Source organism: Dama dama, chromosome 23 (assembly GCF_033118175.1).
Source record: "Dama dama isolate Ldn47 chromosome 23, ASM3311817v1, whole genome shotgun sequence".
Taxonomy (NCBI): Eukaryota; Metazoa; Chordata; class Mammalia; order Artiodactyla; family Cervidae; genus Dama; species Dama dama.
Genome location: NC_083703.1, coordinates 18,649,152 through 18,793,330, shown reverse-complemented (window position 1 = coordinate 18,793,330; position 144,179 = coordinate 18,649,152). Strand labels below are relative to the sequence as shown.

The window sequence follows — 144,179 nt, the reverse complement described above, 5'->3', positions numbered from 1 at the left end:
ACACGACTGAAGCGACTTAGCAGCAGCAGCAGCAGTGTATATATGTTAATTCTAATCTCCTAATTTATCCCTCCCCCCATGTTTCCCCTTTGGTAACTGTAAGTTTGATTTTGAGGTCTGTGAGTTGGTTCCTATTTTGTAAATAAGCTTATTTTTATTCGAGTCCACCTTTAAGTGATATCATATCGTATTTGTTTTTCTCTGAGTTACTTCATTTAGTGTGAAAATTTCTAGGTCCATCCATGTTACTGCAAATGGCATTATTTCATTCTTTTTATGACTGAGTAATACTCTGTTGTGTGTATGTGTGTGTGTTCCACATCTTTATCCATTCATCGTTGATGGACACTTAGGTTGCTTCCATGTATTGGCTATTGTCAATATTGCTGCAATGAACATTGGGGTGCATGTATCTTTTTAAATTATGTTTTTCTCTGGATAATTGACCAGGAGTGGGATTGCTGAATCATATGGCAACTGTATATTTAGTTTTTCAAGAAACCTTCATACTGTTCTCCACAGTGGGTGTACCTAGTTACATTCCCATGAACACTGTAGGAGGGTTCCCTATCTCCACATCCTCTCCAGCTCTTATTGTGTGTAGATTTTTTATGGTGGCTATTCTGACTGGTGTGAAATGATACCCCATTGTAGTATTTCTGCACTTCTCTATTAATTAGGGATGTTGAGTATCCTTTCTGAGCATCCTTTCATGTGCTGTTTGGTCATCGGTAAGTGTTCTTTAGAGAAATGTCTATTTAGATCTTACACTCATTTTTCGCTTGGGTTGTTTGTTTTTTGATATTGAGCTCTTTGAGTTGTTTGAATGTTTTGGAGAGTAATCTGTCAGTTGCATCATTTGCAAATATTGTCCCTCATTCTGGGGGTTTTCTTCTGTCTTGTTTATGATATCTTGTGCTGTGCAAAGGCTTCTAAGTTTAATTAGGTCCCATTTGCTTACTTCTGATTTTAGTTTCATTACTCTAAGGGTTGGGTCAAAAAGATGCATTGCTGTGATTTGTGGCAGAGTGTTCTGCCTGTGTTCTCCTCTAAGAATTTTGTAGTGTCTGTCCTTATGTTTAGGTCTTTAGTCGATTTTGAGTTTATTTTTGTGGATGGTGTTAGGGAGTGTTCTGATTTCATTCTTATGCATGTAGCTGTCCAGTTTTCTCAGCACTGCTTATTGAGGAGGCTGTCTTTTCTCCATTGTAGAGTCTTGCCTCCTTTGTCCTAGATTAATTGACCACAGTTGCGTGGGTTTCTCTCTGGACTTTCTATCCTGTTGCATTGATCTATGCAATCTATTTCGATTTTTGTGCCAGTACCACACTTTGTTTTGATTACTGTAGCTTGTAGTGTAGTCTAAAGTCAGGGAGCCTGATTCTGTCAGCTCCTGCTTTTCTTTCTTAAGATTGCTTTGACTATTCAGTGTCTTTTCTATTTCCATACACACTGTAAAATTTTTTGTTCTAGTTCTATGAGAAACACCACTGGTAATTTGATACAAATTGCATCGAATCAGTAGATTGCTTTGGGTAGTACAATTATTTTGACAGCAGGAAACGGTTTATTCAGAGTTGTTCTAGGTATATGGTGGCCACCTTATATTAAATCAGATTAAATCAGATTCATTAAATCAGATCTGATTTTCCCAGCCTGTGGCTCTTTGTGTCCTGTAGAAGGCGCCAAATGACTGGCCAGAGCTCTGATGCACGGGCTCCTCTTTGGAAAACGTGAAATGTAATTCTGAAAGGCCAGCATCTTAAACAAAGCATTCAAGGGTCTGTCTGCGACCCTTCCTTTTGCTTCATTTTAGTGTAACGTGGGTCAAAATGAGAAGCAGACAGGAAAATGGTTGCCTCTCCTGGCATGTGGTAATATTGTGGAATATGAAAACGTGAGTCAAACACAGAGGCAGCCTAGTCAAACAGCAGCTAAACACGGAGCTGGTGTGGGAATGTGTGTGTGTGTGTGTGTGTGTGTGTACCTCTGCTTCTGAGAGAGACCAAATAGTAAAGAATGGAATGAAACATACTCCAAAAAAAAAAAGGTAAAGAGAAAATATTATAGAAAAACATATAAAAAGAATAAAAAAGTGGGACATGAGAGAAAGAGAAAGGAAAGCTCAAGGGAGCATGAGACCAGGGAACATGGATAAAAGTACTGACATGGGAACTCCAGGAGGTAAGATCCTATTCCTCTCTTTCTTGCAGTTCTAATAATAGTTGAATTTCAAGTGACTGTCATATAAGTAGAGGACAAGAAAAAATACACCAAGGCATCTGGAACCAATTCAGTGGAATTCTTTATTTCAAGGGGCTCTTTATAATTTCTATATATTATATTTTACATATATCTTACATACTATATTTTATATAAGTTTATATATATATATATATATATATATATATATATATATATATATGAATGACAATGTCAGGTGGTAAGTTTTGAATTTTCAGTGATACCAAAGAGAGTGTGGCAGGAATTTAGGAGGAAGTTGCGTGGAAGTGAGCTAGTGTGGTTGGGAGAGAAGACTAGCTCGGGAGGGCTGGGACATGGCCTGGGCCCTGACTGATGGGGAATGAACAAGATATTTGAGATGAATGAACAGAATTCGCTTCCTATGATAGTTGTTAAGCAAGGATGTTATGAACATACATAAACCTACAGTAAAGATGGCATAGTGGCACAGCATGTCCAGGGATTAAAAGAATAATCTTGTTAATGACCTTCAGAGGAGTTATAAAGGATAAGAAGCCAGAAGTTCCTGATTCAGCAACATCATCTCCTTGTTTTTTCAGTGTTCTTTGTCAGTTGTACCATATTTAAAAAATTTTTTTTAATAAGTTGGTAAATGGTAGGAAAGCTTGACATGACATATTTATTGTGTGTATATATATATATATATATATATCCTGCTCTTCACAGATCCATATTTATATTATCCAGCTGCTTTAAAGAGTTAAAATTATGATCATAAGACACATGAAGGGCATAGACAATGAGCATCTTAAGAAGAGGGTCAGGACTATTTGAAACCAAAGGAGGACAATTAGTCTAATTAAAAGTTACTTCTTGTTTAATAAAGAAAGCTGTATTCCTTAAGACTTACGCTTAGACATGTTATTATTTGAGATTGTATTTTGCCTGTCTCATTACATGGAAAAAACTTTAATCTCGTTACTTTTCCTCACCCTGCTCTTCTTCCCCAGCTATCCTGCAAAACATTAAAAAGAAAATATTTAAGCAGAATTTGTCCAGGAGGTTTCACCGAGCATGTAGAGTATCCTGCTCACAGACTCACTGTGTGATGTTTATTCCCTGGCACTTCCCTGGCAGGTTTCTCTGAAACTTAACATCTAGAACCCATGACGTGAAGTGCTGACCACTCTCCCCCTTCACCTGGAGGCAAACCGTTCGATTTCTGCTCGCCTTGTATTCCCATAAAAAGGAGTTTGGGTGGATGATTTCCCAGGAAATCTCTAGTGGTTTTAAGATAAAAAACTAGTTTTGATGCCTTATCTCATTTCTTCCAGCTGTTCTGAGTTCTGTTCTCCTTGCTTTGCAGACGCTTATAAAAATGCATTGGGGGAAAAAAATGCATTGGTTATTTTGCAGCTTCACAGGTGAGAGCAGGGGCTTCCTAAGGGCCAAGCCAGCTCCAGTTGAGGCTGGACCAGTCATCCATGTGGTTGGCCTCTGGCTCTCATCAGCTGTCTTGTTCTGTGCAGAGTGAAGGGACAGGCAGACACGCTTCATGGTTCCTGTGTTCCAAGAACAGAGATGTTCCACCAGCTCACTCTTCAAGCTTCTTTCCCAGTAGGTACGACGGATTTGTTTGAGTTCTGAGCTGCTGTCAGGGTGGAGAGCCTGACTGGGTCTCCACATTAATCAAAGTATTCAGCACTGCTGCATACCTTATTGACTTATTTCTAACTTGAAGCCCTAGTGTCTTCCTGGAGGAAAGGATAGCAAGGACTTGTTCTTGTGTATTGTCAGTGGTGGTGTCTTAGATCAAATGCCTGTGATGTTCCAAAATATGACCCAAGTCAGGTGACCCAGCCCTCTTTCCCATGTAGTGAACAGCTTCAGGGACGTCTTTCCCCAGCGGTGGTACTTCTCATCTTCATCATGATAATGTAGCCAACTCTTCATGCTTGGCAATGAAAAGATGGACAGTTCAAACCAGATGATTACAATCCATGTGGCTCTGGATGTAAAAGAGAGTTATATGATGAGACACAGTCTCTTTCTCACACACACATACCACTCATATATGTTTGATTTTAATTGTACTCTGCATCTAATTATAGTCCTCTCTTAACTTGGCCCACATCGTCATGGACTGTGGGGCCCAGAGAGACAGCTCGGGAGGCACCAAACTGACCCTCCACTGGTGGTTATTTGAGAGCTGATCATAAGGCTTCAAGTTCATGGCTGCAGTGAGGGCTGCCCCTACGTCAGTAGCACAGAAACCTTCCTGTTGTACCAGAACATCCATCTAAAAATGGGTAACACCAGTAGGAAGACTGGGGCAGAGTCTTCCTAGCAGCTCTTCCCGGCATTGTGCCCAGCAGGTAACAATCCATGAAAACCAACCAATCTCAGGGCCCCTGGAGACTAGAGAGGCCTGTAGTTGTCATGAACAAGTCAGACCTTGTATGAAGTCACAGGAGACTCAGTCTGGAGCTCTGGGGATCAGAGCAGATGATTGAAAGTCTCTTTCTGTACAACTGTGTGTTCTTTGGGAGAAAAAATTGGGGTGGGGGAGCAAACTGGTTTCAAAATTCTGCACTAAAGAAAGTTAAGCAGCTTTCTTTAGCCTTTAATATTCTGGTTTGATTACAAATCTCTAAGAGGGGGAAAGAAAAGGGAGCTTTTCCCAAAAGTTTTTCAACTGGGATTCCGTCTTCACTGAGGATCACTCACATTTCAATGCGCACAAATGCCCCCCAGTCCCCGCCCCAGCCCAGTTTGGACAGTGCCAGCTGGAAAGATCAGAGAATCCTCCACTGTCCAGGGTTGCCAGCTCTGCTGGGACTCAGCTCGTAGGTCAGTGGGAATCAGGTCCTGGACAGTCCAAGGGGGTAGCCTTCACAATTGGACCCCCACATGCTTGGTAGTATGTGAATGCTTGCTAAGATTACATCAGTGCATGGATTAAAAAAAATTGAAGATCCACAGCCTGCCTGTGCACACGCCCAAAGGTTGCTCTGCCGAGAGCTGAGCATCAGTAAGCGGTCCCAGGTGGGCAGAGGGTCTTGCTTTCTACAAAGACCTCTCCATGAATGTGAGACCTGCCTCTCTCCCTCTGCTTTCTATGATGAGTATCTCCAGGGCCCACAGATCTCTTGGGTGCCAGATAAAATGGTGTTTTTTGAGAAAGTGAAAGAGTCTATTGATTTAGTATGAAATCTTTTTGCACTCAGATGATTTCTAATACTTTGCTTTCATGAAAATTGAGGGAAGACCTAATTGAGCCATCAGAAATTGGATCATTAAAAATCATTTTGATGATAGATCACCCTGTCCCAGGGAGCTTGGTAACTGACATTGCTATGATAAAGTTCCTTTCATTTGCATGTTCATTTTCATGAAAAATGTTTCATAGTGTGTACAATAACTATAACAACAATAATTGTAAAATAAGATTAATGTTGGTGAGGATTGCCATCTATTTTAGGAAATAGATGCATCTTAATTTAGTACTGATGAAAACTGGTTTTACCAACAAAATTTTAACTTTTATATTTAATATTAATAAAAATCTGTGTGATAAATCAGATATTAAGTGTATCTATAATGATAATTCAGTCTAGAATTATTTCTTTAATATCTAGAGTTATTTGGCTACAGGATTTAAACATTACCTTCAAACTGAAATGTACAAAATTAAATTCAAGTTATATACATATTTTTGCTGCAGATAATTGTGGATGATCAATGAGAGGATTTTAGGCATAAAATGTATCACATTAACATAAAATTATGTGAAGAAAGTAGAGTGGAAATACAACTTTAAGGAGTAAATGAAATAAATTTTGCCTACTAAAGACAAGCTTGTAGGTGTATATTAAAATCAATTATGGTAGCTATCAAATTGCTGTGGTATTAGATTGTCCTGGAAACAGTGAAGAAGTCATATTAGGTTTTTATTTTTTAAATTTCCTATTTTTGATTCACCAGAGATTATATCCTTTGCAATGATTTAAGTTGATGCATAAATGTTTTAAATGTTAACTTAAACACATGTGAAGAGACATATAGTGGTTTTTGTTTTTTTGTCAAATGATAGTGTTACTATGCATTTTGAAATATGCACAAATGAATAATTTGAAAAGACATACAGTTTGAAAAATTATTTTAAGGGGTAACCAAGCAGGAAATTGACGGTCTCTGTATCCAATAGCACATGAGGAGAATGAAAAAACAGGGGTCCAGAAATGGCTCCATGTGGTCTGATTCAGGCTCTTTCCACACTTCCTCCCACTGCCCTCCTTCTAGTCCAGGATCCAGGTCTAACAGGTCCTCAGCTCCCAACTTAAGATCCCACATCACCACTACTCTCCTCCCCCCACGTGTGATGCTCATTTCTTTCACACTTAATGACAGTCATGTTGACTTGGCCCTGGGACCACCTCATGGAACTATCTGGGGAGTCATCATCCCCTGGCCCACACTCCCTGCCTCACTCTTGCCTCAAATCCCAGAAACCCTCAGACAAAGAAAGCCCAAGTTTAGGCCTAGGTCCTAAGCCCTTGTCCATTGCTATTAATTTGTGCATTTGCAGTTTTCAAAGTGTCTCCCTCTTTATACTTCCTCTTTTCCTCTTTACCACAACCTGCTGTGATAGATGAAGATAGAAGATGGATGGATAGATGGATGGATAGGTAGGTAGGTAGAAAAAAGAAACTGGGGCTCAGAGGATTTCAATGGTTTGCCTGTGATGACACAGCAAGAAATGGTGGAGTTAGTATTTGGAACCAGGTCACCTGTCTTCAGACTCTTCACCTTATGCACGACATCACAGAACCCAAGGCCAAGGTCACAGAAAACCAATTGGAATCTTTCGAGCCTGGGGTGGCCCACTCAAACCTTACTGATCATACAGCCCTGGAGACAGTGGTGTGTGTCAGCACGTGGTCTTGTCTGATGGCCACTGTCTGCGGCCTTCACACTTCATCCAGATTCTCTTCCAGACATTTGGAAAGGACTTACAGAGAGGGGAAATGAACACGTGTGTGTACTTCCACATACTGTGGAACAAGATTACTTAACTCAGAACAGGACATGATGGTGTGGAGCTAAGAGAACTGAGTATAAACAAACATTCACATAAAAATGGGCAAGTTTTGCTATGAGTGGTGTTTTAGTCCAGATAGCTGTACCAGAAATAAAACTTGGTTGGATGTCAAAACACCAGTCATCTAACTTTAGTTTTATTTTTCATTAAAGACACTGACTTTTAGAAACCAAGAAAAATACTAAACCTGTTTCAACTTACCTCACAGTGCCCAAATTAATAGTTATTACTGGCTAAGTTGACTTCACCTATGCTTTTGTGTTATTTTTCGGAAAACTTTTGAGGATACCTTTTTTTTTTAAGTGCATTAAGACATACAATTTAAAAAAATAATTACTCTGACTTTGGAGCTTGATATTTTATTCTTCAATGTGAGATATTTCATTTGAGACAGCCCTTAAGAACATTGCAAAGTTAGTTAGGATTTAGGGTCACAAAAATTCAGACACAACTTAGGGACCAAACAACAACTGAACAACAGAGTGATTGATTCCTTAGGACTTAAAGGAGTCGATCTGTAAGTCAGATACACAGTGAATAATTTTCGTTCACTTAGCACACACAGGACATAATTTACTAAAGAAAGGACTATGGCATTATAAACAGCTGAAGGTTGCTCTCCAGACTACCTGGAATTTCAAGTGTGCAGACGGCCAGTTCAGCAACCTGGACTTATTCTACCTGTCCTCGTGGATTGGCTCCAGCTGTTTCCTTCTGCTGCTGCTGCTGCTGGGGCTGCTAAGTCGCTTCAGTCGTGTCCAACTCTGTGCGACCCCATAGACAGCAGCCCACCAGGCTCCCCTGTCCCTGGGATTCTCCAGGCAAGAACACTGGAGTGGGGTGCCATTTCCCTCTCCAAATGAATGAAAGTGAAGTCACTCAGTTGTGTCCGACTCCTAGTGACCCCATGGACTGCAGCCTACCAGGCTCCTCGTCCATGGGATTTTCCAGGCAAGAGTACTGGAGTGGGGTGCCATTGCCTTCTCTGGTTTCCTTCTGAGCACAACTCAGCTTGCTGAGCAGTTAGGCTCACTGTCAGTGACCAACATGCATAGACTGCCCAACAGGGAAAGGTGAAAGAGACTGGTGTAAATGACCTCCCCTGGCATTTGGGGGAGGAAAATCTATTTCTGTGAAACTTTTCTGTACAGGAGAAACAGCAATCAGACCCTTAGTGTCTACATATTAGTAATGCTGCTGCTACTATGGTTATGATGAATAAAAGTCACCTCTCCCAGATTCTCAAATTCCGAGGATCTTTTTATTTTCAGCTGCCAGTGCTGCATACAGGGAGGACCCAGGGCTCCAGAGAGGTGCAGGGGTTGCCTGAGATCATAATGCAAGTTATTAATGGTAAGTCAGAATTTTTTCTGATATCTCTTGACTCTAAACACCCACCTACTACTATCCATCTCTGAATTTGGAATCAATTTACAGATTAATTTACTATTCATGGCCACTGTTTGTGAAGTGTTGTAACATCCTGTGCAAAAGATACTTATGTGTGTGCTCAGTCGCTAAGCTTTGTCCAACTCTCTGCGACCCCATGGACTGTAGCCCACCAGGCTCCTCTGCCCATGCAAATTTCCAGGCAAGAATACTGGAATAGTGGGTTGCCATTACCTCCTCTAGGGCATCATCCCAAGCTCTCCTGCATCTCCTGCATTGGCAGGCAGATTCTTTACCACTCTGCCACCTGGAAAGCCTTCACAGATGCTAGTGGTATTTTATTAGTATGATTTGATATCTGTTTATAGTGTAAGGCAGTAGCAACAGAGTATAAGCTATAAAAGAAAAATTTAAGTTGGAATCCATTCTGAAAGGACTTGAGAAAAAAAAAGCAAGATCAGGGATGGATAGAACACAACTGTGCTCAGACTGACAGCCTTGGGAGGAGTGGGATATTCCAGTCTGGAGTTGTCTGGAATATTCTCCATACGCCCCAGTGCCGAGCACCAAGGCTGGCTCAAAGCTGACAGCCAGCCAGCGTGTGTTCATCCAGACTGAAGCGCGTGCATGTTTGCATTTGAGCTGCTCTCTTAGTTCATCAAAAGGAGTATCTTAGAGTTTTTCATTTCTGATTTCTCCAGGGGTTCCTCTCAGGCTCCTCTGGATTATTGGAAGGAGACTGGACCCTGAAAGTAGCCCAGGTGAGTGGGAACTCAGAAGGCATGAGTTCTTGCCTTGAAGTTCAGAACCTTGAAGCAGCCATGCAACATGTGGCCAGGACGAGCTGCCAGTGCTGCTGGGCTGGTGTGTAGAAGAGGCCCCCTGGCCAGCCCATAAATCCCTCCTTCCTAGGAGCCTTAGCATCCAGAGCAAGGCGCTGGCTCCCACGTGCTCTGAGCTGCGGGAGCTTCTTCCATATTATTGTTTCTAACCTGCTGATGCAGGATGCGTGTAAGTACAAGGGAAGGAGCGACTTGGGTTCACATGCAAATCCACCTGAGCACCCCAGCCTGCTGCTTGCTGCCTGCCTTCCAGGAACAGATGCGGCTGAGCCTCAGCAAGTCCTCTACATGTGTTTGTGATAAGAGCTTCTGGAACACAGGTACTGTTGGCTGTTTGTTTTTCTGCAACAATCAACTTTTGTTCTTTCCCAGCGGAGGGCCTACACAGCCCTAGGCATCTCTTTCTCTGGACTGTGGAAACACTACTTTCCTTTTCAGCTCTCCTTGGAAATCCATTAGGGACCTCCTAGAGAGGAATGCTATTGCTTGGGATTCTAAGTGGATCCAGGGGAGGAGTAGGGTGCTGTGGGCACAGATGATACATGCACCCAGTTTCATAAAATGAGACAATGTAGATTGCCCACAATATCAAATGATATGCCTCTGGAAATCCTAGCTGGCCAGGGAGTGGTTCACAGCTTAAGAAATGGCTTCGTAACTTATTCAGAGTGTGGCAAGTCCTTGAGGATTCTGAGCCCAGTATTTTCTAGCTACTCAATGACATGCGAAAGGAGGGGGAATGTTCTAATGTGAAACAAAGGTAAAAGAGACCTAAGTCACATAGTAATAACCTTACATAGTGTCTCAAAGAAGCCTACAGTAAGAAAGAGTGTTTTAGGTATTTGAGGAACTTTTGGATATTTGAGGACAAATAGGAATTTGTCCATATCTGCTAGGTTATCAGATTTTTTGGCATATAATTGTTCATCAAAGTCTCTAATGATCCTTTGTTCTTGTATCTTGTCATTTGTAATGTCTTCTCCTTCATTTAGAATTTTATTTCAGTCCTTTCTTTTCCTTGATGAGTCTAGCTAAAGATTTCTTTATATTTTTAACAAACAGATCTTATTAGTTTCATTGATTTTATGTTATTTTTTTAGTTTCTATTTCATTTATTTCCATTCTGTTTTTTGCCTTCCTTATATGAACTTTGGGCTTGGTATGTTCTTATTTTTCTGGTTCCTTCTTAGGTTGCTTATCTGAGAGCATTCTTTTTTCTTAATGTACACATTTATTATTATAAACTTTGCTCTGAGAACTTCTTTTGCTCCATCCCTTAAGTTTTGGTGGTATTCGTTTCTCTCTCTCTCTCTCTCTCTTTTTTTGGTGGCTAACATCTATTGTTTATGTTCTGAGCTATAAAACCCATCATAGTGTCATGCCAAAAGGTGCACGTTTCTTTTATCTGATTTCACTAAGCTAGTAGAAAATTAATGTAAGACATGCTGGAGCAAAACAGGAGCAAAAAGCACAGAAGCTTGCAGAGGCCGCTTCCACCTGCCTCCCCAAATAGAGAGAGCCATGGTGCGCTCTACTTGGGCATCCTGAGATATCCCAGAGCTGCATGTTACAGAGATTTCCTTCAGTCTCTTCTGTTTGTAACTCAAATGGACAGAATGAAACTGGCAGGCAGTATCAAAACAACTTCCTCATGTCACAAAAATTTCCAGAAGTTTGAGACTTAGAAGTGGATCCCCAGTGAGGGCAGCGGTGTCAGAGCCCACTGCAGGAGCCCAGGGGAGAGGCTTACAAGCCTCCACTCTTATCCTTGCTCACACACCACACACCTTGAAACAGGTTACTCTAAATCACCAGGAAATTCCATGCATGGTTAGATCACACAATGACCCATTCAGCGTCTGTTGAGAGCTGACAGTGTGGCTACCACTTTGCAGGGTGCAGTGATGCAGCAGGGACTGAGACACCAAGCTTCCTGTCATCGTAGTATTTATAGTCGAGCAACGTCTGAAGTCATTTATAAAGAGGCAGAGACATGGTTTTGGGAGATTTGATTGTCAGAAAAAGAGATAATACCCTTTACACTTTACTGTTCTTCTATTTTCTGTATTTGTGTTTTTGCATCAATTTGTCCTCCTAGGACTCCAACTCAGACCAGTTATGTAGTAGTCTAGGAAACCAGCAGTAGTCCACAAATTGGCTCCAATACCCTATTTTTTCGGTGGGTGAAGTAGCATAATCCACTAAATCCCTTAAGTTTTGGTTCCGCTCTGTCATCTGGGAGTGCTCTAGGAACTGTGAATGAGAAAAAAGTTGACAAATAAATTAGAAATCCCAGTGAGGTGGTTCGGATGACTGGGTCACATGTGCCTGAGATTCTGTTCTGAGATATTCCATTGACTATCGACGCTGAGACACCATGTCTTATGTCAACCTGGCCTTTGTAAACCAGGGGGGTCCTGGTCAAAAATGTGGTCAGCATTTCACTGCAGAATCATGGTATCTTCCTAAGAGGAATATTAACCTTGGTTTCCATCACTAATTGAGAAGATAGAATAGGAGGTTTAAATGCTAGCTGCAGCATTTACAAGCAGTATGACCCTGAGAACTTAAGCAAGTTAATGTAACCTCTCTAAACTGTTGCTTTAGTTCATTATCAATAAATGAGGCTAATAATACTTACCTTGTAGTGCTGCAGTGGATCAATGATAAAGTCCGTGGTAGAGGGTTCACATACGCTGTGGGCTTCCCTTGTGGCTCAGCTGGTAAAGAATCTGCCTGCAGTGTGGGAGACCTGGGTTCAATCCCTGGGTTGGGAAGATCCCCTGGAGAAGGGAAAGGCTACCCACTCTAGTATTCTGGCTTGCTTTTAGCTTGTACCCCTAGGCGTCCCCTCACATGCTGATTCTGGACTTGGCCATGTGACGAGCCTTGACCAGTGGAGCGTTAGCAAGAGTGATGCACGTGAAAGCCTGGTAAGTCCTTGCACACTGGGCTCTGTTTTCTTGGAATCCATCTGCCATGCTGTGAAGAAGCATAAACAGCCATGTGGAGAAGCCCACTTGGAGGAGAATGGAGGCCTTAAGCCAACTCCCAACTGGGCTCCCAGCCTGCAGCCAGTACCGGTTTCCATCTGTCTGTATGAGTCCATTTTAGATCTTCTAGACATCCAACTCCAAGCTGGCAACATTCTTGAAGCCTAGTAACCTTGAAGCCTAGTAACCTTGTGGTCAACCCCCAGAACTGTAAGAAGGAATAAGAAATTGTGAGAAGCCATTAAATTTGGGGTGATGTGTTATGCAGCAGTCGATAGCTAAAACAGAGCCATGACCTCAAAGTGGAGTCCTGCCACCACACGTGGCATTGAATTTTGTGTCTGGTGGAAGAGTGGAGAAGTTTGGAGGAACGACGAAGAGACTGTCTGGTGGAGGCTGAAACGCAGTGGAGGCTATCCTACTGGAAGCTGCAGGAAGGAGAACCTGAGTTATAGAGCCGCAGAACAGTTACCAGAACTCTGCCGGTGGAAATATGGGAACTAAAGAGGCGCCTCATGGACTTGGGGTCTGGCTAAGCTGATTCCTGACAGGATGCTGAAAGTGCCATCTGCCTCCTTCTGGACCCCCGTGGTAAAGTCCAGGAGGAGCTACTTGAGCTAAAGAAGGAAATGTTTAGATTTCAAGCAAATTTAGAAGAACTAAAAAGGCACTAGAACCTGTGGGTTTGATAATAAAATTGCTTTCATCTCTCCGAGGAAAATTTCTCAAAGTGAAAAATGGCCTTGGTTTGAAGATGAAATCCAGAGTGCTGTTAGGAAAACAGGACCTTGGGGTCAACGTTTCTATTAAAACATGAGAAAGATTTAAGAGTATCTCAGTGATCCTCTTGGCTAAACAAGAAGACTTCTAAGAATCTTAAAGGTACCATGTGAAGCAGAACTACCAGATCATCCAGAGGAACTGGGAGAAATGTTACATTGTTATTAAGTCTTTAAATATATGGGTGCTTTCTTATGGGGCAATAGATCAGCCAAACAGGTTGCTAATGGTTTTTAGATGCACTTGTATAATGGTAGGATAAAATATTTTTGACTTCACGTTTGACTTTTGCCATATAGTCAGAAAAGGGCTACTTTTGCAAAAATATTCAAAATTTTCATTTTTACCCATGTGCTCTATATCTTTGTCAACATCTTTATTTTCTCTTCTTAAATTGTTAACTGGTCATGTTGTATATAAGGGCTTCCCTTGTAGCTTAGTTGGTAAAGAATCTGCCTACAATGCAGGAGACCTGGGTTCGATCTCTGGGTCGGGAAGATATCCTGGAGAAGGAAATGGCAACCCACTCCAGTATTCTTGCTTGGGGAATCTCATGGACAGAGGCGCCTGGCAGACTACAGTCCATGGGGTCGCAAGAGTCAGATATGACTTAGTGATTAAACCACCACCTTCACATATTGTGTATATTCTCATTTATTATTGGCTTGACATATTTCAAGCAGTTCTCTGATATTGCTTTCAGCAAATTCATGAAATCCTGCACCTTTTGCAATGTTTACAATTTCTTTTCACTTCTACTGTCCTTGAATTTGTTATCTGCTATAAGGTTGGTAGGATGGATACTAATGTCTTGAAGGAATGGGTCTTTGGTTAGACATTAATTTTATAAGTAGTCAGTTTATTAATGAATACTTTTTCTTTAAGAAGTTTGCTTCTTTTCAGCAACCCAGACATTGGATTGTCATATAATGAGAGGCACTGTGGTACCACTCAATTTATAACTGAACAGGCCCTAGGACCAGACAGGGCTTAACATTCTGGTAGAAGCTGAGTTGAAGCCTGGGATTCAGGCTCACAGTCTAAGAGGAGCTTCTGTTTTTCACCCTGAATCTAAATCTTGGTGCAACCCACTCAGATGTAACTTTGGGGAGGGAGAGAACTGGAGAGAAGTCTGGCCCTCTTAGCATGCCATTGTAAAGTGTGGAAGAGGTGGAGAAAAGAAATGAATGCTCTGTGAAGAGAGCTTCTTCACAGTGTGCAGAAGGAGGCTGACGAGAAAGCTCTGCCCATCCGTGTGATCCTCCAACGCACCATGAGCCTGCTCCTGGCAAGTGTGACCTGAGGCATGTTCTGGGTGCTGGGCTGTAAAATCAGTACATCTTCATCTCTTGTGGGAGGATAGAGGAAGGAGTGGGTAAAGAAGCAGTAAAGCAGGAAAAGATGAGGAAAGAATCTCCTGTCTCTACAGTGTCCGTCATACTGGAGAGAATCCGTTCATTAGGCGATGGGAGGCTGGTTGGTCAGAAAGCAGCGAAAGGAGGTAGGTGTTGTACTCAGAGGGCAGATCCCTCTATGTTTCCCTCTTAAGTTTCCCCTTTGGAGAGGAGATAAGAGAACTGAGCAAAGGAAGCCACTCTTCTGGGCAGCATTGCTTTAGTAACTGTGATAGAAGCTGGTTACAGGAATGAGCTCTCCTCCAAGTTGAAGTTCAGAAGTTATTGTTGCTAAAAAAAGCTGTAAGAATTTTTTAAAGCCCATTTTCCCCAAAGTCTGTTGCTAGAAATAGGAGGGAGTTGACTCCAAGGAAGGACTGACGTGGAATGAGAAGCTCTGGAGCGCAGATCTAGAGATTCATGTCAGATTAAGCTGAGACTGAGAAGAGGAGAGAGATCCAAAGGAACGTATTGTACTTCGAGTGGATTTCTTTAAAAGAGTTATTCCAGAAGAGTTACCCACTTCTATTGCTGAGTGTTAAACTTAGGTATTTCCACAAAGCACTCCTTTTTGTAAATAAAGAGTAGAACATGTATAGCTACATTATAGTTATAATCTATTCCCAAAACCCACATTTTTTTAGTTTGAACACACAAATTTAATACAGGAAAAGATGATATTTAAACAATAAATTATTTCAGTGTTGGATAAACTTTCAGCTGAGGTTGTACATTTATAGATACAGAACACACATATTTGTCCATTCATTTAACAATTGATTCAGTGCCTGCTCACTGCTTGTCATTATATGTAGTGTTCATATTATTAATGCAAATTTAGAAAGGTTATTTTTAAAGGCTGTAATACGTAAGGAAGTGTCACTGGCAGTAAGTCATAGAATTTTTAAATGGAAAAAAGTTAGTAATGGAAAATTTGGGATAAAACAGATATTCTTCTGCAATGTACTTTACCTTAGAGGTAGAAGTTTCTGAAATACTGACCACATTATGCCTTTGCAATGAGAGCACAGATAGAAAGGTGAATATGTGCAGAAGGCAAATGAAAAAATATCAGGGGAGTAAACCATGCTAATTGTGATGCCTTTGGGGTTTTGCTATAAATGAACCTGTTGGACTTTTTCCTGATGCCAGAAAAGCGGCTGCAATCTAGTATTATTTATGTTTCAGTTATATATATTAACCCTGTTATTCCAGTGCTTTCACAGTAAACATAAGAATCCCCGACTTCTTCCAACTTTTCTATTCATTTCTCAACAGTCATCACAATGTCCCATCAAGCCAAAAATCCTGTGAGATCCTTCCTCCAGAATAAGAGCCTGTTTCTCCAGGCTGTTTCCAACAGGATTTTAACTCTTCTATGCAGCTGGCAAAAACATTGACCCAGCAAATTGAAAACACACAGTGGTATGTACGCTTGGGTCTTAATAAAACTTCCCATGTGTGCTATTCAGTCAGCTTCACACATTCTCGGGACAGGTACTGAAGAGCTGAGGAATCAGGCAAGTGCTTAGAGGTGAGAATTGGTCCTGGATACACAGTGTGTGAATTCACAGTCTAGAGAGGGGACCCAGCTGAGGGTCTTCTCTTTAGCGGGAGGGCTCTTCCCTTTTAAGAACTGTGTCCCATTCAGTCTGCCGTGGCTTCTACTACCTCCCCAGGAGACTTCACTTCCTGTGGGAAAGAGCCACTCATTGGTAATATCTCAGGGAAAGTCAGAGCAGCATTAGAATAATCACACAGATACCCTCTCTCCACTTCTCAACTGTGGCTTATTTCCATTTGCTTCCGAGGACACTGATGTGAAAGGGAAGAACGTGATATTGATGTCAATGAAACCCACCTTGCTCTCAGTGTGAGGGTTGGTTATGCTCTGAATATAAAGGGGAACTCGGTTCCTTAGAGACTCATCTGAGCCCCACCATGCTAAATCTTACTGTGGTCAGTTCCATGGACTTTATTTAAGTGAAGGTGTTTCAGAGGACGTTGAACAAGGTTCTCAAGCCATTCTTCCCCAGGTAAAGGCTGTGTCTTCGAAGGCAAGCCTTTCTCTCCCCAACCTGTTGATGGCACCAATTTGACTTTTGGTGGATATTTCCCCCCAAAAGGAGGGCGCTCTGTTTTATTCACTTCTGTATCCCCAGAGCCTAGAATAGTGCCTGACACATGGCAGTTGAAAGGGAAATGTTGCAAGTTATTTGTTGAAATGTACCTGTGGTTGACAGCAGTGTGAAGATGCTCAATCTCTGCCTAACCACTTCCATTTGGCATCTAGAAACTTACACGAAAGGATGGTGGGGATTTGGTTTGATAGACTTAAAATTGCAACAGGAATTCTTAGACCCTCAGCTCAGCTTCTTGAAAAATCAACTAGTTCCCCCTGTTTCTGTTTTGCCAACTGTGAAAAGGGGTCTGGCCAAGTCTTCCCTGTGACAGGGTGAGGAAAAAATGTGAGCGCAGTGTTTAACACCTAACAGAGTGATGCATTCCTGCAAGATGCTTGTCAACTCCACTCTTAGCTCCTTCTTTTTCCGAAAGGCAGACATGGAAAACTATAGAGTTAGATGTCTATCAAGAGTCCATCCCTCCTGTTTCTATCTTCTCCTGATAGAATTGTCATGGATTCAGCACCAGAATGGTTGTTTAGGCTAAATATTGGTCCCCAGATTGGATGGACTGAAACTATTATGGACAATGCCTACACGTCCTAAACCTGCCTTCTGAAAATGTACTCTGTGTGAACATGCAGGGGAAGGACAATGTATGTAGCATGCCAGCAGTCCCATAACTTCCCTGTTATAGAACAAGATTCCCACAGAGTTTGAACACAGAATCATCTTTAAGGAAGGCCCTGTTTGGGAGCCAAGGGACCCCAGGCAGGGATTCCTAACCCCAAGCCCCATTCCCAGCACCCCTAACTGCCTGTAGTTATGTGACCGGGGCAAGGCGTTTAACCCTTGGGACTCAGCTTCTTTATCTGTGAAATAATACTGGCTTCCTGCCTCCCAAGGGGACAGAAGGAAGACTGAGTTAATATTTACATAGCACATTGAGAAGCTCCAAGAAAGGCACCATACAACTGGGAAATGTGATATCATGGGAAGAATGTCTTTTTAAGTTGTTGGTCTCTGGTCAGCCTTTCCAGGCCTGTTCCACACGTACAATATTAAAACGACAGGTGAAGGGGTTTGATTGGATAGTGTGTTAGTCAGGCATGGTCAGAAAAACAGATGAAGATATATATATATGTATATGCATAGATATGTTATCACCAATATGATATGTATATATATATATATATATATAATATCTATCAGGACATACCTATATTTGTATATACTTAGGATATAGGCATATATTTTTTCATTATGCTTCACTTTATTGCACTTTACAGGTATGTTATTTACAAACTGAAGTTTTGGGGCTACCTGGTGTTGAGCAAGTCAGTTGATACCATTTTCCCACCAAGTATTTGCTCACTTTGTGTTTCTGAACTTGTCTTACTAAGGTCAGCCTCACTAACCCCAAGGCTGAAGGCTTACTCTGTCAGTAGTAGGGACCTATCCCAATGCCTTATTATGGTCCCGGGAGCTGCCTGTGGCTCAGATCATGAACTCTTTATTGCAAACTTCAGACTTAAAGTGAAGAAAGTAGGGAAACCACTAGGCCATTCAGGTATGACCTAGATCAAATCCCTTATGACTATACAGTGGAAGTGACAAACAGATTCAAGGGATTAGATCTGATAGACAGAGTGCCTGAAGAACTATGGATGGAGGTTCATAACACTGTACAGGAGGAAGCAATCAAAACCATCCCCAAGAAAAAGAAACACAAAAAGGAAACATGGTTGTCTGAGGAGGCCTTACAAAGAGCTGAGAAAAGAAGAGAAGCAAAAGGAAAAAGAGAAAAGGAAAGATATATCCATCTGAATGCAGAGTTCCAAAGAATAGGAAGCAGAGATAAGAAAGCCTTCCTAAGTGATCAATGCAAAGAAATAGAGGAAAACAATAGAAAAGGAAAGCCTAGAGAGCTCTTGAAGAAAATTAGAGATATCAAGAGAACATTTCATGCAAAGATGGGCATAGCAAACGGCAGAAATGGCATGAATCTAACAGAAGCAGAAGATATTAAGAAGAGGGGGCAAGAATACACAGAAGAACTATACAAAAAAGATCTTCATGAAAAAAAAAAAAAAAAGATCTTCATGATCCAGATAACCATGATGGTGTGATCACTCAACTAGAGCCAGACATCCTGGAATGTGAAGTCAAGTGGGCCTTAGGAAGCATCACTATGAACAAAGCTAGTGGAGGTGATGGAATTCCTGTTGAGCTATTTCAAATCCTAAAAGATGATGCTGTGAAAGGGCTGCACTCAATATGCCAGCAAATTTGGAAAAGTCAGCAGTGGCCACAGGACTGGAAAAAGTCCGTTTTCATTCCAATCCTAAAGAAAGGCCATGCGAAAGAATGTTCGGACTACCACGCAATTGCACTCATTTCACTTGTTAGCAAAGTAATGCTCAAAACTCTCCAAGCCAGACTTCAATAGTACGTAAACTGTGAACTTCCAGATGTTCAAGCTGGTTTTAGAAAAGGCAGAGGAACCAGAGATCAAATTGCCAACATCCGTTGGATCACAGAGCAAAAGAATTCCAGAAAAATATCTACTTCTGCTTCATTGACTCTGCTAAAGGCTTTGACTTTGTGGATCACGACAAACTGGAAAATTCTTAAAGAGATGGGAATAGCAGACCACCTAACCTGTCTCCTGAGAAATCTGTATGCAGGTCAAGAAGCAAAAGTTAGAACTGACATGGAACAACAGACTGGTTCCAAATTGGTAAAGGAGTACGTCAGGCTGTATATATTGTCTCCCTGTTTATTGAGCTTATATGCAGAGTATACCATGCGAAATGATAGGCTGAATGAAGCACAAGCTGGAATCAAGATTGGCAGGGGAAATATCAATAACCTCAGGTATGCAGATGGCACCACCCTTATGGTAGAAGGTGAAGAGGAACTAAATAGCCTCTTGATGAAAGTGAAAGAGGAGAGTGAAAAAGCTGGCTTAAAACTCAACATTCAAAAAATGAAGATCATGGCATCCGGTCCCATCACTTCATGGCAAATAGATGGGGAAACAATAGAAACAGTGAGAGAGTTTATTTTGGGGGGCTCTAAAATCACTGCAGATGGTGACTGCAGCCATGGAATTAAAAGATGCTTGCTCCTTGGAAGAAAAGCTATGACCAACCTAAACAGCTTATTAAAAAGCAGAGACATTACTTGGCTGACAAAGGTCTGTCTAGTCAAAGCTATGGTTTTTCCAGTAGTCATGTATGGATGTGAGAGTTGAACCATAAAGAAGGCTGAGCACCAAAGAATTGATGCTTTTGAACTGTGGTGTTGCAGAAGACTCTTGAGAGTCCCTTGGATTGCAAAGAGATCAAATCAGTCAATTCTAAAGGAAATCAGTCCTGAATATTCATTGGAAGAAATGATGCTGAAGCTCCAATACTTTGGCCACCTAATGTGAAGAACTGACTCATTTGAAAAGACCCTGATGCTGGGAAGGATTGAAGGCAGGAGGAAAAGGGGATGACAGAGGATGAGATGTTTGGATGGCATCAGTGACTCAATGCACATGAGTTTGAGCATGCTCTGGGAGTTGGTGATGAACAGGGAAGCCTGGCGTGCTGCAGTCCATGAGGTTGCAGAGTCAGCCACAACCAAGCGACTGAAATGACTGAAGTGACTACACTGAACCTCTTCCATCTTGGAGGGAGCAGAGGCTTGTCCTCACTGGAGTAGACACATTCTAGGTGTAGATCTGCCTTTCCTGCCCCACAGTGCTTCTTCCAGGAGCTCTTTCCACAGAACCCATTTTCCAGCATCGTGGTACTTCCTGTAGCATTGCTTCTGATCAGTGATTTTGATAGTATCTCTTCTCTGATGGCAAAGGGAATACAGCAGTGTGCTCTTGGCCGTGGAATTAACTGGTTTTACTGAGGACGCCATCACCTAGAAACAACTGGGCAAATTGTGAAAGCTTACTGAGACAGTGTGACAGCTAATGAAGACTCAAGTGTGTCCGATGGCAGTCAGCATCCCGAGAGGATGGGGTGCGGTCTTTGAGGATACTGTACGTGCTGTGAAGGATATGGTGTATATCTGAAGCATAATGGTGCCATCTTTCTCCCACAGCCAGAACATATGGGTCTTGTAATCAAGGGGTGGGAGTGGCTTGTTTCACTACTGAACCCACGACCCAGCTGTAGAATTTTTGCTTCCCATCCTGGCTTCCTTGAGCTCTGCGTCTTTGAAGATCTTGGTCCCCAAAGAGGAGCTGGTCACCAGGGACACTCACATATGTCCAGGGCTCCAGGTGAACAACCCTGATCAGGGAGGCACTCTGCCAGACCTTCCAGAGGAGAAAAGCATGACTGATGTGTCTGTGAAGAATCCAGGAGAAGGAAAACCCTTACAAGGCCCCTGCGTCTGGAAAATGCATTCTGGGTAGTACTGGAAGAGTTTCGATTCTGTTCAGTTTATACAACAAGAGCAACATTAGCCATGCATACTGATTTTTACTTATTTGTTCATCTAAATGGAAAGAATAATGAGGGTCTTCAGGTCTGTAGAAACAGAAAAACTTTTTCCAGCCGTCTGAAGCACTAGATACAATTTACAGAAAAACTTCCTTATTCTCTTGTCTGCATAAGTTACAGCACTAACTTAAAATAAACTTAACAACTTAAAATAGAGCAGGGCCGCTGGTGAAAACAAAATTAATGTTAGTCCGGTTTCTCCCTCATTTAGCCATCACTGGTGATTCTGTGAAGGTTATTACTATTCATATACTCGGCTTCTTTTTAAATATTCAGTTATTTATTTGGTTGCAGTGGGTTTTAGTTGTGACATGTGGGATTTTTATGGTAGTTGTGGCATGTGGATCTTGTTCTTGGATCGGGGATCACACCTGGGTTCCCTGAATTCGGAGCGTGGAGTCTTAGCCACAGACCACCAGGGAAGTCCCTTCTACTTGTTTCTTGATAAAGGGACCCCCGTTCCTTTAAAACATTGATTGTTTTGTCCATATTTTAATGCTGTAGTTAAGAACATGGACTCTGAAATCTGATGTTGGTGTTTGAATCCTGGCTCAGTTCCTTTCTGGATCTGTGATACTGGGTAAGTCAATTAACCTCTCTGTACCTGAGTCCCCTATCTCTAAACTCAGGATGATAGCGGTGCCCATTGTAAGTGTTTGGAGCGTTCATTACGATAACATAGGCAATATGTTACAATAGTGCTTGGCACGTAGTAAGCGGTGAATAAATGTTAGCAGTTGTTATTGTTAATATTATAATTTGGCAATGCTTGCTGTAAGTTAGCGTGCCAGGAATATAAACCATTTTATATCCCCTCTTTCTCTACAAACCTGCAGAACACCTGCTAAATGACTGCTATGGATCGAATTCTGTTTCTTGTTCACATCCCCTCCTCCCTGCCCTGAATTCTTCTGTTCAAGTTTTAACCCCCAGTGAGACTGTATTTGGAGAGAGCACCTTTATGGAAGTGATTAAGGTTAAATGAGGTCACAAGAGTGCGGTCTAATCTGATAGGCCTGGTGTCCTTAGAAGGGTCAGACATTTCTGTCTCTCTGCATGTACTAAGAAGACAAGCCATGTGGGGACACAGAGGGAAGGTGGCCGTTTACTCACCTGGAACCAGTCCCACTGACACCCTGACCTTGAACTTCTAACCTCCAGCACTGTGGGAAATAAATGTGTGTTGTTTAAGCCCCTCAGGCTGTGGTATTTTGCCATGGCACCCTGAACAAACTAAGACGTTCTGGAATGTTTTAACTTGTATATTGAATGAGAGACAACAGGCAGTCCTCACATAGGATGTCTGATGCCATCCTCAATGCCATTTCTCCCTTGTGGGAAAATCTTAACTCTGCCATCTCCCATGGTGGTGGTGGGGTTGTCCGGAGGAGTCATACACCATTGGGACTACTGTCCACTTGCTTCCCTCAATATCACTGTTTTCTATAGAATTAACTGAGGCTCCAGGCTGACTTCCAGCTATGTAGAGGTTAGTTATTGTCCATGAGGACCTCTTAGTCTTACTTCTTTCCTCTTCCAACACAGATGATCTTGTAGGAATAAGAATCTGGTCCATTGAGTCACTGCTTCCTTGGTGGCTCAGATGGTAAAGAATCTGCCTGCAATGTGGGTTGGGAAAATCCCCTGGAGGAGGGCATGGCAACCCACTCCAGTACTCTTGCCTGGAGAATCCCATGGACAGAGGCACCTGGGAGGCTACAGTCCTTGGGGTCACAAAGAGTAGGACATGACTGAGTGATTAAGCACACATCTGTCCATTGAGTCATTCTGGATTGGTGTGACCTTATGGATCTTTAGCCTTCATTCCCTCAGAAGCTGGGCCACACTGGCTGGAGACCTGGCCATTTCACTTCAAGGCATGCCCAAAGCCTTCCCAGGGTCTTCTGGTTCCCTGAGACCACGCTGCTCATGGCCTCTTCCTCCTGAGTCCCTGCCTCACGCCAGCTGGATTTGTGCTCTGTCACAAGAAGCATGCATGAATTTAGTTGTCCTAATTGAAGACTTGGTGACCACAGGAAGATTTGGTTGTCACGGGATGTGAGGCCTTGGAATTTTCTCTCTTCCCCCTCCCCACTTTTCTCCTTACCTTTCCTTTCTCAAGTCCCTAAGAACTCTTCCTTTCAGTCAGAGAAGACTTTGGCTGGGTGCTAAGACTTAAAGTTGCAGAAAGCCTCGTTAATAAGATGCTTGCAGAAGAAAGAGCCTTCCATTTTATGGCAGTTTTGCTTATCAACTTATTGTAAATATCTTATTGTAAATAACACTGTAAAATATCAACTTATTGTAAATATAATATTGTAAATACAAGGAGATAATAGCTGAAAACTTCCCTAAAATGGGGAAGGAAATAGCCACCCAAGTCCAAGAAACCCAGAGAGTCCCAAACAGGATAAACCCAAGGCGAAACACCCCAAGACACATATTAATCAAATTAACAAAGATCAAACACAAAGAACAAATATTAAAAGCAGCAAGGGAGAAACAACAAATAACAAACAAAGGGATTCCCATCAGGATAACAGCTGATCTATCAATAGAAACCCTCCAGGCCAGAAGGGAATGGCAGGATGTACTGAAAGTAATGAAAGAGAATAACCTACAACCTAGATTACTGTATCCAGCAAGGATCTCATTCAGATATGAAGGAGAATTCAAAAGCTTTACAGATAAGCAAAAGCTGAGAGAATTCAGCACCACCAAACCAGCTCTTCAACAAATGCTAAAGGATCTTCTCTAGACAGGAAATGCAGAAAGGTTGTATAAACGTGAACCCAAAACAACAAAGTAAATGGCAACGGGACCACACCTATCAATAATTACCCTAAATGTAAATGGGTTGAATGCCCCAACCAAAAGACAAAGATTGGCTGAATGGATACAAACACAAGACCCCTATATATGCTGTCTACAAGAGACCCACCTCAAAACAAGAGACACATGTGAAGGGCTGGAAAAAAATATTCCATGCAAACGGAGACCAAAAGAAAGCAGGAGTCGCAATACTCATATCAGATAAAATAGACTTTCAAATAAAGGATGTGAAAAGAGACAAAGAAGGACACTACATAATGATCAAAGGATCAATCCAAGAAGAAGATATAACAATTATAAATATATATGCACCCAACATAGGAGCACCGCAATATGTACGGCAAACACTAACGAGTATGAAAGAGGAAATTAATAGTAACACAATAATAGTGGGAGACTTTAATATCCCACTCACAACTATGGATAGATCAACTAAACAGAAAATTAACAAGGAAACACAAACCTTAAATGACACAATGGACCAGCTAGACCTAATTGATATCTATAGGACATTTCACCCCAAAACAATCAACTTCACCTTTTTCTCAAGTGCACATGGAACCTTCTCCAGAATAGATCACATCCTGGGCCATAAATCTGGTCTTGGAAAATTCAAAAAAATTGAAATCATTCCAGTCATCTTTTCTGACCACAGTGCAGTAAGATTAGATCTCAATTACAGGAAAAAAATTGTTAAAACTTCAAACATATGGAGGCTAAATAACACGCTTCTGAATAACCAACAAATCATAGAAGAAATCAAAAAAGAAATCAAAATATGTATAGAAATGAATGAAAATGAAAACACAACAACCCAAAACCTATGGGACACTGTAAAAGCAGTGCTAAGGGGAAGGTTCATAGCATTACAGGCTTACATCAAGAAACAAGAAAAAAACCAAATAAATAACCTAACTCTACACCTAAAGCAATTAGAGAAGGAAGAAATGAAGAACCCCAGGGTTAGCAGAAGGAAAGAAATCTTAAAAATCAGGGCAGAAATAAATGCAAAAGAAACTAAAGAGACCATAGCAAAAATCAACAAAGCTAAAAGCTGGTTTTTTGAAAAAATAAACAAAATTGACAAACCATTAGCAAGACTCATTAAGAAACAGAGAAGAACCAAATTAACAAAATTAGAAATGAAAATGGAGAGATCACAACAGACAACACTGAAATACAAAGGATCATAAGAGACTACTACCAGCAGCTCTATGCCAATAAAATGGACAACTTGGAAGAAATGGACAAATTCTTAGAAAAGTATAACTTTCCAAAACTGAACCAGGAAGAAATAGAAGATCTTAACAGACCCATCACAAGCAAGGAAATCGAAACTGTAATCAAAAATCTTCCAGCAAACAAAAGCCCAGGACCAGATGGCTTCACAGCTGAATTCTACCAAAAATTTAGAGAAAAGCTAACACCTATCTTACTCAAACTCTTCCAGAAAATTGCAGATGAAGGTAAGCTTCCAAACTCATTCTATGAGGCCACCATCACCCTAATTCCAAAACCAGACAAAGATGCCACAAAAAAAGAAAACTACAGGCCAATATCACTGATGAACATAGATGCAAAAATTCTTAACAAAATTCTAGCAAACAGAATCCAACAACATATTAAAAAAATCATACACCATGACCAAGTGGGCTTTATCCCAGGAATGCAAGGATTCTTTAATATCTGCAAATCAATCAATGTAATACACCACATTAACAAATTGAAAGATAAAAACCATATGATTATCTCAATAGATGCAGAGAAAGCCTTTGACAAAATTCAACACTCATTTATGATTAAAACTCTCCAAAAAGCAGGAATAGAAGGAACATACCTCAACATAATAAAAGCTATATATGACAAACCCACAGCAAGCATCACCCTCAATGGTGAAAAATTGAAAGCATTTCCCCTGAAATCAGGAACAAGACAAGGGTGCCCACTCTCACCACTACTATTCAACATAGTGTTGGAAGTTTTGCCCACAGCAATCAGAGCAGAAAAAGAAGTAAAAGGAATCCAGATAGGAAAAGAAGAAGTGAAACTCTCACTGTTTGCAGATGACATGATCCTCTACATAGAAAACCCTAAAGACTCTACCAGAAAATTACTAGAGCTAATCAATGAATATAGTAAAGTTGCAGGATATAAAATTAACACACAGAAATCCCTTGCATTCCTATATACTAACAATGAAAAAACAGAAAGAGAAATTAAGGAAACAATACCATTCACCATTGCAACAAAAAGAATAAAATACTTAGGAGTATATCTACCTAAAGAAACAAAAGACCTATACATAGAAAACTATAAAACACTGATGAAAGAAATCAAAGAGGACACAAACAGATGGAGAAACATAACCGTGTTCATGGATTGGAAGAATCAATATTGTCAAAATGGCTATTCTACCCAAAGCAATCTATAGATTCAATGCAATCCCTATCAAGCTACCAACGGTATTTTTCACAGAACTAGACCAAATAATTTCACAATTTGTATGGAAATACAAAAAACCTCGAATAGCCAAAGCAATCTTGAGAAAGAAGAATGGAACTGGAGGAATCAACCTGCCTGACTTCAGACTCTACTACAAAGCCACAGTCATCAACACAGTATGGTACTGGCACAAAGACAGAAATATAGATCAATGGAACAGAATAGAAAGCCCAGAGATAAATCCACGAACCTATGGACACCTTATCTTCGACAAAGGAGGCAAGGATATACAATGGAAAAAAGACAACCTCTTTAACAAGTGGTGCTGGGAAAACTGGTCAACCACTTGTAAAAGAATGAAACTAGAACACTTTCTAACACCATACACAAAAATAAACTCAAAATGGATTAAAGATCTAAATGTAAGACCAGAAACTATAAAACTCCTAGAGGAGAACATAGGCAAAACACTCTCCGACATAAATCACAGCAAGATCCTCTATGACCCACCTCCCAGAATATTGGAAATAAAAGCAAAACTAAACAAATGGGACCTAATGAAACTTAAAAGCTTTTGCACTACAAAGGAAACTATAAGTAAGGTGAAAAGACAGCCCTCAGATTGGGAGAAAATAATAGCAAATGAAGAAACAGACAAAGGGTTAATCTAAAAAATATACAAGCAACTCCTGCAGCTCAATTCCAGAAAAATAAATGACCCAATCAAAAAATGGGCCAAAGAACTAAAGAGACATTTCTCCAAAGAAGACATACAGATGGCTAACAAACACATGAAAAGATGCTCAACATCACTCATTATTAGAGAAATGCAAATCAAAACCACAATGAGGTACCATTACACGCCAGTCAGGATGGCTGCTATCCAAAAGTCTACAAGCAATAAATGCTGGAGAGGGTGTGGAGAAAAGGGAACCCTCTTACACTGTTGGTGGGAATGCAAACTAATACAGCCGCTATGGAAAACAGTGTGGAGATTCCTTAAAAAACTGGAACTAGAACTGCCATATGACCCAGCAATCCCACTTCTGGGCATACACACTGAGGAAACCAGATCTGAAAGAGACACGTGCACCCCAATGTTCATCGCAGCACTGTTTATAATAGCCAGGACATGGAAGCAACCTAGATGCCCATCAGCAGATGAATGGATAAGGAAGCTGTGGTACATATACACCATGGAATATTACTCAGCCGTTAAAAAGAATTCATTTGAATCAGTCCTAATGAGATGGATGAAACTGGAGCCCATTATACAGAGTGAAGTAAGCCAGAAAGATAAAGAACATTACAGCACACTAACACATATATATGGAATTTAGAGAGATGGTAACGACAACCCTATATGCAAAACAGAAAAAGAGACACAGAAATACAGAACAGACTTTTGGACTCTGTGGGAGAAGGTGAGGGTGGGATGTTTTGAAAGAACAGCATGTATATTATCTATGGTGAAACAGATCACCAGCCCAGGTGGGATGCATGAGACAAGTGCTCGGGCCTGGTGCACTGGGAAGACCCAGAGGAATCGGGTGGAGAGGGAGGTGGGAGGGGGGATCGGGATGGGGACTACGTGTAAATCTATGGCTGATTCATATCAATGTATGACAAAACCCACTGAAATGTTGTGAAGTAATTAGCCTCCAACTAACAAAAAAAAAATATTGTAAATACAATATAACTTATTGTAAATATAATAATATGAATAAATATAAATAAAATATAATAATATTGTAAATATAATACATATTGACATATGTATGATGATATGTATATTATATGCACACTATTTCATACATATGATGTTTTGACTATATAAAATATTTACACTTATAAATAATCTTTTTTCTTCTTATTACATAAAGAATAATTAAGGCAGTTGGGAGATAAAGGAACTGCCTAGTTTAGAAATACAGATTTAACTGTGGAGTTTAGGTCTCTTCAGAGTCACTCATTGACTCGCGAAAAGCTCTTTGGAACTTCTGAATCTATTTCTCAGGTGTAGGGTGTTCAGAATCTGAAAGTAGGAATGAGGTCAACCATGAGACCGTGTAGCTGTAGGAAAGTCCAAGCAACGTGGCTTTGGCTTTTCAGATGTTGAAGGCTTTTCAGATGTTGAAGGCTTTTCAGATGTTGAAGGCTTTCCTAAGAGCATCGTTAAAACATAAGAGATGGAAAGGGAGAGAGAGATTCAGAAAAGTTTATTGATCACACAGAATATCCAAGGTAACCTCTGCGACGGTAAAGTTAGATTTCTGTGCCATTTGAGTGTAAATGAACTACACAGAAAATGCACAAATGTACGCCAAGTACTCATGGCAATTGACGGCAATCATTCTAAGAAGGCCACGTCTGGAGCACGCTTTGTGCCTGCAAAGCTTCACCTGGTCGGTGCGCAGGGCGCCGGCCGCTCCTCACACCGACTTTTTGGCCGCGGACCTCCGGGCTGGCGCAAACCCTGAGCTCGGCTCGGGGGCTCCCGGTCCAGCGCCGACTGCGCTGTCTCCCCAGCACCGCGCGCCCCTGGACGGCTTCCCGCCTCCGCCCCTCCCGCTGCCGCCCACGCCCCCGCCACGGGGGGCAGGAGGCGGCGGCGGCCGGCCCTCCCCGTGCCCTTTTAAAAGCCTCCCAGGCGAGGCCCGGCAGGGGGATCCCGGCGGAGGAGGGAGCAGCACGCTGAGCTTCCGCAGGGGTGCGCGGAGCCGAGCGCCCAGGGCTGCGCCTCCCGCTGGTGGGGCCCGGCACTCCGGGCTCCCCGACGCTCTCGCCGCCGCCGCCGGCCTCCCCGCACCGGCCATGCGCCCCGGCTAGCGCGCCTGGGGCGCAGCGCCCACCCGGCGGCTCCCGCAGCCCGCCCCCGCCGCCGGCATGCTGCGCCCGCTGCTGCTCGCCGCGCTCTGCCTGGCCGGCCGGCTGGGGGCCGCCCACGGCTGCCAGCTGCCCTCCGAGTGGAGACCCCTGAGCGAGGGCTGCCGAGCCGAGCTGGCCGAGATCATCGTGTACGCCAAGGTGCTGGCGCTGCATGAGGAGGTGCACGGCTTGTACAACTACCTGCCCTGGCAGTACGAGGCGGGCGACGCGGGGCTCTTCTACTCCGCGGAGATCGAGATGCTGTGCGACCAGGCCTGGGGCAGCATGCTCGAGGTGCCCGCGGGCTCCAGGCTCAACCTCACCGGCCTGGGCTACTTCTCCTGTCACTCCCACACCGTGGTCCAGGATTACTCCTATTTCTTCTTCCTCAGGTGAGCCCGCCACTCCCGCCCATACCATCCCTGCGGCTACTTGGCATGGCCAGCAGAGGTACCTCTATCTTCAGCAGGCTCAGGAACGCCTCCAGAATCCTGTCCGGGCGATGCTAAGTGATGGCCTGGTCTCCCCTGGTCTCCTTCCCGTTTTCTGCTCTTTCCTGCTCCTCATGTGGAGTCTACAGAGATCCTGGGTGCCTCTGGCTAAGACTTGGCAAAACAGGGAAGGCTCCCGTGCTTAACCAGGGAAGAGTGTTTCAGGCCAAAGTTCAAGGTGGTTTCCGGCAACAAATAGCCTAGTCCCAATAGCGGAGGTTTATGCGGGGGATGATGGGGGAAGAAGGGCCTGGTCACAGCGCTCTGAGGAGTATGAAGGGCAAGCGGACAGGGGCCCTCTCTGGTTGAGTTCCATGCAAGTTGGTCTGTGGTGCAGATGAGATGCCTGTGGGTAAGAGTTCAGGGGATGGCATCTCCTGGAGTTTGAAATAAGAAAGTGGAACCCTAATTGAGGTGGAATCCTTATAGAGGAGGAAGGCTATATTTTCAAGGGGATGCCGTGGGAGTCCTTTGGGATGGACAGTGGTCAAAGCCAAGTCAAACAGCTTTGGAATCAGATGGTTGTTGGAATTCTGGCTCCGTTCTTCCTGTCAAGTTACTGACCTTGTCAAGAACCTCCAGAGCCTCACCTTCATAATGTGCAAAACAAGGTTAGTTGAGATTAAAGCCTAGTAACTGATGCAAAACCCCTGGTGCAGGTTAGATGAGGAACGTGTCGTTACTCAATTCTGCACACCTGCTTAAATGCTGAGATGGGACTGGTGTGGAATGCAGCCCAGCTGTCCTCTTGTTTCACTCGGATTAGCTCATATCAGCTGCCAGCAGACCTCAATGCCAGGCTCTTGCAAATAGCAAAAGTTGATAGAGGAAGGGCCTGGGGGTGGGGGCATTAAGGGATTGGGAAGGTGCTCACAGGGCTTTGAAGAAGAGACAGGTGAACTAGACCAGGCCCTGTCTGTTGGGAGACTCCTGGAATCTTGTGAAGTTCCATGAAAATTTGTCGTGTGGTCACGAGGAAATGCATGTAGATAAGGGTTCAGGTTATGGGTTCAACTGAAGTTTGCGATACAAAACAGCAGGTGGAACCCTAATGCATTGGTGTTCTCCAGTTGGAGGAGGAGGCTGATACAGAGGACCTGGGAGGAACCTCAAAATGGAATCTAATGGATAGTGATTGACTCCACAGCTGTGATGGACAATAAGTCCCGTCTTCCCAGTATGTGGCATAGCATTAAGGATATTTGGAGTGGCCATGACCTTGGTCTGGAGACTAACTTTTAGCTCTTGAGATTTCACATCACTGAAAAAGAAGACAGAAGGTTCCACAGAGGGGCGTCTGTAAGCTCGCGGTAACACATGTTTTCCATATTAAAGCCTGAATATCTAAGTTTAGAATACATGGCGTGCTTTGTGTTGGCTTGGGTGGTTTAGCCAGATTAAGTTGAATTAAAAAAAAAAATACTGGAGAAGTACAGTTTCTAAATAAAGCTGGCAAGGAGTGAGATAATACCTTCTTGATATGGAGAAACTTAGACTTTTACATGTCTTTATTTAGGGAAACCAGCTCTAACACTATTCAACAGTAAAATTTTATTTTCCAAAGGTAAAAAGAGCCAGAGTACTTAAGACATTATTTTCTTTTCCGATTTTATAATGAAATACAGTTTTGTCCACTGGCTCTGTGGTGGTCAGCCAGCTCTTTCCTCTTTCTCTGACATATTTATAAAACGTTAGGAGATACGGAGTCAAATGGTAGTCTGACAAGATTTCTATTTCACAGGGCTGTGTTGCCCTGATGTGTAACAACCACATACAAATCATTCCTCTGTTGTTCTGGGCCCCGTGGAGAGGAGAACAGATTCTGGTCAGTGTCACAGGAGAACGTGGTAGTGGAGACTCCCTGGTGAGCCCCCACATGCCTACTCTGGGCTGGAGTGCGGCTTCCATTTCTCCTTTTCCTTCTCTTGACTTCTCTGTCTTGCCAACAGGTACTTTATGTAGGGTTCTGTAAAAATGTTAACTTTTATACTGTGCTTACACTGTGTCAAATACTTTACTTACTTTAAAAAAAAATTGCACTCCTTACACCACCATTAAAAAAATAAGGATGCTGTTGTCATCCTTGTTTTATAGATTGTACATTTAAGCTTAGAGAATTTAAGGATTCGTTGTGTGTCAAACAGGAGATAAGTAGCAGTGGTAGGACTTGAATCTCAGGTCGTTGAAATTGGCTTTCCTTTGCCCAAGGAACAAGGAGCACTCTACTAGGAGAAGGAAGGCCGCTTGGGAGATACACAAATAGACACAGATTCACACTCACCCATCCCCAACTCACACGTTTTGAAAAATTTAAGGATAGACACATGCAGTGTGAGGTAGAGAAACAATTAGAGATAGTGACTCCTCTAATGCGAGCCATGTAGACGTGTAATTGGAAGCTGCATGTAAATCAGTGAAGTTAGAATATACCCTCACACTCTGCACAAACATATCTCACAATGGTTTAAAGATTTAAACATAAGACATGACACCATAAAACTCCTAGAAGAGACCATGAGCAAAATGTTCTCTGACATAAATTGGACCTATGTTTTCTTAGGTCAGTCTCCCAAGGTTATAGAAATAAAACCAAATATGAACAGAGGGGACCTGATCAAACTTACAAGCTTCTGCACAGCAAAGAAAACCATAAAAAAAAAAAAAAAAAGACGACCTAAAGAATGGGAGAAAATATTTGCAAATGATGCAATAGACCAGGGCTTAATTTCAAATATACAGACCATACAACTCAACAACAAAAAAACCAATCAAAAGATGGGCAGAAAACCTTTAATAGACATTTCTCCAAAGAAGACATGCAGATGGCCAGTAGACACATGAAAATATACTCAACATCACTAATTATTAGAGAAATGCAAATCAAAGCTACAGCCAGGTACCATCTCCTATCGGGCAGAATGGCTATCATAAAAAACAGAACAAATAGCCAGTGTTGGAGAGTGTGTGAAGAAAAGGGAACCCTCCTACACTGTTGGTGGGGATGTAAGTTGGTATAGCCACTATGGAAAACAGCATGGGGGATCGTCAGAGAATTAATAGGACCACCATATGATCCAGCAGTCCCCCTCCTGGGCATATCCCCGGAAAAAACTGTAATTCAAGAATATACATGCACCCCCAGGTTCGTAGCAGCACTATTCACAACAGCCAAGATATGGAAATAGCCTAAATGTCCATTGACAATTGAATGATTAAAGAAAATGTGGTATGTATATATGAATATTACTCAGCCATAACAAGAAAGAAATAATGCCATTTGCAGCAACATGGATGGAAGTAGAGATAATTATACTAAGCAGAGTAAGTCACAAAGAGAAGAATAAATACCATATTATATCACTTATATGTGGAATCTAAAATATGGCACGAATGAACCTATTTACAAAACAGAAACAGACTCATGGATACAGAGAATAAACTTGTGGTTGCCAAGGGGAATGGAGGGAGGGAGAGGGCTGGACTGGGTGTTTGGGGTTAGTAGATGCAAACTCTTACATTTGGAATAAACAGCAAGGTCCTACCTTAGCACAGGAAACCATATCCAGTCTCCTGGGATAAACCATAATGGAAAAGATATTTTAAAATGTATGTATATGTATAACTGAGTCGCTTTACAGCAGAAATTAGCACAACATTGTAATTCAGCTCTACTTTAAAAATAAAAAAGATGTTGTATAACTGGCGACACTGCCACAGTCTTCTCTTGACTCTCGATTCAAGATGGTACACCCCATGGGTATCCCGTCTACAGCGCTTGCCTCCTTTTTTTCCATTAGGATGGATGAGAACTATAACCTCTTGCCTCATGGAGTCAATTTCCAAGATGCCATCTTTCCAGACACTCAAGAGAACAGAAGGATGTTTTCTAGCCTTTTCCAGTTCTCAAACTGTTCACAAGGGCAGCAGCTGGCGACTTTCTCCAGTGACTGGGAGGTCCAAGAAGACACTAGGGTAAGAATTGGCTGTACCCTGGGCTACAGCAAAATAATAAGATAGCTATGACTCGTGTGAATGTTGTGACCAAGGGAGTCAAGAGTCCTCCTTCAAAGTCCAGATCAAGAAGTGTTTTTCACCCTCTTCACAGCCCTCCTAGAAGTTAACAAATACTGCTCATAAACTCTGGAGTCCTCAGGCTGTACTGTGTGGCATGAGGTTCCTCACAAAGTGAGGGGACAAGATGGGCTGAAGGTTGGCATGCTGTGCCTCAGTTTCCTCTTCTGTAAATTGGAAGCAATAGTACCATCTGTGTCTTAGGACGGACGCGACATGATTTAACTATGTAGGGAATGTCAATAGGTAAGGCCTTTGGTGTAGTGTTTGAGAGCAAGCACTCAATACACTGAGCTGTGATGACTACTTCTGTTGTTGATTTTAAATACTTATGTATGTTTTTACTTGGCCGTGCTGGGTCTTAGTTGTGGTACGTGGGATCTTCAGTCTTCTTGCAGCAGGATCTCCAGTTGCAGCATGCAAACCCTTAGTGGCAGGATCTAGTTCCGACAGAACAGAAGGATCTGGATCACTCTGGGCATGAAGATAGAAAAGGCATCTTTCAGTCTGAGGCAGATGCCTGAGTTGTGGGGATATTTTGAGGACTGTCGCTTTCTCTGAGCAGTGGCATTATCACAGCTGAGCCAGGGGAGCAGGGAGGCCGTGGCCCGTCGCTCCCAGCCTCCCACCAAGGTGTTTATAGGACCACGTGATGGACTGCTGGAGACAGTTCTGATGTGGGTTAATGAACCAATGTGCATGTATTAGGTCGTTTCCTTCTTCCCCCCATCTATGGTGTCCTTATGGGGGTGGTGTCTTTCTCTTGCCTGGTGGGTTGGCCTAGGGGAGTGGCCTTGTTCTTCCAAACCTCCTGCCCAGGGCTCCCTCGCACCTGGAGGCTTTCTTTGTGTTCTTTGCACAGAAACTTCTCATCGTGGGCAAGTGCATCCGACTATGGAAAAGTGCTGATTCCTCCTTTCCATTCGTTATCCAGGGTTCCTTCCTTAAGGCTTGCTCTACTGACAGTTCTCGACTCCCCGACCGCTCCTCAAGATTTGCCAAAATCTTCTGAGTGCTTGTCATATATTTCACTCCCAACATGGATCTAAGCGCCTTTCTTTCCCCCTGCCCCACTCTTTTTGTTTTCCTACCCAAGTCTTAATCTGTGCCAGCACCCACTCCACATTGAACTAGACCCACCAAGTATAAGCCTGAGCATCCCCAGCCTGGGTCCGACTGTAGCATTTCAAATTAAATCTTCTTAGTCTCGGTCCTTTGGTTCTCCAGTTTGTGGGATTTTTGCTTCATGTACTAAATCCTTTGTAACAGTACACTGATGTCAAGAGATCAGATGTTGATCCAAAAATACCTCACAGCTGAGCCCCAAACTCTTTAGATATATAACTGATTAGCCCTGTGGTCACACAATGAAGCTATTAACATTTTACTGCAATTAGATTTTCCATCATTCGAAAAAAATAGAACAATGGGACTGTGGAGAATTGTTTTAATGTGCAGGCAGTCCTATTTTGGGTGGTCAGATGTTGATCTTGGGGAGAATTCCTTTTCCCTTTCATCATCCTAGTCTCTTAGATAACAGAGGGTGGGTATGTGTGTTTGCGCTGAGTCAGAAGCTTTTGGAGAAAGAGAATTAATTGTTCCAGGTTGCTGAGCTGCTGCAGAGCCAAATTGAGGTGTTGATGGACTGTGTATGTATCACATCTTGGCTCCTTCCTCTGACCACTTTGAAAGGTACTACATCAGAGCTGAGTTAAATTAGCTAGTTCATTTGAGAATTTAGGTTTAAAATAAAACTAAGGTGCTAGCATTTATATTTTATGATATTCCTTGAGAAATTCTTACTTTCTATGCAGTGATTAAAATAGTTGTGAATTGAAGGTGTCAGAATTAGACGAAGAGTTATTGACAGTTACTTGCTCCTTTCTTAAAAAAAAAAAAAAACCAACTAAAACTAAAAATTATCTGCCTTAAAAAAAAGAAAAAAACAACTTATGTTTGGTTGCGCTGGATCTTTGTTGCGTGAGGGCTTTTCTCTAGTTATGGCAAGCAAGGGCTACTCTTTGTTGCAGCGCACAGGCTTCTTATTGCAGTAGCTTCCCTCGTTGCAGAGCATAGGCTCTGAGCATGTGGGCTTCAGTGGTTGTGGGTTGTGGGCTCACTAGTTTTGGCACACGGGCCTAGTTGATCTGCAGCTTGTGGAATCTTCCTGGACCAGGGATTGAACCAGTGTCCCTGCATTGGCAGATGGATTCCTATCCACTGTGCCACCAGGGAAGTCCTCTCTGCTCTTTCTGTGTGAAGGTGAGTATCCTGCTTTCTCTCCTGTGCAGGGTAAGTAAATCATGTTACGACACAGTCTGTTTTTGCTAAGGTGATGGGTCTTTCATCTTAGACAGGATCAGAGGAGCTTGTTTGGGTCACCGTTTTATTCCAGTTAGACTCTTGCTAATGGGAACATGTGAAGCTTTCATTTGTTCTGAGAGCATTATGAATGGCCCTGGACGGTGCACATTACACAGTTTCCCTATATCACATGCCGTGTCTTAGATGATGATAAATTCCGGGGGAACACTGATGAATTCTCATCATTTCCACTGTTGCTGCTGCTCTTTAAGCTCCCAGTCAGCTCGAACAGTGTGTTTCGATTGTGGTTGTGAAGGGCGCATCTCCTCCTTTTCATGGATAGTTCTCATTCTCTTGCAGCATCACGTGAATCTGGGACTCTAGGGTTAGTCCGGAGGTTAAGAAATGGAACCAGAGGAAAATCTGATATAGGGAAACTTTTTGTGATACGTATCCAGGACAACCTGCAACTCCGTCCTCAGCAGCCAAATCCTCCCATCCTCTAGGTCCATCCTTAGGCATCCCCCCTCCCCCCTCCCCGCCTCAGTCAGTGGAAACATAAGCTTGCTTTCAAAAGTTGCCAGGAAATCAGCAGCACTCCTAAGTGTTCAGCATCCCTCCGGTTCAGTATCGTGGTGTTAATGGGGCCTCCGGGGATGTCTTTGGCAAGTTGGAGCATCCATCCCATTTTCTGGCACGGTTCTTTCCACGCCAGCCAAGAACATTTTCCTTCCCTTTTTTCTTCCCTGCTGGGTGAGTGTAACAATCAAAACAAAAGTTGGCTGTTTTCCTCTCTCAGCAAGTCCTGTCCCCTGGGACTGAGACCCAGACTGACCCACACATACATCAGTCCGACCTAGAGTGCATGGGACTGACATAAAATCTGTAGAAGACCTCCTGTCATCTTTCTTTTTTCCCTTTTTAGAGTTGGGAAGGATGGTGAGGGAGGTGCCATCCTCATCAGGCAATCAGGATTGGCTGTGCCATTTTCAGTGGCGAGACCTTAGGCAGAACCCTTAATTTCTCACAGCTTCAGTTTTCTCCTTCCCTGATAGCTCCATTGGTAAAAAAAAAAAAAAAAAAAAAATCTGCCTGCAATGCAGGAGACCCCAGTTTGATTCCTAAGTCAGGAACATCTGCTGGAGAAGGGATAGGCTACCCACTCCAGTATTCTTGGGCTTCCCTTGTGGCTCAACTGGTAAAGAATCCCCCTGCAGTGCAAGAGACCTGGGTTCGATCCTTGGGTTGGCATATCCCCTGGAGAAGGGAAAGCCTACCCTCTCCAGCATCCTGGGCTGGAGAATTCCACGAACTGTATAGTCCATGGGGTCGCAAAGAGTCGGACACGACTGAGCGACTTTCACTTTCAAAACATATAAACTCTCACGTTGTCTTAAGGACCCAATTAGATCATAGGTTTGAAAGCACTTGTCAGTTGTAAAGAGTGATGGAGGGTTTTATGACTGTAAATGGATAGTTAGAAAGTGTGGCTTTAAAACTTAAAGATTATGCAACTTTTGAAAAGCTTCCTGTGTCTTCCCAGGGCAGTGTGGGAGCAGTGTGACAGGGAAGGTGCTGGAGAGGGGACCAGATGATGGGGAAGCTCTCGTGTGTTGTAATTCATTCAGCAGATTTTACTGGGTTCTGGTCACAGAGCACTTAAAAATTCATGTCCTGAATTATAAACCATGTTCATGAGGATTCCCAAATCTGAAAGTATAAAATGGTAGTCAGTAGAGTTTTTCCCTCCCACCTCTGACACTCATCCACCCAGTTCCCACCTACCCTCCAAACGAGTAACCACTGTTATTAGTTTCTTGTAAGCTTCCAGTGAGTATTCTCCTCCAACAGACAATTCAGGCAAGATTTACTGTCTCCTGCTTACCTGGTGGCTCAGCGGTTAAAGCATCTGCCTGCAATGCGGGAGACCCAGGTTCGATCCCTGGGTCAGGAAGATCCCCTGGAGAAGGAAATGGCAGCCACTCCAGTATTCTTGCCTGGAGAATCCCATGGAGGGAGGAGCCTGGTAGGCTACAGTCCACGGGGTCACAAAGAGTTGGACATGACTGAGTGACTTCACTCACTTAAGGGAATGGCAGCCCATTCCTATGTTCTCGTCTGGAGAGTCCCATGGACAGAGGAGCCTGGCGGGCTTCAGTCCATGGGGTCACAAAGAGTCGGACACGACTGTGTGATTAACACACGCTTTTGATACCAGTGGGACCGTGTTATGTAAACATGGTTGTGTCCCGCTTTGTTCACAAGTGGACACATGTATGTAGACATGTAAGTTGCTATATCTAGACGGGTGAGTTGGTTTAAACAGCTGCATCCTTTTCCATGGTATTAATGCCTCACTATGTATTTAATCAAGTCCCCTGTTGATAGGTAGTTATACTGTTTCCAATCAATGGATATTACATAGAGTGTGGACGTACATGACACTATATCAGTACACACCTCATTTTGTGGAATTGTTGAGTCCAATCTTTAGCAAGTGACTGTTGAGTGACTGCCTTGAGGCAGCTGCTGTGTTAGGTACTAGAGTTTCAGTGTTGAGAAAAATACAAAGTCCCTGATCTCATGAAGTTTATAGTCCTAGTGCTGGTGGTGAATACGATCAAAAGACCACATTAATGACTTTAGGATTTAAAATGGAAATAAATGCTCCAAGGGAAAGAAAGGAAATAATCAAGGAGTCTGACCTAGACTTAGGGATAAAGAAAGCTTTTTCTGCTGAATTATACTGGAGCTACAACCTGATGGAAGAGGAGATACCCTAGTTAATGTTGGAGTATTGGGATAATGAGAGCAATCCAGAGAGGTGAAGAATCTGTGCAAAGGCCATGTGGTAGCAGGATCCATGGTGCCTTTGAGAAAAAGAAATCCCCAGTAGCTGGAGGAAAGGGAGTGAGTGAGAAGGATGTGGCAAGAGAACTAAGTGGGGCCAGACCATGTGGGGATTAATAGTTTCTGGTGAGGATTGGGCTTTGTTCTACCAGTAGTGGGACGCCTCTGATGTTTTGAAAGCAATGGGTGATGGGAGCAAATGCATATTAAAAAGAAAAAAAACCAAAGTGGCAGAAGTGGGAAACTATATTGGAGGGGATCCAGATGATATGGTAAGAAAAGGCAGTGTTTGTTTGAAAGCTGCCAGATAGATGTTGGGCTTGGGTGAAGGTAGAGGGGCTGGAGTGATGTAGGCAAACTTGAGAGATATTTAGGATATAAAATCAGTAGATGTCATGGCGGTTTGGGTTTGGCTGGTAAAATATGTGGGAGGGACAAAGATGACTCCTGTGTTCCTGGCTGACTGCATACCAAGACTAACATGCCAGGATAAATGGAATAGGACAGGTTTGGAGGGGAATTCCTGAGTCCAGTGTTGGACATGTTGAGTTGAGGTGCCCTTGAGCTGTCCCTGTGAGAGCTTGAGTAGGTGGTTGGATATATGTTTGGAGGTTTGAGAAGAGCTCTGAGTGGAGGATATGCCTTTGGGACTAAGTGATAAAACCGGGTGTCAGCTGAAACTGGATATGTATGGAATTTCCAAGGGAGAGGACTTAGAGTGAGAGTCAAAGCCCTCGGGTCGGTCTGAGCCTTGTAAAATGCTAACACTGGTGAAACGGCAGAGACGCCCGAGGGAGAACCAGGGGAGTGAACAGCACAGAATGTCTGCAGAAGGATGAGTGAGTGACAACCAAGAGCTTTTGGGAAGTCAGGTAAGAGGAAGACTAAAAGTAAGCACCTCACTCCGCCGGCAGAGAGAACAGTTTAATAGAGGGAGAGAGCAGAATCTAGGTTGTGGCATTGGGGGAGAGAGGGCAGCTCCTTCAGGGTGTTCAGTTGTGGGTTGAACACCACTGAGGCTGCAGGTGAAGGGGGCAAAATAGTTGAGGGAGGGTTTTTTTTTTTTTTTAAGATGGCATCCATCCTGGTCAAAGCTTCTTGGTCCCTGTTTTCCTACTCATCAGATGCTGTCTTCCCAAATAGACTGGACTAGTTGAGGGCAGGAATATCTATTTTATTCCTTGTTGCACAAGTGGTGCATTTTTGTGGTGTCTCATACATTTGTTGAATGAATTCTCTCTCATTCAGAGAGCTCTGAGGCCTTAGAAAGCAGGGGCCTCTCTTTCTTTCTCTATTTCTGTTCTCTAATTCCACACAGTAAAATTCACTTTTTCATACACAGTTATGTTTTGGCAGATACACATGGTTGAACCATCGCAACTACAACCACAATATAGAAAACTTCCATCGCTGCTGAAACCCTGCCCTGTGCTGCCACTGTGTGGTCAGACCCTTCCCCAACCTCAAATCCTGGGGACTTCTAAAGGGTTCTCCAACTAGTTTTGCATTTTCCAGAATGTCATATGAATAGAATCATTATGTTGCTTTTCTTCTTAAAATTTGTCTTCTTTTATATAGCAGAATGCACTTGAGATTTGTCTGTGGTATGCGTCTATAGTTCACTTTTAATGGCTAAAGCATTTTTTAAAATTAGAGATGAAACCTTAATCTTTGTATAGTTGGCCCAATTTTTAGAAGTATTTACATTTCAATTAGACTTCTCAGAAACACTGTGAGGCACATTAACATTGGAAGTGCCAGTATCTCTATTTTACAGATGAGGAAACTGAGATTTAGGGCAATTAAGTAGGTTGCACAAGATCATCCAGCTAGTAAGTGGTAAAGAGACTGAAATGCAGGCTTTCTCATTTTGTCTTTGCATTAGCGTTGTATGAGATTTCCAGTTGTTTTTCGTTCTCATCAGTACTTGGTCAGTTAAAAAAAAAGAATATTCTAATAAGTGTATGGTGCTATCTCTGTGGGTTTTAAGAAAAATTCTACATATAAGTGCGACCAAATAGTATTTGTCTTTTCCTGGCTTGTAACACTGATCATGATGTCCTCAAGGTTCATCTGTGTTGTCACAAATGGCAGAATTTCCTTCTTTCCTGTGGCTGAATAATATTCCTTTCTATGTATTAATATATATGCCACATTTTTCTTCACTTGTTGATGGATACAGGTTGTTTCCATGTCTTGGCTATTGTGATTAATGATTCAGTGAACATGGTACTGGTTTCTTAGATGTACTGATGTCATTTGCATATATACTCAGAAGAGGGTTTTCTGGATGGTAGTTCTATTTTTAATACTTTGAGGACCCTGCATTTGGACTGTTGCCCATAATGACTATACCAGTTGCCATTCCAATCAACGATATGCAAGTGCTCTCTTTTCTCTATATCTTGCTAACACGTTATCTTTCATTTTTTGGATCGTAGCCATAGTAACAGGCTTCCCTGGTGGCTCAGACAGTAAAGAATCTGCCTGTAATGTAGGATACCCAGGTTCAATCCCTGGGTCGGGAAGATCCCCTGGAGCAGGAAACGGCTGCCCACTCCATTATTCTTGCCTGGAGAATTCCATGGAGAGAGAGGAGCCTGGTGGGCTACAGTCCATGGGGTCAAAAAGAGTCAGACACGACTGACTAACACACTTGCACATCCAGAGTAACAGGCATGAGGTGATACCCCATTATGGCTTTGGTTTGCATTTCCTTGACGATTTGCTAGTCATTTGTATGTCTGTTCAGAACCTTCACCTATCCTTAAACAATCAGATGGTTTTACTATTTATTTGTAAGACTTCCCTGAATATTTTGGACCAGATAGATGGTTTTCAAATTATTTTCTCCCAGGCAGTAGGTCGCCCTTTTATTTTATTGTTTCCTTTGCTGCACAGGAGCTTTTTAGTTTGGTGTAATCCAATTTATCAATTTTTGCTTCTGTTGCCTGTGCTTTTGGGGTCCTATCTAGAAAATAATTGCTCATACCAGCATCAAGAAGCAATTTTTTTTTTTTCTGTTTTCTAGTTTCAGGTCTTACCTGTAAGTCTTTACATTGAGTTAGTTTGTGTATATAATGTAAAAATGTTAGTCACTTAGTCGTGTCCCACTCTTTGTAACCCCAGGGACTGTTGCCCACTAGGATTCTCTGTCCATAGGGATTCTCCGGGCAAGAATAATGAAATGGGTAGCCATTCCCTTCTCCAGGGATCAAACCTGGGTCCCCTGCATTACAGCAGATTCTTTACCGTCTGAGCCAACAGGAAAGCCCCATATAGAGTGAAATAAGGATCAAATTTCATTCATCTGCATGTGAATCCAGTTTTATGAATTGTTAAATGAATCTTCCTCATTTTATGTTCTTGGCATTTTACTGTAGATTATTTGACTGTGACTGTGTGGATTTATTTCTGGGCGCTTGATTCTGTTCCCCTGGTCTTTGTCTTTAGGTCTGTACCACACTGTTTTAATTACTATACCTTTTAATATAACTTGAAATCAGGAACAGTGATGCCTCCAGCTTTGTTCTTTTTTAAAGATTGTTTTGGCTAATAAAACCCAGCAATCCCACTGCTGGGCATACACACTGAGGAAACCAGAATTGAGAGACACATGTACCCCAATGTTCATCGCAGCACTGTTTACAACAGCCAGGACATGGAAGCAACCTAGATGTCCATTGGCAGATGAACGGATAAGAAAGCTGTGGTACATATACACCATGGAATATTACTCAGCCATTAAGAAGAACACACTTGAATCAGTTCTAATGAGGTGGATTATACAGAGTGAAGTACGAAAGAAAAACACCAATACAGTATATTAACACATATATATAGAATTTAGAAAGATGGTAACAATGACCCTATATGTGAGACAGCAAAAGAGACACAGATATAAACAACAGACTTCTGGACTCTGTGGGAGAAGGCGAGGGTGGGATGATTTGAGAGAACAGCATTGAAACATGTATATTACCATATGTGAAATAGATCACCAGTCCAAGTTCGATGCATCAAACAGGGCAGTCAAAGCTGGTGCACTGGGGCAACCCAGAGGGATGGGATGGGGAGGGAGGTCAGAGGAGGGTTCAGGATAGGGACACATGTACACCCATGGCCGATTCATGTCAATGTGTGGCAAAAACCACTACAATGTTGTAAAGTAATTAGCCTCCAATTAAAATGAATAAATTAATTTTTTTAAAAAAGGAAAAAGGTGGGGGGAAGGACAACCTAGCTAAGCACCCAACACTTTTGCATCCTGGTTCCATGACCTACTAGTTCTGTCTCCTTGTGCAAGTCACTGAACTCTCTGGGCCTCTTTATCACTAAGTAAAGTTTAATACACATGGGTGGTAAAAAAAAAAAAAAAAAAAGATTTCTTTGGCTTTTCAGAATCTTTTGCAGTTCCACACAAATTTTTGAATTGTTTTCTCCATTTCTATGAAAAATGCCACTGAAATTTTAATAGCCATTGTTTTGAATCTCTAGATCACTGTGGGTAGCATGGACATTTTTACCAGTACTAGTTCTTCCAGTCCATAAATATGAGACCTCTCCCCATTGATTTTTGTCTTTCTCATCAATCTTATAAAGTTTTCAGTGCATAGATCGTTTACTTCCTTGGTTAAATTTGTTCCTAGGTATTTTGTTCTCTTAGGTGCCATCATAGATAGGATTGTTTACTCATTTCCTTTTCAGATAGATTGTTGTTGGCGTAAACAAATACAACTGCTTTTTGGGGTTTTTTTTTTTTTGTCATGTTGATTTGTATCGTGAAGCTTTACTGGATTCATGTATTCTAAATTTGTGGTGTGTGTGTGTAGTCTTCAGGGTTTTCTACATATAGAATCATGACATCTGCAAACAGAGATAGTTTTCTTTTCTTTGTTCCAATTTAAATGCCTTTTATGTCTTTCTCTTTTTATTTTTTTTTTTTTGCCAGTACTTCCAGTATTATGTTTAGTAGAATTGGCATGAGTAGGAAAGCTTTCAGTTTTCCCCGTTGATTATGATGTTAGCCATGGGCTTTTCATAAATGGCCTTTATTGTGTTGAGGAAATTTCTTTTATATTTATTTTATTCAGTTTTTATCATGAATAGGTGTTGAATTTTGTTAAGTGTTTTTTCTGCATATTGTGATGATCATGTTCAAATATTTCATTTTGTGAATGTGCTATATATTACATTGATTTGTGTATGTTAAACCAACTTTCCTTCCCGGGGATAAATACCACTGGTCATGGTGTTTAATCTTTTTGATACATTGTTAAATCCAGTGTGCTAGTGTTATTGAGGAGTTTTACACCTATGTTTATCAGAGGTATTGGTCTGTAGTTTTCTATTCTTGCAGTGTCTTTGTCTAGCTATGATATCTGGTGAGTCTGCTGTCATTAAATGAGTTTGGATGTATTTCCTCTACTTTTACTTTTTGGAAGAGTTTAAGAAGCACTGGCATTAATTCTTATTTGAATATTGGTAGAATTCAACTTTGAATCCATTTGATCCTAGGCTTTTCACTTTGGGGAGTTTTTTAAATTACTATTTGAATCTCTCTATTTGTTACTGGTATGTTGGGTTTTTCTATTTTTTTTGTTTTAGTCTTAACACCTTGTTTGTTTCTCAATTTATCTATTTCTTCTAAGTTTTCCAATTTATAATTATTTATCAACAGTCCCTTATGATTATGCTTCTTTACTTTTGAGGTATCTGTTATAATGTCACTTTCATTTATGTTTTTCAGTTTTCTCTCTTTCCTTCTTAGTTTAGGTAAGGCTTTTTTAAAAATTAATTTATTTATTTAAACTGGAGGCCAATTACTTTACAATATTGTAGTGGTTTTTGCGGTACATTGACATGAATCAGCCGTGGGTGTAAATGTGAGGCTTTATTGATTTTGTTTCTTTCTTTCAAAAAATCAACTTACAATTCTTTTCTGTTATTTCCTAGTCTCTATTTGATTTATTTCTTCTCTGATCTTTATTATTTCCTTCCTTCTGCTAACTTTGGGTTTAGTTCTTTTGTAGTTCCTTGAGGTATAAAGTTAGGTTGTTTATTAGAGATCTCTTATAATATAGGCATTTATCACTATAAACTTTTCTCTTAGTACGGCTTTTACTATATCCCTTAAGTTTTGGTATGTTGTGTTTTCATTTTCATTTGTTTCAAGATTTAAAAAATTCCCTTTTGATATCCTCTTTGATCCAAATGATGTACCCTCAAGAAGAGAAGGAGTTTTATTTCTCCCTTTCAAGTCTGTATGAATTTTTCTTATTGCATTGGCTAGGACTTCCTGTATGAGGTTGCACAGATTGATGAGCATGGATGACCTATCTTAAGTATGATATCATTAGTTTTTGTGTCAGCGGCTTTTAGCAGGTTAAGGAAATTTTCTCCTATTTCTGATTTGGTGAGAATTTTAATCATAAATTGAACTTAAATTTCGTGAGAAGCTCTTTGAGCATCTGAGATCACCGTGACATCTTTCTTTTACAGTTTGTAATTCAGTGCCTGACATTGAATGTCAAGTGCTGAACCACCCTTAAATTCTCAAGATAAATCCTATTTTCGTGTATTGATGGACTTTATTTGCTAATATTTTGTTGAGAATTTTTTTACACTTACGTTCATGAGAGGTATTTGTAGTTTTCTTTTAATAATAATAAAAAAGGGTATGAGGATAATATTAGCCTTCCAAAATGGCTTGGAAAGTGTTCTTTCCTGCTCTGTTTTATGGATGAGATTGTGTAGAATTGGTGGTGTTTGTTTCCTATTAAATGTTGGTGCATTAGTCTTCTGTGGACAAAAAAAAAATTACATAGTGGGTGGCTTCAACAAGAGACATTTGCTCTCTCACAGTCCTGGAGGCCAGGAGTCCATGATCAGGGTGCTAGCAGAGTTGAGCTCCTTTGGGGTATCTGTGGCTTGAAGGTGGCTCCCCTCTTTCTGCCTCCTCACCTGGTCATCCCTCTGCATATGAATGTCCTTAGTGTCTCTCCATTTGTTCTAATTTCCCCTTCTCATAAGCACACCAATCAGCTTGCATGGGGCTCACCCTAACAGGCTCATTTTAACTTGATGGCTGCTTTAAAGGCCCTATCTCCAGATACAGCCATATTCTGAGGTGCTGGGGGTTAGGACTCCAACAAATGAATTTTGGAGAGACACAATTCAGTCCATAACAGTCTGGTAAAATTTTATCAGTGGATAATCTGTACCAGGAGTCTTCTTTTGTTGGAAGGTTCTCTACTCATTCAGTTTCTTTAATTGAAGGGACTGTTTAGGGTGTCTGTTCTGGCTGTGCTACCGCGGCAGTGCAGATCTGATACTAGAGTTGGCTGTGGTACAAAGCTGGGTGAGGAAAAAGAAAAAGAAAGCCGAGGACTTCCTCCATACTCTCCTGCACCCTGGGGCGCCTTTTCTTGATCTAGATAGAAATAGATTTCTTGCAGAGTTCCTGCTGCATAGTGATTCAGCCCGCTTTGATTCAGGTCCCATTGCCTCTAGCTGTTTAGTTTTCAGAGTCTTCAGGTAGTTGCTTTGTGCATTATGTGCACAGATTTTAACATAATCAGTGGGAGTCATGGGCTCCATTCAGTTTCCTTCATCTTGACTTGCTGGAAGTTGATGTTTCTATTTGACTGGACCCATTGAGAACATCTGGTCAATCTTGCATGGAATGTATTATGGGGAGACGAAGAATGGTATTTATTTTCTGATGATCAAAAGCAAATAAGAATGGGGGGAGGATAGCATTGAAACATGTATATTATCATATGTGAAACAGATCGCCAGTCCAGGTTCGATGCATGATACAGGGTGCTCAGGGCTGGTGCACTGGGATGACCCTGAGGGATGGGATGGGGAGGGAGGAGGGAGGGGGGTTCAGGATGGGGGCACTTGTACACCCGTGGCGGATTCATGTCAATGTATGGCAAAAACCACTACAATATTGTAAAGTAATTAGCCTCCAATTAAATAAATTAATTAAAAAAAAAAAAAAGAATGAGGGGAGGAAGCAAATAGGATGGGAAAGAGGATCTGTCATTTTTAAAGTAAAATTTGAGCCCAGATGGGTCAAGAAAATCATAATTCAGTTCATCCATATCTTCCATAAAGTATAAAAGTACTTGGTTTAAAAAAAAAAAAAAAAAGTACTTGGTTTAAAATGTCCCTGGAACTTTGCCTAGACAGTCTAGCTTACACATTATTTGTTTAAGAACAAAGATATCCCTTAGGGATGGAGGAGTATACGGTCAGTTGAATGAGAATTTGTGCACTTGATAAGTGTAAGTTAAGGACTTTTTCTGTGTTTATTCTTCTTTGATACTACATCAAAACTTGAAAAGCGATGCAGAATCTGAAACCTTATCAATGAGTTTTGTGGTATTACTACATGAAAATCCAGTAGTCTTTCTTGCCCTTTGAATGGGTTTTTTTTAAATCCATGCATGATTTTGTAACACGATGAATTGACCATATGAAAAATACTGATTCAGAGTTTTACAGATGTTGAAAATGTTGAGACTTTTAATTATACAGTATTAAAAAAATCCATTTCATCAATATCACCATTGATCTCATCAGGAAAGTCTTGAAGCAGTGGAAAACTGTCAAGCATGCAGTGGCAAGTTTTCTAAAATTCTACTTTTTGCTTGAAAGCTCAAGTTTTATCAGTGGCAAAAAATCTATTTTTCCTTAACATGACAGGCCTACTTTATTCATTTTCAAGAAAATTTCTATCAAACACTCAAATCTAGAGTCTATCTGTCATTTGTCCTTTCACATAAAAATAGTCTTTCACAAAGAAAGCCGCTAGTTCAGCTCAGAACTCAGTCACGGAGGTGCTTTTCCTTGAGACAGCCATTGTACTCAGGCCTCAAAGTGCTTTGTGTGATTCTGATTTCTTCAGAAGTGGCACGCGGGGCTGCTCTGCAATTGCAGTGTGTGGGCTTCTCATTGTGGTGGCCTCTCTTGTTGTAGAGCACAGGTTCTAGGGCGTGCAGGCTTCGGTAGCTGTGGTTTGTGGGCGCTCAAGTGCAGCCTCAGTAGTTCGGGCTTAGTTGCCTTTTGCGGCCTGCGGGATCTTCCCAGACCAACGGTCAAATCTGTGTCCCCTGCATTGGCAGATGGACCCTTAACCACTGAACCACCAGGGGAGCTCATCAAGGACATTCTGAAACTGCCTTTTTCTTTCCTGCCCACATCAGGCACTGAACAATTTAATGATTATTCGTGTTATTTGGTAGCTCTGCCTTGATTTGTACTAGGTGCCATCAGTTTTACTCACTTTTGCTTTTGCACCAACCGTGCAAATGTCAGCACAGTGACCCTGACGTCTTAGTGTTATTCTGAAAATAGTTTTGATCTCATGGGCTCCCCTGAGAGGAACTCAGGATCCCCCAAGAATCTGCAGACTTTGCGAATCACTGCTCTTGACCAGCTCAGTGACGGGAGACTGTGCCCACTAACTCATGTTAATATTGGGCAAATCCATTCACCTCAATGGATCTTTATGCTTAAAATGTAATTAATATATGCTCAATAAATATTCTTGTTCTTTGAAATGAAATGATTTCATCTCTGGAAAATGACGGGGTTATATTTTATTTCTCTAAGGGTTCTGACAACACCGAACATAGTTCTGTTCTAATTATCACAGTTGAGTCAACTTTCACCCAGACAAATCAAGGACCTTGGGTGGACAGTGATGGTGCTGGATGTGAGACCACGGTCTCCCGACTTCAAGTTTGTGTTGTTTCTGGTCTTCATCCTGCTGACTCCCTGGGCTCTCCAAAGCTGAGAGATTTTCTTCTCATGGACTGTCATTTCCCTGACCCACTTCCTACCTGCTGTCCTTCTATGCTGCTGGTCTGGTTTTGTTCTTTGATTGTGCTGTTGGTGCACACTTGTTTTTATGTGTGTGTGTGGGGCACTTGTTACAAATACCATTAAGTAATGATTTATGAAAAGACTGGCTTACTATCTATATCCCTCACCTGGAAGGTAAACTCCTCCTTATTGGTGGTTTCTTCCCAGAACCTCACAGTCCCTCTCATGGTAGGCATGGGTACCGATATACCAAAAGGGGGTTGTGAAGTATCACATGAATGGTGCAGGCAGTAAAAGCTTGAGGGAGTTGGAGAAAGGAGGTGGTCAGTGAGGCATTGATTATTCTAGGAAGATTCTAGAGAAGCGAGGAGGCTTGATCTGATTGATGATCTATAATACAGTTGACCCTTGAACAACACAGGTTTGACTGGCACAGGTCCATGTATGTGTAGATATTCTTCAGTAGTAAATAGAGTACCACACAATTCGTGGTTGGTTGAGTCTGCAGATACACGGGAACCATGGATGCGGACGGCCGACTGTGTTACATGTGGATTAACCTCCATGTCGTTCAGGAGTCAGTGGTTTACTGTTTTCAGAGTCCTTTTGAGGTATCAAGGGTCATGTTACTAACTTATCCTCTAGTTGAATGCTAGTAACATTTAGATTGCCATTTTAAAAAACCTGACAGGTCTTTTTGTTAATTTTATTTTTAATAATTTATTTGGCTACTCTGGGTCTAGTTGTGGCACGTGGGCTCTTCCATCTTTGCTGCGGCATGTGGAATGTAAATCCCTGACTAGGGATTGAACCTGGGCCTTCTGCATTGGGAGCGCAGAGTCTTAGCCACTGGGCCACCAGGGAAGTTCCTAGATTACCATTAATAGATCATTCATTTGACCAGAGAGAGGCAGGACTGTGCAGTAGGTAGAGTGGTGACCTTTTTCATTCATTTATTTATTCAGACCTTCACCGTACACATATTTATTATATACCTGCTATGTATCAGGCACTGGGAGTAAAAAAAGAAAGAGATAAGAGTTCCCTGCCTTCCTGGAACTTACACTGTGGTGGGATGAAGAAGAGATAGTCAATACATCAGTCGATAAGAAAAATATCAGATGATGAGGTGTTTGGCAAAGAATTAAGAGAGGGTGGTAACGGACAAGGAGGAACTAGTAACTAGAGTGAGGAGCTAAAACCTACACTGAAGTCTGAATGACGTGGGGCTGGCCATACAAAGATCAGGTGCAAAGCATTCCAGGGAGAAGAACAAGCCAGTGCCATTGTGCAGCCTAGACCTTGCTTGACATGCTTGAGGGATGGAAAGGTGTGAAGCGAGCATTACTGGTGGGGGAGAATGGAATGAGTTTATAGAGGTGAGCAGGAGTCGGACCATTCAGAGCTTTCTAAGCAAGTGTAAGAAGTTTAGAGCTTTGTGCTTTGGGGAGCCATGGAGGGGTGGTGTGCTGTGAGTGATGCAGGCTGGGGCTGGGGGCCACGGTGGTGCTGCAGAGGAACAGCTGGGTTCAGGATACATTTGGAAGTGGGACTCTTTCTGTGTTCTTCCAGCTGTTCCCTGATCGCAGTCTACTTTTCTTTCCCCACTTTTTTTTTTTTAAGATTTGTTTTGGATGTGGTCCATTTTTAAAGTCCTTATTGAATTTGTTACAAGCATTGCTGGTGTTGTTTATGCTCTGGCTTTATTGGTCATGAGGCATGTGAGATACTACTTCCCTGAACAGGTTTAAAACCTGGACCCCCTATATTGGAAGGGGGAATCTCAACCACGGGACCACCAGGGAAGTCCCTATTAAAAGCCTTTTTTTGGTCTTCTTCCTCATCTTGTAGGACCTCAGCCACCCCCAAGGTGTTGGCTAATTACCACATTTCCTGCGAAAGTATTTAAAAATGCACAGTAGTGATTATGTGTGAAACATTATGTCTTGACTTTCATGTGCCTGTATGTACCCATTCTGCATCATGTCGCTCACAAGAGTGAGAATTAAAGATTTTGAGGCAGGACACCCTTTATTGCATCTGCAGTGATTTTTGAGCGCTTCCTATATCCTCAGCACTGTGTCATGTATTATGGAGAATATAGTAGAGGAAGACAACCTGGGGTCTGAACTGGAGCATCTAGTTAGAGATACAGTTAACCCGCATGGAAAGATGGATACAGCTGCTGGGGAAGTATTTGGATACCTGGAGAGAGATGCGTTTAGACAGGGAAGAGAATGAAGGGAAGCCCAGAGATGAGGCTGAGGGTGTGTTAGGACAGCAAGAGCTGCATGCGAGGGGGTAGAGGGTGAGTGTGAGGACATGTGAGTTAGCCAGTCCATGCCAGAAGCTCTTGATTTGTTATCAAGTATGTGCAGTTCACACTAGAAGGAGAGGTTCTCTGACACGTTGGAGAGGTGATGGTTTGTAGCTGTCAGGGTTTAGGGTTATCGTTTTTTCTTTACTTCTGCCTTGAACTATAAGCTTTATTGAAACACAGCTGTTGCCTTTCTTAAAGTTAATTTTTATTAGAGTACAGTTGCTTTCCCATACTGGGTTAGTTGAATCAGCTATGCGTATACGTATATATATCCTTCTTTTTTGGATTTCCTTCCCATTTCGGTCACCACAGAGCATTGAGTGGTGTTCCCTTAGTACACTGTCATTAGTTATCTATTTTATGCTAGTATAGTGTCAACAGCGTATATGTGTCAATTCCAATCTCCCAGTTCATCCCCACCCCACCCCCGATCCTCTTGGTATCCATCTGGTTGTTCTCTTGTCTGTCTCTTTTTCTGGTTTGCAAATAAGCCATTACTTTTATACACTGACTAATACCCTATGTAGTTATTTAAAAAACACCCACAAACTTCTTATTTTGGAATAAATATAGATTCACTGGCAGTTGCAAAGAAATGGAGAGAAGTCTTTGGCACCCCCTTGCTCCTTCTTCCCCACTGAGCATCTTGGGTAACTAGGGCAATATCAAATCCAGGTGATGACATGGGTAACATGCACAGAGCTGATTCAAATGCTGCCACTTACGCATGCACTTGTGTTTGCAGCTTCCTGTCACCGCCAACACAGTCATGACACAGAACCATCCCACTACCCCAGGCTCCCTAGTGCTGCTCCTTACAGCGCCACCTTCTCTGTTGCCCATTCCCAAACTTTGGCAGCTGCTCACCTGTTCTCTATCTCCAGAGTTTTGTTATTTCAGTGGTTTCACAAGTAGAGCCATACTGGTTGTGGAACCTTTTGAGATTATATTTTCACTCAGAATAATCTCCCTGAGGTTAATCTAAGTTGTTGTATTTCTTTTTATTGCTGAGTAACGTTCTGTGTGATGGATAGACCATCATTTGGGTAATCTTTCACCACTGAAGGACATTGGGTAGTTTTTAGTTATGAGCTGTAATGGAAAAGCTACTCTGAACACTGGTGTGTAGAATTTTATGTGGACAGAAGTTTTCATTTCTCTACAGTAGATGCCCAGGAGTGTGATAGGCTGGGTCATTTGTCACTTTAAAAGAAACACTTGTCATTTTAAAAGAAGCTTGCAAGCTATTTTCCAAAGTGGCAAAATCATTTACATTCCAACCAACAGTGTATGAGTGATCAAGTTTTTTGCATAGTTGCCAGCATTTGCTATTATCACAACTTTTTGTCTGAGCCATTCTGATGGATGTGCTATCACTGTTTAATTTTTTTTGAGATATAATTCACGTTCCATTCAGTTCAGTTCAGTTCAGTCGCTCAGTCGTGTCCGACTCTTTGTGACCCCATGAACCGCAGCACGCCAGGCCTCCCTGTCCATCACCAACTCCCGGAGTTCACTCAAACTCATGTCCATCGAGTTGGTGATGCCATCCAGCCATCTCATCCTCTGTGGTCCCCTTCTCCTCCTGCCCCCAATCCCTCCCAGCATCAGGGTCTTTTCCAATGAGTCAACTCTTTGCATGAGGTGGCCAAAGTATTGGAGTTTCAGCTTCAGCATCAGTCCTTCCAATGAACACCCAGGACTGATCTCCATTAGGATGGACTGGTTGGATCTCCTTGCAGTTCAAGGGACTCTCAAGAGTCTTTTCCACCACCACAGTTCAAAAGCATCAATTTTTCGGCGTTCCATTAAACTCTCCCTTTTAAGGTATATAATTCAGTGATTTTTAGTATATTCTCATGTAGGGTCGACCATCATCATTATCTGTATTTCCAAAGCATTTCATCCCTAGTAACGCAGGGCCCATTACCAGTCACTCCCAATTCAGCTGTCTTCCCAGCCCCTGGCAACCACTGATCTTCTGTCTCTGTGGATTTTCCCATTCTAGACCCACCATATAAATGAAATATGATAATATATGGCCCTTTGCGACTGGCTTCTTTCACTTAGCATAGTATTTCCAGGGTTGATCCATGTTGTAATATGAATCGGTACTTCTTCCCTTTGTATGGCTAAATATTCTGTTGTATGAATACACTGCATTTTGTTTATCCATCACTGAATGGATATCTGGGTTGTTTCCACTTTTGCCTGTTATAAACAATGTTTTTCACAACATTTATGTACAAGTATTTCTGCCTATGAGTGTTTTCTTTGGGATATTTTCCTAGGAGTTGAATTGCTAGGTCATATGGTAATTCTGCATTTAGGCTTTTGAGGAACTGCCAAACTGCTTTTCAAAGCAGCAGCATCATTTTACCTTCCCACCTGCAGTATGTGAGGGTTCTGGTTTCTCTACATCTTTGCCGACACTTGTATTTGTTTTATTGATTCTCGCCATCCTACTGGAAGTGAAGTGGTCTTACATTGTAGTTTTGATTTTTCATTTCCCTGAGGACTGATGATTTTTGCATCTTCTTATGTGCTTATTGGCCATTTGTGTAGCTTCTTTGGAGAAATGTCTATTCAAGTCTTCCCCCCGGCTTTTAACTTTCATTTTTTTAAATTAAACTTTTAATTTTGTATTGGAGTATAGCTGATAAACAATGTTGTGGTAGTTTTAGGTGGACAGCAGAGGGACTCGTCCATACATAGACATGTACATGTACACGCTCCCCCAAACTCCCCTCCCATCCGGGTGTCTTGCCAAGTTTTAAATTCAGGTATCTTTTTAGTCTTGAGTTGTAACGGTTCCTTACATATTTTAGATGCTAGATTGTTATTAGATACGTGAAATGCCAATTGTTTCTCCCATTCTGTGGGCTGGCTTTTCCCTGTGGTTTAGATTTGTGTTTCCCCAATGACTGCTGATGTTGGTCATCATTTTGTCTGCATGTTTGCTGTGTGAACGGCCTCTTGGGTGAAATGTCCACGCGTATCTTTGTGCGTGTTTGTCACATCTTCTTACTACGGCTGTGGCTGCAGACGTTTTCCTTGATTAGTCTTCACACTCCTCTTTGCAGCAGCAGTAGGATGGATCAGAGACAAAACTGTTAAGTGGCTTATATCTATAGGTTTTTAAAATTGTGATTAAAAAACACGTAACGTGGAGTCTGCCCTCGACAAATAGGTGTACAGTGCAAATGTTAACTATATGCGTGTTGTTGTAAGCAGATTTCTAAAACTTTCACTTTGCACACACTGAAACTCTAGAACAAGCCCCTGGCAGCCACCATTCTGCTTTTCGTTTCTATGAGTTTGGCTACTTTAGATACAGTAAATGAATAGAATCATGCATTATTTGCCTGTGACTGCCTTATTTCACTTAGCATAGTGTCTTCCAGGTTCATCCCTGTTGTAGTATGTGACCGTAGCTGTAGGGTTTTTAAAAATTTTATTGAAGTGTAGTCAATTCACAATATCATGTTAATTCCTGCTGTACAGTGAAGTGATTCAGTTATACATATATGTGTATATATACACATTCTTTTTCATATTCTTTTCTACTATGGTTTATCACAAGGTATAGACTATAGGTCTCTGTACCATACAGTGTGACCTTGTTTATTCACTCTATATATAATAGTTTGCATCTGCTAATCCCAAACTCCCAGTCCAGCCCTCCACCCCACACCTCAACAACCACAAGTCTGTTCTCTAGGTCTGTTTCTGCTTTGTAAATAAATTCACTTGTGTCTTATTTTAAATTTTTTTAAATTTATTTTTAATTATTTAATTTTTCCCCTGGATAAGGGATAGGCTACCCACTCCAGTATTCTTGGGCTTCCCTGGTGGCTTAGATGGGAAAGAATCCACCTGCAACGCGGGAGACCTGGGTTTGATCCCTGGGTTGGGAAGACCCCCTGGAGGAGGACATGGCAACCCACTCCAATATTCTTGCCTGGAGAATCCCCATGGACAGAGAAGCCTGGCAGGCTGCAGTCCACGGGGTTGCAAAGAGTCAGACACGACTGAGCGACTAAGCATACACAGCACAATTTATTTTGGGGGCCATGCCTCATGGCTTGTAGACTCTTTGTTCCCTAACCAGAGATTGAACCCAGGCCTCCAGTAGCAAGAGTGTGGAGTCCTAATGACTGTCAGGGAATTCCCCATTTGTGTTATGTTTTAGATTCCACATATATGTAATATCATATGGTGTTTGTCTTTCTCTTTCTGACTTGCTTCACTTAGTATGATAATCTCTAGGTCCATCCATGTTTTCAGAAATAGCATCATTTCATTCTTCTTTATGGCTGAGTAATATTCTGTTGTATATATGCACCACATCTTTTTTATCCATTCATCTCTTAATGGACATTTAGGTTGTTTTCACGGCTTGACTGTTGTGAATAGTGCTGCATAGCTGTAAGATTTTGATCCATGCTAGGCGGATACTCGGAGGAGGCAGTGGCAACCCACTCCAGTACTCTTGCCTGAAAAATCTCATGGATGGAAGAGCCTGGTAGGCTATAGTCCACGGGGTCGTGAAGAGTCAGACACAACTGAGCGACTTCACTTTCACTTTCATGCCTTGGAGAAGGAAATGGCAACCCACTCCAGTGTTCTTGCCTGGAGAATCCCAGGGACGGGGGAGCCTGGTGGGCTGCCGTCTATGGGGTCACACAGAGTCGGACACGACTGAAGCGACTTAGCAGCTTAGCAGGTGAGTACTCATTTTTATCTCATTAATAACCACATCATCTTACCATGACTCAGTTTCTCCATCAGGAAAATGGTCACAGTGGTATGGAACTTGGCTGTAATTAAACTCAGACCTTTGTGAATAATTAGTACTCAGACCTTTGTGAATAATTAGTACTCTGATCCTATGGACAGCCTCATAGATGGCAGATAGGCGCTTTTGCCAAGAAGTCAAAATCAGCAGGAGAATGTCCTCATTCTGTTTTTATAATTTTTTGCTTTATTTATTTGGCTGCACTGGGTCTTGGTTGCCTCATACGAACTCTTAGCTGTGGCATGTGGGATCCAGCGCCGTGAGCAGGGATTGCAGACACCCCGCGTTGGGAGTGTGGAGTCCCAGTCACTGGACCACCAGGGAAGTCCTCTCATCCTGGTTTGTTGAAGAGGCTTCATTGAGTGGCCACATTTCTCTATTAATTTTTAATTTGTTTTCTTGCATAATGTTTATGCAAACAATTCCCAAACTATTCCAGAGTGTCTCAGCATACACATCCTGAAAAGGAAAGGATGGGGGGAACCAGTTAGGGGTTTGATTCTCATTAAAGGGGCTTCTGTGCCCCCAAAGAGGAGGACCCCTAAGCCAGCCTCCCCCTGACGCCAAGAAACAGCCAGTTCTCAGGCAGTTGCTATGGAAATGTGCTCTGGTACCAGGAGGCAGTGAAGTAAAGCATTCCAGGAGTCTTGGAGGCTAGGAAATGGACGTTTTGACGTCTGTTCTCAAAGTCTCCTGCAGTTGCTTTTTGCATTAAATTCTTTCTCAATGTTTCATCGTTCCCCTGTGGACACGGAGGCTGAAGGTGTGGACTGTCACTTAGAGGCTTTACAAAGGTCAGGAGAGATCTGGAAGATTCTGGCCATCACACTGTGGTTTTTAAATAAGACAGAATGATCAATTTATACCCCTTCTTGTCTTAGAAGCAAAAAAATCTGTCACCATCTGAACTCTCCCCATGGACATCTTAGCTCATGCAGCCTTCTCTTGGGAAGAGGGAATGTATCTTTGCCTTTGTCCTTTCTTCCTTCCCCACCCGCCCTCCTCCCTGTAGATTCTGATTCTGCAGCACCCCTCCCTGGGAGCTGACCAGAAGCTTCAGCTCTCACCTGTCTCAGCATGCACTGTGGTTTTGCGTTCTGGGGATGGATATGGATGGTTAGGACAAACACTGCCTGGGAATCTTTGGCCAGAGGAGATTCCTCCGGTGTCCTCCATACTGCTCTGCTTCTCGCTCATCAGACCCTCAGGGATGCTGGCAAGCTTCAGTCCCCATGGCTGGTTTTCATCTTTCTTTCAGTTAAATCAGCTATGACACCTGGCAGAGCGCTGCTTCTCGTGGGGGCCGAGGCAGAGCCAGATGCTGCCAGCATGTTCTGGGGCCTGGTGTCCCTGGAGTGCATTCAAGGCCAATCCATCTACTCTGCACAGACATGGGGAGAAGAATGTCAGTGCTGGAAAGGAGCTGAAAGTCATCTCGTCAACCCCTTAATGCAACATCATGGAAGAATTTTATTGGAAACAAAGACCTGCCCCCAGCTATAGTTCTTAGCATGTGGCTGAGTGATGCTATTTTGACTTTAAATATAATAACTGTGATTTCAATGATAAAACTATTAAAAATATTAGTAGAAGCTAGCATAGGGTTCCAAAAGTGTGAGGGCTCTGTCACAGCTTTGTACTAAAGCAAAATGGTAAGAAATATAGGTCAAAGGAAGTAAACCAATGCGTGCACGCGTACACACACACACACAGACACACACGTAAAAAATGAGGGAAGGGCATTCTTGCACGGTGTCAAGTGGCAACCCTGTAGGTGCTTTCTAAATCACTTCTATTTATTTGCTTTGAGAAGAGTGCCCTCCCCCACCTCCCATTTCCTTATCCTGTGTCCAGGGAGTAGGGTCAGTTTCTCAATTTTCTGGGAAAAGTCTCTGGTTGCATTGAAGACCGGGGTTAATCTCTGTGGGCTGTTTGTCTTTTTGTCTTTGAGTTCTCCCTGTGGACCTTGGCTGGCTCCCTACCTGGTACCCAAGCTTCCACCTTACCTCCTTCTCAGAGTCCCACTCTCCAGACCTCAGATATTTCTTCTCCCTCACCTGTCCTTTGCTGACCTGTGTTGTTTCATTCCAAGGCTCTGCTAGATACTTCAAGCTGATCCCAGAGGCTAATTGAAGGTAAAGTGGGAAAGGAGATTAGAGGCATTCCTTATTGCCTTTCCATAAACATTTACGTTTTAAAGCTTTAGATCCTTTAATTCTAAAAAGCGTCAAGAGAACAGGGGAAAGACATGATAAAGGAAGGAGATTAAAAGGTATAAACAAGTAGGTATAAAATAAGATACAACTTGGAATACTCTGGTGGTCCAGACTCCCTACTTCCAATGCAGAGGGTGTGGGTTTGATCCTTGGTAGGGGAACTAAGATCCCACATGCCTCGTGGTGTGGCAAAAAAATAAAAATATTAAAAATAAATTTAAAAAGCAAAATTAAAATAAGATACAAGGATGTAATGTACAGCACAGAGAATATTGCCAACATTTTATAATAATTTAAATGGAGTATAATCTATAAAAATGTTGAATCACTATGTCATAAATGTGAAACTAGTACAGTGTTGTAAATCAACTATACTTCAATTGAAAAATAATGAGTGGTTATCAGAGAAATGCAAACCAAAACCACAATGAGGTACCATTACACGCCAGTCAGGATGGCTGCTATCCAAAAGTCTACAAGCAATAAATGCTGGAGAGGGTGTGGAGAAAAGGGAACCCTATTACACTGTTGGTGGGAATGCAAACTAGTACAGCCGCTATGGAGAACAGTGTGGAGATTTCTTAAAAAACTGGAAATAGAACTGCCATATGACCCAGCAATCCCACTTCTGGGCATACACACCGAGGAAACCAGATCTGAAAGAGACACGTGCACCCCAATGTTCATCGCAGCACTGTTTATAATAGCCAGGACATGGAAGCAACCTAGATGTCCATCAGCAGATGAATGGATAAGGAAGCTGTGGTACATATACACCATGGAATATTACTCAGCCCTTAAAAAGAATTCATTTGAATCAGTTCTAATGAGATGGATGAAACTGGAGCCCCTTATACAGAGTGAAGTAAGCCAGAAAGATAAAGACCATTACAGCATACTAACACATATATATGGAATTTAGAAAGATGGTAATGATAACCCTATATGCAAGACACAAAAAGAGACACAGATGTACAGAACAGACTTTTGGACTCTGTGGGAGAAGGTGAGGGTGGGATGTTTCGAGAGAACGGCATCGAAACATGTATATTATCTAGGGTGAAACAGATCACCAGCCCAGGTGGGATGCATGAGACAAGTGCTCAGGCCTGGTGCACTGGGAAGACCCAGAGGAATCTGGTGGAGAGGGAGGTGGGAGGGGGGATCGGGATGGGGAATACATGTAAATCCATGGCTGATTCATGTCAGTGTATGACAAAAACCACTACAATATTGTAAAGTAATTAGCCTCCAACTAATAAAAATAAATTAAAAAAAAAAAAAAAAGAAAAAATAATGAGTGGAACAGGCCACTCAAGGAAGAATGGGAAAGTAGCTTTTCTTTTCTGGACATTACATTGGGTCAGTCAGATCACACAGTTGATACCATCCAGACACTGGCCATGCCTACATCTGGGCCGTAGTTCATTCCTCTGTCCAGTTGTTAATCCTGCTTTATTCCAGATGTGTCTTTTATAAGCTTTTATCTGTCTGTACATCAGGTCGTAAGTTACTAATGGAAAGGAATCCTCTCTCTTAAATCCAATTATTTTTGTGAACAATAGGAACTTAATGTATATCTGTTAACAATGGAATATTAATACACCAGAAGGAGTCAGCAGTAAGTCTTTACTAGTTTAGGATACCACTTTCAAGGGTGATTGGAACAGCCCTGTGAGGGCTTGGATTCTGCGTTATGAGAAACACCAATTAGCCGAAAGCTTTAAGCAAAGGTCATTTCTTCCCCCCTTAGCTAATTCACATGGCAAATATGTTGCGTTCACAGCTGGAACTGAATGCTTTCTGGAGAGACCTGCCCAAGGAAATGAGCTTGAGAAGCTGTCATTGTCAGCATTGTGATCAGCTCGCTGACTCTGCAGAGGCGGCAGGTCTGGTCTTTTCCCTTGAAAAACTTCAACAGTGCTGGTGTCTACAGGCATTTAGGGCACCAAGGAAATAATGTCAAGGGCGCTGCTTACTCTCCTATGGACACTTTAAAAATATTTTTTTATGTAAAAATTATATATATAAATATATATGACCTGGTGAAGACCTGCGCCTGGTCTTCATTGCAGCTCGTGGGATAGTGGGTCTTTGTTGTGGCATGCAAACTCTTAGTTATGGCACGGGATCTAGTTTCCTAACCAGGGGTCAAACCCTGCATTCGGAGCACGGAGTCTTAGCCACTGGACCACCAGAGAAGTCCCTTCTATGGACACTTAAAGTGGTGGGTACTGTCTTGAGTGCTGGCCTGGGGCAGACCCTGGGGCTGATCCTAGTACTGCTCCAAACTGGTTCTGTGACTGTAGGTGAGACGTTCACCCTCTCGGGGCCTCAGCTTCTTTATCTGTGAAACTGGGATGATGATCTCTTTGAGCAGAGCTGTTTTAAGATTTGCATAAGCTCTGTATGCAGAGAAAGTGAAAGTCGCTCAGTTGTGTCCGATTCTTTGCAGCCCATGGACTATACAGTCCATGGAATTCTCCAGGACAGAATACTAGAGCAGGGCTTCCCTTGTGGCTCAGCTGATAAAGAATATGCCTGCAATGCTGGAGACCTGGGTTCAATCCCTGGGTTTGGAAGATCCCCTGGAAAAGGGAAAGGCTACCCACTCCAATATTCTGGCCTGGAGAATTCCATGGACTGTATAGTCCATGGGGTCACAAAGAGTAGGACACGACTGAGGGACTTTCACCTTCACTGTATGCAGAGAGTTTGGCACAGATTAAGAAGTGGCTAGGGAGTGAATAGAAGCCTTATAGTTTGGTAAATCCCCAAACGGTTCGCATTTTGGCCCAACTGAACTTTCAGGATGGTGTGTGAAGGCAGTGCTTGCAGACTGAGGAATCTGAGCTTCCAAGTGGATGTCTCTTTAAGTCTTGGACCCCAGGGGGTGACCATGGAGGCTCCAATTGCTGGCCTTGCTGTGTAATGTCTTGTTTTGGCGCACAGTTCTCCTCCTGGGGCGGGGAAGGGGGGAGCGTGGGTTTGGTTGCTGTCATGGAGAGGGCTCAGGGGATAGAGGGGGCTCAGCGTGGGCAGGCTGGCTGGATGCCACAGCACGGACTGAATGTTGTGTCCCCTCCCCCCACCATTCATATGTTGAAGCCGGAACCCCCAGTGCGATGGAGTTGGGAGGCTGCGATGGGGTCATGAGGCCGGAGCCTTATGAATGGGCTTATAGAGAAGACCTCAGTGAGCTCCCTTGTCCCCCCATGTATGGACATGGCTGCTTACCGACCTGGAAGCTGCGCTCCCCTGACACCAAACCTGTCAATGTCTATTCTTGGACTTCTTAGCCTCTAGAACTGTGAGAAGTTAATTTCTGATTTTTTTTTTTTTTTTTTTTTACAAGCCACCCAGTCTGTAATACTTTGTTATAGCAGCTGGACTGGACTAAGATAACTGTCAATATTATGGTCCAGTAGTCTTATTGAATTAAAAAAAAAATACCTTTTAGTATTCTCAGATTCACTGCAAAATTGAAGGGAAGATAGATTTTCCATGTACCCCCTGCCTCAACGCATGCAGGGCCTCCCCCCATCATCAACATGCCTCTCCAGATGCTACCTGTGTTGCAGTTGACGAACCTACACTGACATGATGATCATGGAGTCCACAGTTTACCTTTAAGTTGCCCTTGGTGATGTGTGTTCTGTGTGTTTGTACAGATGCGTAATGGTAGGCATCCACCATCAGGGTACCATTCAGAGTAGCTTCACTGCCTGAGACTTCCCCGGGTCCTGTCAGTTCACCCCTTCCCTCCCTGGCTTACTGGACTTTCAGCAAGGATTTAGTTATTTTGCCAATGGGACAGGACATACTTAGAGGTGCATGCATCTGTTTTTATCTAGATCATAAGACCATAAGTTGTAGGTTCAGATCAGAGGTAGAAAAGTAAATTCTATAACATACCTTTCTTTGTGGCTATGGATTCTCATCTTGACAAGTCAACCTTGTGTGGTGTAATTCACTTAGAATTCTTGGCTACTTCTGCTCCCCATATCTGCCACTCCTCACCCTCCACTTCTCCGTGACACCAGATACTCTGAGCATAGGGGCTGTGTCTTTTTTAATTGCAGTATTGTTGCGTTACAATGCCGTGTTAGTTTTTGCTGTATGGCAAAGTTAATCAGTTGTATGTGTACATACATCCCCTCTTTTGTGGATTTCCTTCCCGTTTAGGTCACCACAGAGCATTGAGTAGAGTTCCCTGTGCTACAGGAGGTTCTCATTAGTTACATATTTCATACATAGTATCACAGTGTAATCTCTCATAGTGTATCATAGTATAATAGTATCATAGTCCTAATCTCTCAGTCCATTCCACCCCTTTCCCCCTTGGTATCCGTACATTTGTTCTCTGTGTCTGTATCTCTATTTTTGCTTTACAAATAAGTTCATCTATACCATTTTTCTAGATTACACAAATATGCATTAATATATAATATTTGTTTTTTTCTTTCTGACTTACTTCCCTCTGTATGACAGACTCGAGGTCCATCCATGTCTCTGCACATGGCACAGTTTCATTCCTTTTTATGGCTGAGTAATATTCCATTGTATATATGTACCATATCTTCTTTATCCATGACTTTGTTGATGGACATTCAGGTTGCTTCCATGTCCTGGTTGTTGTAAACAGTGTTGCAGTGAACATTGGGGTGTGTGTGTCTTTTTTTGACTTACGCTTTTCTCTGGTATATGCCCAGGATTGGGATTGCAGGATCATGTGGTAGTTCTATTTTTAGTTTTTTTAAGAAACCTCCATCCTGTTCTCCATATTTGCTGTACCAGCTTACATTCCCACCAACAGTTCAAGAAGGTCCCCTTTCCTGCACACCCTCTCCAGCATTTATCATTTGTAGATTTTTTTGATGATCTGACTGGTGTGAGGTGATACCTCATTGTAGTTTTGATTTGCATTTCTCTAATAATGAGTGATGTTGAGCATCTTTTCATGTGTTTGGTCATCTGTGTGTCTTCTTTGGAGAAATGTCTGTAGGGACTATGTCTTCTTCATCCTTGTAGTTAATACGCAGATTGCTCGGCCAGTGCCCGGTGAATGGGAGAAGGAATGCTCTGGTGCCAGCTTTAAGACCCCACTTCCTTTCACTCTTGCTATTCTGTGAGCTTGTCCTGCCACTCTTGCCCCACGTATGCTGCTGCCTCTGCTCCTCTTTCCGCCCATCCATCTGGGGGGGAAATTGGGCAGAGACCCCAGTCTCCAGAGAGACATGGCGGTTGCTTCTCACCCAGCCTGGGCTGGTAGCAGGTTGAGGTGGCTTTGCTCCAGGGTCTGAACCCCATCTGGGGAGGCCTGGGAGCTTAGATGCAAACAACAGCCATCTTACTCCTGCGGGGGTTTTCATCGCTTATCTTTTGACAGTAGGATACACTGTGGAGGGGTGTGTCTCAGGGCCCAGGCTTTGCTGTGTCCTGAATTTCTAACCTGGCTCAAATCAGCTCATTGAAACCTGGGGAAATGCAGTCTAGCACCTGCAAACCGGGGTCGGCTTAACTCTGCCATCCTTGGTAACATGGTTAAAGGATGGTGAGTGAAATGCATTGAGGCTCTTTTGGAAGAGTTGCTGGTGAAATGCAGTGTGTCCTTCTCTTGTCACCTGCCGGTGGCACCCCTTGAGTGACCGAGGGTGCTGACCACAGGAGGGTGTTAGCAGGACCAGTCCCACTAATATCAGTGGGTGGTCAGCTGCTTGCTGAGAGCCCTCGGCTGCAGGCCTGGCCTGGTTCCCAAAGCAGGGAGACCTGAGTCCCTCTGGCTCACGGGCGGGGCTGTTGACTGTCATTCTTCTTCTAGTTGGAAAAACAACCAGGGGCGAATTGGCTTTGTGGGTTTTTTCACTTTCAACTTTTCTCATGAAATGCAAACTCTTCCTTTTCTATTACAAGGCTGACCTGTGCCCAGCAGGGGTGGGGGGAATTGAGCAGAACATGGGAGGCTTCCTATCTGTTCAGAACTTAGGCTGGGGACTGGGTTTGAAGGAACCTTGCTTGGTTTCCATTGGAGGGTATGGGGAGGCTTGGAAAGCATTTGTGTTTGTGTGTGCAAGGTGGGTGGAAGGGGCGGCCAGCATCTTCTTTACCATGCCCTCCGAGATAAGGGGGGACGCCCTCCGAGGTGAGGGGGATGGAGGCCTGGTAGGCTTCAGTGGAGGAGTTTTATGGTGGAGAGTTTTCTCTGCTCCCTGCTAGGTCAGGGCCTTGGTGAGACAGTGTGAATGGCAGGGTCCAAGTCCATGGCGTCCCAACAGTATAGAGCTAAGAATGGAGACCACGCACGTTGATTTGAGCACAGTCAGTCAGGGACGGACTCGACTCCTGGCCTTGCCAGGTGTTTGACCTTTGGGAATGCCCTCACTGCAGGGGGACCCAGAGACCTCATTTGTCATGGGATTGTGTACAGGGTAGGCATGACTTACCTAGAAGAGATGAGAATTTCAGGAGATAATGCATATAAAATGCCAGCTACTACGAGTCCTTTACACACGGTGCATGCTGAGTCATGGCCTGTCCAACTGTCCGACTCTTTGTGACCCCATGGACTGTAGCCCGCCAGGCTCCTCTGTCCATGGAATGTTCCAGGCAAGAATACTGGAGTGAGGTGCCGTGCCCTTCTCCAGGGGAGCTTCCCGACCCAGGTATTGAACCTGAGTCTCTTCTGTCTCCTGCATTGGCAGGTGGCTTCTTTACCACTAGCACCACCTTACAGATGCACAAAATATGGTAACTGTCAACTGTTGGGTTTTTAATTTTTTAGATATTTGTTTGTTTATTTGGCTGCTCTGGGTCTTAGCGGTGGCATGTGGGATCTTTACTTGCAACATGTGAATTCTTAGTTGCATCATGTGGGATCTGGGGTCAAACCTGGGCCCCCTGCATTGGGAGCACCAAGTCTTAGCCCCTGGGCCACCAGGAAAGTCCCTGCCAGCTGTTAACCGGGGGAAACACATTACTGGAGTTCTTTGAAGGGTGGTTGTCAACCTTCATCCCTTGGTAGTGAAGCTCAACATCACTAATTATTAGAGAAATGCAAATCAAAACTACAATGAGGTATCACCTCACACCAGTCAGATCATCAAAAAAATCTACAAATGATAAATGCTGGAGAGGGTGTGCAGGAAAGGGGACCATCTTGAACTGTTGGTGGGAATGTAAGCTGGTACAGCAAATATGGAGAACAGGATGGAGGTTTCTTAAAAAACTAAAAATAGAACTACCACATGATCCTGCAATCCCAATCCTGGGCATTCCATCTTGGATGGAATTCAAGAGTCTGGTTGTGCCCCGTGGGGTGAAGCCTCAGAGAATGCACCCACCCCCACCCAGGTGGCAGTGACCTAGGAAGGTGGGAGCCCCCCTGTAGAATGGGGCATCAAAGACCCAGCTGCTCAGGGAGCTGGGGGCCTCTGCTGATGGGTCAGCGTCAAGCCGCGAGAAGTGCGTCTGCTTCTCTTCCCCACACTCTCACTAAGGCTCTCCTGGGACTTCCCTGCTGGTCTAGTGGTTAGGACTCAGTGCTTCCACTGCAGAGGGCATTGGTTTAACCCCTGGTCAGGAAACTAAGGTTCAGCATGCCACAAGGCGCGGCCAAAGAAGAAAAGAAAAAAAAAAAAGCTTTTGCCCCCTGGAGTGGCATTTCTCAGACGTGCCACCCTTTTTCACTTGGCCACTCAGAGTGACAATTACCTCATGTCTAGGAGTCCTTGGGGCATTTTTCAAACACCTGGCATGAAAGTGAACTACAGTATCAGCTGTGGGATTAGTTTCTTCATAAAAAAATGACCTTTGAAAAATGATCTGCATCGATGCTATAAAATCATTAAGAAGCTAAATTAGCACTAGCCTTTTAAGCTATAGGATAATAATTGACCCTACCGTAGCAGGTTGTAAGGCATTAAATGCATTAACTCACATTCATATACTTAATACACTTAGAGTAAGGGATGAATATTGGTTCGGTGGTTCTTACTGTGATTATTCTTTCATCTTCTCCTCCCATGCCCCTATCCTCTCCTTCCACCCCCTGCCTTTGATTTGGGTTCCAAGAAGTTTCCAGGAAGGCAGGGGATTGTTGGGTCTGTCGTGAGAAGCTGGGTTCATCCTGCCTGCCCTGCCGCCGTCCCACCCCCTCCATTCTGATGGGTTGAGTCAGCCCAGTTTTCTAACTGCGCCTGGCAGAAAACATGTCTTGCTCCACATAAGGTTGGTTCCTACCCTTGGAGGAGCTGGTGAGAGAGTGTCCTCATCCGACCTTGAAGGACGGGCCTCCAGGCAGAGAGGAAAGGAACAGAACACAGGGCATCTCTGGGCCGCAGGAGAACGCTCATAAATACCCTCTAGTTTCTTTTTTGGGATTAAGGATGGAGATCATATCAGTGGGAGAAACCAGGCCTCTTCTCAACCCTCTCACCCACTCTTCCTTTCTGCTAGAAAGATGGGGGTGTCCTGTTGGCCCTGGGGCACAGCCCACCTTGGGTCTTCCCCATTGTGAGCTCGGCCCCCCGGCTCCACTGTGACTCATGGTCAGAGCTCACTTAGCCCTCGGCCCCGTGCCCTCGGCTTTGCAGCACCTCTGCAGTGCTCCGGCCCGGCTGTAATTCCCCTTCCACCCCGCCCCACCCTCCCCTTCTGTGGGGTGTTCTGAGGCCAAGTTTGGATCAAATGGCCACATGCGTAATTTCCAAGGTCTGTATGATTGCTGTCCCTTCCCTGTATCGCGCTACCATCAGGCGGCTCCCTCCCCTCTGCTGATAGAGATAACAGCTATAAAAACACACTTTGAGGGGAAAACAGGAGGAGAGGTGTGTGGCTGTCCCTGCGGCAGGCTCGGCACTGGTGGCCGCGGAGACCTCTGGCCTGCACCGAGCTGCCTTCTGTTCCTGCGCCCTGTTGGTCATGCCTCACACGGAGCATGCCAGCTGGCTTGGCCAGGCTCCGAAAGCCGCCTGTCTCATAAATGGAAACACCAGACAGGAAGTTTGAAAGCCTGGCCATGGTTTCTGCATGGGACAAGGTTTTTCTCAGTATGCCCAGCAGGTCTTTCCTGTCCAACGTATTTCATTGTGCGGTCCACAGATTTGGGACGCTCTGTCCATTTTCTTGTAAATCTCCTGCTGTGAAAGGGGCTGTTGACCGTGTCCTTGACCCTCTTGGACCTTTCTGCACTGCTGCCCAGTCTTGGGGTGCTTTTATTTCTCATTTCATCTGCGCAACCACGGATGTCATTATAGATGAGAACGTGGAGGTCAGTGACCTACTCAAAGTCACAGAGATTGTTAGTGGGTAGGAAAGTAGTTCAGGTCCCCAAATGTCTGGTCTAGTGCTTTTTTAAAGAGCTACATAATGCCTCTAGGGGAATAGCTGGGGTTATACGTGCAAGGGCCTTGGGGATGTGGGACTGGGGCTAGTTTACCAGGAAGCCCTAAGTGAATTGGAAATTGGGGACCGTGCCGTGAATGGGAGGGAAACTCAGCTCTCCTCACTGATGCTGGGGCAACAGCAGCCTTCTGGTGGTCCTGGGAACCCAGCAGGTAATTGCGGCTTCTGACCTCCGGAAGGAGACTTCCATATCACAAGAGCATGGTCACCTCCCCCTTCTTCCCAGAGCTGGCCAGTACTGGTCCAGATAGGTGAGAACCAACGGCATTCCCCAAGGACTCAAAGGATGAGGCCAGGTTGCCTCTCCCCTTTCTTCTGTTAGTCAGGCCTCCCGCCTTGCTTAGACTCTCTGCAGGGCCTCCTTCCTCTTCATTTAGCATGGCGACTTACCCTGTAGGGTGGGTGACTGTAGTGGCCCTGTCCCCGGACTCACAGTGGGGGCTGCGGTTTGCACGGTGCTAGGATGGTCTTTACCTGCATCCCTAAGAGCTGGTCTCATCGGGTCTCCTTCCCCTGTGATCCGTCTGACTGTGTATTAGCAAGAGAGACCTCAGGTCTTCAAGAAATGAAACAGGCTATGGGTTTTGCTATGCCTCCCCCCATTCCGGGCTGAGCACCTGGCATGTAGTAAGGGCTCCTGTCATCGTTCCTCCGATCTTCTTGATTCCTCGCTACAATTCCAAAAGCCAGGTGTGACCCCCACCTCACCGTGAAGGGACCAGGCTTCGAGGACAAGGCTGCCTGGTCACAGAAGTCAGTTGCAGTGTTGGGATTTGTAATGTGCAGGCCTGTCCACTCTCAAAGCTGGGGTTTTTTTCTACGACAACACCCTACTTTTCCCTCTGCTGCGCTGTTCACCCCAAACCAAGCTGATTTCTGGAGTTCCTCACTTTTATTTAAAAAAATTTTTTTTAAATTTTTAATTTCTTTGTTGATTTGCAATGTTGCTTTCCAGGTGTACACTGAAGTGATTCAGTTATATATGTATACATGTGTGTGTATACACATGTATATATTCGTTCTTTTCTCATATAGGTTATCCCAGAATATTGAGTAGAGTTCCCTGTGATATGCAGTAGATTCTTGTCGATTATCTGTCTTATATATAGTAGTGTGTGTTCATCCCAAGTTCTTGATTTATCCCTCCTCCCCATGTTTCCCCTTTGGTAACCATAGTTTGTTTTCAATACCTATAAATTTGTTTCTGTATTGTAAGTAAGTTCACTTGTTTCATTTTTTAAAAGATTAGATTCTACATGTGAATGTCATATATTTTTCTTTCTCTCAGACTTAACTTCAATTAGTATGATAATCTCTAGGTCCATCCATATTGCTGCAGATGATATTTCATTCTTCTTTATGTCGAAATAACATTCCATTGTGTGTGTGTGTGTGTATACACACACACCACATTTTCCTTTCCCATTCCTTTGTCAATGGACGTTTAGGTTGATTCTTTGTCTTGGTTATTGTGAACACTGCTGCTATGAACATTCGGGTGCGTGTATCGTTTTGGATTATGGTTTTCTCTGGGTATATGTCCAGGAGTGGGATTGCTGGATCATATGGTAGTTCTCTCTTTAATTTTTTAAGGAAACTTCATGCTGGAATTTCTCATTTTTACTGATTTTTAAATTTTTAATTGAAGGATAATTGCTTTACAATTTTGTGTTTGTTTCTGCCAAACATCCACGAGAATCAGCCATAGGGACGCCTGTGTTCCCTCCCTCTTGAACCTCCCTCTCACCGCCCTCCCCACCCCACCCTCTAGGTTGTTACAGAGCCTCAGTTTGAGTTCCCTGAGTCCTACAGGAAGTTCTTATCAGCTACCTATTTTACATATGGTAATATATGTTTCCATGTTACTCTCTCCATTCTTCTCAGCCTCTCCTTCCTGCCCCTGCCCCATGTCCATAAGTCTGTCCTATGTCTGTGTCTCCACTGCTGCCCTGCAAATAGGTTTATCAGTGCCGTCTTTCTAGATTCCATATATGTGTTAGTATACGATATTTGTTTTTCTCTTTCTGGCTTCTTTCACTCTGTATGATAGGCTCTGGGTTCATCCACCTCATTAGAACTGACTCAAATGCATTTCTTTTTATGGTTGAGTAACATTCCACAGCTTCTTTGCCCATTCGTCTGTTGATGGACATCTAGGTTGCTTCCATGTCCTAGCTACAATATATACTATTGTATATAGTGCTGCAATGAACATTGGGGTACATGTCTTTTTCAATTTTGGTTTCCTCAGGGTGTATGCCTAGTAGTAGAATTGCTGGGTCATATGGTGGTTTCATTCCTAGTTTTTTAAGGAATCTCCATATTGTCTTCCATAGTGGCTATACCAATTTACATTCCCGCCACAGTGCAAGAGGGTTCCCTTTTATCCACACCCTCTCCAGCATTTATTGTTTGTAGATTTTTTGATGATGGCATTCTGACCAATGTGAGGTGATATCTCTTTGTAGTTTTGATTTGCATTTCTCCAATAATGAGGAATGCTGAGCAACTTTTCATGTGTTTATTAGCCATCTTTGGTAAAAATAGTGATGAATTTCCTCTTCTTGGGTTCTAATATCCCTGCGGATGGTGACTATAGTCACGAAATCAGAAGACGATTGCTTCTTGGTGGGAAAGCTATGACAAATCTAGACAGTGTGTTGAAAAGCAGAGACATTACTCTGCCAACAAAGGTCTGTATAGTCAAGGCTATAGTCTTCACAGTGGTGACATATGGTTGTGAGAGCCGGACCATAAAGAAGGCAGAGCACCAGAGAATTGATGCCTTCAAACTGTGGTGCTGGATAAGACTCCTGAGAGTCCCTTAGACGGGAAGGAGATCAAACTCAGTCAATCTAGAGAAATAAACCTTGAATACTAGTTGGAAGGACTGATGCTGAAGCTGAAACTTGGTCATCTGATGCAAACAGCTGACTCTTTGGAAAAGTCCCTGATGCTGGGAAAGATTGAGGGCAGAAGGAGAAGAGGGAATCAGAGGATGAGATGGTTAGACAGCATCACTGGTGCAGTGGACATGAACTTGGGCAGACTTTGGGAGATGGTGAAGGACAGGGAGGCCTGGTGTGCTGCAGTCCATGGGGTCGTGAAGAGTCAGACACGCCAGGGTGACTGAACAACTACAAAATGTCTTCTTTGGAGAAATGTCTGTTTAGGTCTTTTGCCCACTTTTTGATCGGGTGGTTTGTTTTCTCTGGTGTTTTGTATGAGCTGCTTGTGCTGCTGTGCTTTTCAGTCACTCAGTCGTGTCCGACTCTGTGACCCCATGGACTCACCAGAGTAGCCCGCCAGGCTCCTCTGTCCATGGGATTCTCCAGGCAAGAATACTGGAGTGGGTTGCCATTCCTTTCTGCAGGGAATCTTCCCCACCCAGGGATTGAACCCGCATCTCCTGCATCTTCTGAAATGTGGCAGATTCTTTACCACTGAGCCAGTGGGGAAGCCCATGAGCTGCTTGCATATTTTGGAAATTAATCCTCTGTCAGTTGTTTCATTTGCTATTATTTTTCCCCATTCTGAGGGTTGTCTTTTTACCTTGTTTATAGTTTCCTTTGCTGTACAAAAGCTTTTAAGTTTAATTATGTCCCACTTGTTTGTTTTTATTTCCATTACTCTAGGAAGTGGGTCATAGAGGATCTTTCTGTGATTTATGTCATAGAGTGTCCTAACTATGTTTTCCCCTAAGTTTTATAGTTTCTGGTGTTACATTTAGGTCTTCAATCCATTTTGAGTTTATTTTTGTGTATGGTGTAGGAAGTGTTCCAATTTCATTCTTTTACACATAGCTCTTCAGTTTTCCCAGAACCACTCATTGAAGAGACTGTCTTTGCCCCATTGTGTATTCTTGCCTTCTTTGTAAAAAAAATAATGTACCCATAAGTGTGTGAGTTTATCTGTGGACTTTCTGTCTTGTTCCATTGGTCTACATGTCTGTTTCTGGGCCAGTGCCATACTGTCTTGATGACTATAGCTTTGTAGTATAGTCTGAAGTCAGGAAGGCTGTAGAATTCCTCATTTTTAAAGGCATATGGAACATGATCTAGAGATTCCAGTTTACTGTGAAACAGGCTCCTCCTCCAACTCTGGTGTATGGGGACCTGATAAGAAGTAGGAACATATCAGGACTGCAGCCGAGAGTGGGATGTGGCTTAGGGTAGGCAATCTGGCCCACCAGGAAACCCAGGATGCCAGACTGGATAACACAGCAGAAACCAGCTATATGGCCTGGACCTTGTGGCCAAGATTAGGGGACTCTTGCCTCCAGCTGGCTTTAGAAATTTGGGGTGAGGTCCAGGATGCTGTGGATTCTCAGAGGTTGAAGCCTACTTGACTGTGAGTATCATGAAAACAAAAATAGAACAGCAAAGAAAAACCACAGGCAAAATTGGGGAGAGGGGTTGCATTAGAGGCCTTGGATGGGAATAGTGAGTTTGGCCTGGGTTGTGGATGGCATGAGGGGATGGTTTGACAGTGAGGGTTACTCTCCTGCAGGCAGTAGGGTGAGAGGTGGGGAGAAGATGGTGTTCCCGGCCTGAGAGGTGATGGTTGCAGCCATGAGGCAGAACGAGCCCCTCTTGGAGGAGATGAGAGAGCTGAAGTCGAGAACCAAGCCTAGGGGGCTTGGCTACAGTTGAGGGAGGACAGAAGGACAAGAGTCAGCCTGGCAGCCCCCCAGCCAGCCGTGGGGAATGTGGGTGGGAGGGCAGGAGGCCTCAGTGTGGTGTGGGACCTTTCACAGAGACAGCCAGGGGGAGGAGGAAGGCAGCAGTACCGAGAGCTGAAGCCGAGGAAAGATGCCGGATTTGACAAGGAAGAGGTCCTTCAGGACTGCAGGGAATACATTCCTGCTCGTCCACACCTTCACCTTCTGTGGTTGATTTCGGGAAGTTGTGTTCCAGGCAGGGGGTCTGAGGTCCTCCCCGAGTCACTGGTGTTGTCTGCGCATGACCAGTGAGGGCAGGAAATTGTCCTGGGTCACGTGAGGCAAGGTAACAGCACTTGTGTTTCCTGCTCAGGCCTTGGGTCAGCTGAACATGTGTCAGCCGACTGCTTCAAGGAGTCCAGGTTTTACTGCACAGTGTAAATATAATCCACACGGCCCGGGGCACACGGGAGGAGGGAGGTTTCTGAGGGCAGCTGACAGCTCAGGATCTGATTTCACATCGTGATAATCAAGGACTTTTCTTCCCTTCAGAATACTACAGCTTTGTTAATGTGTGTCTTAATTATCTGCCTTGATGCTGCCTCTGTGAGGAGACAGCTTCCCACTTTAGAGTGTGGACACTGAGGATCAGTGGGCCTGATGACTCGCCCGCCTTTGTGAAGCGCTTTCTGACTGCTTAGTTTATTAGTTTGTGGAGTGGCTTTTTTTTTTTTAATTGGAGTATCACTGTTTCACAATGATGTGTTGGTTTATGCCACACAATGATGTGAATCGGCCAAGAGCATACATATATGCCTTCCCTCTTGAGCCTCCCTCCCTCCCCTCTAAGTTATCAGAGCACTAGGCTGAGTTCCCTGTGTTATACGGCAGCTTCCCACTAGCTAGTCTATATTACACATGGTAGTGTACATATCCCAGTGACACTCTCTCAGTACGTCCCACCCGCTCCTTCCCCCGCAGTGTCCACAAGTCCGTCCCCTATATCTGTGTCTCCATTCCTTCCCTGAATTAGGTTCATCAGTACCATTTTTCTAGATTTCAAATATACACATTAATATACAACATTTGTTTTTCTCTTTCTGACTTAACTTCACTTTGTATAACAGGTTCTAGGTTCATCTACCTCAGTTCAACTGATTCAATGTGGAGTGGCTTTTTTAAAGAATTAAGAGTCTCTAGTTTAGGTAGAGACATACTGCTTCAGAAAGAAAAATAAGGTCATTGAAATAACAAAAGAATTCGCCTAATTATCTTCTTTGCCTGGTCGGCGCCTCCAAGGTGAGGAAAAATTAAAGTTGGGACTTCCAGTAAATTAGGCTGTCTTTTAGACAGAACCAGAATAAATGGTGTTGTACTCAAGCAGCCTTTAAAAGGCAGGATCGCCATATCCAGGGAGTTTCCTTTCTGCCCCATCATGGCTCAGACACTCAGCTCATGGTTCCTGGAGCCTTGGAGGAAGTGTGGAGGCAAAGGTGTGCTCAGAGAACAGAAGCTCAGAACTGGCGATTGATCGGGGACGTTGTGCCATGCTGAGCTCTGGACCCATCACTTAACATTTCTGGGACTTAGTTTTCACACCAGAGTCCATTTGGGATAATAAACTCTGTCTTCCTCCCAGGTGTATTGAGAAAGCCCGTAAAGATAGGATATGGGCCATCACACCCTTCAAATGCCATCAAGCACTGGACACAGTCAAGGGTGGGGAAACTGCTGTGCTTTTGGAAGATGTTGGGTTTGAGTGAGCTCTGTAAATAGCCACTAGCTTCCTCACCCGTGTTCTGATTGACTTGAAGACTGCTTTTTGTTACACTGATCAAGATGGTACTGGGAAATGTGACTCCTACCGCAGGTGGGAGGGTTGATTGCCCAGTTCAGGATTGGACGGACTTGTCCACTCAGGCAGGCACAGGTGGCTCTGGAAAGCCGTGGCCTGTGTCTATGGGCTGTGATGTGCTAGTGTTTTCAGCTTTGATAAGAGACTGGACAGGGAGTTCCCAGTGGTCAGCTAGTTCCTAAAAGGGTAAGCAAAGACGGTGGGGCCAAGTGAAGCAGGCAGGCGCCATTTCTGTTCTCAAATAAACCAATCAAGACTCACTCCTCATCCCTGGTCGGGGGTAGGGGTGTGAGTGAGAAGCCTCTAATGAAGGAGCCTCTACACAGAAACTAGATGGCACAGAAAGAGTCCTCCAACAGATATTACTGTTTAGAAGTGACTTGGCCCCCAGATCTCATGCTGAGGGCTGTGACTTCATTAGAGCTAATTTACATCTCTTCCAGAATGCTTCTTGTCCACAGACCATGACAGATCTATTGAGACATGGCCTTAGGAGCCTCTGGGGAAAGGCTCACAAAGGACATGAAAGTCAGATACCTGGATGGGAGGATTTGCCCTCTGTGCTGGAGACTCTTAATGATGGGTGGCTACTAAAAATGAACTCTTAGCTCACTTTCATAGAACTTAAAGGTTTGTCATCCAGAGTGAATTCTGTGCTGAGTCCCACTTGTATGGGGTCTGCCTCTTCCACGTGTCATTCTACAGTGTGTATAGTGGTACAGACATCTCCTTGGGGAGAACCAGCTCTGGGTCCTATTTTGCGTGGTGCCTCTTTCCAGCTGAAGCTCTCACACCTCTAGCATCCGGGAATCAGTGACTCAGCCTCAAAGGAGAAAAGAAGCATTAACAATGAATGATAGATCACTGTCTTATGTATATACTTAGACTCTGGTGGCTGGTCACTTGATTTTTACTAAAAGATGAACCAGAAAAAAAAAAGAAAAAAAGATGAACTGTTGGAGTCAAAACCATTGTAGTTTAATTAAAAAAATTTTTGCCTTTTCATGTGTCTTCTGACACTTTCAGTGACTTGTTGTTTGTTGTTGTTCAGTCTCTCTTGTATCCAATTCTTTGTGACCCCATGAACTGCAGCACACCAGGCTTCCCTGTCCTTTACTAACTCCCAGGATTTGCTCAAACTAATGTCCATTGAGTTGCTGATGCCATCCATTTAGTGACTTACACCTGTAATCTCTCTCTCTCAAAATCTAACAATCTTTGGGGATAGGAGACAGAAATATATATTGAGCTCTAGTTAATGAACTTGCTAACCATAATTTCAGGATTGGTTGTGCTCTGCATGTATAAGAGAGACAGAAAGAGACTGTGCGTGTGATTATGAAAGTGTATGTACATATAATTTATAAAACAACTGTATTTGGAAGTCTTTCTCTTAGCATTTGTTTTCAGCTTTTGTGTATGAACTGTAGTCCCTTAGTGCCTACATGTTCTTAGGACATTTTCTAGCAGTGTGATTCGTGATTCTAGGTAAGTCACTTGTTCTCTTATTCCTTCTGTCTTATTTCCTTAATTTACAATTAAGGGTGCCTTTGGGTGCAAGTAAGAGAGAAATCTATACACAGCTAGTTTGAAACAATGAGGAAATGTATTATCACATGAGGCAAGAAAGCAAAAACTATGGCAACTGCCGAAACAGTACAGTCAGGGCTCCAGGACCCCTCTGGGTGACTCTCTTGTGTCCTCAGACCAGCTTCCCTCATGGTGGCAAGAAGGCTGCTGCAGCAGCTCAAGGCACCCGCTCCAGGTCCCACAGGATCCAAAAGAGGGAGACATTCTCTTTCCCTGTGTAACTTTTATTGAGAACAAAGAAAATTATTCTCACGAACAATTTCTCCTTCCCCACAACCTGGCAGACTTTCTCTCAGACGTCATTGGCCAGAAGAGTGTCACATACCTGTACCTTATTTAACTTGGCCCAATGAGGACCCACCTCCTAGGACAACCCCTCCTGAGGTAATGGCCATGTGAAAAAGGGAGGAACTTTTAACAACATTGTAGTTTAATAGAAAGGAGGAAGGATTTAGGCTTACTGTACTGCATATGTGTTTTTGATGAGCCTGCATGCCATATCAATAAAAAGTAGTATTGTGAATGGTATTATTTGATAAGAGATAAAAGAGACGCTAAAGGTAAACAAGAGAGGAAAAATCTAGTTGGTGCAGAGAACCAAAGAGGAGACAGAGTGAGCAGCTGGCCTATATTTGGTCATCGTCTTTATCTTGGGAGGAGTTGGAGCAGCTTTCTAAATAAAGGAAAAATACTATTGTCCAACGTGTTAATGAATTCCAGTCTCAGAAGTCTCCTCTTTCCCACAGCTATTTTCTTTCACTAGTTGAAAATGGCATTTAACTGCATTAGTATTCTTAACACAGCTAGAGGTCTCTTAACCAAATAAAAAGCTTAGATTCCATTACTCTTGATGGGGGGAGAATGGAGCTGGAAAATTGTGTGTTATGTATCTGTGTGTGTAAGTTTAAATATCTCTTTATGAAAAGCACACACGTACACTTGTAAGAAATCATATAAAAGCTATGGCAATCCTAGCCAAGAAAAAAAGGAAAAGAAAAAACTTGGCTTCTTGAAGCTTTTAACTAGAACTAAAAATAATCTTCCTAAGACCATGTTTGATACATTACTCAGGGAAAAATGTACTCTGTGTATCCTGAATGATTTTGGAGTTCATTTTCACAGTGTATGATTTTAAAAAGGTCCCTGTCGTATCTGATGGTGTTTTATGTTACTTGGGTCTTAGATTTTTGTGCCAGCCACTTGATACGGCATTTTTAATGTCATAGGTGACAACTGCAAAATTACCTGTCTTTAGAAGCAGAAAGGAAGGAATGGTTTTAAAAGGGAATGCTCATTTACATTAACTCGTTGATTACTCCTTATAGTTTGAAGAGACTCAGACGGTTTGCTGATCTAGGTATTTTTCCTAGATCCAAAGCAAATCACTTTAAAGGGAGGGTGTCGATCTGCCAGTAGAACTTGTCATATCAAATCCTTCGACTTCAGGGAAGCCAGAGAAGGCAGGGAGAAATTTTGGAGCTCTTCCTCTGGTGTGAAAAACAGCAGTTTCTGTTTTCACTCTTCTTGGGCTTTTATCAAGTTTGACTCTGAATCTCAGGAAGCTTCACTCCATTATTTATCATCGGACTCATAAATTCTGACATTTTCCAGTCTCTCTGATCTGACACTTAGTGTCCACTGATCCAAATGATCATTTCTTCCTTTCTCAGAGGCTGACATTTTCTCTCATGTCTCTCAAAAAGGGGGTCTTCCTTGAGGTGACCTGAGTAATTTCTTTGAAGTTGAGACCAAAAGTAACTATTTGGAAGCCTCACTGGGGGGTCTTCAGTGCAAACCTGGACCACGAAAGGTTGAAGTGGTAACTGTACTGATTTCAGCTGGTTTCTTGGGGGTGGGAAGTCCTTAGTGCATCCCCAGTACCATGAGCCTAAGTGCTTCTGTTAACTTCCTAATGCCCTTCTTTGTCCTGAGTTCTCCAGGCTTCCGAGCAAAACAGAGTGGGGAACTGGGCTGGTTGTATATGGTAGTCCCAGAGCCTTGAGAAAGAAGCAGCAGAAAAAAAACAGCCCAATTATGTATGCAGTGTCTTTTCTAAGGCTCACAAGGGTCCTTTCTGTGAATATGTTTGCCACATAAACTTGCATGGATAATTTAAGGCTGCTGGAAGCTTCTGCCCTCTCTGCATTTCTCATGCCCTTCTGGTTCTTGTTTGGCTTTGAAGGAAATACTGGTTTTCAGCAAGGAGTTGATCCACCTGCTGTGTCCTTTCATGACACATTTTTGGGAACAGTCACGGCAGGCTCTGGAGACACTGGGTTTCCACAACAGCTCTGCGATGTGTATACCCTTAGGACCTTCATGTCATAGGCATGGAAGCAGGGACAGGGTGGGGTGATGTCTCCGAGCTGGCGAGGGCAGTCTGGGCCAGGGCTTGGGTGGGGGGCGGTCCCAAGCCCGTGCATCTCTGCAGACCCCTGGGCCGGTTTCAGGATGGTGATGCTCTCTGACAGCACGTTCGAGGGGATCCATATTGCTAAGGGGGTATTGGTGCTATTTCTGGGCTCTTCCCTGCTGTTAGGCACTTCTGTTCCGCCTCCTGCCTACTTTTCTCCCACTGAGATAGCACGATCTGAACAGACCAACCTAAACTGTGAGGCTAAGCATCTGAAGTCCCCCCAAAGCTCCCCGTGTTTGTGTGCAGACTTTGTACCCCCTGGAGAACTTGCCGTGTCCCATCCTGTTTGATTTTGGTAGGGCTGCTTCTGGGTGTTGGGACAGAAATCCCAAGTTGGGATCTGGCTGGCTGAGTCTGGTCTGCAGAGTGGCTCTGCAAGGTGGTGACTTCTCCAAACCCTTGGGCCTGGGGAGGGTTGTGCAGCCTTGCCCCCTTCGGGGGCCTGGGGTCGTTCCCACAACTCTCACCTTTCCCCACAGCCCAGCGTCCCCTGCCCCACCCTGAGTTTCGATTCTGCCTCATTTGTCATTGTGGTGGGAAAGATCTGGAGCCCAGGACAAAAGTACTGGGTAACACTGAGTCCTGTGGGCTTTGGCCTGTTTATTCCAGATCAGGGCTGGAATGTCACATTATAAATCTCCCGTGTCTGGCAGCTGCCTTCTCTGGCCAATAAACAGATAAGCCTTGAACCCAGGGGCAGGGAATTTCCATCTTCGGAGGCACCAGGACCCAGACACGTCTTTCTGGCTTCCAGTGATCTTTCTTGCCCCAGTCTTTCTTTATTCTGGCTCTTCTGCACTCTTTCCAAACACATGCAAGGGAAACACTAAAAAAGAAGTAATCCCAAAGGTCTCTGGAGTTGGAGGACAAAAGCACAACCGAGATTCAGAAATCTTGTGTCTCTTCTTTTCATTGCTTTTTACCCTCAAGGACAGTGTGGTTATCGGTTATGCTGAGAAAACTGTTAAGACAGGAGGGAACATTTAAATTTTCCTTGTGTCTCACCTGTAAGTGTTCTGGGTGCCACATGATGTAGTAAACACTGGGCTGGGAAGAGGCCCCAGCCCTGACCTTGACCCTGACCAGCCTTGAGATCCAGGCCACACCTCCAACCCTCTCTGGTGCGCAGGTTGTTTTTTTTTTTTTTACCGTAATCTGAGAGATTTGGCCTAGGTTTCGTAAGGTGTCTTTCGAAAAGCTCTGATGTTCTATTGTTTGAGTAGAGGAGATGTCCATAGAGATGGCTTGCTATGGGCTGGTCCTTGGCTTACCCCGACCCCTCTATATGCAAATGATGGAACACCTGGGTAAGTAGTGTTTATTTAAGCCAGGCTCTGTGTTCAGGAATAACAAAGCATAGTCTTTGTAGCTTGTAAAGTAATAATAATAAATGATAATGTGGGTGAGGTGGGAGTAGTGCCCACCCTAGATCACAATGAATTGGGGCAGTTGTTGTTGGAGGACAGTTATCAGAATCCTAGATTTAATTTCACTCCCACCATTTGTGGACATCTGCTGTCTCAGCCATCTTCTTGATTTTGGCAGTGGCACCCCAACTTTCCTACGGCCACCTTTCTCACTGAACTGATGGCTCGCTGTGAGGAAGACCTGGCCCAGTAGAAATCACATCTGTTGGCCATGGTCAGTGTCAAAGAAATGGGCCATTGGCTCCAGTTCTTTGCTGGAACTGTAAGGACAGAGGCTCCCCTTTCCTTTTGGGGTTGCCAGTTGGAGGAATGTTCACCTGACGCTGTTGGCATCTTCACTGTGACATGGGATGGACCTGCCGAGGATGAGATTGATGCCGGGGAAAGCAGAGGATAGGGAAGAGGCTTCTGATGGCCTTGTCAGCTTAGCTGAGTCCTGAACCGAAAGTCAGGCTTGGACTTGTCAGTTTCATGGGCCGGAGATCCTTTTTCCCTATTGGAGTTCTGGGTTGCATTTGTGTTCTACAATGGTCACAATCACCTATGCTCCTTGGGCACTACTGTATTTCAGCCACATCCTCTGGGCAGCTCTTCATCCTGTGGGTTGAATCAGTTAGGATGTGTTTGGCTTCAGGATCACATGCGAAGCAGCCTAAACAGTAGGATGCTTATTCATCTCCTATAATAAGAATTCCAGGGCCACATCGGTCCAGGGTTGGTATCTAGTGTCATCAGAAGCTCAGGCTGTCAGGGTCCTGGCTCCCTTGGTTCTCAGCATAGTCTTTGAGTTTGTTCCCTCATGGCTCAAAGTTGCAACCCTGGAAATCACCTCCTCACAAAACTGCTGTATCCCAAATGGAAATTTCTCCCCAAATTCCTTCATAGTCTTGGGTGGTTGGAATCCTACTATCAGCCCTTTAGCAGACTTTCCTTATGCTTCAGGTAAAGATAAACAAAGCCTGCCATGAGTTAAAGGTGGGAAAGACAGATTTCACTCAGTACTATGATAGTAGGAGAGAGCGACTTGTGTATGCATAAAGCTGGACTCAACTCTGATCCAGGTAGAGGTAGCTGGGTGTTTTAAGAGAAGAATGAGTAGGGGGCTTGAGCATAGGCAGAGAGGTAGAAAATCTCAGAAAGTAGGCTGCTTAATCAGCAGCCTACATCCATTTGGCCACATGGATTTGCTACCTGGTACTGGTGGAAGCTAGGTTCCTAGTGTCCCACAGAGCCTGGGAGACCAGGGTGCTCCTGATGATTGCATTAGAAGGGAATGGCTCTCAGGTCCTTGAGAAAGACACTCCTTAGTTATAGGAGATACATGTATTGGGTTGGTCAAAAAGTTAGTTTTGATTTTTCTTTCATAAAACCCAAGCAAACTTTTTGGCCAACCCACTACATCTCAAAGGAACAGAAGAAGGACTTAAAATTGCAAGAGATTTTTTAAAATAAATAATAATAATAAAATAATAAAAATAATGATAATAATAAATTAATAAATGCTTTAAGAAGAGGGAGATCAAGGCCCTATCATGCTGTTGACTGAGACAACTGGTAAATTCTTTTGGCAGCTTTGAGTCTTTTCTGATCGGAACTCGCATGGCACTGGGTCTACCCAGGGTCACGTCCACAGGCTGCTAGAAGCCTCATTAGAGTGGTTCATGTCCTTTAACGGGGTGCAGGGGTAAGATCGTTTGTGCTGGAAGCTGGACTGTTTTCGGCACAAGGTCCTCTTCTCCACCAGGCCTCAGAGCAGCTTGACCAGAGCTTCGTCGAGAAGAGGTCTTTGTCGTTTCCTTGGCCAGAATTGCATTATTGTTTTTAAAATAAAGTTTACTTGAAATGCTTAATTTACAATGATGTGTTAGATTCTGCTGTACAGTAAAGTGAATCGGCTGTATGTATGCATTTATACCCCCTCTCTTTTGGATTCCTTTCCCATTAAGGTCACCATCGAGCATCAAGTGGAGTTCCCTGTCCTATACAGTAGGTTCTCATTATCTGTTTGTATTTCAGTCCCAGTCTCCCAGTTCATCCCACCCTCTTGGTATCTATGTGTTTGTTTTCTCCGTCTGTGTATCTCTTTCTGCTTTGCAACTAAAGGTCATCTATACCATTTTTCTAGATTTCATGTGTATGCATTAATATATAATGTTTGTTTCTCTCTTTCTGACTTACTTCCCTCTGTATGAGTCTCTAGGTCCATCCAGGTCTTTCCAAATGACCCAGTCTCATTCCCTTTTATGGCTGAATAATATTCCATTGCACATATGTACCACATCTTCTTTATCCCCTCTGCTGATGGACATCTAGGTTGCTTCCATGTCCAGGCTATTGTATATAGTGCTGCACTGAACACTGGGGTGCACATCTCTTTGAATTTTGATTTTGTCCAGGTAAATGCCCAGGAGTGGGACTGCTGGGTCATGTGGTAGTTCTATTTTTTAGTTTTTTTTTTAAGGAACCTCCATACTCTTCTCCATAGCGGCTGTATCAATTTACATTCCCACCAACAGTGTAGGAGGATTCCCTTCTCTCCACCCTCCAGCATTTATTGTTTGTAGATGGTGTGACATGACGGCTTTCTGACTGGTGGGAAGTGGTACCTCATTGTAGTTTTGATTTGCATTTCTCTAATAATTAGTGGTGTTGAGCATCTTTTCATGTGCCTGTTGCCCCTCTGTATGTCTTCTTTGGAGAAATGTCTATTTAGATCTTCTGCCCATTTTTAGATTGGATTGTTTGGGTTTTTTTTTATATTGAGCTGCATGAGATATTTGCATATTTTGGAGATTAATCTCTTGTCAGTTGTTTCATTTACAAATATTTCTCCCATTCTGAAGGTTGTCTTTTCGTCTTGTTTATGATTTCCTTTGCTGCGCCAAAGCTTCTAAGTTTAGTTAGGTCCCATCCGTTTACTTTTGTTTTTATTTTGATTACTCTAGAAGGTGCATCATAAAAGATATTGCTGTAATTTATGTCAAAGAATATTTTGCCTATATTTTCCTCTAAGAGTTTTACATTGTCTGGCCTTACACTTAGCTCTTTAATTCATTTTGAGTTTAACAGCCCATGATAACCAAGCCACCACCAAAAGCTCCAGGCTTAGACTGTGGTGAAACAAGTGTGATTCCTGTTGCTAGTGTAGAGTCTGACCTTAGACTCATCAAGATCCACCTCCTGGATCCTAATCCATCGAGAGCTGGAAAGGGCCTTTTCTCTGAGTCTGAGACCAGGAGGAAGGTGAACGGAACCAGGCTTCTGTGGGCAGGAAGAGGGAACAAGCAGTGGATTTCAGCTCTGCCACTGGGTCTGGTGCTAACTCCTTGGCTCTGTGAGTGGAGGGCCCACTGGTGTCTGTCTTCACCATATTTGCTCCACAGATATGCTCGACAGGAAAACTGGCCTAATGAGTATCATCCTGAGCTTTAGGGGCAGCTCAGTGTAATCTTGAAAACCACAGAATGATGGAATGAGGGAGTTTTTCCTTCTGATCATGGGGATGGTGGTTTGCCAGAAGAGCAACATAGTGGTCACAAGTCATGGAAATAAGGATAAAGTTATTGAATCTGCATCTTGTTTATAAGCCAGATGATCCACAGGGCTTACTTGGAACTTTTCTCCATTTCTTCACTTCCAGCATCCTGCCCTGTAATAACTGTGGACAGGCTTAGAAATAACTGGGCTTTGCCTCAGACAGGTGTTGTTTTCAGACAGGAATCAAGTGACGGATGGAGTCGGATGGGGTTGGGGGCAGGATGGAATCCCCATCAGCGGGCAAGTAGTAGGATTTTCTTAAGTGGAATTCTACAAATTGTCTAACAGATGTGTCCTTGGAAAGTGAGTTATTTTTTATTTGAGTTAACAGAGCTTAGTAGTTAACAGAATCTGACAGGGACTCTGTAAACAATTTGGGAACTCATAGCTGCGTTCGGTATACCAACTGAAGAGTCTAAATACCAGATGTGTATGGACAATAATAGACTTACTCTAAACGTTTAAAAATAAATGATGAGTCATCAAAAAGATTAAAGAACAGATTGGTGTTGTGAGTGGTGTGTGGTGGTTGCGTTAAGTGCTGGGCTGTGAGTGACAGCTGGTGATGCCTATGTGGCTAATCCAGACAGTAAAAATGGAAGGGCAGATGGCAGTGGACGTTGCAGGGCTCTCCTGGGAGTCTCCCAGGAGACACAGACATTATGACTGGGTCCCTTACTTGTTGTCATGGACAAAACTCATTTTTTAGAGTACTGGATTATAATTGGGCAAATATCTATTAAATACCCCCATTTAATAATCTGTATCATGGAAGGAAACAGTAAGATCATCCAAAATCAAAAAGCATTTGAGTTGGATGAAGTCTTTTATGAACACTGTGTTTGTTTGGACTTAAAATATCCAAATTCTAGAAATACTGATATTTGGCGTAGCTCAGATCATGAACATTCTGAGTAAACTCATATAGTATTTGTTTTCTTTTCTTAAATCTTCACTTCCTTGGTAGCTCAGCTGTAAAGAATCTGCCTAAAATGCAGGAGACCCCGGTTCGATTCCTGGGTCGGGAGGATCCGCTGGAGAAGGGATAGGCTACCCACTCCAGTATTCTTGGGCTTCCCTGGTGGCTCAGATGGTAAAGAACCCACCTGCATGTGGGACACCTGGGTTTGATCTCTGGGTTGGGAAGATCTCCTGGAAGAAGGCACGGCAACCCACTCCAGTATTCTTGCCTGAAGAATCCTATGGACAGAGAAGCCTGGCGGGCCGCCGTGCATGGGGTCGCAGAGTCAGACAGGACTGACGTGACTAAGCCCAGCACATAGTTGATTTATAATGCTGCGTTAGTTTCAGGTATACGGCAAAGTGATTCAGCTACACACATACATGTCAGTATTTGCTTTCTGAGTGAAGATTTTCAGACATCACATAGCATGATTTCTCTACACTAGGCTAGAGGTTGACAAACGTTGAGCCTCTGGCCTCAGCTGGTCACTTCTGGCCCACTGTCTATCTTTGTATGGCTCTTGAGCTAGGTATGGTTTTTATACTTTTTTAAAAATTATTTTTTATCTATTTACTTATTTATTTATCTGGCTAGGCTGGGTCTCAGTCATGGCATGTGGAATCTTTTCATTGTGGCATGCAAACTTCTTAGTTGTGGCGTGTGGGTTCTATTTTCCTGAGCAGGGATCAAACCCAGGCTCCCTGCATTGGGAGCATGGAATCCTTCCTAACCCCTGAACTCATAGGGAAGTCCCGTGGTTTTCACATTTTTAAGTGTAAAAAAAACTTTTGTGACATAAGAATGGTAAGAAATTCGTATTTTGGTGTGTGTAAACTGGCTCACAGCCCTAGTTGGTGTTGGGAATTGTGTGTAGTTGTTTCTGGGCTGGAATGGTCTGGATGAATGGTGTTCCAGGCTGCGGGCCTCACAAGGCAAAAATACCTATTCACTGGCCTTTTATCACAAAAGATTGCCATCCCCACCCTGAACCCTTTCAGTGACTTCCCCTATGTTCCTCTTCCGAGAGGTCCTTTCTCTTGGGCCGGCACCCCCCTGGCTGAGTGTCCATGAACCCTCTGGGCTCTTCCCCAGCCCCAGGGTCCCAGTTCCACAGGGTTAAGCCAGAGCGAGCCACCCTCTCAGCGTGTCCCTGAAGCGAGTGAGCAGCAGGACTCCAGGGTGGATGTGCCCAGTGCACGTTCAGATGGGCAGTGCCAGGGGCAGATCATTGACTTCCCGGAGCTCTGCCTGTGACAGCACCACCAGCCGTTGACTTTCTATTTTCCTTTTGCTTCAGGCTGTACACTATTTGATTTGCCTGTTTGTATATTTTAATCTTTTAAATTTCCTTGTAATTTTTGAGGATAGGATGAGATGGGCTAAGGCTGAGCAGGAGGGCTCCAGGGGAACTAATTGGTTTACTCATTCATTCATTCATGTATTCATTTTTGCCTCCAATAAACCCTCACTGGATACGAGCCTCTGTAGACTTCAGGGGGCTCACATCTGGTTGGGGAGTAAAACACATAAGCAGGTAGATTGCAGCAGGATGTTAGCAAACAGCAGCTGTACTGGATTTGTATGCAGTACACAGATAGCACAGATGAGAGTTTGGTTTACTCTGCAGAGGCTGGGGTTAAGGACATTTTGAGGCGGTCATACCTGACCTGGGACTTAAAGGACAATGGGATGATGTGGCTGGGCTCTCAAAGAAAACCAGCATTTCAGGCCAAGGACACTGAAGACGCAATGGCACCAAATCATAAGATAGTCCATGCATGGGAGAATTTCCTTGAGTTCATTCTTGCTGAAGAAGTTGTTTCAACACAGGCTGAGAGGGAAGAAGGAGGTGTAGCTAGAAAGGTTGGAGGGAACTCAGGTGTGAAGAGATGCCCCAGGCCAGGGCAGTTTAGTCCAAATGACACCATCAGTACATTTCAAGGTGGCATTCAGTCATTTTGGTTCTAACTCAGCTAGTTCTCTAAGTCTAGCTGAGTATCTTTATTGCACCTCAGTGAAGTATGATTGCTTTGTAGGGTTAGGTAAATGTCCACGTTGGTACATTGTGATTTTGTCCTAATTCATTCCTTTGTTGAATAATTCATTCAACTAATATTTATTGATGGCCAGCTTTGTGCGTGGGACTGTTTCCAGGACCGAGGACAGAACAGTGAGCTATAGAAAACCTTTGCCTCATGGAGCGTCCATTCTAATTGGCACCCACTGGCTATTTGTGGCTGTTCATTGTTTGGCTCCATAGGAGGTTTGGGGAGAACCACACAAGCCTGCCTTTTGGTCTCTCTTCATTTGGGCACAGTCATTTTAGTTTTGTCCTCTGTGTAGCCACCAGGAGTCATTTTATTAATACATTTTGCACCTGCGTCCCTGATCTATCAAAAGGATATAATCGTGGCTTCTTTGAATTCACCCAAAGAACAGTGTCAGAGGTTGTGCAGATGGGGGTGGAATTCCATCAAGGAGCATACACTGAATCAGGAAAGAGGAATTCCCATGAGAACAGGAACCAGCCATCATTCATTCAGGCAGTGGCTCCCACATGTTTCTGGATGGAGCTTCCACAACGAACACTTTAGAACCAAAACAGAAGTTTCACAGAGTTATGAAAGTGCTGCCCTGATACTTTCTATTCTGTCCTGATTTATTTACAAATGCAGGTAGAGACCCGCTCAATTGATTTCATAACCCACTGTGCTTGGGTCGTTACCTCCAGGCTAAGAATCTGGCATCAAGACTAACATTCCTTGCTGGCTGATACAAGGTTTTCAACTGTCTTTATTTCTCCCAGTTCTCACTAAGTACTTGTTGATGGATTATTTCAGCAGCTCCTTGGCCTTTGATAAGCCAAGCAACTGTGCATAAGCTCAACCACAGATCACTCAGGCTTTGTGTGGCCGAGGAATCCTAGCCATCTGTGCCCCCCACCTGCCCTGCCCCTCCTGTGGTGACCCTGGTCATAATTGCTCCCGTTGGGCATTAAATGGAGTCAGAACCTTCCTTCCAGAGGGTCTCGCTCTCAGCTCTGAAGAAACGGTCATGACCTGACACCTCCCCCAGGGGAGACTGCAGGTCTGAACTTGTGACGTGTGCTCTGCTTGGGGCATGCAGATTCTTCTAAGGGTTTCAGATGTGGGTGGGGAGGTGGAAAATTGAGAAATATTTGTTTTCTCTATTCCAATGGCGTACAGAAAATTTAGCCAGAAAATCCAGGATAAGAAGAAAAGATGGCAATCAAATACACATTTCTCTGGGGTTCACCAACCCCAGGGTATTAAAGCATTTCATGTTGTTTGTTTTAATAGAGAACAATTTGCCTCATTCTGCTGTTTGCTCCTGGGTTGACCTCAGGTGTGATGGCCTACATCTGAAAGGGTGATGGATGAATTTCTCCCTCAAAGTCAGCATTCCAGCAGGCAGTGTCCCCCACCCCCCCAACTTTTTTTTAACAGGTGAAACAGTCCTATGACAGAACAGTGATGATTCAGGCTGACTTTCTTTTAAATAGGTGCTGCTTCTTGATTTCTCGAGGCGGGGTTGGGGGGTGGTGCTTTGGAGGGAACTTCCAATTCGCTTTAACTCTCAGACCTGAAGCCTTACTGATTATATTTATTCATTCATTCATTATGTTCGAGCTCTGACCTGTCATGGGGAGCCTTTGGGTTAGTCAGTGTGCAGGTGAGAGCAGGATGAAGAAAAGACCAGCTTTCAAGAGGGGACGCGGCTGAATCTGTGTCTTCCGGAGAATCATGGGTATGGGAAGAGGGCTGCCCTGGAGAGGAGACAGCCAGGGGACCTCAGGGTGTGTTGGTGTATAAGGGTGAGGGATGGTAGTATCTAGGAGAGAGCACAGGTGTGCACCCCTCAAGAACACTTGGGAATAGGTGCAGTGCGATGCCTAGCCCACTGTCCCACCATTTTGGTGGGCCTGCATGACCACCACGTGTATATAACCTTAACCTAATGTCAGCACCTGATTGCTTGACAGGCTGCACCCATAGAGATCTCCAACCAGAGAAGTCCATGGTCACACTTTCCTCTGGTCAGAAAACCCGGATATATTGGTATTAAGGGAAGAGTCTTTTGTCCAAGAATCTGATGTGACCTCCTCAAAGAGTCCTGCCTGGTTATTACTTCCCCTGAGTTAGAACCATGAGACTGTTACTACAACTTCTTTTCCAGTAAGCAAGACAACTAGTCCTGTCATGTTATATAACTTGATATATATTCCTTAGGATTAAGTTTGGGTTAAAGATCAGACGGAGAAGGCACTGGCACCCCACTCCAGTACTCTTGCCTGGAAAATCCCATGGACGGAGGAGCCTGGTAGGCTGCAGTCCATGGGGTCGCAAAGAGTTGGACAAGACTGAGCGACTTCATTTTCACTTTTCACTTTCATGGATTGGAGGAGGAAATGGCAACCCACTCCAGTGTTCTTGCCTGGAGAATCCCAGGGATGGGATTGCCATCTATGGTGGGCTGCCATCTATGGGGTCGCACAGAGTCAGACACAACTGAAGCGACTTAGCAGCAGCAGCAGCAGCAAAGATCAAAAAATCCAACAGGCTCAGGTAGAAGTTTGTTTCTCACTTGTGTGAAAGTCAGGTAGGCAGGCCAGGCTGAAATGGAAAGCCTTAGGATCTGGTCTTTCTGTCTGGTTACTTCCCTCTGTGTGGCCTCTGTGACTTACTTTAACTCATGCCCCAAGATGTCCATTCCAGCTCCAGCCATCACATCTGCATTCCAGCCAGTGGGAAGGTAGTAGGGAGATAAAAGAAGGACATGGCTTTTCTTATTGTGAAGCACTCCCCAGAGTTGTACATTATACTACTCTACCTACCACGTCTATGCATATCCTGTGGTCAGAGCCTTGTTCACGTGGCCACACTTGGCTCAGAAGGTAGGCTGAGATACGTCGGTTCTCATCTGGGCAGCCATGTGCCCAGTTGCACACTTCTTAAAGGGCTCTGTAGGGCTTCCCTTGTGGGTCAGCTGGTAAAGAATCCGCCTGCAATGCAGGAGACCTGGGTTCAGTCCCTGGGTTGGGAAGATCCCCTGGAGAAGGGAAAGGCTACCCACTCCAGTATTCTGGCCTGGAGAATTCCATGGACTGTATAGTCTGGGGTCGCAAAGAGTCGGACACCACTGAGTGACTTTCACTTTCACTTTATAGGACTCTGTTACTGAGGGAAAGAGAGAACTGATATTGAGGGACCACTGGCAGTGAAGTTTGGCTCTTTGGCTGTTTAAATAAGCAAGAGTCTTCCTTCCCAGGAGCCCTAAAAATCAAATGTGCTGTTGCAGTCCACTCGCAGCCCACTGCTTCCTGTGTACCCTTGTAATGTGACAGGATACGAATGAACTGGCCTAAGGACAAGAAGCTGAGTTCTGACCAGACCTGCTGGTCTTCAGTTGGTCACCAGAGGTGCAGTTGACACTCCCAGTGACCTAAGGCACCTGACCCGGGGTCTGAGAGGGGCACACCCCATTCAACAGTGACCTTCATGTCAAGGTTGAGGATGGAGATCTCTTCTAGGAAGAGTCCTACAAGTAGAGAGAGGAAAAAGGGAAAAAAAGGACACAGTCTGGGGTGAAGGTGCCCCTCCCCTCCATCATGTATTGGGTTGGTCAAAAAATTCGAGTTTTTCCATGAGATGATACAAAAACCCGATCTTACTGTTTGGCCAACCCAACATGTGTGCTGCCTGGCTTCCTTCAGCCACGTCCAATTCTCAGCCCTGCCATCCTGTGACTAGGGAACCACTCTGACCCTAAGGTAACTTCTACAGACACCTAAGCTCATTCCTAACATGGATAATACTAGTGTAACTCTCAAAGGACCACGCGGTCTTAAAGCCCTTGCAGATCATCTCACTGCAGTCTCCTGGGTACCAGGAATATATCTGAAATGTAGCAGTTTTTCCCAACTGTAAAATCTCATTCCCAGGAGAAGCAGTGTGCTGGGGCTTGGCTTAAGGGGAACAAATTCTTTCAATTACTCTTTTTCCAGATGCCTTGTTTTTTCTTTCTGTGTTGTTGCTTCTGTAACTGAAATAGTCTAATGTGTTTTAAGCTATTTTCTTTTCTCTGTAAAACATCTGCCAGCAGGGTCCTGTGCTTTGTCGGAAAAATCAGCCTGTTTTCAGACATTTAGGTCTGATACGTTAACACCGAAGTAAAACTGGGGACAGGGAAGGCCCTGGAATGGGCATTTGGTCCATCTGAGCCAGGTCTGTCCTATGTTTAAAGGCCTCCAGGCTCACTCTGATGAAGTAGGCTAGTACCTAACAGTCTTTATTTCAAGGAGATTCTTTGGGCTTGCCAATTGGTTAAGATTTTTATTACATCACGGGGGGCTGTAAAAAGCTACTGGTGTTGGTCAGTCTCTTTTTTTCTTTTTGGCCACTGTGCTGCGCTTAGTCGCTCAGTCGTGTCCGACTCTTTGCGACCCCATGGACTGTGGCCCGCCAGGCTCCTCTGTTCATGGGATTTCCCGGGCAAGAATACTGGAGTGGGTGCCACACCCTCCTCCAGGGGATCTTCCCAACCCAGGGATGGAGCCCAGGTCTCCCGCATTGCAGGTGGATTCCTTACCATCCGAGCCACCAGGGAAGCCCAAGAAGGGATAGGAGTGGGCAGCCGAGCCCTTCTCCTTATCTTCCTGATCCAGGAATTGAACCAGGGTTTCCTGCATTGCAGGTGGATTCTTCACCCACTGAGCTACCAGGGGACCCCCTTTTTGGCCACACTGCGAGGCGTTAGGGATCTTAGTTGCCTGACCAGGAACTGAACCTATGCCTCCTGCAGAGAGTCTTAACCTCTGAGATGCCAGAGAAGTCCCAATTTTGGTCATTCTTAATAGGTTTGCTTCTGCTTTGATTTCATCTTTCTTTTAGATAATTATCATGAGTTGTTTAGAGCCTCTAGTATGGACCCATGTGAGAGAACTGACCATCCCAGAGTGTGTAATTTATTCTTACAGGCCAGTTGATATCTGGACAGAATGGATCCATTTCTATCATTTATTACATAGTAGTAATCTTCATTAATAATCACAATGGTGTGATCACTCACCTTGAGCCAGACATCCTAGAATGTGAAGTCAGGTGGGCTTTAGAAAGCATTACTACGAACAAAGCTAGTGGATGTGATGGAATTCCAGTTGAGCTATTTTCAAATCCTGAAAGATGATGCTGTGAAAGTGCTGCACTCAATATGCCAGCAAATTTGGAAAAATCAGCAGTGGCCACAGGACTGGAAAAGGTCAGTTTTCATTCCAATCCCTAAGAAAGGCAATCCCAAAGAATGCTCAAACTACCACACAATTGCATTCATCTCACACGCTAGTAAAGCAATGCTCAAAATTCTCCAAGCCAGGCTTCAGCAATACGTGAACCATGAACTTCCAGATGTTCAAGCTGGTTTTAGAAAAGGCAGAGGAACCAGAGATCAAATTGCCAACATCCCCTGGATCATTGAAAAAGCAAGAGAGTTCCAGAAAAACATCTATTTCTGTTTTATTGACTATGCCAAAGCCTTTGACTGTGTGGATCACAATAAACTGTGGAAAATTCTGAAAGATATGGGAATACCAGACCACCTGATCTGCCTCTTGAGAAACCTGTATGCAGGTCAGGAAGCAACAGTTAGAACTGGACATGGAACAACAGACTGGTTCCAAATAGGAAAAGGAGTACATCAAGGCTGTATATTGTCACCCTGCTTATTTAACTTATATGCAGAGTACATCATGGGAAACGCTGGGCTGGAAGAAGCACAAGCTGGAATCAAGATAGCTGGGAGAAATATCAATAACCTCAGATATGCAGATGACACCACCCTTATGGCAGAGAGTGAAGAGGAACTAAAGAGCCTCTTGATGAAAGTGAAAGAGAAGAGTGAAAAAGTTGGCTTAAAGCTCAACATTCAGAAAACTAAGATCATGGCATCTGGTCCCATCACCTCATGGGAAATAGATGGGGAGACAGTGGAAACAGTGTCAGACTTTATTTTGGGGGGGCTCCAAAATCACTGCAGATGGTGACTGCAGCCATGAAATTAAAAGATGCTTACTCCTTGGAAGGAAAGTTATGACCAACCTAGATAGCATATTAAAAAGCAGAGACATTACTTTGCCAACAAACGTCCGCCTGGTCAAGGCTATGGTTTTTCCAGTGGTCATATATGGATGTGAGAGTTGGACTGTGAAGAAAGCTGAGCGCCGAAAAATTGATGCTTTTGAACTATGGTGTTGGAGAAGACTCTTGAGAGTCCCTTGGACTGCAAGGAGATCCAACCAGTCCATCCTAAAGGAGATCAGTCCTGGGTGTTCACTGGAAGGACTGATGCTGAAGCTGAAACTCCAATACTTTGGCCACCTCATTCGAAGAGTTGACTCATCGGAAAAGACCCTGATGCTGGGAGGGATTGGGGGCAGGAGAAGAAGGGGACGACAGAGGATGAGATGGCCGGAATGGCATCATGGACTCAATGGGCATGAGTTTGAGTAAACTCCGTTAGTTGGTGATGGACAGGGAGGCCTGGCGTGCTGTGGCTCACGGGGTCGCAAAGAGTCGGACACGACTGAGCGACTGTACTGAACTGAACTGACTGAATCTTCATTATAAAATATAATGCTTTATTCTCAGGCAGCTTAAGAGCTATAGTTGAATGGACTGGATGGATGTTGAGCACTGGAGTAGGAATTTGGCTTACTCTGGAGAAGGGCAGCTTTTCTATTTTAACAGGGAAATTAGAAGTTGCAGATATGTTTAAAGAATAGAGAAGAAAGTTGAGGAGCCTTTATTCTACCCTCTTTCATTTCTTTGTTTCTCTCTCATTTCTCATACACACACCCACACCTGGAAGCCTTTATTTCTCTATAAAGCAGGAAGCAAAGTCACCTTCCAGGACTGAGAAAGCAGGTGATAGGAGAGGATGGCTTTGAGGAGAGTGCTGAAGGCTAGCATCATTGTTGTGACTGATGGGGGAGAGAGCTGACTTTTGTGACACATGAAAGAAGAGCTGGTGGAGAGGGTGTGGAGAAAAGGGAACCCTCTTACACTGTTGGTGGGAATGCAAACTAGTACAGCCACTATGGAGAACAGTGTGGAGATTCCTTAAAAAACTGGAAATAGAACTGCCATATGATCCAGCAATCCCATTGCTGGGCATACACACCAAGGAAACCAGAATTGAAAGAGACACGTGCACCCCAATGTTCATCACAGCACTGTTTATAATAGCCAGGACATGGAAGCAACCTAGATGCCCATCAGCAGATGAATGGATAAGGAAGCTGTGGTACATATACACCATGGAATATTACTCAGCCATTAAAAAGAATACACTTGAATCAGTTCTAATGAGGTGGATGAAACTGCAGCCTATTATACAGAGTGAAGTAAGTCAGAAAGAAAAACACCAATACAGTATATTAATGCATATTTATGGAATTTAGAAAGAGGATAATGATGACCCTATACCTGAAACAGCAAAAGATACACAGATATAAAGAACAGACTTTTGGACTCTGTGGGAGAAGGTGAGGGTGGGATGATTTGAGAGAACAGCATTGAATCATGTATAATACCATATGTGAAATACATCACCAGTCCAAGTTCAATGCATGAAACAGGGCACTCAAAGCTGGTGCACTTGGACAATCCAGAAGGATGGGATGGGGAGGGAGGTGGGATGGGGGTTCGGGGGGGACACATGTACATCCGTGGCTGATTCATGTCAATGTGTGGCAAAAAACCACCACAATACTGTAAAGTAATTAGCCTCCAATTAAAATAAATAAATAAATTAAAAAAAAAATAAATAAAAGAGCTGGGCAGCGTTGAAGTTGGAGATGCTGAGTTTCTGTGGAAACAGTCAACATCTGGGGGGTAGAAAGAGAAGACAGATCTCTGGTTAGATCTGGGGCTGGTGTATTGTTGGCATGTTTATTAAAAGTCAGGGGGTTTGAAAGTATGAGAACATAGTTGGAGTTACAGCTCATTGATTCATTCATCCATTAAGCAAATATTTATGAAGCAACCATGGGAGGCAGGGTGGCTGGATAGGGAGGGAGGTGATTTCAGAAATAAAAGGATACTTTTGGAGAAAATGGAGCAATCAGGAGATGAGAAACCTCCGGGAGTCAAGGACCAAGAAAGGAAGTGAGGGTATGAACAATCTGGAAGGATGATAGTGGAAGCCAATGTGTAAATAACCCTGTACATGTGCCAGGCATCATTCTAGATTCTTGGTAGAAACTAACTCATTTAACTCTCCCCACAACCATATGAGAAAAGACCTCACACTTTCCAAGCTTGGAAAAATTAAGTTCAGTATGGAGCTGGAATTCTGAACCCAGATAGTCAGTCTAGCGTCAAAGCCCAAGTTTTCTGCATTGTACCTACACTGCCTCTAGGAAGCTGTGGTCGGAGTGGGTGCAGAATGTCAAGGGGAAGGTGGTTCACAGGTGATTACCCAGCGCTGGGGACATCCATTGGAGAAAGTGGCTAAAGCCCAGTGTGGACGAAGGTCCCCGGAAGCAAGATGGAAGGAACATTACCCACGTGGTTCCTGCGAGGAGAGAAGACTGGGCTGAAAGCATTCAGGAGTGTAGGCTGGTGGTTAGAAGGCCAGCGGATGACAGACGATGAGCTGGAGATGGTGAGGCGGTCAGATGGCCCGAGTCTGAAAGCGCCAGGTTATTACATGTGAGTGGAGAAGATTTAGTTCAGAAATGCCATTGTTGGGGGAGGAAAAAGCCAATCCCACCTCCCAGCTCTGCATCCTGAGGGACTGGGAAACTGTGTTCCTGGGGACGGGCCAGGCCTCAGCTTAGCAGGCAGACGGAAGGAGGATCCTCCCCATGAGGTGAAGATATTTGAGGGTTTATTTTCTGCTCCATCGAGTTCCAGGGATGTGGGAGGAAGGAGGGTGTGGGGAGCCTGGATCCAAGCATCAGAACACAGAGAAGATGGGAACAAGAGCAGAGCCAAGGATAGGAGATGGAAGGGGCCAACATTTTGAGTGATAACAGGCCTGGGTGGACTGTTTTGCCTTCACGGGTCCAGGTGGGGCCCTGGTATGAGGTTGCCTGGGCCTCCAACAGGCCAAGGCCCAGGTCGTGACCATTGTCCAGAGGGCCCAGGTTGGCCTTCCATCTGAGCCAGGCCAAACGGATGTGCTTTCCACAGACCATCAGCTCTCCTTTAGCCTTGGCAGCCAGCTTTGAACGGGCTTCTTCTGAATCATCCTCTGTCCCTCTCCAAAAGGGGTTCTTTTTATTGGAGTAGGGTTGATTTACAGAGTTGTGTTAATTTCTTCTGTATAGCAGAGTGACTCAGTTATGCATGTGTGTGTGTGTATATTCTTTCCATGATGCTTTATTATGGGGTATTGAGTATAGTTCCTTCTGCGGTACAGTAGGACCTTGTTTATCCATCCTATACATAACAGTTTGCCTCTGCTCATCCCAAATTCCCATTTCTTCCTTCCCCAACCTCCCCCTTGGCCACCACAGTCTGTTCTCTATGCCACCAAGAGGGAAACTTTTTTTTTTTTTAAATTAGTGTGGCAGATCTTAGCTGTGGCATATGGAACCTTCGTTGCTGCATGCAGAATCTTTTGCCGTGTCATGTGGGATCTAGTTCCCTGACCAGGGATAGGATCTGGGCACCCTGCATTGGGAGCACAGACTCTAAATGTTAACACCACCGAGAAGTCCCCCAACAGGGATTCTTAACCTTCTCTGTGCCAGACAGCTCTCTGACAGTCCGGTGATGGCGTATGGACCCCTTCAGAATAATATTTTTAAATGCATAAAATAAGATGCCCAGGGTTACAAAGGCAACAAGTTTTATGTAAGGAGGTTATCAGAATGTAAAAACCAAGTTTGTGATGTAGAAATACACATGCTTCATTATTGACACCTTACAGAATAGGAACTAGATGCAGCCCTCATAACGTTTTATAATTTCAGGTAATGATGAGCATCAGTAATTTATTGAGATGTAAGGTGAGAGGAACATGTCTGATTTCCACCGGTGACTCAATGTCAGATGTTGCTAATACTGCTGTGGCTTGCTGACTGAATGCAGAATAGAGCGAAATGCTATATTTCAGTTAGAAAACAGTGATAATAAATATGGAATATGTTTTCCCACCCAAATCCACAGAGTCTCTGAATTCTACTCATAGACCCTTTGTGGGGTGGGGGTCTCCCAAAGTAAGAAACCCCCACAGAGGAACCATAAACCAAAGATCTAATTCTTGAAATGCAGACAGTTAGGACTTCTGGCTTTTCCCATTCCACCATATCTGCCTAAGAAAGTTGATCATTGTTGTACTTAGGAGTGGCCCTCACTCACGGAGGTCTGTGGACACAGTATACTCGTCAGAGCTGTAAGTGGGGGTGTGCCCCTCGCTGTATAGAGTCAGGTCTGGACCAGAACCTGGGGCAGACACGCGTCATTGGAGTTGCCCCTGACACCCCATCATCACAAGCTCCAGCCTGGCCCTCTGCTCCAGCTCTCTTTCTAGAACGGGCTTTCTCAGCCTTAGCACTGTTGACATTAGGGGGTGGATACTGGCTGCTCTGTCACGGGGGACTGTTCTATGCATTATGGAGGTTTGGCAGCATTCCTGGCCTCTGCCCACTGATGGCAGTAGCACTATCTCCTAAGTCATGACAGACAAAAATGTCTGCAAATACTGTCAGATGTCCCCTGGGGGTTCAAATCACCCCCATTTGAGAGCAGTTGCTCTAGAACATGTTGTCAGCTGTTAACCCAATAGTAGCAGCCACTGCCTGTCAGTTGTGCAGAAAGATAATTCTACTGCACGTGTCAAAACAGCATCCCGTCCCTTTAATGTCAGATTAACCTCTGGGCTCAGATGGTAAAGAATCCACCTGTCAACACAGGAGACCCAGGTTCAATCCCTGGGTCAGGAAGACTCCCTGGAGAAAGAAATGGCAACCCACTCCAGTATTCTTGCCTGGAGAATTCCATGGACAGAGGAGTCTGGTGGGTTGCAGTCCTTGGGGTTGCAAAGAGTCAGACATGACTGAGTGACTAACACTCCACTTCTTTTCTTAGTACAGAGAAATGTTCACGGATTGAGGGGAACTCTTATCTGAGTCATGGGAAGAGAGCATTGTTTACAATATTTGACAACAGAAAATGGGTAATGCTTTCCCTCAAAATAATACCTGATTATGCTCATCACTCTGCTAAATGTCTGCAAATAGCTTTTGTGACACATACACTTTCCAAGGGCACATTGCAAATTGGTGACCCATTATCACTGAATAGAAAAGAAAGTGAGAAATGTTAAACCCTTCACAGAGAAACTTAAAAAGCTTTCTAGGAGAAAAGGATTGTAAAGAAGGACTAGAAACCTATTTGATGAAAATGATTTGGCTGAGATTCTGCCTGGAGTGTGAGCTTGATGACATCTGGAATTCTGTTCCAACTGTGCAATTATGAAAGAAAAAACCAGGGAGGAAAATCATCACCATGACTTGCTCTCAAGTTAGCATCTCCCATTATAACACATAGATGCAGGAACAGTACTTTTATTTGAAAACATAGCTGTTAATCATTATTTCCTTCCCATTTTTTGTTAGCTGACTGCCCTCTAATATCCTTCACCTTTCATCTACTCCTTATAAAAAGACATTTCAGTGGCTAGAGCAAGCCCAGAAGATTCTTTTTCATCCTAGCTTTTCTGTTATTGTGCCTTGCAGAATGGAACCTTACTTCTCTCACCCTGATTCTTCACTTGCTTCTGTGTGGCATCTTAGAGTTTATGAAGACCTTACGTATACATATTCGTGCATGATGTGATCCCCAATTCTATCAGATTGGCATCAGGACTTATATTTTAAGCACAATGAAACAGCCCTAAGAGGTAAAGGTTACCAGCTCGGGATCAAGTGATGTTGGATTGTCCTAAGGGGATCAGTCTTGAGGCATGTTGGTCTTTGGACCAGTGGAAAGGGGTAAACACCAGTCCTGGGCCACCATGATGGGTGAGTGTGTAACTGTGATGTTAGGTGGCACGTGGTGGACAGTGATGGGGAAGATACATGGCAGAAAGGGGCAACGTGGTCTTCATTTCCCCATGACTCTAACCTGCACAGGGCGGGTGTGGGCATCACCCACCAGTACAAGGAAGGACTGGGCTTTCCAGGGAAAACGATAGAGGGATTGAAGAGGGAGCATCGTCTTACCTCACGCTCACAAGCGCTGTTTCTGTGACAGTCCTTTATCAGAGTCCCTCACCACCTCTGCACCTCGATTTTAGTGACCTTAAGAAGAGGCAGAGGCAGGTCGAGTATTTTCTCTGACATGACAGGGTGCAAAAAAAAGAAAAGAAAGAAAGGTCAGTGTTGAGCAGGGGTCCTGTTTAGGCAGCGTTCTGTTGCGTTTCTGAGTCCTCTTTTAGTCTGATGACCCCTGTTGGCCTAGATTTTCACTGTATCAGTTAGAGAAACAGAACCAAGAGGATAAACATAGGAATATAGAAAGACCTCTTAGGAGGGATTGATTCACACCATCTGTCATCTGCAAGCTGGAGGTCCAGGAAAGACAGTGGTGTGGTTCCAGTCCAGACCCAAAGGCCCGAGAACCAGGGGTCCAATGGTGTAAGTCTCACTCTGAGTCCGAGGGCCCGAGAACCAGGAGTGTTGATGTGTAGGGGTAGGAGAAGAGGGACATCCCAGCTCAAGCAGAGGGAGAAGTCCCCTTCCTCCCCCTGGTTGTTCTGTTCAGGCCCTCAAGGGATTGGATGATGCCATCCACACTGGGAAGGGGGTCTTATTTATTCAGTCTACCAACTAAATGCTCATCTCTTCCAAAAACACCCTCAGTCACACACAGCCATGTTTTACCAGCTCTCTGGGCACCCCTGGGCCTCGTCAAGTTGACATATCAAATTAACCATCACACTCACCTCCACCTGGGGTCAACCAGGTGCCTGCAAAGCTGGTCTTGCCAATGATCCGTGATTGAGATTTGTCTGTCCTCTCACTTTGAATGCTGGGGAACTAGGTGTATCTTCAGCAGAAAAAGAGCCTTCTTGCCACATTGGATCCTGTTATGTGGGGAGGGTTGACACCTCCAGGGATGGGGTGGTGGTCAGAGGAGAGAGTTCCTAGAATACTTCTACCCCACCCCACCAGGGCTCCTGTGTGCAGAGTCCCTTCCTGCGAGAAGGCTTGGGGCAGGCTGGAAGCCCGGGCGGTTTGGATGAGAGGTAAGTCCACCCCCCTACAAGTAGCTCCAGAGGGAGGTTACTGCGGTGACTCCATCTCCCTTATTGAAGAGACCACTTTCCTTTTGGTGGCTGAGTATAGCCTTGCCCAATGGGCAGGAAGGTGAATCAATAATGATAAACTGGTGTTGGTTCCCAGGGGCTCAGTTGGTAAAGAATCTGCCTGCAATGAAGGAGACCTGGGTTCCATCCCTGGGTAGGGAAAATCCTCTGGAAAAGGGAATGGCAACGTACTGCAGTATTCTTCCCTGGGAAATCCCATAGACAGAGGAGCCTGGTGGGCAACAGTCTGTGGGGTCGCAAAGAGTTGGACATGACTGAGCAGCTGAAACTTTGACTTTCACTTCTTCAGCTCCTCAGTATGTCCTACCGAGGATATCAGTTACAAAGAACAGTCATTTCATGCTTTCTCTTTCTTTCCTGTTGTTGCATTCTTTAGTTTAGTTCTTCTCTGACTGTGGCTTTCTGAACTTTTCTTCCCAAGATGGTAGCCTTCCAAGCTCTCTAAGAGAGTCCAAGGAAGCCTTGGGCCACGGTTGTCATGAGTACCTCCTCTAAGCTTGGAGTATGTCTGTATTAAGTCTTATTTGGACAGTGGTGCGATGCCATTTGCCTGACTGTGTTTGAACACGCTGAGGCCCTGGGTGTGTACACCTGCATTCCTTGACATCTTCCATGTGCCCTGGCAAGCCTTGAAGTTAGAAAAAAATTAGATAGTTACTTATGATTTGGCAGTCAGCATTCATCTCCTTCAGGCCCAGGGGGCCCTCTGAAGTTTTTCTCCATTTTAGTTACTGTTCTGGATATATGTGTGTACTTTGAGGTTGATAGAACCTTCAAGTCTGGTTAGTGCTTTTGAAATGCAAATTGAATTTCACTTGAAATTGAAAAGTCTTGCTCCTGATGATTTTAATAGAATCTGTGGATTTCTGATGGGATTCAAACTGGCTTAAAAAAGATTGAGCGAATTCCCTGGGGAATGAGAAGCCCTCTCTCTAGAATGGAACAGTATGTATTAGAGAATTCACTCCTAAACTTCTATACTATTTTGTATTTATGTGGTGGTAATGATTGTCTCTAGCAGAGATCTTTGTTTACATAAAACATTGTTCTTTTTGTCATTCAGTTGCACAAGACAGCAGTTTCTCTTAAGAAATCAATAATGTAAAAAGAAAAAGGAGAGGATTTTCATGGCACAAGAGACTCAGGAGGTGTAAGAACCAAATGCAGTATAAGGGCCTTATTTGGATCATGATTTGAACAAACCCCATACACAAAAGACATCCGTGAGGCAAAATGCTGGGTATTAGCTGATATTAAGGCATTATTAAGTATGATAAGGACATGGTGATTATTCTTTCAAAAATGTTCTTAGCTACTGGAGAATCCTACGAAAGTATTTCCAGGTTAGATGATGTGCTGTGTGGGATTTCCGGTAAAATACTCTTTTAAAAAGTAGTTGGGGAAGGGCCAGTGGATAAATGAAACAAGAAAGACAGAATGCTGGGAATTGTTGACAGTGGGTGGTGATGGTACGTGGAGATTTACTGTATTCACCTCTGCTTTGATGTGTTTGGAAATTTCCACAATAAAAAAAAGATTCCTTTTCTGGGTGGAGCTGGAAAATATCACATCAGCTGATTGGAAGACCAGGCTATTGGAGTGTCTTTCTCTGTTGCTAATATTCGACTCTGAAAATCTTTAAATACTTGTTTATTTACAAGTTGGAAGTTGTTTGAGGGTAGTGACTGTGTCTAATTTACCTTTCTTTTTGTCTTTTTTTTTCATTTATTTTTATTAGTTGGAGGCTAATTACTTTACAATATTGTAGTGGTTTCTGCCATACATTGACATGAATCAGCCATGGATTTACATGTGTTCCCCATCCTGATCCCCACTCCCACCTCCCTCCCCATCCCATCCCCCTGGGTCATCCTAATGCACCAGCCCTGAGCACTTGTCTCATGCATCCAACCTGGGCTGGTGATCTGTTTCACCCTTGATAGTATACTTGTTTCAATGCTATTCTCTCAGAACATCCCACCCTCGCCTTCTCCCACAGAGTCCAAAAGTCTGTTTTATACATCTGTGTCTCTTTTTCTGTTTTGCATATAGGGTTATCGTTACCATCTTTTAAAATTCCATATATATGCGTTAGTGTACTGTATTGGTGTTTATCTTTATTTATCTTTCTAATGCCCCACACCATTAAAGAAATGTTCCCTGAGTTTATTTCCTACATTTTTTGTTTTAGGGATAAAAATAGGTATGATTATAATGTTTTCATGAGTTGACCCTTGGTGAAATATCCTCTGTTATCTGGAGTAATGGACACCATGTGTTGAAGTCTACTTTGCCTGATATCAGAGTAGCCACACCAGATTTCTTGTGCTGTATATTTTCATGATATATCAGTATATATTTTCTACCCTTTTGCTTTCAACCTAGTTGTGTCTTTTTATTTAAACTTCATTTCTTATAAATAGCATGTAGTTGGGTCTTACTTTTCCATCCAGTTGGGTCATCTCTGTCCTTTTAATTACTGCTTAGTTCATTCATATTTAATAGTTGAGTTTAGTTGTACCATCTTGCTATTTATCATTTTCTGCGTCTTACATGTGATTTGATCTTTGTGTCCACATTGATAGAAAAACAGGATGCAGAGCAGAGAGAGTATAGGCAGGTGCAGAATTCAAGGAGGCATTCACATCACAGTCTTGAAAAGAGTACTGCTAGATCACAACTCCAGCGCGTCACCAATGAGACACCCTGGAGAGGGCGTCGTATCTGTCCCGCCTTCCTTTCACCGGACCTCATAACTAAGGCTATTTGCCATCCTTAGGTTCCATTCAGCCACAGTTTTTGGTATACGTGAAAGACATATTAATGGCTTTAAGTACATGGTTTTGGTACCCCGTTCAGTGGATCTTAGGGTTATGTCAATTTCCTGGATTCAGAAATTAATAACCACTACTAGTTAAACACAACCCAGTGTATGGAGTAGAGACCAGCCTACTGTCACTTATTCACAGCTGTCTTTATACTCTGTGTTCCCTGGTCCATAGTAAGGATTGATATGAACTGATGTTCTTGTTTTGGTTTCTACCCCTGACGGTCCACCTGTTTCTACCCTGCGCAGAGTCATAGACCCCACCCAGGACTGGAACAGATGCATCACCAGGTGCCCAGTTGACCTCTATCACTGCCCAACCTCTGTATTTAGCACAGCACCACAAATACCCACCTGTGCGTGCAGATTCTCCTTGGCCTCCACAGCCTGTCCTACCCTAGTGAATTCCCTTATGAGAGTCCCAGCTCTTCCTCTCCCTTCTCCTTCTTGCCTCATACATAGGCTTTGGGCTTTAACAGCCCTGGTTAGAACACCTCTTAAGCACAGTGCTCTGCTTTGAGCATCACATGTGGATGGATGGAAGAATGGATTGGAGGGTTTCTTGAGATGCACAGTCAGACCACAAGCGGTCTTGAAAAGTGTAATGTGAGAATACTCTTGAATGGAGAGGACTTAAAGAAGGCTTGATCCTGTGTAGCATTGATACAAACCTTTGGCATGTTACCTTAGAGAAGAGGAAATGGCTTTATTCTGTGCAACTCCAGAAGCAAGAGTTGAAACTGTTCAAGTCATATTCTGCTACAAGGCACATAGGTATGTTTGCCTTTGTGGTAGGTAGCTGTGCTGGAAAATCAAGTGAGCTGGATGCCAGGCATATCCTTCCCTGGAGGCCACTCATCAGAGGCATTTGCCTTTACTGGGCGAGAGGTTGCCTGCAGGAGCTCGAAACATGTGATTCAGTGGGGCTGAGTTTTGAAATTACTCTTGATTCATAGTGGGCCCTCAAGGACTTTAAAAAGGGAAAGGCCATCTGGATGACTTTTTGACTAGGGTCGGACACCTATTTTGCCAAACATTTGACAAACGTAAGCCAAGCAGGCGAAGAGGACACCCTCGTTTGGTGACCTTAACAGCCCTCCCACTGGTGCGATTTCTCAGCATATCAAGGCATCTCTGCAGGCCTTGCTGCTCACTCTCCTTTTTGGAATCACCTTCCCACTTCCCTGCTTCCTGGTGGAGACCCACTGCTCTGACATAGGTCTCTTGCTCCCCAGATGGGTTCCTCTGGGACTCTGTGTTTCATTCAGACCATCTCTGCCCCCCCAAACCTACCTTCACCCATGAATCGTATGAGTGCTCCCTCTCCTTCAGCACACAGAAGCTTCTAGAACTTCAGACTTACTGCATCCTCTCCCCCTTTGCTCAGTGATACCCAGGGGCTGTTCACCATGTCACATCTGGTCCCCACCTTGGGGAGCTGCAAGTCTCCTTTGAAAATCTCCAACTCCTCCTTGCCTGTTCCTTCCTGCTCTTCTCCATGGTCCCCCACACTCAGGAGACCCACACTGACCACATATTTTTGGGAGTCTCACACTGACACACACATGCATAAAGAACATGGTAGAAAAGCAGAAGCCGTAGGCTCATCCCCCAGTTTAAAAGCTGTGTCCCCGCAGTGACACTCAGGGAGAAGTCAGGGAGTTTAGGGGTCCACACAGAGGCACAGCGGGTTAAGAGCAGGAAAATGGATCTTACCCCAGGCCCCTATGGAGCTCACACTTGGCCGTTCACTTCACCTGTTCTCAGAACGTCAGGGTTTAGATGTTGTTAGGCTGAGTAAAACATGACAGGTTTTGCTGCCATGGCAACAGTTATAAATTCTGTTTTGGCAACGAATTTTCACTTCGGAAGGCATTCTAGGATTTCTACTTCAACCCACAGGCATAGGATTTCCTGAAACAGAGCAGAACCACCTAATGAGCTCATTGGTGCTCGAAAGTCTGCAGCCTAATGCAGTGCTTTCTGTGTCTTAAATCACACTCTATGATGAGGTGGTTTCAAGACAGAGTAGGAAATAGGGAATAGCTCTTTGTCCTACAGTTTTCTGGGAGATTGGGAAGGGCTCTAAAAACTCAGAACTTCACTTGGAAATGTGCATAGTCTAAGCTTCACCAGATGCTTCAAGGAGGAATTGAGGTGATGAGAATTCTGCCTCATCTGAGACCTGTCTCCTTCAGGGTACATAATTGAACTCACAGATGAATCTCAGACCAGACCTAGTGTGTCACCAATCTATCATGGAGAGAAAATTCTGCTTTCCCTTGGTTTCACTGCAGAGTGCAGCCATTCTGCTGCGAAGTGTGCATTGCTGAGTTCAGGTTCCTTATCTACATGTGCAAAGATCCACATGGAGAGGAGGTTGTGTCCACAGGCTGTATGCTTAGAGAAGTGTCATCAATTTGCAAAGCTTAGTAGACCGATGTTTACTGAGTACCTGAAGAGTTCCAGGCATGGAGCAGGGGTGCTGAGTGATGGAGACCAGGAGGCAGACACAGGTGTTGCCTTCAGAGTTTCATCATCAAGCATGGAGGTGAAGACAAGTATGTACACGACCATGATGTATCTCTAGGGTGGACCCATCTATGAACCATAGAAGATTTCAGGAAGTTGGTTTTAATTCTTGCCTCTGCAAGAGGAATGCAAAAAGGGAGGTTCCAAGCACCATGGGAGGCCAAGGAGGGTGGATTCCATGCAGTCGAGGGATAGGAAAGGCTTTGTGAAGGTGGCATCAGAGTCTGGCCTGAGAGAGGGTGGCCTGAGACAGGCCAGGTAAAGAAAGCATTGAGAATAGAGAGTCTAGAAGTGATGGTTGGGGTTTGTTCAGGGAACAGTGAGACTAGTTCAGGGTGCCTGTAATTTAGTGCTTCATGATGTCAAGTCAGCAAACTAAACGAGGACGACCTCCTGGTGGGCTTGGTTGCCTTTGAAGGTTTCTGGGTAGAGAAGTGATGTAATCCAAGTGTCCTGGCATGTACTTCCCAAGCAGAGGAACAATCAGATTACTTCCCCTTCTAGGAGATTAAAGTTACAGACGGGCCTGGGGGATGTCTGTGGAAGCCTATTCCAGTCTCGTTTGTCTACTGTTTTTTTTTCCTGTGTTTTAAGACTTTCAAAGCCTACAGATGGTCTCTTCCCCCCTCCCCCCTCCAGTGACTTTCAGAAATAAGTGATTTATTCTTCACATCTAAAAGGGATTGTCTGTCTTCTCTCACTCACAAAGGGGAAGGGAAGGAAGGGATGTCCTGTATCTGTGGATCAGACATTTGGTAAACATCAGGACAATGTGTGTTTTCCGAGCCCAGGAGGCTCTGGGCTCCCCGCCTCCCCAGGCTGTAAACTGGCACTTAGGGAACCATCTCTTTCTGTACATTTCCTGCTTGAGAGGAGACATCTCTTTTTAAGCGGGCATTTTTTCTTCTAGACTCAGCCAAGAGAAGATGTTAGAAACAGAGGCTCCTTGGTGTTCAGGCAGTGGAGGGCCAGCCTCTCTCTTTCTACCGTGTGGTGGGATAATACAAACTTTCTGGATTCCAGTCGATGGCAGAGAGTGAGGAGTGGGTGGACGGGGGTGTGGTGGGAAGAGGAAGTGAGGATGAGGAGTGTGGGAGAGACAGAGGGTGCTGGGGTAGTTAGCAGTAGGAGCTGGCACCATCCCATGGAAGGAGAGTGTCAGCATCTAACAGAGCTTTCCTGCTGCCAGGACCTTGACAGGGCTCTGCAGGCCTCACACCCACCCTGGCGGTTAGATATGGGGCCTATTTTGTAGAAGGGTGTGTGGGCTCCTTGAGGTTTGGCCACCTGCCCGGGACCACCTGGCTGACCAAGGAGGTGCGGGGTTGTAACCTTTTTCCGAAGCATCTCCTGACACGGAGAAGCCTGGAGAGAGAAGGGGCAGATCCTGGGCTGTCCAAGAGGCAGATCCTGAGGCTTCCAGGCAGGGAGGTCCAGCCTGAGTCTGCAACGGACCCCAGAGGCTGGCAGAGTGGGGCCACTCGGGAGCCCGTGCCATGTGGGTGGTCGCATTGCGGCTTTATCCTCCAGCCAGGTGCCTCTGCAGAAAGCAAAGGCAACCTGGAGAAGTGGGAGGCCAGTGTGTGAGGGCAGAAGCGGAACAGATGTCGGGGAAGGTAGGGTGGGGTGGAAACCCTTAGGGAGCCCAGAGGTGAGGCCTGGAGATGGATGACCCTGGGGGCATCAATGCACTTGATGCCATGGAGCTGTGCACAGAAACTTGGGTATGTTAAGGTACATTTTGTGTTCTGTGTATGTTGTCATTGTTCAGTTGCTAAGTCACATCCGGCTCTTTGTGACCCTATGGACCGTAGCCCACCAGGCTTTTCTGTCCGTGGGATTCTCCAGGCAAGAATACTGGAGTGGGTTGCCATGCCTTCCTCCAGGGGATCTTCCCAACCCTTCTGCATTGCAGGTGGATTCTTTATCACTGAGCCACCAGGAACACCCTCTGTGTATGTTACCACAATTTAAAAAATTATTTGAAATAAGAATAAAGCCTGGCTTTTCCTCCGATCAGTCAAGTCTATCAGTGGGCAGGGCTTCCTGCCTTCCGGCTCTATCAGAGGGTGAATGGGCGGCTGGCTGCCCGCTGTGGGCTGACCTCCCAGCAGATGTGCACGCCCAGCCCTGGGGACAGGATCTCAGCACAGAGGCAGCTCTGGCCACAGAGGATGTATAAAGTTTATGAGTCAAAAGGTCACCTTCTCAGGGACTAGAGTGGAATTTGATGTTCATTAACTGTGAGATTTTAAAAGCCACGCTGACGTCCTTCTTCACTGAAGTTGCTTCCTTGATTCATTTTAAATTGACTATCCAGACTGACTGCTTGCTAGTGGGATTAGGAACAGGGAGGAGGAGGTAGGCACCTGGAATGCTGGTCTTCAGTTTTTTTCTTTGGTAACTGAAACCACTGTGTCACAAGCAAATGTCATCATATGTAGTTTGCCCAATTTGGGGGGGAGCGGGGCAGAGGAGGGGGAGTAGTTGGAAGGTGGTAGTTCAGGGAAAATGGCCTTCTGTGCGAGGCTGAGGGTCAGGGAAGTCCAGAGAGGAAAGCCAGGCCCCAGGAAACCTTTTGAGCTATTGGTTTACAAATGAAATCTCCTTATTTGAAGGGCTCTGTCACAGAGCTTAAGAGCAAGGAGCACCGCCTTTGAAGAGACAGGAGTCTGGGCTTTAGGCAAATTGCTTCCGCAGTCTGAGCTGCTTTTTCTGGTCTCTAAAATGGGACAAATAGTGCAACCTACCTTGGGAGTCAAAGGTCAGAATTTAATAAAAGAAGGCATCCAAAGCGGGTGGTAGTACGGTGCCTGGCACATGGATGCTGGATAAATGGTGGTTATTGTTCTGTTTGCAACACCAGAATCTGGAGACCAGCAAGTCCCAAGAGTGGGAATCTTGGTACCCGGGTACGTAACAGCCGCTCCCAAGCCGTGAGCTAGTTCTGACAGGTTCTGTCCCATGTCCCCAGCTGGTCACGTGTTTGGCAACTGCTCCTTCGTGACTGGGGTTGGGAAGTGTCACCATGCCCTGGCTGCTGGTCTGACCCTGATCAAGCTCCCCCGACCTTTTCCAGAGCATGGCTTTTCTTACCTAAAATGGCAACTGCAGCGTCTCTGTGAGTCCTTCGGGGCCAGGACTCGGTCACAGCACATCCCCGGGAAGTCGATGCCGGGGATGCTCCATGGGGCTAAGTATTGCTGACCACCTGTGCACCCAAGAGCTGATCGATCATCCCTTTGAAGCGTGTATGACTTTAAAATCATATACTGATTTCTCATTGTACAAGTGAAACATACATGAATACAGTATTTGAATACTACAGGTAAAAACACTTTTACACTCTGAATCCCAGGACCCTCCCTGGAGGTGACCTTCCAAACCTTTGACAGGGTTTCACAAGCATGTATGTAGACTCTGAAAAAAAAACAGTTTTGTGGGTTTTTTATATGTGTGTGGTATAAATGACATCATAATATATGAATGGGTCTGCAACCAGGGAGGGTGGTTCCTACCTGAAAATATATGTCAGAGATTTTTATCTTTTTAATTGTGCATTGTATTTCATCAGGTGGGCAGGCTATAGTTTATTTAGCCCTTCCCTTACTGACAGGCATGAAAGTTGTTCCTATTTTGTCAGTCTTATAAACAATTCCGTGACCATCCTTCCTTATCCCCATTAGGAACATCCGTGCATATTTTTCCAGATGGGTAATGACAAGAAGGAAACATATAACTTTTATAGGTTAAATCCAGAATGAAACATAAACTTTCATGGCTTTATTCCCTGAATAGGAGTAAGACAGTGTTGAATCAAGGGTTGATTTAAGAAAAAACAATGGACAGGAAGACGGATCAGAAAAGCATATACTTTGAAGCAATTTTTAAAGTTAGTAATAGTCTGTAGTTTTTGATCTATTCAAAATATGTATAGAACTGTTTGGGTTCATAGTATGTTTTAAGATTCATATAGAATCCTTCTGGATTTTAAAATTTTGGCCAAGAAATTTTTGAAAAGGAAGATTGTATCTTGTAATATACTTTTAATGTAAAAGCCCCATGAGATGGGTGTACTACCCCTTAGCTGAACAGGACAAAGTTGGTCCAATCAGATCTTAATGTCTAAGTCAGAATCCTGAGGAAGGAGGTGGTACAATCTATGGGAAAGGGAGGAGTATTTTTTAAAAAATATTTATTAGGCTGCACTGGGTCTTAGTTGTGGCATGCAGCATCTTTAGTTGCAGCATGTGGGATCTAGTTCCCTGACCAGGGATTGAACCTGGGCCCCCCTACGCAGGGAGCGTGGAGTCTTAGCTACTGGACCACCAGGGAAGTCCTCTATAATTCCACTAATTCCACCTAATAATTCCACCAATTCCACCTAATAATTCCACTTTCAAGTGTCAATGCTAAAGAAATAATCCCGATAAAGAAAAATGTGGCGTTTTATTTTCTTGAACATTATTTACAATAGCACAATGTATAAAAACAGCCTGTGTGCCCAACCAAAGGAATGTGTCTAAATAAATTAGAGAGTAATCTTACAATGAAATAGGTTCAGCCATCAGAATAATGGAACTCTCGGACTGTAAGGCTTTTATGAAATGAAAGCTTGAGAAAGCCAAATTCAAAATTGAATTTGGGTAATTTATAACCGGGTTAAAAAAAAAAATCACACCAGTAAAAGAAGTCACTTTTACTGGTGACTTTTTTTTTCTTCTGTTTTTCAGTAGTTTCCAATTTTAAAAATACTTAGCATGTAATAGTTTTGTAATTCATTATTTCAGTCAACACTCTTTTGTGCACTTACTCTACGCACTCTAGGCACTGTTTTAGGCACTAGGGGGTAATAGCAGTTAAAAGTGAGAGACAGAGTCCCTGTTTCATAGCTGGTGGAAGAAAGAGATTAACCATTATTTAGCCAACTGATCATGCTACTAGGGGTACGAGCAGAGTACCAATAGTCATTAGGAGAGGTTAGTTACAGGATGGTAAGGAAAGACATCTGAGGAGGTGCCATAAGAACCAGAAGGATAAGAAGTAACCTGCTATGCAGAGTCATGGAACAGCATTTCAGGAAGATGGAACAGCAAATTGTTAAAGAGGTGGCTAGGAAAAAGTTTGGTTGTTTGTATAATGGAGCAATAATTAAGGCATATTTAAATTTTTCTCCTCACAGCTAATATCTCTTTTTCACTTGTCATAGAGTCTGGCCATAACCATGCAGAGTGGGTAGGATTCTGTAATCTAATGCCTTTCACATATAAAATGTGCCCTGGCCATGTTATTGAAATTTTCAAGCTTGCAGGGACTTGTGCCACATACCAAGCCGGAAGGATGGCCCTTGAAAGTTGGCAGAGACACATCACTGTGCTTGAGTATCTGTTTGTCATCTGTGGTTTAAGGATTTTCCAGTAATATTTTTACCTATTAAAATACTGATGCTGGGACATGAGGTTAGGGACTGAGCCTATATGTAATTATAATGGTCAGCATCTCGTGGATGAACTGCTTCCCACATGCCTCCATGCAGTCTCACCATTATCTGAATGTCCACTTCCTGAAAGGAGAAACAGCCATGTAGCCTGAGCCAGATTTGAAGCTCTCACTGAATCCCACCCCCAGCTCTGCTCCTTTAAGGACAGGCGGCTCCCAGGCTACCTGTCTTGATTCAGTAGCAGAAAAGCCTGTATCTGGGTTTGATAAATTCTCCGGAGCAAACAGACCCTGGGCTGAGTCAGGCCCTGGATGTGGCATGTGGACAAGTCATCAGTCTTTGGGAAGTAAACAGGAGTGCGCTCACAGCTTATAAATCTCTGTCACATTCCCCAGTTGGGCTGGGCGGGTGGCGGGAACCCTTTGGGTTTTTTAGCCAGTACTGATGATGCCAGGAAAACACAACAGGCATCGGGAGCAAAAGTAGAGCCTGGTCCTTAGCTGCCCTTTCCTTCCAGGAGAAGGGCTGGACACTGAATGCTCAAAACCTGTGGGTGTGAAAGGCCCCAGGGAGATGAGCCTTGGTCCGAGATGGGTCAGGACAACAGTGCCTTTGGAGGGAGAGCAGGACAGAGCAGGCGGCTTGCTGGGGCCAGTTTCTGCTCTCAGCTTTCCCCTCCCTGGTGGTCCCTGGTCCAGCCTTCCCGCTCTCAGCAGCCTCACCCAGATGTCCTGAGATCAGAGGGGCTGCCTTTAGGTCATTTTGGACTGAGTTCAGAGGTCCACAGGGCACGGTGGAAGCTTCAATTTGGCGTGCTGTTTCCTTGGGCAAAAGCAGTGACCCAAGGCCTGGAGCTTCAGGAGCTAATCAGTGGCTGCGGCAGGAATGAACTTGGCCCCCATCCCCAGTAGCAGCACGTCTGTCAACTGCTGGGTTCTAGGGGAAGCGCCTACACCAGCAGGCCCTGTCCTTCTTCCTCTCCCACAGCCTGAGATGCCGTGGAGGCGGAGCACATACATCAGAAGGCCAGCGGCCAGATCTTTAAATAAAACCCTGAGATCCCAGTGACCAGGAACAGCACCCATGCCCCCAAAGAGAATCCCTGCATTGGCAAGTCTACCGTGGGTCTGTTTTCCTCCCACTATTTTCATGGGAAAGCACCCCAGCCCTGGCTAATGAAAGCCTGAAATGCCCAAGGAGGCTCTGACCAAACATTCAGAGGCATGGGACCTGGGGAGATGTCTTTGAGGCTATGACTGAGGCTGAGGGAGGACCATGACTCACCATGGTCACTGACTCATCGGTGGCAGAACTGGGACTAGATGGAGGTGCCCCTGTTTCTACTGTGATGCCAACTGTCTGGAGTGAGTCTTTGGAACACAAACAATCGCACTCCTCTTCCTGCCTTCCCTGGATCTTTTCTTCCTTGCACCATGGAAGGTACTCAGAACTGAAGGAGAGCTGCTAGCTGCCTTCTCACCCCAGGGTCTGTGATTTCAGCCTTGCCTCCCTTGGTAGGTCCAGAAAAGCCTCGGGGTTGGAATCAGTGTTCCATGACCTCGTGCTTCCCAAACATCCCTCCATCCCAATGGAAAATGGTGTCTGCAGAACTCCCTGGAGAGATGCAGATTCCCCCACAAGAAGCTGAGAACCTAGACTGAAAGGTCACAGAACGAGACAAGTTCAGTTCCCATCAGTGAAGTCCACATGCATGTGATTCAGTGGTTGGTATTTCCTAGCTCACAGCTGAGTGGACTAGCTAGGGAGGTCTGGCCTCCTCCAGGCCTAAAGCGATCAGAAACCCTCACCCTTGAAATCAGTTGTTGTTGCCTGTTGGAGGGTTCTGCCACAGCCAAGAGAGAGTGGGTGTAGTCATAGAGGTTGAGTTAATACAGGACCAGTGAGCATGGTTAATAGGTTAGTGTGTATCACATCAAAGAGGGACACATAATATGCAGAATTTCTGAAATTTATGTGACCAAAAAGATCTCTATTTGTCCCCCTGTGAGCATCTCATGAGAAGAGCATTATGTGGACTTCACTTTGGCAGGGCTTTCTAAGTGCATTTATCGGGAGATCTGACTGTATTTCTCTGTAACTGAACTGGTAAAAAAAAAACTTCCCTGTTGGTGGTGGTGGCAGGGAATGAACCCAAAGCAGTGCCATCTTTCCTAGTTTTAACTGTGGTCTATTCAGGAGTTGAGCACTGGCCTTTTAAGACTCTGTCTGCTTCTTCTACCATTTTTGGGGTCTTTCTGAAATGTGTGGCATCTCCTGAATTTACCTGGGTTCCTATAACCTAGCATCTCCCCCTGGAAATTCAGTCTTTTCTCATCTCCATCATGTCCTGCAACTTTTGTGGGTTTGGTATGGGATGTTCAAGACAACCTGATCAGCTGGGCCTCTGAGGGAATCAGAAAAGAAAATGCACGAACTTCAGTTCAGTTCAGTCGCTCAGTCGTGTCCAACTCTTTGCGACCCCATGAACCACAGCACGCCAGGCCTCCCTGTCCATCTCCAACTCCCGGAGTTCACCCAAACCCATGTCCATCAAGTCGGTAATGCCATCCAGCCATCTCATCCTCTGTCGTCCCCTTCTGCTCCTGCCCCTAATCTCTCCCAGCATCGGGGACTTTTCCAATGAGTCAACTCTTTGCATGAGGTGGCCAAAGTATTGGAGTTTCAGCTGCAACATCAGTCCTTCCAATGAACACTCAGGACTGATCTCCTTTAGGATGGACTGGTTGGATCTCCTTGCAGTCTAAGGGACTCTCAAGAGTCTTCTCCAACCCCACAGTTCAAAAACATCAATTTTTCGGTGCTCAGCTTTCTTCACAGTCCAACTCTCACATCCATACATGACCACTGGAAAAACCATAGCCTTGACTAGACGGACCTTTGTTGGCAAAGTAATGTCTCTGCTTTTTAATATGCTGTCTAGGTTGGTCATAACTTTCCTTCCAAGGAGTAAGCACTTTTTAATTTCATGGCTGCAGTCACCATCTGCAGTGATTTTAGAGCCCAGAAAAATAAAAGTCTGACACTGCTTCCACTGTCTCCCCATCTATTTTCCATGAAGTGATGGGACCAGATGCCATGATCTTAGTTTTCTGAATGTTGAGTTTTAAACCAACTTTTTCACTCTTCTCTTTCACTTTCATCAAGAGGCTTTTTAGTTCCTCTTCACTTTGCCATAAGGGTGGTGTCATCTGCATATCTGAGGTTATTGATATTTCTCCTGGCAATCTTGATTCCAGCTTGTGCTTCCTCCAGCCCAGCGTTTCTCATGATGTATTCTGCATGTAAGTTAAATAAGCAGGGTGACAATATACAGCCTTGATGTACTCCTTTTCCTATTTGGAACAAGTCTGTTGTTCCATGTCCAGTTCTAACTGTTGCTTCCTGACCTGCATACAGGTTTCTCAAGAGGCAGATCAGGTGGTCTGGTATTCCCATATCTTTCAGAATTTTCCACAGTTTATTGTGATTCACACAGTCAAAGGCTTTGGCATAGTCAATAAAGCAGAAATAGATGTTTTTCTGGAACTCTTTTGCTTTTTTGATGATCCAGGGGATGTTGGCAATTTGATCTCTGGTTCCTCTGCCATTTCTAAAACCAGCTTGAACATCTGGAAGTTCATGGTTCACGTATTGCTGAAGCCTGGCTTGGAGAATTTTGAGCATTACTTTACTAGCGTGTGAGATGAGTGCAACTGTGTGGTAGTTTGAGCATTCTTTGGCATTGCCTTTCTTTGGGATTGGAATGAAAACTGACCTTTTCCAGTCCTGTGGCCACTGCTGAGTTTTCCAAATTTGCTGGCATGTTGAGTGCAGCACTTTCACAGCATCATCTTTTAGGATTTGAAATAGCTCAACTGGAATTCCATCACCTCCACTAGCTTTGTTCATAGTGATGCTTCCTAAGGCCCACTTGACTTCACATTTCAGGATGTCTGGCTCTAGGTGAGTGATTACACCATTGTGATTATCTGGGTCGTGAAGATCTTTTTTGTAGAGTTCTTCTGTGTATTCTTGCCACCTCTTCTTAATATCTTCTGCTTCTGTTAGGTCCCTACCATTTCTGTCCTTTATTGAGCCCATCTTTGCATGAAATGTTCCCTTGGTATATCTAATCTTCTTGAAGAGGTCTCTAGTCTTCAGGGGTCCTTAAAGCCAGTTCCTGATCTTACCACAACAGGGAGTCAGATGGTCTTGGGACAGGACTTCACAAGGGCCACGTGGAACCCAGTGCCCACTTTCCAAAGGTTGTTCCTGCTTCTCTGTTAGTTGCCCACTTTTAAATCCCTGAACTTGATTCTGTTTCAGCCTGCATCCCTTCATTCATTAAGGGCTTTATTCCATGCCAGGTGCTAGACACAAAGATGAAAAGATGGAGCCCTTGCACGTGAGTGGCTTTGACTGTCCAGGAGAGAGTCAGACTCACAATGTGAGAAACTTAACAATGGAATAGGGGAAAGATGACATGGCTCTTTCTGGAGAAATCAGGGAAGGGTTCACAGAGGAGGTGACCCTGCACCCTTGGAGAATAAGAATCGTCTCAGGGTTTGTGGGGTAGTTAGTGGAGGTTTCCTAAGCAGGAGTGCAGAGGCTTAGATAACTGGAGGGATAATTGAGGGAGCCCCGTGTGGAGGAGTTTTTCAATCAGGAAAGTTCAGGATGAGTAACAGTCGTAAAGGTTCATATGTATGTCAGGAGCTATGTCAAATGCTTTACATCTCTTGTCTGATTTTACTTTTAAAATATTTGGCTTCACCAGGTCTTAGTTGTGGATGTGGAATCTAGTTCCCTGACCAAGGATCAAACCGGGCCCCCCTGCACTGGGAGCAGAATCTTAGCCACTGGACCACCAGGGAAGTGCGTATTAACATTTCATCTTCAAAGTCTGTCTGTAGTGGAGACATCACTGTCCCCGTTGTATAAATGAGGAGGGGGAGGTGCTGAGGCAGCTGCGGCGAGGCCCCGCAGTCAGATGGGGCAGCCAGGATGCTGTCCCAGTGGTGCTTGGTTCTGAAGCCCGGGATGCCGGATACCTGCAGCGTGTCGGGGCAGGGGGAGCCCCAGAAGCAGTGCAGCCCGTGGGAAGAGCACCCCGCCCCAGCTCAGCCCCCACCTCCGCTGCCCATCCTCCACGCAGCCTGTCTGGGCGTGTGCGCTCCCTTCTGGGCTCCGGGCACAGGGGGACAACGGCATTTGACTTGGGGTGGAGCAGAGGACCGGGCGCCAAGTCAAACAGAGTCATAGGAACCTCAGCTTGTTTCTCCAGAGAGTTGGCAGTAAAACTGCCCTGTGGTCACTCCTGTGGCTTGGGACTTTTCTCGGTAGCGCTGGGTGTCATCCAAATTATTACTGTCGAGTCATTTAGGAAGCAGTTCTGCTCTGCCTTGGCTCCGCTGCTCGCCTCCTTGCCCCACTCTCTCTAAGAGGTTTAAAAACAGTGGTAGAATGGAGAGACAGGGCCCGAGAGAACTGGAGAGAACTAGGGTTGAAGCCTGGTGGGCTTGCCCTCAACGCCCCCAGGAGTTCCCTGCTTCACACAGAAAAAGGAGGCGTCTTGGCCTCTGACCTTGACTGGGTCAGAAGACACAAGGCAGGGTGAGCTTTGCGGAAATGACAATTCGTGTGACCAGTGACCCACTTCAGAGCGCCTCTCACCCTGAGAGTGGATGCTCCTGGGCAGTGTGCGTGGTAGGTTCCAGGAAGCTTATCTTTCCAGTGTCCCTGGGGAATCACTTTAGACTCAGTGTGTTAACCACTTTGAAAAGAGCTGTTTTGTGAATTTCCATCTGGAGGCGTGAAACTGGCAGCAGTCTGTTGGGAGAACCCCTGAGAACTTGAGCAGGCCGCCCAGAGTAGTGCTCACACTTTGGTGTTTGAAAGTGGTGTGAAAAGGATGTGGGGTGGGCAGTGAGGGTCTTGGGGGACTCTGGGACCCAATGCTATTTTTGTCCTTTGCACGCCTCTACACTCCTTGTCTGTTTTCCCTCCAAATGCATCCAGTTGTCAACTGTTACCTTTGCATCTCGGTTTGCCTTGAGCTCCTCTCAAGATGAGGGTTCCAGAATTTTCTCCTATAAAGGGCCAGGTTCAATTTTAGGCTTTTTGGATCACACCGTCTGTGTTGCAGCTCCTCATCTCTGCCACTGTAGCAGGAAAGGAACCACAGACTATGTGTAAACAAAAGACTGTGGCAGTGTGTTCCAATAAAACTTTATTCACAAAAAGGGGTGGTGGGCCACATCGGGTCTATGAGCCCTAGTCTGTTGACCTCTGTTCTTGGTTTTAATTTCCTTTCCACCCCCCCTGTTTTGAATCTCAAGAACAGAAGTGAAATATGAAAAAGGCAAGTTGTTGATCACTGTAGCCACTTTGGGACTTGCCTCATTTTTAACATTTCAGAAAGTACACTTTGTCTTTATAGGTTAGGTTATTTAAATTGAAAACAGCTGTGAAGGCAAGACTCCTCTCAATGAGCCTCTGTGTGTCTGCTGCCATGAAACAGTAATTTTTAATGTACTGTCTTTTTGTTTATTAGATACAGAGCTTAGTGGTGGAGTAATTCAGGAAGCACTTTGCAACATACAGTGCCAGGCATGGTGTAATAAATGCTTCTTGCTGGAATGAACAAACATGTATCATCTAGAGGTGATTCTCCATTGCATATGGATTCTATACATACAGTAACACAGATACAGTTCCTTAATAGGAAGATCTCAGAGTCCTCCTCCGTCTTTCTGCTCCAACTCGGACCCTGCCCATGTCAAAGGGAGGCCGTGGGACCAAGAAGCTCTAGTCATTCTATTCATCCTGTCTTAATAACTACCCTCTTCTAGCTGTTTCTGTGCTACATCTTGGTTTCTCCAGGCCATTGTCATGGTGGTCTTTAGAGAAGGGAATGACAGGGAAGCCTGGTGTGCTCCTGTCCTTGGGGTCGCAGAGAGCTGGACAGGACTGAGCAACTAAACAAGAAGAATGGGGAACAGCTGGCCCCTGGGTCTGAGGGATGCCTGTGAAGAGTGTCAATGTCTCAGGGGTACACTAACGTTCTGCCAAGAGCTTGTGTTTTTAATTAATTTGTATTGGAGTAGAGTCGCTTTACAATGCTGTATTAGTTCCTACTGTACAGCAAAGTGGATCAGGTATATGTGTACATATATCCACTCTCTTTTGGAGTCCTGCCCATTTAGGTCAGAGCAGAGTTCCTGTGGTATACAGCTGGATCTCATTAGTTATCTATTTTATATACAGTATTAATAGTGTATATATGTTGATCCCAATCTCCCAAAGCACCTCGTCTTTTCCTGCTTGGTGTGTATACATTGGTTCTCTATTTCTATTTTGCAAAGAAGAGAATCTATACCATCTTTATAGATGTCACATATATGTGTTAATATGACATTTCTCATGTGTGTGAAGGAAAGAGAGGAGGGAGACAAGGAAGTCACAGTGAGACCTGAGTGTAACTTGGGAACTTTGTGCACCATTCTTTTTTACATTTATTGTTTTATTGGAGGATAACTGCTTTACAAATGTGGATCACCATAGTTATACAATGTCTCCCCACCTGTCTAGGTCGTCACAGGTCACCAGGCACTTATAATGTGTCCACCAAGTCAGTCTGTAGGGCAGGAATACAAAGAACAGCCAAATAGGTTCAACTGTACCTTTTTCTAAATCCCACATATATGCATTAATATGATTTTTTATGGCTGAATAATATTCCATTATATATATTTGTAACAGATCTTTATCCATTAAAATATGGCCCTTTTCCCCCCTCACTCTGGGGGACCACAGATGAATCAGGTAGTTCCTAAGAGCCCAGACAGAATAGTTACATAGAAGAGAGAGATGCAAGTGTCTGTCTTGTCTTTTTGTTCTTTAAAATCCCACTAAATAACCCAAGTTGGAGTCTCAGGCAGTGTGGGTTGTGTTTCAAGGCTGAAGAGCTCCACTGTGCTCACAAGTCTGGCAGACACTTGCAGGAATAGTTGGACAGCTAAAACTACATCACAAAGCAGACACAAACAAGTCTTCAGGGTAAAGGGGATGGGCGTGCAGGGGTGAGGACCAAGGGAGGAGAGGTAAAGAGAGACGGGACAGAAGAGACTGCAACGAAGGACACTGCTGCTTCAGTCAACCTGCATGCTTCCAGAAAGGGTCAGTGAAGGAGGGAGCAAGCACCCTGTCCACTGCGCACCGAGGTGATACTTGTGTGTTGTCTGTGGGTCCCCAGCCTGCAGGGGGGAGTCACCCATGTATAGCAATCTACTGCTCCAGCCTGTTCCCAGCGGGACTTTTCTTGGCGGTAGGAAATAAAGGTGAGAATGTTGGAAGGACTGAGTTTCCATCTACTACACAAGATGAGGTCTGAACCTCTGTCATCAATCTCTGGTCAGGGATAGCCCCCTGGATCAGGGTCTGCAGGGCGTGAGGAGAGCCTCCTGCCACTGCTGGCCAGAGTGGGCTGGTCTCACAGACTTGCGAGGGGTGATGCTGGACTGCCCCCTGTCTGCGCTCTCAGGAGGCAAGGGGAGAGAGAGTAGAGAGTTAAGGGCAGGGAGAGGATAAAGGGGAGTGGGAAGCATTGCCTGAAAAAAGGTCCTGAAGGGTCCTGAGGCCCCAGGAAGGCAGACTTACCAAACGTGGTGATGCTAAAACCAGAGGTTCAGGTGGCCTCTTTGCTTCCCCGTGGGTGACATGTTCAGTGGTCCCAGGGGTGCCCAGAAACTCTCCCCAGAAGGGGGAGACACTGAGCGCCACAACATGTGTTACCAACCAGGGTTCTTGGCCTCCTTAATCAACAGGAATTGGTCAGAGGCCTGGAGAGAAGTGGGAGGGAGGACAGACAGGTTCCCTTACTTGCCTGCTCCTCATGGTGGTTGTGATTTGTATTTTCCTGATGAGTAGTGATGTCCAGCACCTTCCACATACCAGTTGGCCATCTGTATGTCTTCTTTGGAGAAATACCTGTGGAGATCCTTTGCCCGAGAGGGTCTGGTGAAACTCATGGATCATTGCAGTGTCCATATCCAGGACTGGTGTCTTTTTTAATGCTTCAAGATTAACATTTTCATTTATAAACACACAAACTGCATATGTAGGGAAACATCGGTTCTGTGGACACAACAGAATACTAGATAAATACGGGCAGGCAATCAGGAGGAGGTGTGCAGAGATGCATGGGTGGGCAAGACTCCTCCTGGGTCCCCTGGTGGATCATAGTTCTAAAGTCACTTTTGTTCACAGATAGATGCCAATTTTTTGTTGGGGCAGGGGAGAGGGATGTCTTAGGTGGTCACGATGCTTCAGCCTTCTTTGTTGTTTTCTGTGTGTGTGTTTATATATAATACTATTATAATTACTATTTTATTAGATATTTATCACATAATAGAATAATTATAATTATTCTAGATGATATATAATATGTATTTTTGCACATGTGGGAGTGTTTCTATCAGATGAAGCCTCAGAATGACTAGATCAAAGGCTAAATGCAGTTTTCATTTTGATACAGCCAGATTGTTCTTTATAGAAGTTTACTCTCCACCTGCAGTATATGAGAATGCCTATTTCCCCAAATACGGACTCTGATTTTATAAAACGGTAAAATCAAAATTTCATTTTGTTCAAAGAAAGAAATCCATTGTGGATCTACTTTGCATTTACCTTATTAAGAGTAGGGTTAAGCTTTTCCTATGTTAAAGAGATAATCGTATATTACCTTTACTGTAGACCATCCATATTCTCTGTGCATTTTTCTGTTTTGGATTTTGTTCTTTTGGGTCACTAGAGCTGTCTTTTTTGCTAGAGTGACAAATATTTAGAATTTTTCTTTCCTGTAAGAAACCAAAGGGCTTAGGTAAGAAACAACTCGATTTTTCAGAAGAGGTGCTTACTTGCGGTTCATCCCACAGCTACTAGAAAGATTTCCAGAATGAGGGTATTTGCACCTTGGTGCCAGCAAGGCTCTTTGGCGGAAATACCCTGAAGGCCCTCTGTGGACCAAGTTTCCCTAGGTGATCCTCAAGCTTTGGCTTTCCTGGAAAATGTTCTAGACAGATTCGAACTGAACAGGTAAAAGTGCTGACTGCTCCAACAGGGGAGGGACAGGATGCAAATGGATAAGCACGTAAGACAAACCATGGAGCATCTGTTTACAGCACAATTATCTAGGTACCCAACACAGAAAGCAAAAGAGGGGCTCTGCAGTGGGGTCCACAGGGTGGAAGCAATAAGGAGGTATGAGGGCTGGCTTTGTTCCGGGGTCAGGCCATTAGTGACTGGAGGCCTGTGCCTCGGGGCTGGCAACCCCAGGAAGCTTACCTGGGGAGGTTTCTGAAACTTACCTGCCTCTCTCTCCCCTCCGCTTTTCCTCCCCAGCTCATGTGTTCCTCGGTGCAGAAGGCCCTGTTTGAGGAGGAGGACCACGTCAAGAAGCTGCAGCAGAAGGTCGCCACCCTGGAGAAGCGGAATAAGCAGCTTCGGGAGCGGGTGAAGAAGGTCAAGCGGTCCCTGCGACAGGCGCGGAAGAATGGCCGCCACCTGGAGCTGCTGAACCGCAAGCTGAGCGAGAAGCTGGCGGCAGCGGCGGGCGCACTCCCGCACATCAACGCGCTGGGCCGCGAGCCCGCGGGTGCCCCCTACCTGCGGGGTTAGCGGGCATGGAGCGCCAGCCTCCCCTGGTCCCGGGCGGGGCCCCTTCCAGGGAGTGGAAAGGGAGGCGGGACTTGTACACGCACATAGCTCAAGAACCCTCGTAGATGACGTTTTTACTCTGCATTTGGTAGCGGCTACTGGGTTTACGGGGCAAGTCTCCTGTCTCCTTGGCGGCCCGATTCCTGCCCTCCCGTGTGCCTGGGGCCTGACCCTGGCAACAAGGAGCAGCTGGGAAAGTGCACTTATTAGGGAAAGAACATTTCAAAATCTCTCTGGGGGCACAAGGACCCAAGGGGTTCGGCCTCCCTTTTCAAGGAAAGGCAGTGTGGTCTCAGTTCTGAGTGGCAGGACCACCCTGAGCTTGGAGGAGTGGGGGCACCTTCTGGTGTCATTAAGACAATGAACCCATCACAGGTCAGGGAATGGAGCTGGGAGTCGGGTGGCAGGTAATTGAGTAGGGTGAACAATACCTGCTGTCCAACAGCAGCTGCCCAGCATCCCTGGAGACTCCCGTGGGCCACTTCAACCTAAAGGGGAACTGCCTTTATGGGCCTGTCGTGTTTCATCACAGCACATTTCTAAGTTGGAAGAGCCTGAACCTCCATGGCTGAATTCGAGGTGAGCTGACCCAACATGCTGTGAACTTCTGTTGTGCAAAGACATTTCTTTACCAACCGGGGCCTGGGGACCTTGCCTCATAACTGTCTGTGCTCTGCTCATGAAAGGGCTTGTTGCAGGCCTCCTGATCCTGGCTTCTTTACACAAATGCTTTCCCCCCACCTTGATGGTCCAGACAGACCCCAGCAGTAGTGCGTCTGTGTTGGCCCACTTCTCACCGCGGTAGATTCTGTGTATGGTCACTTCACCTTCTTTGGGAAGAAACCTTTAGCGAGAGAGGTATTGTGAATATCTTAGTTTTTGCCGTGCTAACACTTGAGCCCTTGACCTATCCACATGTGATCAGATCCCAGGTGTGTGATTAAGTAGTCACCCACCCCTTGGTTATCTAGACCAACCACTTTCCCTTTCCTGCCCCGTAACCACCCCAGATATAGGAGGGCCCGATAATGCCATCCTCTCCACTGGAAATGCTCAGATTTCCATCCACTGCCTTTAGAAAAATCATGTCCTTCTTGCTCTCAGTGACTGTCCGGGGCATGAGCCTTGTGTCCCTTGGTGGCAGGCGATGGCCTCAGGGGAGAAGTTGATGTCCCGGTCTGCACAGCAGGGCGGCTTCTCAAGGGCTCTTCACTGCCACGCTTCTGCCAGCACTTTATTAGTCGTAGTCTTCACAGTCTGGTACAACAGGAGGTGCGTCTTCTGGTTTCTTCTTCCCAGGGACGTTGCATCCTGGGAATGTCTGCAGGAAACCCTGCAGTTTCACTGCCACCCGTGGGTGATTCACAGCCAGCGTCTGGAGAACTGTGGAAGCTGGATCTCTTCAGATGCGTTATGTTCTGCCTTTTCAATAAAGATGAGCAGTAGTTCAGCCACAGCAGCAAAGTGATGTGTGTTTCTTCTGGAGCAGGGGGACTGCGGGATTTCCAGCTTGAGCCTGGAAAGGCCATTTCCATCCTCTGGGGTAAGCACCTGCAGGTCACACCTAGGATAAAGGGGAGACTGTCCACCTTTGCTGTCTCCTGGGTGCCCATCTTCCCACACACCTGCAGCCGAGCTGTGGGATCCTGGCCTCACCTCATGAGGGACGTGCAGCTTCATTACTCAATGCCTTTAACAGTGCACTCAGATCTAAGCCCACGGGAACTCCCCACGTCCCCATTATCCGCTGCGCTGTCATCTTACAGCAGCCCTCGCCACTGGCTCATTGAACGAGTAGGAATTGTTCATGCAGGAAAAACCCAGGAACTGCTCAGAACTTCACACACTTTAGCCAACCTATCACAGCACGGTCTCTGAGCCATGGGGTTTTGTTCCACTTGGTGCGATTTTGCCAAAGTCATATAACAAGCAGGAGGTCAATAAATTGTAGCATCTTTTAAACCCGTGTCCCCAGGAGTCACAGACTCATGGCATATGGCCCATGCCTTCTGTGGGGTGAGGCTTCTGTGTCTGAAGGCAACCCTCACTGGACTACAGGTCTGGGCCACGGTCACACACCACCCCCACACCCCTCCCTGTCCTCATTTATTTAAACACACATCACACATTTGTGGTACCTGCCCAGCAGCAGAAGTTAACAGGGATTCCTGCTTCTGTGGTGTGAGTCTCCATCTTCCTCGGGGGAGAAAGAAGGTGAACTCCAACCACATGACTACAGATCAGTTGTTAGCTCAGCAATGTCCACATTCTACGATGGTTTCAAAAAAAAAAAAAAAAAAAAAACTAAGTACCCAGAGTGGTTTAGACTCTTGCGCACACATCTCATTTAATATTCCTAATAATTTCATCAATAGTGATTCTGATCACCATTCTCCAGGAGGAATCTGGGGCTTCACGAGATTACATTGCACAGTGTACACACTAGGACAGGTGGCCCATCAAGGCTCCAAGTCCATCTTCCTTTCTCTGTTTGCATGTGCTCACCTGCAGGATGGGGATGGCTTCACTCCTGCCATAAAGGCTGTCAAGAGGGTTAAAATTACTCCTAAAAATGCTCAGCATGATGCCTGAGAGCCCATACGCACTCAATCGGTATAATACAAATCTTCACTGTGAGTGTTAAGTACTCACCAGAAAGGCCCAATGCATGTCATAAGGAAGAGGATTAGTGGGATTCCACGTGATCATCTCATCACCTTTCTAATCACTGTACAATATTCCAGCTCTTTTCCTTTCTTGTTTCTGAACCAGCTACTTTTCTTTCACAATCAGTAGTTGGTTGTTCCTCTAAATTTACCATGAAAATATAGTCCATCAGAAGTGTTTCCTCCCCTTCCTAGGATAGCACAAACTGAACTCAAGACTTCAAGTTTTATTCAGTGGATAGGCTGAGACCTAAGCCTGGGAAGTGCCTCTCAGGTAGCTCTGAAGGGCTGTTCCAAAGAGGTAAGGGAGGTGCCTTTCAGGTAGCTCTGAAGGGCTGTTCCAAAGAGGTAAGGGAGGAGCCAGAACACATGAGTTTTTTCAAAAACAAAACCAGGTAGACCATCAAAAGATTACTGTTAGTTAAGGAAAAACCAGACATCTCAAGTTAAGGAACTGCTCGCTTATCTATGTATGGGAAGATAGAAGAGGCTGGGCTCACTGAAATCATTCCTTTGATAAGCATCTTACCTGTCGAGGGCCAGCATCCTATTTCTCTCTATCCTGAGTCCCCTCAGGGTGCACAGTCAGCTGCTGCAGTGGCCACACCATCCTTTGTTTACTGATATGGCAGGGGACATTCTTCATCTACACAATAGTGTGTCATTCTCTAGTTTGCCCCGCTTCTCTCCTCCCTCCCAACTCAAAGGAAGAAACATCACATCCCTCTGACCCACATCCAGGGTCAAATCCTTTCTCCTGAGTCCATATTGCTCCTCTCAAAACCTGGCTCCACCAATGTTCCCTCATCATGTGTGTGTTGCCTTTTTTACTAAGTAATTTTATACCACAGATTGAAAGTCATGTCAAACATAAATGCAGTGCAAACTGTTCATGTGTAAACAAGAGAATGAATGCATACAAAATATGTGCAATATCATGAACCCTAGTGAAGGCGCAGAAGCTAGAAGACTTGAGGCCAAGTAATGCCTTTGAACTAGGTTTTCAGGTAAAATATAGGATTCTGTATAAGTGAACAAAAAGTATTTTTAGAACCAGTATGACCCAAATATTGCACAGGACCTACCCTACAAAATCCATTCATTGTTCATTTGCTACTGAAGTTTAACTGGGCATCCTGTATTTTTCTTTGCTAAACTTGGCAACTCTACTCTGAGCTTTAGTGTATTTTCACTGATAAGATAATATTACCTAGATAGCTCATCTGGCTGTTAAGATACTCAAACGGGGTACAATGATAGCATGTCATGAATCTTTTTTGACTTTAATATATTCAGCTTTATGGATATCTGCTGATGTCTCCAAAGAAGAGACAGTCAGAGAGCGAGAAGGAAACAGAGACTAAGACATGGAGAGGGAGACGTGCAATAGCAGGGACCACCCACCGAGCCCTCCGCTGCCTGAGCACGTGCCCGGGGTGACAGTGAGACGGGAGGCTGCTCTTGCTCTGTCCGCCGTCTCCCTGACGCTGCTTCTCATCATGTGAACACCTGGTGGTTGAAGAGTGTGACTCTAGTGTTAAAAGATACTTACTTTTAAAACGTATTTCCTAATTGGAGTATACTTGCTTTATGATGTTCTACTATACAAGTGCATGGATCAGCGGTGGGTACACATACATCCCCTCCCTCTGGGGCCACCCTCCCCCCCTCTAGGTCGTCACAGACCACCGAGCTGAGTTCCCTGTGCTGAGCAGGTGCCTCCCGCTAGCTTCTGTTTTACACATGATAGCATCTATATGTCAGTCCCAATCTCCCATTTCATCACACCCTCTCCTTTCCCTCCATGTCCAAAAGTCCATTCTCTACATCTGTGTCTCTATTCTTACCCTGCAAATAGGTTCATCAGTACCATTTTCTTGATTCTATAGACATGTGTTAATATACAATATGTTTTTCTCGTCTCACTTCACTCTGTATGACAGACTCTAGCTTCATCGGCATCACTAAAAATGACCCAATTTCATTCCCTTTTATGGCTATTCAGAAACAGTTTAGAAAGGATTGAGGCTGTCCTTAAGGATGGTGACACTGAAGGCCCCTGGACTCCTTGCCTCCAGCGGACACACCAAATGGACAGCGACACAGAGCAACTCGCTCTGAAGAAACTCACTCACTGGTTAAGCACCTCTTACAAAATGAGGGACCAAGATAATGCCTATGTTGAAATGAGTAGGAAAGGCTGAGACACACTCTTGCTAAAGCCCCAGCGGTGGCACAGAGCCCTACAGTTGAAAGGGAAGAGCCAAATGCCAGCTTCTCCTTGAGGGATGAAGGGTCTGGACCCCATATCTACAACTCCAGGTTTTAAGATTCCCACCCAGAGGCCTCCAGACAGGTACCTAGCTCTAAAAGTCAATGCGGTTTGAATCCACCAGTTCCACAGACAACGGGAAGCAAAGCAGCAGTTGTTCAAGGCACAAGCACGCACCTCAGCAATCCCAAGGTCAGCGCAGATCAAGCCCACCTCCCAGTCTCCCTCTGGATGGGGTCTACTTGGATACTTTAAATGCTGCTGCCTGAGGGTCAGGCCTCTAACTGAGCACCTATCTAGGGGCTGACTGCGATCCTCCCCAAAGGTACCACCCCTGCCTGCTCTCTCTGGCCTGCTCCAAGTTGCCAGGGCCCTCCCTGAAAGAAACCTGTACACACATCTGCACCTCAGCCTTTGTGGCTACTGGTAGCGGATGGGTCCCCAGATCAGCCATCTATGACAGCCACCAGGGCGTGCCTTCAGAAGCCAGAGAGGACAACAGAGGCGGTTTTAAACTGGACATCCTCCTCCCCCTAGGGCTTAGCACAGAGAAGGCATACAGAAATGCTCAACTCTCAGTCCTGTCCTGAAAAGAGTCTATTTGTCTACTTCTAAAGCTTCTACTACCCACTCCAGTATTCTTGGGCATCTCTGGTGGTTCAGACTGTAAAGAATCCACCTGAAATGCAGGAGACCTGGGTTCGATCCCTGGGTTGGGAAGATCCCCTGGAGGAGGGCATGGCAACCCACTCCAGTATTCTTGCCTGGAGAATCCCCATGGACAGTCCACCAGGGTTTGCAAAGAGTCAGACACGACTGAGCAACTAAGAACAAAGCTTCTGCCTGAGGGTCAGCCTTCTAATGTGTTCTGCACCTAGGGGCAGACTGTGATCCTCCCTTAAGGGCAGGGAAGCCAGCAGACACCTCTCCCTCCAGCCTGTCCCGGGTTGCTAGTTATCTCCCTGGAAGGAGCCTGGACACATGTTTCTCTGCCCCAGCTTTTGTGGCTGCCTCCTCAGGGATAGGTACCCAAGCTGCTTGGTTCTGACAGCAACAGGACTTACATTCATGGAGTGAACAAAGATGTTCTTAACACATTATTGACCAAAGGCATATTACTACTCTTCTGTTACCCAAACATTATTCATTATACAACTTATGACTGTCGTTATTATTCACATTTTGCACTGTGAGGTTTTTGTTCCTACCTTATGTATATTATAAATGCAAGTTAATAATAGTATAAAATTTTCAAAAATGATGCATCACCAAATTTTGAGTGAAGAAGAATTTTTTGGTCAGTTTTATGCAGATACTTTCTCTTGATTGTCTGAGCAACATATACCTTAGTGTCTCAGGAGAAGATTGGAGAAGGAAATGGCAACCCACTCCGGTATTCTTGCCTGGAGAATCCCCATGAAAAGAGGAGCCTGGCAGACTTCAGTCCATGCAGTCACAAAGAGTCAGACACGACTGAGTGGCTAAGACAGAAGAAGACAGTCCTTTAGGGCTTCTCTGGCGGTCCAGTGGCTAAGAATCTGCCAGCCAACGCCAGGAAGATGGGTTCAGTCCCTGGTCAGGGGAGATTCCACGTCACATGGCAACTAAGCCTGTGTGCCACAACTACTGAGCCCATGCGTCTAGAGCCTGTGCTCTGCAAAGAGAAGCCACCGCAATGAGAAGCCTGCACACTGCAACTAGAGAAAAGCGCCCCCTGCTCTCCGCAACTAGAGAAAGCCTGCACACAGCAATGAAGATCCAGTGTAACCAAAAATAAATTATAAAAAAGATGATAGTTCTTCAGGTATAGTTATCACTCAGATGATTTGAACATTAGACCAACAAAAAGACAAAAAGCCTTAGTGACTGACTCTGGCACAGAAAATGAAAATGAAACTCATGGTGTTGGAGGATGCTCCTCTGCTTCTGCAGAAGAGTGGACTGAAGACATTTCATGAAAATTAGAAGACTTTATAGGTGTGTCAGATGTAACAACTGAATGTATTAACCTGTAAAGTGTTACTGAAATAACAGAATTTTGGGTAACTGCTATTTTGTAGTCGCTTCTCAAACTTCTCTCACCAACAGAATGAAAACTCATGTAAAAAGTATGATAAAGCTTTAAAATGGACTCATGTAACCAACAGTGACAAATTTATTTTAAATAAGTTTCTTGAATTCATAATTTTGATGGACAAATAAGAAAGTCACACTGGACCCATTACTTGAAACACCTATCTTTCCCAAGGTGATGACGAGAAGAAAGTTTGAACAAATAATGACATTTCTTCACTTTACCAATAACTTGCAAACTCCACTCTCTGAAGACAGATGTTCATAAGTTAACACACTTCGGGGTTATTCCGATAATTCCTTATGGTGGCGGCTGGTTGGGTGCGGTGCTGTAGCGACTGAGCCGCTGCTAGCACGGCGGCCGTGCATTGAGTTCCAGCCTGGCCTCCGCGTGTCCCCGGGGCTCCACACCCCTGATGCTGCCCGGGCGCTGAGCCCACTTTGGCCAGGACGATGATGAAGTATTTCTTGGGCCAGAGCGTGCTCCGGAGCTTCTGGGACCAAGTGTTCACTGCCTTCTGGCAGCGGTACCCAAATCCCTATGGCAAAGATGTCTCGACGGAAGACAGTGCGACCTCTGACCAGAAGCTTCTGTCCCAACAACTCCTGACGAAGATGAACGGGATGCCCCGCTGGGCTGAGCGACTGTTTCCTGCCAATGTTGCTCACTCAGAGTACATCCTGGAGGTTTCTATTGTAGCCCCACAAAACCAGACCAGGACCACCTTCACCTGGAACATCAACCACGCCCGTCTGATGGTGGTGGAGGAACGATGTGTTTACCATGCAAACTCTGATAACAGCGGCTGGACCGAAATCCGCCAGGAAGCCTGGGTCTCCTCTAGCTTATCTGGCGTCTCCAGAGCTGTCCAGGAATTTGATCTCGTGCAGTTCAAAAGCAACATGACCAAGACTATGAAGGGTTTTGAATACACCTTGGCCAAGCTGCAAGGTGAGGTCCCTCCCAAAACCCTTGTTGAAACAGCCAAGGAAGCCAAGGAGAAGGCCACGGAGACGGCACTGGCAGCTACAGAGAAGGCCAAGGACCCTGCCGGCAACGCAGCGAACAAGCAGCAGCAGCAGTTCGTGCGGCCAGCCCAGGCCCCAGACAGCAGCCTGGCAGACTACCGGCTCCAGTCCCTGTGGCCCTCCTCCTGTGCTTTATTATTAAAAGCCAGCTTCCAGTCCTGTCGCCTGTCTGGGTGGTGGGCTGGGAGTAGGTGCGCTGTTTGACATCTCCAGCACAGCCGGCTGGTCACCCCTGTCTGAGCTGGGCCTCCTTACGCCTGCATCAGGTGGCTGAGGACAGAGGCGCAGTGACTTGCCTGGGGTCACGGCATCCAGGTGAAGTGGTCATAAATGCTAGACCGTAAGCTCCATGAGGGCAGGGACCATTGTTTTATCCTCTGATGTGTCCCAAGTATCTGAAACAAAATCTTGTGTGTAAAGGCACTCAATAAATACTTGTTGAATTCAACCAGAAAAGAAAAAAAAAAACCACTTTGGGGTTATTTTCTACCAAAATTTCAATTGATCTATATACCCAAACAGAGCTATCACTAAATGAGACAATGATAAGGTGAAGAGGACAACTCAGATTCAAAACCTGTAAGCCAGAAAACTTACAAAATATGGAATTTTGGTCAGGATGGTTAGCGTAAATGAAATTGGATATATATGCCACCTTGAAACCACAAGAAACAATATTATGTGGTTTCTTGAAACCACAAGAAACAATATTATCGGTTCTACAACCTTACCTTGGCTCATGGCACCATGGTTACCAAGGTAATTATTACAACAGTGTGTCCACATCTGAAATATTGTTGAAAAATAAATCCAGAGTTTGTAGGACTATAAGAGAGAACCGTGGTCTACTAAACCAAATTAAAGGTAAAATCTAAAAATCTACAGAGTGGAAAATGACATTCTTCCAGAAGAAGCGTTTCCCCAATGGCTCAGCAGATCAGCCTGCAATGCAGGACACACAAGAGATAGCAGGTCTGATCATAGGTCGGGAAGATAGCCTAGATAAGGAAATGGTACCCCACTCCAGTATTCTTGCTGGAAAAATCCCACAGAGGATCATGATGGGTTACAGTCCATGAGGTCACAAAGAGTTGAACATGGTTGAGTGACTATAAGCACAACACACAGAAAGGAAAAGTGATTCTTCTTATACGGAAAGACAAAAGGCTAATCTACATGGTGACAACTATAGATAACACCTCCACACACCTCCATCTACAGGAAAGGAAGACAGGAGGACTGGCCATCAGATAAGTAAGCCCACTTACATAGTAGAGTACAATAAATATATGAAAGGAGTTGATCGACCTGATTAATATCTGGCAAGCTTCAGTATCTTCTGGAAAACTCAAAAATGGGCTTCTATTTGAGTAATTTTGGTTTATTCGATGCATTTAAAATTTATTGTAGCCTGAATGCATGTAATAAAATGATTTATAAGCAATTTTTGTTACCAGTAGCCACTGACCATTCTGGTGAATGCCAAAGAATGTTCAAGCTACTGCACAATTGCAATCATCTCACAAGCTAGCAAAGTAATGTGCAAAATTCTCCAAGCAAGGCTTTAACAGTATGTGAACCAAGAACTTCCAGATGTTCAAGCTGGATTTAGAAAAGGCAGAGGTACCAGAAATCAAATTGCCAACATCTGTTGGATCATAGAAAAAGCAAGAGAAGGCCAAAAAAATATCTACTTCTGCCTCACTGACTACACTAAAGCCTTTGACTGTGTCGATCACAGCAAACTGTGGAAATTCTTCAAGAGATGGGAATTCCAAACCACCTTACCTGCTTCCTGAGAAATCTGTATGCAGGTCAAGAAGCATCAGTTAGTACCAGGCATGGAACCACAGACTGGTTCCAAATTGGGAAGGAGTACATCAAGGCTTATTTAACTTATATGCAGTTAAATAACTTATATGCTTATTTAACTTATATGCAGAGTACATCATGAGAAATGCTGGGCTGGAGGAAGCACAAGCTGGAATCAAGACTTCTGGGAGAAAAATCAGGAACCTCAGGTATGCAAATGATACCTCCCTTATGGCAGAAAGCGAAGAGGAACTAAACAGCCTCTTGATGAAAGTGAAAGAGGAGAGTGAAAAAGCTGGCTGAAAATTCAACATTCAAAAAACAAAGATCATGGCATCTGGTCCCATCATTTCATGGCAAACAGATGGGGAAACAATGGAAACAGTGACAGACTTTATTTTCTTGGGCTCCAAAACCACTGCAGATGGTGACTGCAGCCATTAAATTAAGGCGCTTGCTCCTTGGAAGAAAATTTATGACCAATCTAGACAGCATACTAAAAAACAGAGACATTACTATGCCAACCGAGGTCTGTCTAGTCAAAGCTACGGTTTTTCCAGTAGTCATGTATAGATGTGAGATTATGACCATAAAGAAAGCTGAGCACTGAAGAATTGATGCTTTTCAACTGTGGTGTTAGAAAAGGCTCTCGAGAGTCCCTGGGACTGCAAAGAGATCAAAGCAGTCAATCGTAAAGGAAATCAGTCCTGAATATTCATTGGAAGGACTGATGCTCAGGCGGAAGCTCCAATACTACGGCCAATGATGCAGAGAACTGACTCATTGGAAAAGACCCTGATTCTGGGAAAGATCGAAGGCAGGAGAAGGGGATGACAGAGGATGAGATGGTTGGATGGCATCATTGACTTAATGGACGTGAGTTTGAGCAAGTTCCAGGAGTTAGTGATGGACAGAGAAGCCTGGTGTGCTGCAGGCCATGGGTCACAAAAAGTCGGACATCACTGAGCAACTGAACTGCACTGACTGATTCTGGTGAATGCAGGGGTAGTCTCCCGCCTGGTCCTTCTTGTGGCATTTCTAAAAGAGACCCTGCAAAGATCCACCTTATCGACTATCAGGTAAAATAAAAGAACATATTCTAGAGGAAATAATACCCACAGCACTTAAAAAACAAAAGCTGCCAGACAGTGTAGAGTCTGCTCTTTACAGAGGAAAGCACAGTGAAACACAGTGCATTTGTAATAGATGTTCTGTTCTCCTGTGCAGAAGTGCTTGCTATGCTGCCTATCACACTAACAAAATATCAGAATGCTTTAGTAAGACATGTACAAAGTCTCAAACAGATACATTAAGTGCAAAAGAAGCTGATATGTATTTAAACATGGGTGTTTCAGGATTCACTTACATAACAAATTGCCATCCATAGGCCTTAGCTTCTGCAAAAATTTCCCAGTCAATAATGTGTTAACAGGCTCAAGAGCACATCCCTGAACACCCAGCTATACACCTGGGTCCAGAGCAGAGGGAGCAGGCAGAATCACCCCCCCTCCCATTTCTCCTTAGAAGACACCTATCTGCATACTTTCCCAGCTGCTGCTGCCTGAGGGTTCAGCTTCTAACCAGCCTTCCTATAGGTGCTGACTGTGGTCCCTGCCTTTGAACACTGCCAAGTGGGCACTCCTTCAACCACCAGGATGCAGTGGGAACACAGGTGGTGGCTTGGACAATTACAAAGGTTATAGGAGTGTGAGCCAACCTGATCGATAAGGCTCCTCTCCTACACAAACCACTCAAGCAAGACTAGGAGAGGAGGCTGCTTTATCTAAGGCACAGAAACAAACTCAGAGTCAAGGAAAATGAAGAAACAGAGGAATATGTTCCAAACTAGAGAACAAGATAAAACTCCAGAAACAGGTCTTAATAAAACAGAGATTAGTAAGTCGTCAGAGAGTTCAGTTAACAGGCACAAAGATACTCACTACGGTCAGGAGCATCTCTGCTCCGTCATCACTTTCATGAACAAAGAATTTCAACAAAGAGAAAGAAAATATTAAGAAGTACCAATCAGATCACAAGGCAGAGAATATAATTAACTGAACTAAAAAAAAATAGAGAGTTCAACAGCAAACTAGATCAGTCATAAGAAAAGATCCATGAACTTGAGATAGAACAGTAAACCATAGGCACAAAGGACAGAAGCTCAAGAGAATGTAAGGGACTTATGGGACACTATCAAACAGACCAACACACACTTAGAAGGGCACAAGAAGGCAAAAAGAGGGAGAAAGGGAAAGAAAGCTAATTTAAAGACATAATGGCTGAAACTTCCCTAACCCGGAGAAAGAAACAGATGTCCAGATCCAGGAAGGTCAGATTTTCAAAAAGGATGAATACAAAAACAGACTCATACTGAGACACATGATAATTAAATTATCAGAAAAGACAAGGAGAAAGATCTTAAAAGCAGCAAGAGAAAAACAACTTGGTACATACAAGGGAACTCACATAAAATTATCAGTAGATTTTTTTTTTTTTTTTTTAGCAGCTTTGCAGGCCAGAAGAGACTGGGGTGTGTATTCAAACTCCTGAAAGAAAAAAACACCTACCAACCAAGAATAATCTACCCAGCAAAGTTGTCCTTCAGAAGTAAAGGAGAACTTATTACATATACAAAACCCTAAAGTCAACCAGAAAAAGCTATTAGAACGAATAAACAAATTCAGTAAAGTTGCAGAATACAAAATCTATATACAAAAATCAACTGCATTTAAATTGCCCCTCAGAGTTGCAGAGCGAGTTTTTCAGATAAGGAAAAATTCAAGGAGTTCAGCACCAACAGACTGACCCTATTAAAAATGTAAAACAGACTTCTTTAAGCTGAAAAAATGGTACTAATTAGTAGCAGGAAAACATATGCATAAATCTTGCTGATAAAGTTAAATATATAATCAAAGTCAGATTAATATAATGCTGTAATAGTGCTGGGCTAATCACTTATAGAAGCAAGGTCTGATGCTGTAAAGAGCAATATTGCAAAGGAGCCTGGAACGTTAGGTCCATGAATCAAGGAAAATTGGAAATGGTCAAACAGGAGATGGCAAGAGTGAATGTCGACATTCTAGGAATCAGCGAACTAAAATGGACTGGAATGGGTGAATTTAACTCAGATGATCATTATATCTACTACTGTGGCAGGAATCCCTTAGAAGAAATGGAGTAGCCATCATGGTCAACAAAAGAGTCCGAAATGCAGTATCTGGATGCAATCTAAAAACGACAGAATGATCTATGTTCCTTTCCAAGGGAAACCATTCAATATCATGGTAATCCAAGCCTATGCCCCAACCAGGAACACTGAAGAAGTTGAAGTTGAACGGCTCTATGAAGACCTACAAGATCTTTTAGAACTAACACCCAAAAAAGATGTCCTTTTCATTATAGGGGACTGGAATGCAAAAGTAGGAAGTCAAGAAACACCTGGAGTAACAGGCAAATTTGGCCTTGGAGTACAGAATGAAGCAGGGCAAAGGCTAATAGAGTTCTGCCAAGAGAATGCACTGGTCATAGCAAACACCCTCTTCCAACAACACAAGAGAAGACTCTACACATGGACATCATCAGATGGTCAACACCAAAATCAGATTGATTATATTCTTTGCAGCCAAAGATGGAGAAGCTCTATACAGTCAGCAAAACAAGACCAGGAGCTGACTGTGGCTCAGATCATGAACTCTTTATTGCCAAATTCAGACTTAAACTGAAGAAAGTAGGGAAAACCACTAGACCATTCAGGTATGACCTAAATCAAATCCCTTATGATTATACAGTGGAAGTGAGAAATAGATTTAAGGGACTAGATCTGATAGACAGAGAGCCTGATGAACTGTGGACAGAGGTTCATGACATTGTACAGGAGACAGGGATCAAGACCATCCCCATGGAAAAGAAACGCAAAAAGGCAAAATGGCTGTCTGAGGAGGCCTTACAAATAGCTGTGAAAAGAAGAGAAGCAAAAAGCAAAGGAGAAAAGGAAAGATATTCCCATTTGAATACAGAGTTCCAAAGAATAGCCAGGAGAGATAAGAAAGCCTTCCTCAGTGATCAATGCAAAGAAATAGAGGAAAACAACAGAATGGGAAAGACTAGAGATCTCTTCAAGAAAATTAGAGATATCAAGGGAAAATTTCAGGCAAAGATGGGTTCAATAAAGGACAGAAATGGTATGGACCTAACAGAAGCAGAAGATATTAAGAAGAGGTGGCAAGAATACACAGAAGAACTGTACAAAAAAGATCTTCACGACCCAGATAATCACAATGGTGTGATCACTCACCTAGAGCCATACATCCTGGAATGCGAAGTCAAGTGGGCCTTAGAAAGCATCATTACGAACAAAGCTAGTGGAGGTGATGGAATTCCAGTTGAGCTATTTCAAATCCTGAAAGATGATGCTGTGAAAGTGCTGCACTCAATATGCCAGCAAATTTGGAAAAGTCAGCAGTGGCCACAGGACTGGAAAAGGTCAGTTTTCATTCCAATCCCTAAGAAAGGCAATCCCAAAGAATGCTCAAACTACCGCACAATTGCACTCATCTCACACGCTAGTAAAGTAATGCTCAAAATTCTCCAAGCCAGGCTTCAGCAATACGTGAACCGTGAACTTCCAGATGTTCAAGCTGGTTTTAGAAAAGGCAGAGGAACCAGAGATCAGATTGCCAACATCCGCTGGATCATCAAAAAAGCAAGAGAGTTCTACTTCTGCTTTACTGACTATGCCAAAGCCTTTGACTGTGTGGATCACAATAAACTGTGGAAAATTCTGAAAGAGATGGGAATACCAGACCACCTGATCTGCCTCTTGAGAAACCTGTATGCAGGTCAGGAAGCAACAGTTAGAACTGGACATGGAACAACAGACTGGTTCCAAATAGGAAAAGGAGTACATCAAGGCTGTATATTGTCACCCTGCTTCTTTAACTTATATGCAGAGTACATCATGAGAAACGCTGGGCTGGAAGAAGCACAAGCTGGAATCAAGATTGCCGGGAGAAATATCAATAACCTCAGATATGCAGATGACACCACCCTTATGGCAGAAAGTGAAGAGGAACTAAAAAACCTCTTGATGAAAGTGAAAGAGGAGAGTGAAAAAGTTGGTTTAAAGCTTAACATTCAGAAAACTAAGATCATGGCATCTGGTCCCCTCACCTCATGGGAAATAGGTGGGGAGACAGTGGAAACAGTGTCAGACTTTATTTCCTTGGGCTCCAAAATCACTGCAGATGGTGACTGCAGCCATGAAATTAGAAGATGCTTACTCCTTGGAAGGAAAGTTATGACCAACCTAGATAGCATATTAAAAAGCAGAGACATTACTTTGCCAACAAAGGTCCGCCTGGTCAAGGCTATGGTTTTTCCAGTAGTCATGTATGGATGTGAGAGTTAGACTGTAAAGAATGCTGAGTGCCAAAAAATTGATGCTTTTGAACTGTGGTGTTGGAGAAGACTCTTGACAGTCCTTTGGACTGCAAGGAGATCCAACCAGTCCTGGGTTGGAGATCAGTCCAAAGGAGATCAATCCTGGGTCTTCATTGGAAGGACTGATGCTGAAGCTGAAACTCCAGTACTTTGGCCACCTCATGTGAAGAGTTGACTCACTGGAAAAGACCCTGATGCTGGGAGGGATTGGGGCAGGAGGAGAAGGGGATGACAGAGGATGAGATGGCTGGATGGCATCACTGACTTGATGGACATGGGTTTGAGTAAGCTCCGGGAGCTGGTGAAGGACAGGGAGGCCTGGCGTGCTGCGATTCATGGGGTCACAAAGAGTCGGACATGACTGAGCAACTGAACTGAACTGAACTGAATCACTTATAAAGCCAGTATAAAGGTTAAAAAGAAAAAAGTTAAAAAAAAAAAAAAAAACACTATAACTACAATAGTTTGTTAAAGATACTAAAGATAAAATGATTGCAAATATGACATCAAAAACATAAAATGTGATGGGAGGAGATGGTAAAAATATAGAATTTTAGAATCATTCCAGCTTAGGTTGTTATCAGCTTATAATAGACTGTTATAACTCTTAGATGTTGCTATGTAGGCCTCATGGTAACCATAAAGCAAAACCCTATAGAAGACACACAAAAGATAAAGAAATCTATGCATACCACTCAGAAAAATCATCAAATCATAAAGGAAGAGAGCAAGCAAAGAAGAAAGGAACAGAGGAATTACAAAACAGCCAGAAAACAGTTAACAAAATGTCAATAAATCCATGTTAGTAAAAGCAGAGATGTCACTTTGCCACCAAAGGTCTGTATAGTCAAAGGTATGGTTCTTCCAGTAGTAATGTATGGATGTGAGAGTTGGACCATAAAGAAGGCTGAGCACCAAAGAATTGATGCTTTCGAACTGTGAGGCTAGAGAAGATTCCTGAGAGTCCTGTGGACAGCCAGAAGATCAAACCAGTCAATCGTAAGGAAATCAACTCTGAATATTCATTAGAAGAATTAGTGTTGAAGTGGAAGCTCCAATACTTTGGCCACCTGATGAGAAGAGCTGACTCACTGGAAGAGACCCTGATGCTGGGAAAGACTAAGGGCAACAGGAGAAGGAGACAACAGAAGATGAGATGGCTGGCTGGCATCCTGACTCAATGGACATGAGTTTGAGGATACTCCGGGAGATGGTGAAGGAGGGAAGCCTGTTGTGCTGTACTTCATGGGGCTGCAAAGAGTCGGACATGACTGACTGACTGAACAACAACAAGTAATTGCATTAAATGTAAATGAACTGAATTCTCCAAAAAAAAAAAAAAAAAAAAAAGAGAGAGAGAGAGACAAAGTGGCTGAATAGATTAAAAGAAAAACAAACACAAACCCAAAACCAAGAACCATCAATGTGCTACCTATGAGAGACTCATCTCAGATTTATACGCACAAACTAAAAGTGAAGGGATGGAAAAAAAATATTTCATAAAAATGTAAACCCTCAAAAGCTAGGGTAACTATAGTTAAATAGACCTTAAGACAAATTTTGTAATAAGAGACAAAGAAGATCATCACGTAACTATAAAGGGGCCAATCCAACAACAGGACATAACATTTGCAACTACTTATGCACTCAACTTAGAAACACCTAAATATATCAAACAAATATTAACAGACCTAAAGAGAGAAATAGACAGCAATACTATAATAGTAGGGACTTCTATGTTTCTATTGACTATATTTTCATCAATGGATAGATCATCTAGAGAGAAAATCAATAAGAAAACACTAGACCTAACTGACATGTTAGACCAGATAAACTTGGCAGACATTTAAGAACATTCCATCCAACAGCAGCAGAACACACATTCTTCAAGATACATGGAACATTATTCAAGACAGATCACACAAAACAAGTCTCAACAAATTTAAGAGGACTGAAATTATATCAAGCATCTTTTCCAACCAAAGAAGTATGAGACTAGAAACCAATTATAAGAAAAAAACTGTAAAATTCACAGATACGTGGAGATTAAACAGCACGTTACTGAACAATCAAGGAATCAAAAAAAATTAAGAGAAACAAAAACATCATGAGAGAAACGAAAATGCAGCAAAAGCAGTTATAGGAGAGATTAAGTGAGAAATGCCTACATTAAGAAACAAAAAAGTTCAATACAGTAAACAACTCTCCAAGAAACTTAGAAAAAGAACAAGCTAAGCCCAAGGTTAGTAATAGGAAGGAAATAACAAAGATCAGAGCAGAAATAAATAAAATGGAGATTAAAATGACAAACGATCAATGAAACTAAAAACTGGTTTTGAAAAGATAAACAAAATATGCAAATCTTTACCCACCAAGAGAAAAAGAGAGGACTCACAATTAGAAATGAAAGATGAAATTTTACAACAAAGATCACAGAAATGCAACAATCATAAAATACGTTTCTTTCGGCTGCCCTATGTGGCTGTGGGATCTTAATTCCCTGACGAAGGGTAGAACCTGTGCAGAACAGAGTCCTAACCATTGGATTGCCAGGGAGTTCCCTTAAGAGACTGTTATGTACAATTAATGCCAACAAAGCAAACAATTGAGAATAAGTGCATGTACTCATAGAAACATAAAACCTTCCTAGAAGACTGAATCATGAAGAAACAGAAGATATGATATGACCAAGCTATTACTAGTAAGCCGATTGCATCAGTAATCAAAACCTCTCAGCAAGTAAAGGAGAAGGCAATGGAACCCCACTCCAGTACTCTTGCCCGGAAAATCCCATGGACGGAGCAGCCTGGTAGGCTACAGTCCACGGGGTCACAAGGAGTGGGACACGGCTGAGCGACTTCACTTTCACTTTTCACTTTCATGCATTGGAGAAGGAAATGGCAACCCACTCCAGTGTTCTTGCCTGGAGAATCCTAGGGACAGAGGAGCCTGGTGGGCTGCCGTCTATGGGGTTGCACAGAGTTGGACATGACTGAAGCGACTTAGCAGCAGCAGCAAGTAAAAGTCCAGACCAGATGACTTTGTTGGTTATATTCTTTTAAACATTTAAGAATACCAATTTTTCTCAAACTCTTAAAAAAAAAAACAAACAGAAAAGAATACTTGTAAACATTCTACTAGGCCAGAATTACCTACCGTGATACCAAGACCAGAAAAAAAAAAAGCACAAGAAAATTATAGGCCAGTATCCCAGATGAAAATACAAGCAAAAATCCTCTAAAAATTCAACAATATTCAACATTCAACCACATTAATGGGAACACAGAGCATGATCAAGTGGGATTTATTTCAGGAATACAAAAAGCATGGCTCAACACCCACAAATCAATGTGATATACCACATTAACAGAATCCAAGATAAATATGACCATCTCAGTAATGCAGAAAACAGTACTGGACAAAATTCAACATCCATTCATAATAGAAACTCTCAATTAACTGGATACAGAATGACTGAAACTCAACATAATAAAAGCCGTATGTGGCAAGCACATAGCTAAGATCACACTCAATGGTGAAAGTTTAAAGTTTATTTTCCAAGATCAAGAATAAAACGAGGACACCCACTCTGATCAGTTTTATTCAGTCAAATACTGGAAATCCTAACCAGGCCATCACACAAGGAAACAGAAATAAAAAGCATCCAAATCAGCTTAGAAAAAGTAAAACTGTCTTTATTTGCAAATGCCATGCCACAAAGAACTTTCTTGGTGGCTCAGACAAACTCCTGCAGTGACGGAGACCTGGGTCCAATCCCTGGGTCGGAAAGATCCCCTGGAGAAGAGAATGTCAATCCACTCCAGTATTCTTGCCTGCAGAATCCCAGGGCAGAGGAGCCTGGCGGGCTATAGTCCACAGGGTGGCAAAGAGTCAGACGTGACTGAGCAACTAACACACATGCCAATATATATAGAAAACTCCAAAAACTACACCAAAAAATGTTAGACAAATTAAGTTGTAGGATATAAAACATACAAAATCAGTTATTATACACACACACACACACACAAAACCACAAGCAAACCGAATCATTCACTCAACATTCAAAGTATAGTAGATAAGAATTTATTTATTTATTTTCTTTTTTAATTTTAATTTTTTATTAGTTGGAGGCTAATTACTTCACAACATTTCAGTGGGTTTTGTCATACATTGATATGAATCAGCCATAGATTTACACGTATTCCCCATCCCGATCCCCCCTCCCACCTCCCTCTCCACCCGATTCCTCTGGGTCTTCCCAGTGCACCAGGCCCGAGCACTTGTCTCATGCATCCCACCTGGGCTGGTGATCTGTTTCACCATAGATAATATACATGCTGTTCTTTCAAAACATCCCACCCTCACCTTCTCCCACAGAGTCCAAAAGTCTGTTCTGTATTTCTGTGTCTCTTTTTCTGTTTTGCATATAGGGTTATCGTTACCATCTTTCTAAATTCCATATATATGTGTTAGTATGCTGTAATATTCTTTATCTTTCTGGCTTACTTCACTCTGTATAAGGGGCTCCAGTTTCATCCATCTCATTAGGACTGATTCAAATGAATTCTTTTTAAGGGCTGAGTAATATTCCATGGTGTATATGTACCACATCTTCCTTATCCATTCGTCTGCTGATGGGCATCTAGGTTGCTTCCATGTCCTGGCTATTATAAACAGTGCTGCGATGAACACTGGGGTGCACGTGTCTCTTTCAGATCTGGTTTCCTCAGTGTGTATGCCCAGAAGTGGGATTGCTGGGTCATATGGCAGTTCTATTTCCAGTTTTTTAAGAAATCTCCACACTGTTCTCCATAGTGGCTGTACTAGTTTGCATTCCCACCAACAGTGTAAGAGGGTTCCCTTTTCTCCACACCCTCTCCAGCATTTATTGCTTGTAGACTTTTGGATAGCAGCCATCCTGACTGGCGTGTAATGGTACCTCATTGTGGTTTTGATTTGCATTTCTCTAATAATGAGTGATGTTGAGCATCTTTTCATGTGTTTGTTAGCCATCTGTATGTCTTCTTTGGAGAAATGTCTGTTTAGTTCTTTGGCCCATTTTTTGATTGGGTCATTTATTTTTCTGGAATTGAGCTGCAGGAGTTGCTTGTATATTTTTGAGATTAATCCTTTGTCAGTTGCTTCATTTGCTATTATTTTCTCCCAATCTGAGGGCTGTCTTTTCCCCTTACTTATAGTTTCCTTTGTAGTGCAAAAGCTTTTAAGTTTCATTAGGTCCCATTTGTTTAGTTTTGCTTTTATTTCCAATATTCTGGGAGGTGGGTCATAGAGGATCTTGCTGTGATTTATGTCGGAGAGTGTTTTGCCTATGTTCTCCTCTAGGAGTTTTATAGTTTCTGGTCTTACATTTAGATCTTTAATCCATTTTGAGTTTATTTTTGTGTATGGTGTTAGAAAGTGTTCTAGTTTCATTCTTTTACAAGTGGTTGACCAGTTTTCCCAGCACCACTTGTTAAAGAGGTTGTCTTTTTTCCATTGTATATCCTTGCCTCCTTTGAAGAATTTACAACAACCTTTGGCACTACAGAGCAAGGACCATAAGGAAATGAGGAAAGAAACACTTTATGTTAGTCACTCAGTCATGTCTGACTCTTTGCAACTCCATGGACTGTAGCTTGCCAGCCTCCTCTGTCCATGGAATTTTCCAGGCAAGAATACTTGAGTGTGTTGCCATTTCCTTCTGCAGGGCATCTTCCCAACTCAGGGATCAAACCCAGGTCTCCTGCATTCCAGGATTCTTTACTGTCTGAGCCAGCAGGGAAGCCCCATAGTGGGCTTTTAAAGAAGCATTAAAGTAATGAAAAGCAAAGCTTATTCCTCTACCTCTGCATAAGGATTTAACTTGTAAACATTAACAAAGGGAAGGGAAGTGAAGTGAAGTTGCTCAGTCATGTCCAACTCTTTGCGACCCCATGGACTGAAGCCTATCAGGCTCCTCCGTCCATGGAATTTTCCAGGCAAGGGTACTGGAGTGGGATGCCTTTTCCTTCTCCATAACAAAGGGAAGTTATTAGTAAATATCTCAAAAGCAAATGAGCTGCTTATAAACAGTTTATTAGAATAAACTCATTGGACTTCCCTGGTGATGCAGTGGATAAGAACCCACCTGCCAATGCAGGGGACATGGGTTTGATCCTGTTCTGGGAGGATTCCACATGCCGTGAAGCAACTATGCCCGTGTGCCACAGCTGCTGAGCCCGTGCTTCAGAGCCCACAAGCTACAACTACGATTGTAGCTTGTGGGTCTGCACGATGCAATTACTGCGGCCTGTGCTCCAAAAGAAAGAGTAGCCCCTGCTCACTGCAATTAGAGAAAGCCCACACAAAGCAACAAAGACCGAACACAGCCAAAAACAAAATAAATAAATTTTTTAAAAAGAACAAACTCATCTATGTTGCAAAATGGTGAGAAGAGGTGAGAAGCCTCACAAGCCTGGTGATATCTGATTGTCCAAGAAAAGAAACTTAGGTCAACTTTAAAATTACAAAAATTACAAATTTCAACTTTTACAAAGGTACAGCTTTTTAGAAATGGGTACAACCTTATCTAGAGAGTAAAAATAACATCATAGCTGGCGTAAAAGCAGTCACCAATTAAGAAGCTCAACAATAACTTTATCTTAATATCAACAATAAGCATTCAACTCCTAGTTTTACACTGGACTGATCTATTAGCCAAAAGAAGCAATAATGTTAACGTGAGTAATAAGAACTATTTCTCCTTGTGTAAGCTTACATCAATCACTGATAGTTAACAGCAAATAAACACAATTCAACATCAAAATACATACTAAGTACACTGTTCACCCAACACAGGCATGCACTCAAGCAAAGATTTCTTAAAGAATAAAAGGAACTCAGCAAATACAAACCCCACTTGTTTACCAAAAATCCATCACCTCTAGCATAACTAGTATTAGAGGCACTGCCTGCCCAGTGGTGACTGTTAAACAGCTGAGGTACCGCGACAATGCAAAGGTAGCATCCTCATTTGTTCTCTAAGTAAGGACTGGTATGAATAGCCACACGAGGGTTTTGCTGTCTCTAACCTTCAGTCAGTGAAACTGACCTTCCCATGAAGAGACAGGTATAACAAAATATGATGAGATGATCCTATGGAGTTTTAATTAATTAACGCAAAGACCCTAATTAAACCAAAGGATAACAAAATTTTCACATAGGTTGATGGTTTTGGTTGGGGTGACCTTGGAGAACAGATCTGAGTGATTAAAATCTAGACTTACTAGTCAAAATATATTATTGATATGTTTTATTTATATATATATTATTTGCATATTTATTGATATCATTTTTTAAAAGTTTTTAATAAATTTAAAGATAGGCTACATTGGAGCAATGAGTGACAGTTTTAATCAAAACAGTAATTAATATAAAAACTGACATATAAAACATGGGTTTTAAGTGCAGTAATTATAGGGAAAGCATTTCAAAATGAAGGTTAAAATTCAGGATTTTTTTTTTTAAATACAGTACTTAAAACATGTAAGACTACTACTCTTTAGCAGAACGTCTCCACAAAAATGAACTTTTGAGCAATCATAACCAATATATGGGGTCCCTGGGGAGCTCAGTTGGTAAAGAATCCACCTGCAATGCTGGAGACCCCAGTTCGATTCCTGGGTCAGGAAGTTCCCCTGGAGAAGGGATAGGCTACCCACTCCAGTATTCCTGACCTTCCCTGGTGGCTCAGATGGTAAAGAATCTGCCTGCAGTGCGGGAGACCTGGTTTCCATCCCTGGGAAGGTCCCAGGAGCAGGGA

At 43.9% G+C, this 144,179-nt stretch overlaps 2 protein-coding genes across 3 annotated transcripts; both read left to right on the top strand.

Moving 5' to 3' along the window:
- The first annotated feature begins 29,495 nt into the window (after positions 1-29,495).
- On the top strand, positions 29,496-122,532 carry CCDC3 (coiled-coil domain containing 3). 2 transcript variants are annotated; one of them, XR_009689907.1, is made up of 4 exons: positions 29,496-29,869; positions 33,766-33,940; positions 120,770-121,663; positions 122,384-122,532. XR_009689907.1 is itself a non-coding variant. In XM_061125647.1 (3 exons), the coding sequence occupies exons 1-3, from the start codon at positions 29,496-29,498 to the stop codon at positions 121,043-121,045; spliced, it is 825 nt and encodes a 274-aa protein (XP_060981630.1). In that variant the 3' UTR covers positions 121,046-122,532. The 2 variants fall into 2 exon arrangements, 1 of the variants encoding a protein (XP_060981630.1); XM_061125647.1 differs by having other exon boundaries at positions 120,770-122,532.
- A 6,016-nt stretch (positions 122,533-128,548) lies between these two features.
- Positions 128,549-129,415, top strand: LOC133044236 (PRELI domain-containing protein 1, mitochondrial-like). Its single transcript, XM_061125651.1, has 3 exons — positions 128,549-129,047; positions 129,081-129,300; positions 129,391-129,415. Exons 1-3 carry the CDS (start codon positions 128,549-128,551, stop codon positions 129,413-129,415), a joined length of 744 nt encoding a protein of 247 aa, XP_060981634.1.
- The last annotated feature ends 14,764 nt before the right edge of the window (positions 129,416-144,179 follow it).

What these genes read in the sequence shown, in the direction of transcription:
- LOC133044236 (XM_061125651.1), top strand. Translation starts at nt 128,549, where the DNA reads ATGATGAAGTATTTCTTGGGCCAGAGCGTGCTCCGGAGCTTCTGGGAC. An exon ending in CACCTTGGCCAAGCTGCAAG is followed by an intron (nt 129,048 to 129,080) that starts GTGAGGTCCCTC and finishes TTGTTGAAACAG; the next exon opens with CCAAGGAAGCCAAGGAGAAG. An exon ending in TCCTGTCGCCTGTCTGGGTG is followed by an intron (nt 129,301 to 129,390) that starts GTGGGCTGGGAG and finishes CGCCTGCATCAG; the next exon opens with GTGGCTGAGGACAGAGGCGC.
- CCDC3 (XM_061125647.1), top strand. Translation starts at nt 29,496, where the DNA reads ATGCTGCGCCCGCTGCTGCTCGCCGCGCTCTGCCTGGCCGGCCGGCTG. An exon ending in TCCTATTTCTTCTTCCTCAG is followed by an intron (nt 29,870 to 33,765) that starts GTGAGCCCGCCA and finishes TTTTTCCATTAG; the next exon opens with GATGGATGAGAACTATAACC. An exon ending in AGGTCCAAGAAGACACTAGG is followed by an intron (nt 33,941 to 120,769) that starts GTAAGAATTGGC and finishes TTTCCTCCCCAG; the next exon opens with CTCATGTGTTCCTCGGTGCA.